This window comes from Leucoraja erinacea, chromosome 26 (genome assembly GCF_028641065.1).
Source record: "Leucoraja erinacea ecotype New England chromosome 26, Leri_hhj_1, whole genome shotgun sequence".
Taxonomy (NCBI): Eukaryota; Metazoa; Chordata; class Chondrichthyes; order Rajiformes; family Rajidae; genus Leucoraja; species Leucoraja erinaceus.
The window spans coordinates 7,701,860-7,846,038 of NC_073402.1; the positions used below are offsets into that span (position 1 = coordinate 7,701,860).

At 46.0% G+C, this 144,179-nt stretch overlaps 2 protein-coding genes across 3 annotated transcripts in view; one reads left to right on the forward strand and one right to left on the reverse strand.

Annotated features, from left to right (window-relative positions):
- The first annotated feature begins 23,148 nt into the window (after positions 1-23,148).
- On the forward strand, positions 23,149-78,397 carry eva1ba (eva-1 homolog Ba (C. elegans)). The gene is made up of 3 exons (XM_055656081.1): positions 23,149-23,395; positions 70,479-70,609; positions 73,087-78,397. The coding sequence occupies exons 2-3, from the start codon at positions 70,543-70,545 to the stop codon at positions 73,563-73,565; spliced, it is 546 nt and encodes a 181-aa protein (XP_055512056.1). The 5' UTR covers positions 23,149-23,395; positions 70,479-70,542; the 3' UTR covers positions 73,566-78,397.
- A 22,265-nt stretch (positions 78,398-100,662) lies between these two features.
- Positions 100,663-144,179, reverse strand: part of LOC129709620 (SH3 domain-containing kinase-binding protein 1-like) — a 74,509-nt gene continuing 30,992 nt past the window's right edge. For both annotated transcript variants that reach the window (XM_055656082.1, XM_055656083.1), the window contains 6 exons: positions 132,342-132,462; positions 120,582-120,646; positions 117,490-117,605; positions 115,336-115,586; positions 109,533-109,596; positions 100,663-101,027 (listed from right to left, as the gene is read on the reverse strand). In XM_055656082.1, coding sequence (XP_055512057.1) covers positions 100,989-101,027; positions 109,533-109,596; positions 115,336-115,586; positions 117,490-117,605; positions 120,582-120,646; positions 132,342-132,462 — 656 coding nt within the window. In that variant the 3' untranslated portion in view covers positions 100,663-100,988. The remainder of the gene's footprint in view (positions 101,028-109,532; positions 109,597-115,335; positions 115,587-117,489; positions 117,606-120,581; positions 120,647-132,341; positions 132,463-144,179) is intronic.

Genomic DNA, 144,179 nt, shown 5'->3' on the forward strand with positions numbered 1-144,179 from the left:
ACTGGAGACACACACTGTGGACCAGGGACCCACACTGTAGACTAGGGACCCACGCTATAGACCAGACACACACACTGTGGACTGAGGACCCACACTGTAGACTGGAGACACACACTGTGGACAGGGACCCACACTGTAGACTAGGGACCCACGCTATAGACCAGACACACACACTGTGGACTGAGAACCCACACTGTGGACTGGAGACCCACCTGGAAGGCCCGGCTCGCCTGCTCAGGGTGGAAGGGCCTGTGAGCAAACTGTCTGCGGGAGGGAGTGCACGGCCTGTGTGGTGGAGTGGGCCGCTGGTGTTCGGGTGGACCGGGCACCGCTCCATGTGCTGTGTATATTTTTGCACTGGATCAAACACCTGGGGATTTATTGGGACCGCTAGCCTACATTTAAATGCTCAGAATTCAGAAAGTGGGAAGTAAAAGTTCTGACTGTGAAACAAGACTGCTTCTATCAGAGGCCACAGCTGGCAGCTATGGGTGGGATGTGAAGAACACTATGTTTTCACCATCACCTCAAACCAGAATGGCAACGTGGACTTAGACACACTTGTTAGTACACTCCCCGATACATTGAACAATCCCAACTGTACTGCCGTAAATGGCACCTAAATGACTTTCTAGACTTGCTTCTGCATTGGTCCAAGGAGAGTGCAGTATGTTTTGCCATTAGAACGGAGAACAGAACAGCACAGGGTCCTGCCCTTCAGCCCAAACATGATGCCAACTAATCTCCTCTGTGATCCACATTCTTCAGTTCCCTGCCTATCCATGTGCCTATCTAAAAGCTTCTTAGGGGCTGTCCCACTAGGGCATCATTTGCGTGTAATTTACGCGATATCATTTATGCGTCACGACGCGCGTGTCATGCCGCGCAAGTGATGTGCGCATGGTGCACATTACGCTCGCATGGTGCGTGGTGACGTAGGCAGTGACGCGCGATCGTGCACGGCACCCCAGGATATTGGGATGTTCAAAATCTTCGTGCGCCGTCTGCGTGACGTGCAAATGACCCCCAAGTGGGACTGGCCCTTTAAACACCACTATCATATCTGCCTCCACCAACACCCCTGCCAGTGTGTTCCAGGCTCCCACCACTCTCGGTGTAATAAACATACGCTCTGCACATCTCCTTTAAACTTTACCCCTTTCACCTTAAAGCTATGCCCTCTAGCCCTTGACATCACCACCCTGGGAAGAAGATTTTGACTGTCTACTCTATCTTCCGCCACATTGGAGAAGGCATCTACCTGTCGCAACACTTTTCCCAGCTGATTGAATATCTGGTTAAAGCAGGAATGCCTGTTTTGTGACACACAGTTTGCAGCACGTGTGGTGTTGGGAAAGGACAAATAATTTTATCTTGTACACACACACCAGATATCCAGGTTCAGTTCCGCTCTTGTGCTGAACTGTGCAATATTAACCTGGGTAAGCTGCAAGGTGTTATACGTTTGAGGATCAGAACGGCAAGAGTATGTTTGCTCCACTATACTTGCTTTTAGAAAGGGCCCGTGGATGTGTGTGCACTCGCCTCCTGCTGTTACAGTATGGAAGCAGGCCCTTCGGCCCACCGAGTCCACCTGTACGAACCTCACTCATTCACACTAGCTCTACATTATCCCATTTCCCACAAATTAGGGGGACATTTAACTTATCCGCATGCCTTTGAGATGTGGGAAGAAAGCGAAGCACCTGGAGAAACCCCACGCGGTCACAGGTAGAACATGCAGACTCCACACAGACAGTGCCCGAGGTACAGATCAAACTGGAGTTTCTGGGGCTGTGAGGCAATGGCTGTACCAGCTGCGCCACCGTGCCGCACTGTATTCGATAAGCCATTGACGAATGGCCAGTTGGATGAGCCACTGCCGGGTGGTTGGTCCATGTGTCAGTAGTTAGAAGGCACCAGGCTGTGAGGCTGTATCATCTCATGGTGCTGGAGAAGGTGGCGGCACAGTGGAGCAGCTGCCCGACAGCTTTCATCCTGACTACGAGTGCTGTCTGTACCTACTCACAGTAACTGCCATGGTTTTCTCTCGGTGTTCCAGTTTCAGGGCTGCCAACTCTCACGCTTTGAGCGTGAGACTCACGCCCTCAAGCAAATTCTCACGCCCTCATGCTCATCAGAAATTTCTCACGCTCAGTGGTGAGAAATTTTGTGATCAACGAAAATTTCAACTCGGATAAACTGCCTGGTCCGCGGGTGTTGGAGACCAGGGGCTGCGGGAGGGATGGGAGCAGAACCAGCGGCCGGAACAGATGCGGGGAGCCGGGACGGACGAGTGTTTGCCGGGGCCGGCGTGTCGCTCGCTGCAGCTCTGGCCATGGAGCGCTCTGGACAGTGCATGTCCCGGGCGTCGGAGCCGTCGGAAGCGCCGCTGCGCTGCCGCGAGAGTCTCTGTGCCGAAGGGACAGACTCTCAAAGGGAGGTGGAGAGAGAGAGGGGAAGGAGACAGGGACACAGGGGGGAGAGAGAGAGAGAGGGGAGAGACAGAGGGGGAGTGAATGGAGAGAGAGAGAGGGGGGGGGGAGAGAGGGGGGGGGGGGGAGGGAGAGGGGGGGGAATGGGGGGGGAGAGGGGGGGGGGGGGGGGGGGGGGGGGTGAGGGAGGGAGGAAAGAGGGGGGGTGGAGAGGGAGGTAGGAGAGAATGGGAGAGAGAAGGGGAAGAGACATGGGTGGTAAAAGAGAGAGGGGGAATAGGGGGAGAGGGGGGAAAAGAGAGAAACGGAGGGGAAAAGAGAGAGATAGGGGGGGGCAAAGGAAAAGAGATAGAGAGAGGAGAGAAGAGAGAGGGGAGAGAGGGCAAGGGGAAGAGTGAGGTAGGAGGGAGAAAGGGGGAAGAGAGGAGGAGAGAGAGAGAGAGAGAGAGGGGAAAGAGAGAGGGGAGAGTGTGTGGAGAGAGAGAGAGAGGAAGAGGAGAGAGGGGTGAGATGGAGAGGGAGGGAGGGAAGAGAGGGGGAGAGAGGAGAGGGGGAGAGAGAGGCGGGAGAGAGGGGAGAAGAGAGAGAGAGTGAGAGAGAGGGGGAGAGAGAGAGGGGGGAGAGAGAGAGAGAGAGGGAGAGAGAGAGAGAGAGAGAGAGAGAGAGAGAGAGAGAGAGAGAGAGAGAGAGAGAGGGGAGAGAGAGAGAGAGAGAGAGAGAGAGAGAGAGAGAGAGAGAGAGAGAGAGAGGGAAAGAGAGAGGTAGAGAGGCGGGAGAGAGAGAGAGGGGGGGAGAGAGAGAGGGGGGGAGGGACAGGACGTAGAGCTAGAGGGAGATAGAGAGGGGAGAGAGAAAGAGAGTGTCTGTGTCTAATTTGTCCAGGTGACCGGCATGGATCAGGCTGCGGCTCGGTGCATCCTGGAGGACAACTAGTGGCTGCTGGAAGTAAGTACCAAGCACTGGGTAGAAACAGTGGAAGGTAGTGGACTTCAAATGGGGGTGGTTGGAGAAAGGAAGTGGACTTCAAATTGCCTGCTAGATTTTCACTTACTGTAACTGCAGGAAAAATCTTCCCGATGTTGGGGGCACTCAGAACCATGGGTCACAGTTTAAGAATAAAGGGGGGGGGGGCAGTTAGGACTGAGATGAGGACAAACTTTTTTCACGTAGAGAGTTGTGAATCTGTGGAATTCTCTGCCACAAAAGGCAGTGCAGGCCAATTCACTGGATGTTTTCAAGAGAGAGTTACATTTAGTTCTTGGGGCTAACGACATCAAGGGATATGGGTAAAAGCAGGAACGGGGTACTGATTTTAGATGATTAGCCATGATCATATTGAATGGCAGTGCTCGTTCGAAGGGCCGAATGGCCTATTCCTGCACCTATTTTCTATGTTTCAATGCTTGAGTATATGGCAATAAAACTCGATCACTTGATTTTGAAGCATTCATGCATGGTGGAGGTATAATGTAAAAACATAGAAACATAGAAACATAGAAAATAGGTGCAGGAGTAGGCCATTCGGCCCTTCGAGCCTGCACTGCCATTCAATATACTCATGGCTGATCATCCAACTCAGTATCCCGTACCTGCCTTCTCTCCATACCCCCTGATCCTTTTAGCCACAAGGGCCACATCTAACTCCCTCTTAAATATAGCCAATGAACTGGCCTCAACTACCCTCTGCGGCAGAGAGTTCCAGAGATTCACCACTCTCTGCGTGAAAAAAGTTTTCCTCATCTCGGTCCTAAAAGATTTCCCCTTTATCCTTAAACGGTGACCCCTTGTTCTGGACTTCCCCAACATCAGGAACAATCGTCCTGTATCTAGCCTGTCCAACCCCTTAAGAATTTTGTAAGTTTCTATAAGATCCCCCCGCAATCTTATAAATTCTAGCGTGTACAAGCCGAGTCTATCCAGTCTTTCTTCATATGAAAGTCCTGACATCCCAGGAATCAGTCTGGTGAACCGTCTCTGTACTCCCTCTATGGCAATAATGTCCTTCCTCAGATTTGGAGACCAAAACTGTACGCAATACTCCAGGTGTGGTCTCACCAAGACCCTGTACAACTGCAGTAGAACCTCCCTGCTCCTATACTCAAATCCTTTTGCTATGAATGCTAACATACCATTCGCCTTCTTCACTGCCTGCTGCACCTGCATGCCTACTTTTAATGACTGGTGTACCATGACACCCAGGTGTCATTGCATCTCCCCCTTTCCCAATCGGCCACCATTTAGATAATAGTCTGCTTTCCTGTTTTTGCTACCAAAGTGGATAACCTCACATTTATCCACATTATACTGCATCTGCCATGCATTTGCCCACTCACCCAGCCTATCCAAGTCACCTTGCAGCCTCCTAGCATCCTCCTAACAGCTAACACTGCCCCCCAGCTTCGTGTCATCCGCAAACTTGGAGATGTTGCATTCAATTCCCTCGTCCAAATCATTAATATATATCGTAAATAGCTGGGGTCCCAGAACTGAGCCTTGCGGTACCCCACTAGTCACTGCCTGTCATTGTGAAAAGGACCCGTTTACTCCTACTCTTTGCTTCCTGTCTGCCAGCCAGTTCTCTATCCACATCAATACTGAACCCCCAATACCGTGTGCTTTAAGTTAGTATACTAATCTCTTATGTGGGACCTTGTCGAATGCCTTCTGAAAGTCCAGATATAACACATCCACTGGTTCTCCCTTATCCACTCTACTAGTTACTTCCTCGAAAAATTCTATAAGATTTGTCAGACATGATTTACCTTTCATAAATCCATGCTGACTTTGTCCAATGATTTCACCACTTTCCAAATGTGCTGCTATCCCATCTTTAATAACTGATTCTAGCAGTTTCCCCACCACTGACGTTAGACTAACTGGTCTGTAATTCCCCGTTTTCTCTCTCCCTCACTTTTTAAAAAGTGGTGTTACATTAGCTACCCTCCATTCCTCAGGAACTACACCAGAATCTAGAGTTTTGAAAAATTATCACTAATGCATCCACTATTTCTGGAGCTACTTCCGTAAGTACTCTGGGATGCAGCCTATCTGGCCCTGGGGATTTATCAGCCTTTAATCCATTCAATTTACCTAACACCACTTCCCGGCTAACCTGGATTGCACTCAGTTCCTCCATCTCATTTGACCCCCGGTCCCCTGCTATTTCCGGCAGACTATTTATGTCTTCCTTAGTGAAGACAGAACCAAAGTAGTTATTCAATTGGTCTGCCATGTCCTTGTTCCCCATGATCAATTCACCCGTTTCTGACTGCAAGGGACCTACATTTGTTTTAACTAATCTTTTTCTCTTCACATATCTATAAAAGCTTTTGCAGTCAGTTTTTATGTTCCCTGCCAGTTTTCTTTCATAATCTATTTTCCCTTTCCTAATTAAGCCCTTTGTCCTCCTCTGCTGGTCTCTGAATTTCTCCCAGTCCTCTGGTAGGCTGCTTTTTCTGGCTAATTTCTACGCTTCATCTTTTGTTTTGATACTATCCCTGATTTCCATTGTTATCCACGGATGCACTACCTTCCCTGATTTATTTTTTTGCCAAACTGGGATGAACAATTGTTGTAGTTCATCCATGCAGTCTTTAAATGCCTTCTATTGCATATCCACCGTCAACCCATTAAGAATCAATCGCCAGTCTATCTTGGCCAATTCACGTCTCATACCCTCAAAGTTACCTTTCTTTAAGTTCAGGACCCTTGTTTCTGAATTAACGATGTCACTCTCCATCCTAATGAAGAACTCAACCATATTATGCTCACTCTTGCCCAAGGGGCCACGCACAACGAGACTGCTAACTAACCCTTCCTCATTACTCAATACCCAGTCTAGAAAACTATTCCGCATACATTCCAAGAAATCCTCTTCCTCAGCACCCTTGCCAATTTGATTCACCCAATCTATATGTAGATTGAAGTCACCCATTATAACTGTTTTACCTTTGTTGCATGCATTTCTAATTTCCTGTTTGATGCCATCCCCAACTCCACTACTACTGTTAGGTGGCCTGTACACAACACCCACCAGCGTTTTCTGCCCCTTAGTGTTTCGCAGCTCGACCCATATCGATTCCACATCCTCAAAGCTAATGTCCTTCCTTTCTATTGCGTTAATCTGCTCTCTAACCAGCAACCCACCTCCTTTCCCTTTCTGTCTATCCCTCCTGAATATTGAATATCCCTGGATGTAGTCAAATTTCAAACAGTTCCTACCCTTCTTTCCCCTCCCCCCCCCCCCCCCCCCCCCCCCCCCACCCTCCCTGGTCGCAATGCTCCCTCGGGCTTGGTCTCTCGCAAATTTCTCACTCCCAACTCTCACCCAATGTTGGCAGCCCTGCAGTTTCCTCCCACACTACAAAGACATAGGGGTTTGTGGGTTAATTGGCATCAGTAAAATTGTAAATGATCCCTTGTGCCAGTGTATGGGGTACTGCTGGTGTACGGGGTGATCGCTGGTCGGTAAGGGCCTGTTTTCACGCTGTATCTCTAAAATCTAAAGTCTAAAGCAAGTCGTGGTGTACCTATGCAGACTACGCTGTCGTGCCAATATAATTCTGGTAAACACAGAGGTTCTGCTTTGGTGCATAAGAACACAGGAGCATGGACTGGAAAGATCTTCCATTCGTAAATATAAAAAGTGGCCTGGCATTTTGACGTCTTCCGCTGACCTTGAAATTGTTCTGCCCTGTCTAAAGAAGAATCACATGAGCACAATTATTATGAACCGATGGTTACCAAATGCAGCTGTAAAAGTCAGGCGTGTGTGACTTTACACATTCCCGCTAAATGGCCCAGAGACTTCACTACACTCTGTTTAACATTTACTGTGAAAGGTGTGGGATAAAACTCTCTCTGCAGAGCCCTCTATTAGTTCAGGCGTTGCAGTGTCCACAGTACATTAGCTATAACATTGTAGGTAATACACACTATTGGTACAGCTGAGGCTAGGACTGATTCCAGTGTTATTAACATGGGGATCTTATCAACAGGCATCTGGAGTTTGGAACATATGACTGATGGATGTGTAGGAAGGAACTGCAGATGCTGGTTTAAACTCTCCAGAGATGCTGCCTGTCCCACTGAGTTACTGCAGCTTTTTGTGTCTATCACTGATGGATGATGGGTTAGGTTTAGGTTTATTATCGTCATGATTACTGAGGTACGGTCAAAAGCATGGTTTTGCAAATGCATTTTGCAATGAGATCCAATGTACTATACATAAATGAGGGTGGCGTGGTGGTGCAGCGGTAGAGATGTTGCCTCACTGTTTGTACGTTCTCCCCGTCTGCACCGAGTTTGTACGTTCTCCCTGTGACCGTGTGGGTTTTCTCCAGGCGCTCCGGTCTTCACCCACATTCCAAAGACGTACAGGCTTGTGGGTTATTTGGTTCTGTCATTTCTAAATTGTCCCTGGTGTGTAAGGTAATGGTGGTGTAAGGGGTGATCGCTGGTTAGTCTGAAAGCGGTGGGTCCGAAGAGCCTGTTTCTGTGCTGTATCTCTAAAGCCTGAACACAAACAAGTCAAACAAACAATAGGTAGAGAAAAGAGGAAGATACAGAATGCAGAATATAGTCCTCAATATTGTAATGCATCGGTTCCATAGACAAAGTCAAATGCCCACAATAAGAATCGGGCAGTACCCTAGCTTGTGGAAGGGCCTTCCAGAAGCCTGATAACAGAGGGGAAGATGCTGTTCTTGATTCTGGTGTTGTGTGTTTTCAAGCTTGTGTACCTTGTTCCCATAGGTAGTGGGTAGATGGAATGACTGGGGTGGGACAAGTCTTTGATTATTTTGGATGCTTTTCCGAGGCAGCTTTTTAGTGCAGTTGGAAGCAACGGAGGGGATGGATATCACTGGTAGTTACTGACCCAGTAAATCCCAGGTTAATTTCTTCAGACTCCCTCTGTTGTACTGCCCCATCACCCCTGCCCCCACGATCCCACTTACTAAATCACTCATTAACTGCCGGCCATAATTCCCACCTTAATCCAGAAGGTTTCAAGTTCTTGCATGCAGCTGATCTGTTTATTCATTGCTCTCCCCTGAGTCTGTCAATCATTACCGTGACCTCCGTTTCTCCAGCAAAACCCTGCAGTTATTTAAAGTGGAACCAAACTGGAAGCCAAAGCTTTTGATCCTCAAAACAATCCATCAGACTGAGATCAGACAATGATGAAGTTGTTCCTGTCACCAAGTTCCCTCCCTCACCCGCAACTCTCACACCAGGGTCCCATCCACTTCCCCTCACATCTCTAGCGCCCTGCATGTTCACTTCATGTCCCACTCTCTATCCTCACCAGAATCATCTCACCGGTAACATCTGCCTCCTGTTTCCTTCATCCCCAATTTAATGAATTCCTGATCACACCATCACCTCACCACCCATCACCGCTGAATGAACCTGCTCTGCACAAAGAGCTGCAAGTACAGTCTTTCAGCCCTCTCCAAACCCTGTACTATCTCAGCCACACCTCCACTCTTTGGCCCTCCATCTCGTGAGATGAGAGGCCATCTACCTCTGTCCTTCCCAATTGAACGCTGTCTCCAGAGGTTCCCTATTTCCCTGTGGACAATCACACTGCAATCCTATGGTAACCTAACATCTTATCGGTTAAAACATAAACTGTATGCTATGTGCCATATTTTATGACCACACCTTTCTCACAATATACCCTTGCTTCTTGGTTTGTTTTATAAGCTGCCTTAGTTCCATTGCTTGGTAATTGGGTTGTGGCTGCTTTTGACCTGGTTATGCTCAGTGGTGTATTTTGGTATCACTTGGGACCCCAGCCAAGTGTTGTGGATGAAAAGGCATTGGGGTGGGTTTACAATCACGACACCCATCTAGCCATCAACCTCCCCCCTCCGCACCCCCCCCCCCCCCAACCCTCCACTTGTGTCCATCTATCACTTGTGTAGAAAGGAAGGATTCTGACCCGAAACATCACCTATTCTTTATTTCTTTATCTCCAGAGATGCTGCCTGACCCATTGATATACTCCAGAGCTTTATGTCTATCTATCACTTGCCTGGCTTTGTCCCACCCCCACCTCCTTTCCAGCTTCCTTGTTGTATCTGTGTTCAGCTGCTGTGGTTGGAGAGTACCATGGAGGCAGGGAACTAGAGGGTGGTCCTTGTCCCAAGTCTCTGGCCATGTTGAGCACTCATGTCCCTCTCTTATCCCTGGACTCTAAATACTGGCCTCTGACCACCTGCCCTCTCTGCCCCTCCATCCTGACCCCTCTCACACCCTCCACCCCTGTATTCCTGCCACTGTCAATAACCACACATTTTCTGCACGTGCTTCTTCAAGGTGGTGGCGTCAATGATCAATGATGCCCACCATTTGGGCATTGCCCTCTTCTCGCTGCTACCATTGTGCAGGAGGTACAGAAGCCTGAAGTCCCACACCATCAGGTTCAGAAACGGACACTTTTCTACAAATATGAGGTTCTTGAACCAAGTAATAATTTCATTGTTCCATTTCAGTACAAATGACAATAAAACACTCATGACCCGTGAACCTGCACGACCCTATTCCGATCTCAGCAATGGAACACTGTTTACCATCTCTTGTATGTAAACTTTGGACCACGGACTTGATTTCTGATTGTGTTTTGCACGAATATCTAGTTTCTTTGCGCAGTCTCTATATTTTCATTGTCTGGTACAATTAACGTGCAATTTACATAAAATGTCATTACTGAACTTTATAAAGTATAGAATCATTGGCATTTTAAAATACAGTAGAGGCTTTTGGATAGGCACATGGATGTACAGGCAATGGCGTGATATACGATCATATGCAGGCAGATTATCTTGGCATCATGTCCATCACAGACACTGTGGGCTGAAAGGGCCTATTCCTGTGTTGTACTGTTCTATGTTCTATGTTTGATGGTATTGCTGACCTTACATATTTAACCCATTTAGACTCATACAGTGTGGAAACAGGCCCTTCGGCCCAACGCCCACACTGATCAACATGTCCCATCTACACTTGTCCCACCTGCCTGCATTTGGCCCATATCCCTCTACACCTGTCCTATCCGTGTACCTGTCCAATATTTCTTCATTGTTGTGATAGTCCCTCCATGTCGTTCCATACGTCGACCACCCTTTGTGTAAAAATAGTTAAATTTGTGTAAAAAATGACAATTTTCCCCCCCTCACCTTAAACCCATGTCCTCTGGTTCTTGATTCCCCTGCTCTGGGCAAGAGACTATGTGTGTTGAGTTTAGTTTAGTTTAGTTTAGAGATACAGTGCGGAAACAGGCCCTTCGGCCCGTCGAGTCCTCGCCGACCAGCGATCCCCACACACAGATGCCATCCTACACACACGAGGGGCAATGTACAATTATACCAAGCCAATTAACCTACAAACCCGTGTGTCTTTGGAGTGTGGGAGGAAAACAGAGATCCTGGAGAAAACCCACGCAGGTCATGGGGAGAAAGTGCAAACTCCGTAGGGACAGCACCCTTGGTCAGGATTGAACCCGGAGTCTCTGGCACTGTTAGGCAGCATCTCTGCCACTGCGCCACTGTGCCGCCCTGAATTGTACCAATTGCATGAGACACCCCTTTATTTATCCTGTCCTTCCACGTGTGAGTACTCTGTTATCTCTGCCCTCACCAACTTTTAGCATCATATTGCATCTACATATACAGTACCTAGGTAGTGATCATGTGGTCGTAAAGAGGCTGCATAAAATATACATTGTTAAAGGAATTCAGTTCCGGTTCGGCTAGATATTTATCCCCTCCCTTAAGGTATGGTGTTTGAAGTTTACCTGACACCATCTGCTCACAAAGATTATAACCTATGGGGAAAGAAATTCTTGTCAACTGCAACTTTATTTAATTATAGTTTACAGTTATAGCGCGAGTGTTTAAATGTGCCTTAAATCAGAAGTGTCTCAAGTAGCTTTGTGAATGCAGGCCTTCAGTCCACCTTTCGTGTATATGCTTGTTCCTGAATGATTGATCTGATTCTTCAAAGGGTCGGTGGCGGCTGTGAATTGATTTTGCATGTGTAGGGCAGGTGTCTCTTCCCCCTCGAGAATTGATAATGCAAACTTCAAAATGAACGTTGCGGGCTTGCCTGTGACCAATGTTCACCTCCTCTGTTCCAGCACCATTTGCGTTTGATTTCTCCCCCTTCCATCTGTCTGATTGGTATGCATGGAATGAGCGATGGAGGAGTGGTGATGTTTCCATATGGACTTGCAACAACTCCCCTTGAGATCCAAGATGTTCGGGATTTTCACACATCTGTGGGTGAATGCACATCCCGGCCTTTGCCTGGATGATGATGAAGATGATGATGAAGATGATGATGAAGATGATGAAGATGAGGATGACACTTTATTGCCACTTGTACCTAGCTAGGTGCAGTGAAAATCTTTGTATTTGCAAATAAAGTAGACAAAAGAGTCGCCACAAGGGCACCGACAAAGTTACAAAAAGTACTCATCCCTTCATTGACCCCCCCCCCATCCCCCCCATCCCCCCCACTCCCACTGGGTCCCCCTTTGTTCTCAGTAACATGGCTCGTCCACCTTAGCCCGACTCCGACCTCGGCCCACCCTTGTCCTCGGCACGACTCCGTTCCGATCCAACCTCGACCCCGTCCTCAGCCTGACCAAACCTCGAGGCTCCGACCCGACCTCGTTCTCAGGGCTGTTTTGCTGCCTAATCCCTCAAAGAACTGCCCCAGGTTCGATCTGATGCTCTCATCTTCCCTCTGCTGATTTCAATTATTTATTTAGCGAATGCAAAGTCCTTTAGCCAAGCAGTTGCCTCTTGATTTGCTGTATGAAGGGTGACAAGTCCTCCTTTGAGTCTTTGTTGAGGGCATGCTTCAATGATGTGTTGCATTGTTTGCTGCTCTCCACAAGCACACCGTGGGGTTGGACTGCTGCCCCATTTGTGAAGGCTGGCCAAGCAGGGGCCATGTCCAGTCCTGAATCTATTCAGCCTGATTTCATAGAAACATAGAAACATAGAAATTATCTATTCAGCCCTTCGAGCCTGCATTTCGATATGATCATGGGAATCAGTATACGTACCTGCCTCTCTCTCCATACCCCCATTGATCCCCTTAGCCACAAGGGCCACATCTAACTCCCTCTTAAATATAGCCAATGAACTGGCCTCAACTACCCTTTGTGGCAGAGAGTTCCAGAGATTCACCACTCAATGGGGAATGGTTACACGGGGTTGCATTCAAAATACTTAGCATTTCCTTTTAATTATTTTGTATTTATATAAATGCTTTGAAGCGGCATGGTGGCGCAGCGGTAGAGTTGCTCCGTTACAGTGCCAGAGACACCCGGGTTCGATCATGACTACGGGAGCTGTCTGTACGGAGTTTGTACGTTCTCCCCGTGACGGCGTGGGTTTTCTCCGAGATCTTCAGCTTCCTCCCACACTCCAAAGACGACCAGGTTTGTAGGTTAATTGGCTTCGGTAATTACAAATTGTCCATAGTGCATAGTGAGTGTTCGTGTCTGGGGATCGCCGGTTGGCATGAACTCAGTGGGCTGAAGGGCCTGCTTCTATGCTGTATCTCTAAATTAAACTAAACTTTGGGTATGTTTATATAAGAGTATTCCTATCTGGAAACTCTATGCTATCTAGTTTTTGTTCGAGTTTAGTTTTGGAATACTTTGAGAGCTAGCAAACCCAAGGAACATGAGAATAGTGCATAGAACCTAGAACAATACTGCGCAGTAACAGATCCTTCAGCCTGAACATGATGCCAAGTTCAATAGATCTCCTCTGCCCGCATGTGATCCATGTCTCTCCATTCACTGTTTATACATAAGAACATAACAGGAAGCCAGGCTCAATATGGACCAGGAGTAGGAGCAGAGGTTTAAGAATCAAAGGGGGGTTGGTAGGTTTGTGTGTTAGAGAATGAGTTACCAGGTTATAGAGAAATCAAATTGAGAGTAGGTCTGTGAGGCAGCAACAGCGGTGAAGCAGTCAATGTGTCTGCCGTGCAGATCAGGAACCAAGGTTTGATCCTGACCTCCGGTGCTGTCTCTGGGGAATTTGTATGTTCACACCATGATTATATATGGGCTTCATTCTGCAGCTCCAGTTTCCTGCTACATCCCAAAGAGGAACTGGTGGGTCCCTGAGCGATTGTAAATGATGTGTGTGTGAGTGAGTGTGTGCTGATGTGTATATGTGTGCGTGATGTGTGTGTGTGTGTGTGTGTGTGTGTGTATGTGTGTGTATGTGTGTGTGTGTGTGTGTGTGTGTATGTGAGTGTGTATGTGTGTGTGTGTGCATGTGTGTGTGTATGTATGTGTCCGTGTGTTTTTGGGTGCACGTGTGTATGTGTCTGTGTGTGCATGTGTGTGTGATTGTGTTTGTGTGTGCGTGTGTGCATGCATGTGTGCTTGTGTGTGTTTATGTGTATACATGCATGTGCATGAATGGGTGAACAGTGCAGATGATGGGCACTCAAGAGGATTTACAGGGGGAGGGCTCTGAGCATTGACGGTGTACCAAATGGACTGATAGAATCACACAGCACAGAATCATGCTCTTCAGCCCAACATGCCGTCTTGTAAGAAATATGAGAGAAGAAGACTGTCATGAGATAAAGCACTCTGCTTTCACCCTATCTATTCCCCATCTATTCCCCTCATGATCTGGTCCACCCTCATCCCTCAGCCTCCTGCGTTCCAAGGAATAAAGTCAGAGCCTGCTCAACCTCTGCCCATAGCTCAGGCTCTTGAGTCCTTGTAGCATTCTCTTAAATCTTCTCGCCACTCTTTGCACCTTGATGCCAACCTTCCTACGGCAGGTACTCTTCATGCAGTTTGTCCCTGTTCATGTGAAGCTTCTCCACACACTTCATGCTCACAATCCCACCTGGTTTGGTATCGGCAGCAATTGTATCTTGTTTCCCGTTGATACGGTTTGAGAATATTTGGGAGGGGGGGGTCTCACGAATCACCGTCAGCCAACCTCATTGTCCAAGAACCAACCGTCTAGCCTAGTCAATACATTTCGCTCACTTCCATGTATTCTATCCTTGTGTGGCACTTGATCATCTGATATTCAAATACACCACATCTACTGGATCCCAGTTATGTATTCTACTACATACACCCTCAAACAATTCCAGCAGAATAGTTAAGCATTTCTTACCTTTCATGAACCCAGGCTGACTCTGCTCAATCCTATTGTTCATTTCTATTATACTATTACACGTTTGTAATTATTGTGTCCATAATATTCCTTGCCATTGACCTTTCCACATCGCTGATTCAACATAGTACTGTACTGCTGGACCTCCAGGCAACACACTCAGCTGTCTATGGTCAGCACTCTCAGCACAGTAGCAAATACATCCATTCAGCTGCAACAGCTGCTCCCTCACAGCTCCAGAGACCCGGGTTCAGTCCTGACTTCAGGTGCTGTCTGTGTAGAGTTTGCACGTTCTCCCTGTGACTGCATGAGTTTTCTCCGGATGCTCCGGTTTCGTCCCACATCACAATGGCGTGTGGGTTGGTAGTTTGATTAGCCTCCACTCCATCCCACTCCACTCACTCTAACTGGAGGTGTAGTCCTGGTAGTGGTGGTAGTGACAATCACATGCAGGCAGACAAGATCAGTTTATCTTGGCATCAGGTTTTGCATGGGTATTGTGGGCTGAAGGGTCTGTTTCAGTGCTATACTAAACATAGAAACATAGAAAATAGGTGCAGGAGGAGGCCATTTGGCCCTTTGTGCCAGCACCGCCATTCATCCACAATCAGTAACCCTTCTCCCCATATCTCTTGATTCTGCTGGCCCCTACAGCTCTATCTAACTCTCTATTGATTTTATACAATGGATTGGCCTCCACTGCCTTCTGTGGCAGAAAATTCCACAAATTCACAACTCTCTGGGTCTGGGTGAAAAAGTTTTTTTTCTCATCTCAGCTTTAAATGGCCTCCCTTTTGTTCTAAGACTGTGGCCTCTAGTTCTGGACTCTCCCAGCATTGGGAACATTTTTACTGCATCTAGCTTGTCTAGTCCATTTAGAATTTTATATGTTTCTATAAGATCCCCTCTCATCCTTCTAAATTCCAGTGAGTACAAGCCCAGCCTTGCCAATCTTTCCTCATATGACAGTTCCGCCATCCCGGAGATTAACCTCGTGAACCTACGCTGCACTGCCTCAATAGCAAGATGTCCTTCCTCAAATTAGGAGACCAAAACTGCACACAATACTCCAGATGTGGTCTCACCATGTGCAACTGCAGAAGGACCTCTTTACTCCTTTACTCAAACCCTGTCCCATGTTCCATGAAACATGGCTGATTTTCCATTCACAATACTGTAATAAATATGTGAAAAATATATCTCGGGTGCATTAAAACTAAGCGAAAAGAGACACAATAAACTGCCGATGCTGGTATCTTGAGCAAAACACAAAATGGTGGCGTAACTCAGCAGGTCAGGCAGCATCGGTGGAGGGAAAGGATAGGTGACGTGTTGTGTTTGAAGAAGGCTCCCGACCTGAAGCGTTGCCTGTCCATTCCCTCCTCAGATGCTGCCTGACCTGCTGAGTTACTCCAGCACTTTGTGTTTTCCTTAATGAAGGTAACTTTTGTGCTCACACTAATATGATTTAAAACCCTAATATTATACAGCACTGAGACTTGCTGCTGAGTTACTGTGTCTTGTGATTGTGTTTTTCAAAGCTGATGTTAAGATTTTACTTTGCGACTGCTTGATCCCATGATAAGATGTGCTACTGCCTTGGGATGTTGTCGAGCACACCCACATAAGCAAAGAAGCAAACTGAGCAAAGCTGATTCTTATCAAAGTGAGCAGCGGTGATCTGGGTGAATTCCATCAAGGAATCACTGAGGGATTGGCGTAAGAGTGTGCTCAAGAAGAACGGATTTGCAAATTGACCTTTCACCAAATTATTTCGGAGACTTTCCGGTACGATATGTAAACAATGAGGTGGAAGTGCACATGAGATCCAAATCGGGATTTAACAGTAAAGGTCAAATGGAAAAGGAAGGCTTGTAAGAGATACCAAGAGGTCAAATGGTTGAACCCTCAAGGTCTGACTGAAGCTTTAGAAAATCATTAGGCGCAGGCTGAGAGACTGAAATCTCACTTAATAATCGTGGAAAAGAAAGCTTGCAAATTGTTTTCAATAAGGACTCATTTAGAGTATTGTGTTCAGTTCTGGACACCATGTTATTGGAGAGATGTTGCCAAGCTGGAACGATTTACAAGGATGTTGCCAGGACTCGAGGGTCTGAGCTATAGGGAGAGGCTGAGCAGGCTGGGACTCTGTTCCTTGGAGTGCAGGAAGATGAGGGGTGATCTTATAAATTGATACAAAATCATGAGAGGAATATTTTGGGTGGGCGCACAGAGTCTAGATTTAGGGTGAGGTGGGAAAGATTTAATAGGAACCTGGGGGGTAACATTTTCACACAAAGCGTAGTGGGTGTATGCAACGAGCTTCCGGAGAAGGTAGTTGAGGGAGGTACTATAGCGACATTTAATCAAGCTATCGCAATGTTTAAGAAACATTTGGACAGGTACATCGATAAGATAGGTTTAGAGGAATATGGGCCAAACACAAGCAGGTGGGACCAGTGTAAATGGGACATGTTGGTCAGAATGGCCGTTAGTCCGAAGGGCCTATTTCCACACTGTACGACTCTATGACTCTTTATGACTCTAACAGCAGAAATGAAGGGAGTCAAGTCAAGTTTATTGCCAAAAGCACAAATTCGTTGAGGTACCAGTATAAAGAAAATCTTGCTTGCAACAGTTTCACAGACACATAGACTCAGCCAACATAACTTATACACAACCCAAAACATCACCTGTCCATGTTCTCCACAGATGTTCCAGTAATGGGAGAGTCTAGAACCAGAGGGCACAGCCTCAGAATAAAAAGCCTATCTTTGTTATGGAGGTGAGGAGGAATTTCTTTAGCTAGAGGGTGGTGAATCTGTGGAATTCATTGCCTGTGGAGGCCATGACATTGGGTATTTTTAAAGTGGAGATTGACAGGTTCTTGATTAGTAAGGGTGTCAAAGGTAACGTGGAGAAGACAAGAGAATGTGTTGAGAAGGAAAAGTGATTGAATGGCAGAGTAGACTCGATGAGCCAAATGGCCCAATTCTACTCGTATGTTTTACGCTGCCTGATCCGCTGAGTTACCATAGCACATTGTGTCTTTTTTTGGTAAACTAGCATCTGCAGTTCCTTATGTCTCTAAATTATACATAGACTATGCATATATTTCACATATATTATGCAAGAGAGTGTTAAGAAAAAAGTCTGCACAAAATGATAAGGCATTAATTAGTACAAAACATTATTAGGAAGAAGATAATTCCATGCTAGTGCAGAAGGTGGCCTGTAGTGTTCCATTCATAAGGTAGGATTAGGGTTGTGCAGGTCCAGCACAAGAACATGATAGTTGTAGGAAAGTGATGTTCCTGGTGCTGTGGGTCTACCGGCTTCTGTCCCCTTGCCCGACAGTAGCAGTGGGAAGAGGGAATGTCCCGGGATGGTGAGGATCCTTGATGATAGATGCTGAATCTTGAAGGCAGTGCTTCATGTAGATGGTTTCAATTGTGTGGAGGCCTGTCTCCACCACTCGCTGCAGCCTCTTGAGTCCCTGTGCATTGGAATTGCCGTACCAGGCCATGATGCTACCAGTTAGGATGTTTACCTACAGTGAGCAGCTTTAATCTACTGGATGTAACCAATACATTGAGTTTCATGCAAGATCTCCCCAGATACTATTATCAGCCAGTCCGTGGTTTCTTCTGAATTTAGTACTGTTGATTCCTCCTTAGTGTAGACATTACCCAATCACCATACCTGGATGTCCTCTATGGAGTGTAAAATGGTCGATATCTTGTGTGGCCTTCAATACATTCCAGAACCAGTTTGTACCATCCTCCTGTGACTAAAAGGGTTTTCTCCTGGCGCTCCGGTTTCCCCCCACACTCCAAAGACGTAAGGTTTGTAGGTTAATTGGCTTTGTTAAAATAAAATTCTAAATTGTCCTTAGTGTGTAGGATAGTGCTAGTGTACGGGGTGATCGCCGGTCGAGAAGGACTCGGTGGGCCGAAGGGCCTGTTTCCATGCGGTATCTCTAAAGAAAAAATAATATGAAGCTTTCAATTTGCAGCAGCACCAGATTTCATGTACTTACCTCAAGTCTATGATGTAATGCTTGGTGCTACCAAATTTGCACCCGGCCCCTTAAACCTCATGTATTCACCGGGATGTGCATTTTCTCCTTTCCCCACCATTTCTTCAGTTGTTCACCCATAACGGGACAACTTGTGCTTTTCCGCTTCTTCTGGGTTTGCTGTGAATAAAGGGCCTGTCCCACGAGCATGCGACTGCATGCGGCGAGCGTGATCAAACCGGAAGCGGGGGCCGCGCGGAGGTCGAGTGATCCCCGTACAGGGCCTGTCCCACCAGCATGCGACTGCATGCGGCAAGCGCGACCAAACCGGAAGCGGGGGCCGCGCGGAGGTCGAGTGATCCCATACGAGTTGACGTGAAGTTCGATCGAAGGCGTACGCCGTCAAGACGATGCGTACGGCGTTGAGACGCTGCTCACGCCCATTGAGACGGTGCGTACGGCCTCAATGCAGCTGCGGGGCGGCAGGCCGTCGCCGCGCGGAATTTTTAGACAGTGTCAGTTTTTCGGAGCCTCTGCGCGATGTCGGGAACAGCTCCGCACAACTCCATACGGCTCCGGCGATCGAAGTGGGACCGGCCCCCGCGAGGCCATACGGCTCAAGCGACCACGTTAGGTCGCGCTTGCCACATGCAGTCGCATGCTCGTGGGACAGGCCCTTAACTGAGATGACCTTCAGGCTAGTGCAGGCATCCGCAATGTGACTGTCACCGAGCTCCACACACACAAGTCACCGTCACCGTGCTCAACATGTAGAGACCATACAGACATTCCCTTCATGCTCCCAACTTCACCCCAACCCGCCTTATCGTTGACAGCTAGTTCTCGTCTGTAACTTTGACCCTTGCCCTGGGACAATCAAGGAGAGAGCTTTGTTCGATATTCATCACCTCCTACCTTAACTTTATACAACTGTACTATCTTAATCGTTCCCCCAGTGAAGGTGTATTGAAGGCAGGTGATACCTTGAGCTTCACTATCATCTGGCCAATGTCACTGACACTCCAGGTCACACATCACAAATACCAGTGTTAACTTCCATTATGATTTTCTTCCTGTCAATGTATAATGACCTATGGAAATGTTGAGTAAATTTTTGACACTGTGACCATTCTACGTCTGACTCATCACCCACGTCCAGTCCATGCAACTAATCTCCTTCACGTGTGTCTGTCCTCCAGTTGTTTTTGCTTGAGTTTGCATTGGATTTTTCCTTCATGTAAGTTGTTGACTGAGGTCCCTCGATACTACAATTCGAGTGAACAAACCCGTGAGTCTGCATTCAATGCCCATGACGAGTTGCAGCAACTTCAGCATCTTGCCTTCCCTTCCTGCCCTTTCCCAAAGGCTGAACGCTCAGTTTATAATTTCATTTCTTCTCCCTGAGCATCTTCCTTCGATTACATACATGACAAAGGTCAAAATGCTTCTGTACCTTTACCGCACCTGTAGAATTCATTAATCCATCTCCAATCCAAGACAACATCTGCAATAGTTCCATCTTGATGCTGCCTTCAGCTGTTAAATGTGCACTGTGGAGCCATAGTACCAGTGACAGGGCTTACGTACTTCCAACTGGTTTAACTAACTGTAGTGATGCCTTATCCCCTAGTGTGGATGGAGCCTACAATGTCTGTACCAGCCTGTCTTGGTACGAACAGATAAGTACAAAAGGAGTTTCCTCTTACCTGCCAAACAATCATTTGTGTCAACAAAGTGTTGCATTCTTTCTACATTTTCACTCCAAGAACTAATCAAACGACTAAAAGTCAAAAGCACCACCTGTGGACTTGAGTATTTAAGAAGGAACTGCAGATGCTGGAAAATCGAAGGTACACAAAAATGCTGGAGAAACTCAGCGGGTGCAGCAGCATCTATGGAGAGAAGGAAATAGGCAACGTTTCAGGACGAAACCCTTCTTCAGACCCTTCAGAATCCTGACAACCTGCATATCTATGGGATGAGGGTGAAAACTGCACCAGAGAGTTGTGAATCTGAGGAATTCTCTGCCTCAGAAGGCAGTGGATAGTTAGATAAAGCTCTTAGGGCTAACAGAATCAAGGGGTATGGGGAGAAGGCAGGAACAGGGCACTGATTGTGGATGATTAGCCACGATCACATTGAATGGTGGTGCTGGCTCGAAGGGCCGAATGGCCTCCTCGTGCACCTATTGTTTATGTATCTATGCATCTATAAAACCGGTACGGTTACAGGGAGAATGTGCAAACTCTGCACAGACAACACCCGAGGTCAGATTCGATCCCAAAGCTTTTCACTGTACCTCAGTACATGTGACAATAAACTAAACTGAACTGGTCACTGGCTCTGTGAAGCAGCTGCACTACTGTTCGCTGTTATTTAAACACTGAGTAGAAATGCTCACAACTCAATGGTTAAAATGTAGGAGGTTATATTTATTTTGTGCACACTTCATAAGAGTGTTGGAACTAACAGGATTGGAGCTTGATATTCTTAAAGTGCCTTCACAACACATCATTATTACAACACTAAAGATAGACACAAAGTGCTGGAGTAACTCAGTGGGTCAGGCAGCATCTCTGGAGAAAATGGATGGGTGACGTTTCGGGTTGGGTCTCCACATCAGTGTAGCACTGAGATAACCAGAAAATAAAGCAGATTCTTGAATGCTCTTGATTGATTGATTGATACATTATTATCACATGTGACCTGTCACAGTAAAATTATTTGTTGTGCATACCATACGCAAGGTATGCAAAGGGGCGCCACATATAGGGCACTGACAAAGTTACAAAGTGTTCATTATAGTCCCCAATGGTCCCCCTTTGTTGTCGGCGGCCCCCGCCGCCCCCCCCCTACGCTGGGTCCATCTTAAACCCGTGTCCCACGGTACGAGTTCATTCCAAGAGTTCTCCCGAGTTTGCCCTGATTCGAACTCAGAGATTTACGGTAATGGCCACTCGTCGGTACTCGGGGCTCTCGTGGACATTTTTCATCATGTTGAAAAATCTTCACGAGTCTTCCCGTGCTTACCTGCCATTAGCTTAGCGAGTCTTCCCGAGTACCTGCCGTTAGTGCTAAGAGACATCCCCGAGCTCCGACATACCCGCTACGTTCATTCTCCGTGCTTTCCACGAGTTTGATTTTTTTTAACTCGGGAGAGCTCTTGGAATGAACTCGTACAATGGGACAGGGCTTTCAGTTCTCAGATCTGAAGCTCTGCTCTTTGGAAAATGACTTCATCTCAAACTCTCCCACGTGATGCTTGGCACATTTCATTAGTCTGGGCCAACAATGATGTTTCAGGTTGTGTAAGATGCTGTCCAATTATCCAGAGTCTGAGAGATATCCAAAACCTGAGTGACCTTCCCACCAAAGTGGATCATGAGACACCAGATTCTGCTGGATCACATGTCTTTGGCCAAACGCTTCATAATATTTGAGAAGGAACTGCAGATGCTGGTTTAAACCGGATATAGAGACAACAGCTGGAGTAACTCAGCGGGACAGGCAGCATCTCTGGAGAGAAGGAACGGGCGACGTTACGGGTCATAGAAACATAGAAAATAGGTGCAGGAGGAGGCCATTTGGCCCTTCGAGCCAGCACCGCCATTGATTGCGATCATGGCTGATCGTCCCCAATCAATAACCGGTGTCTGCCTTCTCCCCATATACCTTGATTCCACTAGCCCCTAGAGCTCTTTCTAACCCTCTCCTAAATCCATCCAGTGATTTGGCCTCCACTGCCCTCTGTGGCAGGGAATTCCACAAATTCACAACTCTCTGGGTGAAAAAGTTTTTTCTCACCTCAGTCTTAAATGGCCTCCCCTGGTTCTGGACTCGCCCAACATTGGGAACATTTTTCCTGCATCTAGTTGTCAAGTCCTTTTATAATTGTATATGTTTCTATAAGACCCCCCCCCCCCCTCACCCTTCTAAACTCCAGTGAAAACACGGGTCGAGACCCTTCTTGAGACAGTCTGAAGAAGGGTCACCCATTCCTTCTCTCCAGAGATGCTGCCTGTCCCGCTGAGTTACTCCAGCTTTTTATGTCTATCTTCATAATGTTTAGTTATTTTAAAAATGTCATTGTTCATAGAGCAACATTGCTGTCAGTAATTGCACACTTTGGGGGCAATCTCACAGAGTCCAATTATTGTTAAACCTACATAATGTCTAGATCTGTATTTGGTCCTAAGGAGTACAGATTGAGGACTTTTACAGTGTAATAATTTGCACCTTTGTCCGATTAAAACTACTTGGGGAAAGGTGGTGAAAAGTTCGACTCCTTTAGGGAGATGACAACAATCATATCGCCGCAGTTATTAACTGCTTGTTCAAACTGAGTCTGCCAGCATCGAACTCGTTCACACCTTTTTATTTTGCGGTGACCCCTCCCGCCCCCACCTCCTTCACAGCCCCTCCCCCACCTTGCCACACACATACACACACACACACACAGAGGGAAAAAAAATGTTTACTTGGGTTGAAGGAGACGTGGTTTCGCGGAGTTCGTGCCTGGATTTGGAGGCTGGATATTGAGGCCACAGACTTGGGCAGTGGAGGAGGGAGGGAGGGGGGGAGAGAGAATAACAGCGGGCCCCTCGGTTAGAATTTCCTGTTGCCGCTGCCTTTTAATGCTAAACAGATCAGTCCTTTCCCCAAATTCATCCAGGGAGCTCCTGGCTCCTGTCAACTGCTTTGCTGCCAGACAGACTGAGCGAGGAGCGGGGAGACGGGGAGCAGCGCTCCGGGGAGTTGCCGAGCTGGTAAGACTTTGTTTGTGCTTTGCATCGGGGTGCTAGCTAACCCCACTTTTTTTTTTTTTTTTAATTCCACGACCCTACCCTCTCTCCCCTGACTCCCCGCCTTTCCGAGTCTTTGCAATGAGCTCACGACTGCCTGAGAGGACCTGGAAGAAAAATGATTCTGTGTGTGTGTGTGTGTGAGAGAGAGGGAGAGGGAGAGGGTTCACAAGGATGCATTTGCTGACAGCTACCCCCGTCCTCTCTACGACTGAACACCCCCCGACAGGCAGATGGGTATTTTTGAAGGATATTTGACTCAGACTGAGTGCTTGCTGGATGAACTCGAGAGGAGCAGGCAGCAATTGGTGGACAGACTCGACACTTCTTCGGACTGTTTAAGAAGGAACTACAGATGCTGGAAAATCGAAGGTAGACAAAAAATGCTGGAGAAACTCAGCGGGTGCAGCAGCATCTATGGAGCGAAGGAAATAGGCAACGTTTCGTCCCGAAACGTTGCCTATTTCCTTCGCTCCATAGATGCTGTTGCACCCGCTGAGTTTCTCCAGCATTTTTTGTCTAACTTCTTCAGAATTACTGTGTTTCGAATAAGTCCCAACCCAAGGCAGAGATACACAAAGTCTTGATTAAAGGTTTACTTACTTACTTACTTACTTACTAGAGAAGGCAGGAAAATGGGATTAGGAGGCAGAGATCAGCCATGATTGAATAGCGGAGTGGACCCGACGGGCCGAATGGCCTAATTCTACCCCTGTAACATAGAAACATAGAGAATAGGTGCAGGAGTAGGCCATTCGGCCCTTCGAGCCTGCACCGCCATTCAATATGATCATGGCTGATCATCCAACTCAGTATCCTGTACCTGCCTTCTCTCCATACCCCTGGTCCCTTTAGCTACAAGGGCCACATCGAACTCCCTCTTAAATATAGCCAATGAACTGGCCTCAACTCATTTCTGTAGCAGTGAATTCCACAGATTCACCACTCTCGGTGTCGAAAACTTGTGACCCAAAGCGTCTCCTGTCCATTCCCTCCACGGATGCCGCCTGGCCCCCGCTATGTTCCTCCAGCACTTTGTATTCTTTTCGCGGATCCGGCATCTGCAGTTCCCGGTGTCTCTGGATAATTTGAAACGCTGTTTTATACTTTCAGCTAAATGATCGCTGTGAGTTTTAAGGCATCGGGCGAGTGCGTTGCAAGCCCCAGAGAGGCGGGGAAGCGAGAGGGGTTGAAGTTAGAGCTGTGTTGTGATTATTTATACAGCAAGGTTCTGGTGCAGGAGAGGGTTAAACCTTCACCTCAAAGAGCATCTGAGTTCAAACACTGAATGTTCCGGAAGAATCCCAGGAGAAAGCGGGGCTGCATAGAGGCTCTGGAGAAGTTGAAACTGGATAGAGTGGCAGCAGACGCTGTATCTAAAGGGTTAAAATATCAGTGAACTGGATTTATAAGGGCTACATGTCAGAAACGTAAATAGCCTGGGAACCTGGCATGGGTTGTGGGAGGAGGGTTGCGCAAAAAATGGTTTTAAGGCCATGAAGGCCAGGATCGTGACTTTAAAGGCAAAGTGACTGAGACTCAGATCTCCAGAGAGTGGTGAATCTTTATTTAATGGATGGTTCACCATTTCTTTCCCTACTATTCAAACAGGCTCTTACAATCTGGCTGTAGGGAAACTGAACCCTTTTGCAATGAAATGGTGAGACCCAGGTTCAAGTCCAGTTAGTCCAGTTTCCTCCCAAACCTCAAAGACACTTGCTGGCCCCCGGAGAGGACCGAAAGTGGGATTACATGGAGCGAGTGTGATCGATGGTCGATGTGGACCTGGTGGGCCAAAGCCATATCTTTCAATCATTCAAAAATGATGCCATTTTTCCACAGGGTTTCCTCCTACATCTCAAACACAGTGTGCTAATTGCTCCCTAGTGTGTAGGTGACTGGTCGAATCTGGGTGGAGTTGATGGGAATGTGGGGAGAACGATAGGGGATTGGGATCAGCAGCAGTTTCCCAAAATGGGTTGGAGTGGGAGCCTGAATAGAGAACGTAGCTTGTCCTTGCAATATTGCATCATGCGTTGGTCTTTAATAGATGCCAGGGATCTGCTGGGAGAGCATGATGATGAGCAGTCAAAATGATGAGAAATATCTCTTGAGGCCTGGCTTCCCTCCTTCCAAAAGTTTGGATTAAGTTCACCCGAGTTGCGGTTCTCTATGGTAAGAGGACTAGTCATGGCTGCACAGCAGAAGAAGCCTTGAGGAATTGGAAATAAGTTGGTGCAATGCCTGGCTGTCTGTGGAGTGAAGTTCACCCTTCTGGTGTAGATCCTTTATCGGTATCAGACTCACATCTGGAACATCAAGCCTGCTCTTCGGATGAGCATTCCCTACATTTCCCATTTATGGTTGATATCTCCAATGAGTATATTTTCTATTTTGTGTGTTGCTAAGATGGATCACTGGTTTCACTTAATTGAGTTCCTGATCAGAAGACTATGGTGTGATGGATGGTTCTACTAGGCTTTGTAATCAGGCTTTGATCCCACCAAGATTCTGCCACTGCAGAACAGGTTTCTAATTCTAATAGAGACAGATTGTCACTATCAATTGTGCTGCCTTCCACATGATAACGTTCTTTTATTGATCGGGAGTTTTCATCCCACAGAGGCAGCAGCCAGTGGCAACTTCCATACTAAGTAAGTTTCCAACACAACAAACACACGAACACATGTTGGAATTCTCCACTAACATTACTCGTACCTGAAAGCAGTCTTGACTGAAGGTCTGAAGAAGGGTCTCGACCCGAAACGTCACCCATTCCTTCTCTCCAGAGATGCTGCCTGTCCCGCTGAGTTAAGGGGCTGTCCCACTGTACGAGCTAATTCAAGAGCTCTCCCGAGTTTAAAAAAAAATCAAAGTCGCGGTAAGCACATAGAATGTACGTTGCGGGTACGTCGGAGCTCGGGGACGTCTCTTAACGGCTCGTAACGTTAATGGCAGGTACTCGGGAAACGCGGTAAGCTCGTGAAGACTCGTGAAGATTTTTCAACATGTTGAAAAATGTCCACGAGAGCCCCGAGTACCTACGAGCGGCCTATTACCGTAATTCTCCGAGTTCGAATCAGAGGAAACTCGGGAGAACTCTTGAATTAGATTGTACAGTGGGACAGCCCCATTACTCCAGCTTATTGTGTTTATCTTTGGTTTAAACCAGCATCTGCGGTTCCTTCCTACACACAGGTTCTTGACTGTTGATAACGCAAAACATAGTTTGGTCCATGCACAACCATTTTATAGTCTGTTTCTAATCGGTGAGCTCGGTGTGAAATTAGCAAATACCGAGCTGTAGAAAACAGCTCTGTAGGGTCAATGTTCAGGAGCAGAGGTCATCTCTGTATTAATAAGGCACTGATAATGTCCATCCGTGTCATGGGAATCATGGTGATGAAGTTGCTGCCAAAGGCTTGGGAATTGGGGAGTTGGATCTGTGGAAGTAAAGTCATGACCTTTCCAAATAGTTCTCCAATGTTACAGCAGGCAAAGCTGGGGAATTGTGCTACAGACATATACTTGATTGCAGGTTACACAGAAAAGCATATACGACTCTATACTTGATTGCATATGGATTACAGAATCAAGTGAAGCAATTTAGATCTTTAGTGGGTGGCAATGCTTTCATTTATTATCACATTTACGCTTGGGCAACATACATCCCAAAAGTATGAAGAATGAGACTAGGAAGGAACTGAGATGCTGGTTTTCACCGAAGATAGACAGAAACTGCTGGAGTAACTCAGCGGGATAGGCAGCATCGCTAGAGAGAAGGAATGGATGACGTTTCGGGTCATGACCCTTGTTCAGACTGAGAGTCAGGGGAGAGGGAAACCTAGATAATACCAATTTTTCCCACTATCCTGTCCCTCCTTTCACTTCCATCTATATGCCTATCTCTGGCGCTACATTTCACACCTCTTCTCTCCTTATCTGTCTCCTTCTCACCTCTAGCCTTTGTCACTTACTCTACTCACGTGGCAATCACAATTATCCTTACATGTATCCACCTATCACCGCCAGGCTTTGCCCTGCTCCACATCTCTCTTCCAACGTTACTTCTCCCATCAGTCTGAAGAAGGGTCCCGATGGGAAACGGCTTGTACCCATTCCCTCCACAGGTGCTGCATGCCCCACTGAGGTTCTCTGCAACTGTATGTTTCTCCTCAAGGCAGCACGGTGTCGCAACGGTAGAGTTGCTGCCTTAAGGGCCTGTCCCACGAGCATGCGACTGCATGCGGCAGGCGCGACCAAACCGGAAGCGGGGGCCGCGCAGAGGTCGAGTGATCCCCGTACAGGGCCGGTCCCATCAGCATGCGCCTGCATGCAGCGAGTGCGACCAAACCGGAAGCGGGGGCCGCACGGAGGTCGAGTGAGTGACGTGAAGTTCGAGCGAAGTCCGCGGGAAGTTCGAGCGTGACGTACGGCATCAAGACGCTGCGTCCGGCGTCGAGACGCAGCGTATGCCCGTCGAGGAGGTGCGTACGGCATCGAGGCGCTGCGTGCTGGCAGGCCGTTGCCGGGCGGAATTTTTGAACACTGTCAATTTTTCGGAGCCCAGCGCGATGTCAGGTCCAGCTCCACACAATTCCATACGGCTCCGGCGATCGAAGTGGCTCCGCACAACTCCATACGGCTCAAGCGACCACGTTAGATCGCGCTTGCCACATGCAGTCGCATGTTCATGGGGCAGGCCCTTTACAGCGAATGCAGCTGCGGAGACCCAACTACGGGTGCTGTCTGTAAGGAGTTTGTATGTTTTCCCCGTAACATGTGTGGTGTTTTTTGAGATCTTTGGTTTCCACCCACACTACAAAGACGTACAGGTTTGTAGGTTAATTGACTTGGTATAAATGTAAATTGTCCTTAGTGTGTTGTGTGTGTTGGATAGTGTTAATGTGCGGGGATCGGTGGTCGGCGCGGACCCGGTGGGCCGAAGGGCCTGTTTCCGCGCTGTATCTCGAAACTAAACTAAAGATTCCAGCATCTGCAGTTCCTTGTGTCTTCAGTCAAATAACTTAAATACTCAACAAGGGCATCTGTGGAGAACTTTCTCTTCAGTTTGTTTTACCCAAGATTCCAGCATCTGCAGCATCCGCACCTCAGATATTTTACAACCTTTTGACATTCCCAAAGTACTTTCACAAAAATGAAACAACTTTTAAGACATATTACTGTAATACATGTAATGTTGGTGAAGAATTCCAGCATGTGGTTGAACGTTTTTTTGCGTTGGAAACAGTGTGGAAGTTGCTACTGGTTGTTGCCTCTGTGGGATAAAGATCCCAGTCAATAAAGGACTACAGTAAGTTGCCATGTGGAGGGCAGCAACATTGATAATGACAATCTATCTCTATTAGAAATGGCAATGAATAGAAAGGTAGGACTATTCCTCCAGTTAGAGTAGTAAAGACAACTAGACGATCGGCTTATTATCTGAACTCATGTAAAGAAGATGAGTTCATGTACAAATTGAAATAAAATGGTTGCACTCTAATAGTTTTTTACAAAGATATGGCTGCAGACTGGGAATTAAATATTGCAGGCTCCTTATCATGAATTAAGCAGAACCGCGGAGTTAACAATAAGAGGTAAAAATATTCATGAGAGTTGTATACGAGTCCCCTAACTCCAATGACAATGTGTAGGTATGTTACAAAACCTACCTGAATCGCCATTGGGAATCTGCCCTCAGCCAGGTCCGCGTTTTGGCGCTGTTTGGAGGGGGCGGGTTTAAAACGCGATTTTTACTAGGCTGTACTAATCGCACATGTTCAGCCTAGTAAATCATTAACGAAAAATCGCTGCAAGACCCGGTCGCAAAAGGTATTATTAGTTTTATAGGCCTCGATAATATAGTTCTAATAGATTTAAAATTACTGTTTCATCTCGCAACCTCTCGCAGCCCCAGGGTTTTATAGAGCAAACAATTAAAGGTATGTACCTTATTTTTACATTAAATGGGGCATATATATAACCCTATATATCAAATTATCTATAACGAATAGCTCATTTTGGGCTTTTTATATCCCGCAGTATTTTTCTCGGCACTTGAGGGCACTGATCCAGCGCTATGTCAACGTTCTAAACCGGCGCGTTCCACAGAAACCCACTAGAAAGCCGATTTAAATGGACATTTATTTACAGCAATTGAACACTAAATTCCTTCCATTTGGCCTATAAATTAATGTAAATTAGATATAAAAATCATGTTATATTGTGAATTATTTGTGAATAATCTTTGGACACTTAGGCTATTTAAAAATGTTAATCTTTCCTTAAGAAATGGCCTGTTGACTATCCAAGATCACAGCTTTTTTGTAATGTCCATTGAAAATCAATAGGGAACAAGATGCTAATTTCCGAGTATGAAAATGGTCATAACTTTTTAATACTTGAGATATGAAAGTGAATTTGGTGTCAAATTAAACTTATTGTTATGCTTTATCTGATGGGATAAATTGCAGACTTGATTTTTTAAATCTCAAAATTTTGTAACATTGCTACAATGTGGGGTAAAAGTCAGAAACTTAAAGGTGCATCTCAGGTAATATGATAATTATAGGAGACATTTATCCATATACAGACTGGGCTGGCAAACTAGCAGGAACAGCAGTCAGGGTGACATTTCTACACGGATTAATATTGGAGACAGAAGAAAATGCAGATGCTGAAATCCTGAGAAAACACAAAGTGCTGGAGGAACTCAGCGGGTCAGGCAGCATCTGTGGAGGATATGGTCAAACGGCATTTCGGGTCGGGGACCCTTCTTCAGATTTATACCACCTTTGTTCATTCAAATCTGGATAAAACAAGCAACACAGTCATGTACAATGAGATGCCCATAGTATATTGGGAAAGCGTATTAAAAGAAACGATGCCAAACCAGTAACAGCTAAGTTTTACAGAATGAACACACAGTTTATACAGTTTCATGCAATGTAGAATTCCCTGAAGGCAATATAATGAGGGGAATTAAGGATAGGATTAGATTAAAGGACAAATATTTTAACATTGCCAAAGAAAACAATAGATTGTAGATGGGAAAAATTACAGAATTCAGCAAGTATAATCCAAGGCATTGATAAGGAAATAGGAAGCAGCTCATTGCAAGAATCTATCTGGAAACAAAAAGTAAAGTTGCAGGAGCAACTATGGGAGAATATGATCTTAAATGATGCAAGTTCTTTCCACACAGAGAAAGGATAGATTATACTGAGGAGGAGGAGTTGATGTTTATCCTGGCTGGCGTCTAAGACCAGGGGTCGTGCTCTTGAAGTGAAAGGTCGACTGTTCAGGATAGCGATCAGAAGAAATTGCTTCATAAGGAGGGTTATGATTTTTTGGAATGCTGTACCCTGGAGAGTTCAGACCTATAGATAAGATGTCTATTAAATAATGGAATCGAGGGATATGGGGTTAGTGCAGTGAAATGGTGCTGAGATAAAAGATCTGCCATGATCTTCTTGAGTGGTGGGACGGACATGAATGGCCTGTTCCTGCTAATATTTCTTACATTCATAGAACTGCTGCCCAGTGCAGTGAGTTCCTGTATAACTTGAAGTTACTTTGTTTGGTTTAAGTAGCCGGTATCGTGGGGAAGTTAATGAGAGAAGATCCAGGACTGTGCCTGGGATAAGGAACAGGCACGGGATGCTCTGAGAGGGGAGGGTGGGCAGCTGGGGGTCGTGATCCATATTAGTACCAAGGACAATAGCTGGAAAGGAGACGATGTCCTGCAAAGAGCATTTAGGGTGTTAGGTAGGAGGTTAAACAACAGGACCTCCAGGGTTGTAATCGCAGGGTTACCCCAGGTGCCACATGGTCATGAGACAAGGAATGGGAAGAGATTGCAGTTGAATACGTGGCTCGGGAGCTGGTGCAGGAGGGAAGATTTCAGATGTATCGATCTTTGGGCTCTCTGCCAGGGCAGGTTGAGGGTCAGGGGGAGGGGAACCAAAGTCCTGGCATGGAGGTTCACCAGTGCTACTCAAGGGGGTTTAAACTAGAGTGTCCATGGAGGTGGCAAGCAGAGGAGAAGGTCAGAAAGTGAAGGGAAGGTGGACGTTATGTCATCAGTCTGAAATGATGGACAGATTACTGTATGCGGTGAGACTGATGGGATGAAGTGTGTTTAACTCAATGGGTAAAGCAAATGAAGCAGATGGGCGGCCAGTGGTAGAACTGCTGCTTACAGCGTCAGAGACCCAGGTTCGATCCTGACTACGGCTGTTGTCTGTACAGAATTTGTACGTTCTCCCCATGACCTGCGTGGGTTTTCTCTGGGATCTCCGGTTTCCTCCCACACTCCAAAGACGTACAGGCTTGTAGGTTAATTGGCTTGGTATAGTTGTAAATTGTCACCCAGTGTGTGTGTAGGATAGTGTTAGTGTGCGGGGATCGCTGGTCATCGCATACTCGGTGGACCGAAGCGCCTGTTTCCATGCTGGATCTCTAAACTAAACTAAAATGTTCGAGCCTCCTGATTCAGTGTATGAAACCTTGATGCTGTGGCCAATGCAGAGACTTATTAGCGAGAAAGACGGGACTGGCAGCTCAACGTTCCATAGTTTCAGATGTAAAAAAGATGGGGGTGAGAGATGATGAGGAGATGCATTACAAATCAGGGAGAATATCACAGTGGCACTCAGAGAGGACATACCGGACAGTTCTTACACTGAGGTGAGCCTAAACACAAGAAAGGTGAAATCACTCTAATGGGATTATACTAAGGACATCCCAATAGCCACAGGGAGATAGAGGAACAGATATGTAGACAGATTATAGAAAGATGTAAAACCATTAGGGTTCTCAGAATGGGTGACACAGCCCAGCCCATCACACAAGCCAACCTCCCTTCCATTAACTCAAGTTACACCTCACGCTGCCTCGGCAAGGCCAGCTGCATAATCAATGACAAATCACCCCGGCCACTCCCTCTTCTCCCCTCTCCCATCAGGCAAGTGGTACATAAGTGTGAAAACACACACCTCCAGATTCAGAGACAGTTTCTTCCCAGCTGTTATCAGGCAACTAAACCATCCTGCCAATAACGAGAAAGAAGCTCTGAGCTATTTACCTCATTGGAGACACCAGGACTACCTTTGAACGGACTTTACATAACGTTATCTTGCACTAACCATTATTTATATATTTCTACACTATGGATGGCTTGATTGTAATCATGTATTGTCTTAATCATGTATTGACTGTAATCATGTATTGACTGGTCGACATGCAACAAAAGCTTTTCACTGTACCTCGATACATGTGACAATCAAACTAAACTCAAACTCAATCTTCCCCAAATGTTTACTGGAGTTTCCACTGTGCAAAAGGCTTAGACGGGGCAGAATTTGTCCGGTGTGTCCAAGAGGTCTCTTGAAACAATATGTCCAACATGAGGAGAGACCACACTGGGCCATGTGTTGGGAAACAAGCCTGGCCAGAGGTTGAGCAGGGACCTACCCGAAATGTAAAAAGCTATGAGAAACTATGACAGGTAGGGTAGACTCAATCTTGGTCCCATGGTGGAAATATCAAAATAGAAGAAGGCATAGCTTTAAAATGGTGGGGGAAGGGTGTTGTGTGCCTGCCTGGTGTGCACTGCCAGGGCGTGGTTGTAGAGGCAGATATGACAGTGGCATTTATGGGGCCTTTAAATAAAATAGGTGTGCAGGGAAGGGAGGGATGTAGATCATGTGCAGGCAGAGGAGATTAGTTTAACTTGGCACCACGTTCAACACAGGCATTAAGGGGCGTAGGACCTATTTCTGTGTTGTTACTGTTCCCAGTACTACGATGCAGGACCAGTCACAGCTGATTTGCCATAGGCGCTGGATGTGAACCGGAAACTCTTACTAGCTGCAGCTTTACAGTCACCATACACCCAACAACAAGGGCGGCACAGTGGCACAGTAGTAGGGTTGCTGCCTTACAGCACCAGAAATCCTGGGTTCGATCCTGACTACGGGTGCTCTGCATAAGGAGTTTGCACGTTCTCTCTGTGACCACGTGGGTTATCTCCGGGTGCTCTGGTTTCCTCCCACATTCAAAAGACATGTAGGTTTGTAAGTTAATTGGCTTCAGCAAGTTGTAAAATGGTCCCTAGTGTGTGTACAGGGCGATCGCTGGTCACCGTGGACATGGTGGGCTGATGGGTCTGTTTCTGCAGAGCTGTATGTCTAAAGTCTAACAAGAAGAAGAAATATACAATAAATTATAAAGTTATCCCATTGTGTAGGAAGGAACTGCAGATGCAGGTTTAAACCGAAGATAGACATAAAATGCTGGAGTAACTCAGCGGGACAGGCAGCATGTCTGGAGAAAAGGAATGGGTGACGTTTCGGGTCGAGACCCTTCTTCAGTCTGACTTATTCCATGTAAAGCAAACTGTGGTCATGCAGTATGTAGGGCAACCATAGTAGGGCATCGTGATGGTTAGCTCACTCCTTCACTGCATAAGGTGCTGCTGTGTACTTGTGAGTGCGAGTACAGAATTGCTGAATTGTGGAAATCACCCCTAAAAATTCTAGCCTCTGGTGGCGAAGCGATATAAGCGTAATGTTAAGAACATACAAGCAAAGTTATACAAAATCGCCATATCTAATGGGTGGCCTACCAACCCGTCCGACCGCCTCGCCTCCTTTTGCGGGAGAAAAGACCGGGGAGGGGAGTGGGGAAAGAACCGGCGAGCCGACAGGCACGGTGGGAGACGACAATGGCGAGCCAGGCGCCAAACGGCGTACTAGGCGGAGCTACTGCTAACAAACACTATGATTGGCTAGCATGCAATAGCCAATCTACAGCAATCAAACTCTACACAAATAATCATATGGGTCCAATTTCTGGGCACACGTTCCCAAAGGGCGGCTCAATTCATGTTGCTAAAGATAGAAAGGGTTGAGAGAAGATTTACGAGGATGTTTTCCTGGACCCGAGGGCCTGAGCTGTAGGAAGAGGTTGAGCAGGCTGGGACTCTATTCCTTGGAGCGCAGGCGGAATGAGTGGTGATCTTATAGAGGGGTACAAAATCATGAAGAATAGATCGGGTAGACGCACGGAGTCTCTTGCCCAGAGTAGGGGAATCAAGGACCAGAGGAGACAGGTTTAAGGTGATGGGGGAAAGATTGAATAGGAACGTGGGGGACAGCTTTTTCACACAAAGGGTGGTGTGTGTATGGAAGGAGCTGTTGGAGGAGGCGGTTAAGGCAGAAACATTGAACCTGTTCAATGCCACCTCCAATTATGCTCAGGTCATGGCCAATAGTGAAATAAAATACTTGGCAGTGAATGGTTAAGAATTAATTTAGACAGGTACACAGGATAGGACTGGTTTAGAGGGATATGGGCCAAACGCAGGCAGGCTGGACTAGTGTAGATGGGACATCATGGTTATTCCCACGCTGTAAGGCTCTATACTCTATTAATTTCAATACTGGGTAAACGAGTATATACCAGGCCCATTGGAGACAGTATGTGGTGGTGTGAGCACTCATGACTGCGATCGTCAGGTTCTGTCCTGCTGCTGAGACACCAGATTAGGTGGGATTTCCCAGAGTTGTGTTCTGTGAGGATGCTGTTGAGCACAGGAACTAGGAACAGGATATCCCAGAGCAGCAGCAAGCTTTTACGTGAAACTACCCCGTCTTAAAAATAGATATTCAATCATTCGTTGAGTCATTGGCTCGCTATCCAGTCGGTGTGCTGATCTCAGTCACAACTGCCTTTGCTGCTGAATTTCAGTTTTGTTTTATCAACTCTAATGTCGTTCCCTTTTCCTCCCCATGTACTTCAGTAAGTAACTTCCTTTTCACAGTCCCCTCCTCCACTTCCTATCAAGTGACTCCTTAAATTAAAATCTATTGCTTCGAAAGCTCCCAATAGCGCTGACGTGTAAAACTGAATTAGGGAACATGATCAGAGAGCAAGGAAGTAATCATTTTGACACAGATCTGTACATAGTTAGCATTTAATTCCACAGGATGTGTAGAGTATTCTGAGGCAGGCTCTGTTGCTGACAATATTCTGAAATTACGTTTTCTCTTTTGATGTTTTCTCGTCAGATCAGCCATAGGGAGAAAAAAAAGCACTTCCTTTAGAGCAGAACCACATCAGGAGGACATCCTTAAAACTTTACAACAGGGAACTGCTGCCTCTGTGAGCATTGATGAGCAGGATGTGGCCTGCTGTTTAAAATCCTCTCCATTTTTTCCCCCATTCGTACATATTTTCTTCCTCCCCCTCCGTTTAAAAGCCATAACCTCGAGTGGGAAAGCGCTGTCAGAGGAATTGTTTTTACAATGGGGTGACAGACGAAATGAGTGGGAGACCTGCTGAGGCTTCACGTTAAGAGTCCGCAAACATATATGACTGGTGAGGGGAGGCAAGGGAAGCAGGACATTCCAACCCCTCCATCAATCACAGGCTCTTCCCAACATGTATGGCACCTTTCAGTCATGCTTGGAAAGCCAAAATAGAAGGTAATATTACAGTCCCAGTTGTATCACAGAGCAGCAGCCAGTAACTAAAGGGCCTGTCCCACTTGGGCGCCATTTGCATCACGCAGATGGCGCGCAAAGATCTTGTACATCCCAAAATCCTGGGCCACCTAGCGTGACTGCGCATCACCGCCTATGTCACCACGCACCATGCACGCGTAATGCACACCATGCGCGCATCAAGTGCGCGTCACGACCAGCGTGGCGTGCGTCGTGATGCATAAATTATGTTGTGTAAATTACGTGCAAATGACGCCCAAGTGTGACAGGCCCTTAAGGTCATAAGTTCATAAATGATAGGAGCAGAATTAGGCCATTCGGCCCATCAAATCTACTCCGACATTCAATCGTGGCTGATCTATCTTTCGCTCCCAACCCCATTCTCCAGCCTTCTCCCCATAACCACTGACACCCGTACTAATCAAGAATCTATCTATCTCTGCCATACAAACATCCATTGATATTCAACTGATGCTGGGAAACTGCATGTTGGTGAAACTCAACACCACTGATAAACTGATAAATCATTCCGGGGAATGATGAGCCTGCTCCCTCAGTCACGAACCAACCTGCCAGGAGATGTATATATTTTGAGGACATTTTCCACGTGCCCTGAATTGTGAGTCTAGACGATAATTACACAGTCGGCTGCCTGATGAGAACTGTCTGTCAGTGGTTGGGCGAAAGCTTTTGTACGAGTGACAACCTGCGTTTTAAAAAATATTTCCAGCGTCAGTAATCTCAGCTGCACTTCACAGCAAACCGCAGAGAACAGATTTAGGGAACATGTTTCCCTCGTAGAAACAGGCAAGTAGAGGCAGGAGCAGGCAACTGTTACCATAGGACTGCATGACACAGGAGCAGAATTAGGCCATTCGGCCCATTGAGTTTGCTCCGCCATTCGATCATGGCTGATCTATTTTCCCCCTCTCAACCCCACTCTCCTGCCTTCTCCGCATAAATTTTGACTTCCTTACTAATCAAGAACCTATCAATCTCCACTCGCTGCACCTCCAGTTCCTTGTTTTGGCAACTTCCAGGGTTTAGCTAACCTTCCAATTATTTTTCTGTAGGAAGATAAATAGATCAGAGACCCACCAACCGTTCCAGAAATTAACTCCGAGGAGAAAGATGACACGATGTTCTTTTTGAAAGGTCCTTGATATTTGCACTTTTTAAAAAATCAGTTAAAAATACCGAACTTGCTCAAATTAAAGTGTTGGATGGGTAACGAGTTGTCAAGAGGTGTTTGATCATCTTCTGAAGAATGGTCCGGACCTGAGACGTCATCTATCCGTGTTCTCCAGGGATGCTGCCAGACCTGCTGAGTTACCCCAGCACTTTGTTCAGTCTCCATAGGGAGAGGGACAGCAGAGTGTTGGAGGTCGGGCTGACCGGTGGTGGTGTGAGCTTGGGGCATGGTAGGGGATGAGAGGTTGTGTGATGAAACCTCCAGAGATGCATCCAATTAGCATTTTCATTCATTGCTCTCAATGACAGCCCAGTCTAATGCTGTCATAGAGTCATAGAGTGATACAGTGTGGAAACAGACCATTCGGCCCAACTTGCCCACACTGGCCAACATGTCCCAGCTACACTAGCCCAACCTGCCAGTATTTGGTCCATATCCCTGCAAACCTGTCCTATCCATGTACCTGTCTAACTGTTTCTTAAATGTTGGGATAGTCCCTGCCTCCACTACTTCCTCTGGCAGCTTGTTCCATATACCTTCACCCTTTGTGTGAAAAGATTACCCCTCAGATTCCTGTCTGTGTGTGTACATGTGTGTGAGTGAGTGTGCGAGTGTGTGTGCGTGTGTGGTGTGCTTGCTTCAGATAATTCCTGAGAATTTCCATTTACAAATGATTCAATTCAATTCAACTTTAATGTCATAACACACATACGAGTATGGGTACAACGAAATGCAGTTTAGCGTCAGTCCGTAGTATAGTGCAATATAGAAATAAAAATAAAAGTACAGAATAATCAAACAATAATCGAACAATGTGGACGGAGAGACTGGAGAAGTCTATCGGCGGGACTCCGAGTTCATAATAATACCTCATCTTCAGCTGTTGTCTGGTGTTTACATGAATCTGCGGGTGACCAAACATAGTGGCAAATTGAATTGATGGATCTAAGTTATTTATGGGCACAGCGGACAGTGCTGGTAGTGTACAGCACCAGAGACCCAGGTTTGATCCTGACCGGGTGTGTTGTCTGTGTGGAGTTTGCACGTTCTCCCAGGTGTGTTTCCTCTGGGTGCTTTGGTTTCTCCCACATACCAAAGACACGTGGGTTTGTAGGCTAATTGTCCTCTGCAAAGTTGATGCAAAACTCTAATCTCCTGCACCCTCTTCAAAGCCTCCTCATTCTTCCTGTAATGGGCGACCAGAACTACACGCAGTTCTTCAAATGTGGCCAAATCCATGTCCCATGAAGTTGCATCAAGACTTCCTGAATCCTATACTCAGTGCCCCAACCTATTAAGCCTAGTGCACCTTCTTTACCATTATCTACTTGTGTGGCCAATTTCAGGGAGTCATGGACTTGACCCTCTGTACATCAGTGCTGTTAAGGGTCATGCCATTAATTGTATACTTTCCCCTTGCATTTGACTTTCCAAAGTGCAGTGTTTCACACTTGCTCAGATTAAACTCCATCTACTATTTCTCCGCCTTTTTCTGTAGCTAATCTATATCCTGATGTATACTTTGACGGCCTCCCTCACAGCCTGTGGCCCTAGCAGTGTTGTGCGGGGAGATGGGGAGAGTCTGAAAACTTACTAATCAACTCATCTACGATTACATCCAAGTCACTTTTGTTTATGAACAGTGATTGAGTATCATTTCTCTGCCATTCTCCTTGGTGTAATTACCTCGCAGCAGTGCCTCTTTGATTGATTGACTGATTGTTTGAAAGATCCAGCATGGAAACAGGCCCTTCGGCCCACCGAGTCCATGCTGTCCCATTCACCCATTCACACTAGTCTATGTAATCCCACTGCTCATCACACCCTGCACACTCTAGGCCCAGAGGCCAATTAATCCACAAATGGGATTGGGATGTGGAAGAGAACTGGAGCACCCGGAGGAATCCCACACGGACACAGGGAAAACGTGCAAATTCCACCCGGACAGATTTCGAAGGCAGGATCAAACCCGGGTCTCGAGCGTCGTGAGGAAGCAGCTCTACCAGCTGCGCCACGGGGCCAGCTTAATATCGACAGTGAGGTGTGTAGGAACATCTCACAGGATGGTGAACCTCTGGAATTCTCTACTCTGGAAGGTTGTGAAGGCTGGGTCATCGCAAAGTAAAAGAGGAAATAGATCCATTGTTTTGAAAGATCACGGAATTGTGCAACTGATGCGGAAACGGAGGTGGGTCCTGGAGGAGAACAGCCATGATCTTAATGAATGTCGGGGCAAGCTGGAGGGTCGTGGTCTACCCCTGCTCCAATCATCTATTTTTCTAATGGTGATTTTGCCTCTCAACTCTTCCCATAGTAGACTTTCCGTTAAACCACCTGAAAGCTGAACTCATTGTCCTCACTGTAACATTGTTGATGCCAGAAACGTGGCCACATTGTGTACTGCCTAGGCGAGGTGTTCAATATGATTTTAGTTTAGTTTAGTCTCACTTAGTTTAGAGATACAGCGTGGAAACAGGCCTTTCGGCCCACCAAGTCTGCTCCGACCAGCGATCCCCACACATTAACACTATCATACACACACTAGGGACAATTTACATTGGTACCAAGCCAATTAACCTACAAACCTGGAAGTTTTTGGAATGTGGGAGGAAACCAAAGATTTGGGACAAAACCCACGTTGTCACGGGGAGAACGTACAAACTCCGTACAGACAGCACCCATAGTTGGGATCGAACCCGGGTCACACCTGGGCCAAAGGACCTGTTTCCCGCTGTATCCCTAAACTAAACTGGAGTCCGTAGAAGGATCTCGACCCGAATCGCTACCCATTCCTTCTCTCCAGAGATACTTCCTGTCCCACTGAGTTACTCCAGAATTTTGTGTCTACATTCTTAAACAAAGCTACTGTTTGCCGACTGCCATCTCACCATCCCAGCCACATGGAGGTCATCCACTTTGGCCAGCTTTAGTTAGACTCATGGATTTTGAAACAGCAGAGTTTTCATCCCTCTTCTTCGTTAGGTTGGTCACCTTGACAATGGCAACACATGCCGGGGCAAAGACGTGCGGGTTTGCTGCTTGTTTACCTTGTAACTACGATCGCTTGTTCACACTAGTTCTATGTTATCTCATGTTCCCATCCCACTCCCAACACATTAGGAACAATTTACAAAGGGCAATTAACCTAAAGCGTGCACGTCTCTTTGGGGATGTGGGAGAAAACCGGAGTACCCGGAGGAAACTCATGTGGTCACGGGGAGAACGTGCAAACTCCACCCAGACAGCACCCGAGGTCAGGATCAAACCTGGGACTTTAGCACTGTGAATTGAAAGGGCACTGTACCCCCCTTTCTTATGATGGAGCGTGATTTAAATTAGCATGGAGGGGTTGGGGGTGGGGGATAGACCCGGCTTCCGATGGAAGGGACAGAATTGAATGTGAAAGGCAGGGAGGGTTTAAGATCCAGCGTTGTTTTTAGCAGGGCTTCATTGTTTATACTTTAATGCAAGAAGTCTCGAAAATAAAGCCTTACTCTGAGGGCACAAAGATATGCGTGGGAAGATGACACAATGGCCATGACTGGAACATAGCTTGGAATTGGGAAGGCTCGGAGATAATCAGTCCTGTGTCAGAAGGAACTGCAGATGCTAGTTTACACCAAAGATAGACACAAAATGCTGGAGTAACTCAGCGGGCCAGGCAGCATCTCTGGGGAAATGAAATAGGTGATATTTTGAGGCGAGACTCTTCTTCAGACCGGGGTTGACTCCCAGTCTGAAGAAGAGTCTCGACCCAAAACGTAGCTAATTCCTTTTCTCCAGAGATGCTGCCTGAGCTACTCCAGCATTTTGTGTCTGTCTTCGATAATCAGTCCTGGTTACAAGGCTGTCCGGCCAGATGTTAGAGGTGGGGGAGCATTTAAATAATGGTTAAGGAAACAAACACAGTGCTGAGGTATATTGCAACAGTCAACAAATAAAGGCATACGAGTTGAACTGAGGAAGGCAAAGGGGACATTCACACTGACGGCAAAGTTCACTGAGCAACAGATCAGTCAGAGGCAGATGGAAGAGCAAATATATTGAATATATTTCTGAGTAAGGCAAAAATAACAAACTAGCCACAGGAGACCTTTTCAAATACCCTAACATTAGAGAGACAGCACTGGACTCAAACGGAACAGGCTTCAGTCATCGTTACTATGCAACTATGCAAACCCAGAGACCTATGCTCAATCCAGGCCTCAGGTACTGTCCTTGTTGAGTTTGCACCTTCTCCTTGTCACTGCGTGGGTTTCCTCCAGGTGCTCCGGTTTCCTCCCACATTTCAAAGATGTGCGGGTTTGTAGGTAAATTGGCTGTTGTTAAGGGCCTGTCCCACGGTACGGGGTAATTCAAGAGTTCTCCTGGGTTCTTCCCTGATTCGAGCTCGTGTAATGTACGTAGCGGGTACGTAGGGGCGCGTACGAGTAAAAAGTAACAATTTCTTTCATCACAGGTATTTTTTTGCTCGTGGACATTTTTCACAGTGTGAAAAAAAATCACGAGTTTACCGGATTTCCCGAGTACCTACCGTTACTCGTACGAGCCGCTACGTGACATCCACGAGCTCCTACGTGCCCACTACATACATTACACGAGCTCGAATCAGGGGAGAACTCGGGAGAATTCTTGAATTACCTCGTACAGTAGGACAGGCCCTTAAATTGTGTCATGTGTGCAGGGATTGGATGCGAAAGTGGAATAACTTCGAACTAGTGTGAACAGGCGATGGTCGGCGTGGACTGTGCTGAATCCCTAAACACTGAACACTAATTCTAACTGAATTATGGAAAGGCCAAAGAGTAATCTTTCCAAAAAAGACACAAAGTGCCGGAGTAACACAGCGGGTCAGGCAACAGCTCTGGGGAACTTGGAAAGGTGACGGGGTGGAAGATTGCAACCTTCATGTGGTCCGCCCTGTATCGACTAATGCAATCAACTCGACGTGCACAAACGGAAGATCAAATAGAACAAGTTGTCCAACAACTTTAGGCTGTGCATGCCACACGAAAGACGAAGGAAAGGTGACGTTTTGGGTTGGGGCGCTTTTTCATGCTTCAAGCAAGTGAAGTTTTTAAAGAATCTAAAGGGACTGAAGAAGGGCCAAAACCCGAAATATCGCCTATCCACCTTCTCCAGAGATGCTGCCTGAGCCGCTGTGTTATTCCAGCACTTTATGTCCCTCTTTGTAAACTGCAATCTACAGATCCATGATTCTGCAGTAAAGGTTCAAAGTTGGGTTAAGACCAATTGTACGCAGCTGGGATGTGATTTAGTGAAAATGGCCTGGAAATGGCTACTTGAAGTTAAATTAATGTCAGAGCATTGGGGGGCATTTAGGGATCGGATGGTGTTGGCTCAAAACAAATATGTACTGTTAAAGCAAAAGAAACCTCTCCAAATACCAAACTCCTAAGGATGTCCAGGAATACACCAAACACTGAATGTTTCCATTTGAAGTGGCTGCCTGTGATCCCCACACACCCATTTCTTCCGCTATCCCGCCCCCCTTCCCCAAGTCCCCTATTCCTTCCACCTATCTCCCTCATTTTACTCCTTTTCTTTCCTTATCATGTGATAGTAGAATTAGGCCATTGGGCCCATCAAGTCTATTCCGCCTTTCATCCATCTTGATCCATCTCTCCCTCCTAACCCCATTCTCCTGCCTTCTCCCCGTGACCTTTTGTGCCCTTTTGTGTCCCTCTAAGCTCTAGTCCACCCAACCTGGTCCGCCCACTCTGTGCAACCGCATCTATTTTCCGCCTTTATTTGCTATATTTAAGAGGGAATCTAAAGATGTCCCCCTTGTGGCTAAGGGATCAGAGGGTATCCGAGAGAAGGCAGGTACGGGCTAGTTTGAGTTGGATGATCAGCCATGATCATATTGAAAGGCATGGTGCAGGCTCGACAGGGCCGAGAGGCCTACTCCTGAAAGGGCGGAATTTCTATGACTTTCTATTAGGAAGGCACCCTGTGCCACCCGCATCTATATTTCCAATAAAATCCCCGATCCCTACCCACTGTGCGATGGGAAGAAGAAGAGTCCCAACCCAAACCTTTGTTGATGCTTTCCCTCCGCAGATGCTGCCTGACCCGCTGAGTTCTTTATGCTTTGATGAGGAAAAAAAAATATTTTCTGATAAGGCATGGAGCTGCTTCACGCAGAAAGCTAGAGGAGAATTGGAAGGGCGGAAATTGAAATATGACTGAACTTAGGAAGGCAAAGAAGGTTCTCAGAAAGAATATTGACAGATAAAATCAAAGCGATCCCTGACCAAATGTGCGATGGGAAAGAAGAATAGAAAGGAAAGAGAGTGTCTTATTAGAGATCAAACCAGCAGTTTGAGTGTGGAGGGTGGAAGGAGTGTATAGTTAGAACGTACGTAGAACAGTACAGCAAGGACAGGGCTTTCAGCCTACGATATCTGTACTGAATATGATGCCTAGATAAACTAATCTCTTCTACCTGCACGTCATCCATATCCCTCCATTTCCTGTGAATCCATCTGCCTACCTAAAAGCCTCTTAAAGACCGCTATCGTATCTGCCTCCACCACCACCACCCCGAGCAGTGCGTTCCAGGCAGCCTGCGAATGGGTGATCGATGTTCGGCATGGACTCGGTGGGGTGAAGATGTCTGCTTACATGCTGTATCTTTCAACCAGTCAATAACCCATGGTCATAGGTTGGTTAGTTGGTGGAAAGGTTAGACAGACATTTTGGAAACAAGAATGTTTTCATTCCCAGGCGCTGGGGGATCTGGAATTTGTTGCCTGAAAGTTGGTGGAGAATAAAATCCACCCAGGTGGCAATCTGAAGCTGCAACTTGGCCAACTTTTAGTGATTGAAAGATACAGCATGGAAGCGGGTCCTTTAGGCCCGCCGTGTTCACGCCGACCATCCATCACCTGGTCACACCAGTTCCACGCTATCTCACTCTCATCCACCCCGTACACAATCGCAGCAATTTACAGTCGAGGCCAATTAACAGTAGACTCTGTATGCTGCTGTGCGTGAGATTGAAACTGTGGAAACCCAGGGGCGTAGGAGTTCTGTCACCGCTTGCACTCAAATCTGAAAGCAATTAATTTCTGGGCATATTAAAGAATCAAGGGATGTGGGGAAAGTGCAGGGAAATGGTGGCTGAGGCAAAAGGTCAGCGTGGACCTTGTAAACGGCAGTGCAGGCTGGGCTCCTGCTTATATATCTCGTGTTCCCGTGTTTGACTTTGCTAAGGATCGACTCAATTTGACGCAGTATCCAGAACTCTATTTAAATAGACCTTGCTATGCAAAGTTGCGTAATGCTGCATTATGTATGGACTTTATTTGAGGAGACTGCTTGCTTTGTGTAGACTCAGTTTGCTGAGATACACAAAGATGATGTTTAAATAAGCTCTGTTAAACAGAACAGTGTTGTGTGGGAGGGTTCTGTTTAAGTTAGGTGGGTGGAGAGTCAGAGAGCTGTGGTGCACATTTTTATTAAAGACGCAGCACGGAAACAGGCCCTTCGGCCCACTGAGTCTACGCAGATCATCTATCACTTGTTCACACTAGTTCTGTGTTATCCCACTTTCACATCCACCCCCTACACATTAGGGGCAATTTACAGAGGCCAATTAATCTATGAACCCGCACGTCTTTTCATTCTGGGAGTAAACTGGTCACAGGGGAGACGTGCAAACTCCACGCAGATGTCACCCTGTTGTGTTGTGTTGTGTTGTGTTGTGTTGTGTTGTGTTGTGTTGTGCTGTGTTGTGTTGTGTTGTGTTGTGCTGTGTTGTGTTGCTGTGTTGTGTTGTGTTGTGTTGTGTTGTGCTGTGCTGTGTTGTGTGTGCTGTGTTGTGTTGTGTTGTGTTGTGCTGTGTTGTGTTGTGTTGTGCTGTGTGTGCTGTGTGCTGTGTTGTGTTGTGCTGTGCTGTGTTGTGCTGTGCTGTGTTGCTGTTGTGTTGTTGTGTTGTGTTGTGCTGTGCTGTGTTGTGTTGTGTTGTGTTGTGTTGTGTTGTGCTGTGTTGTGCTGTGCTGTTGTGCTGTGCTGTTGTGCTGTGTGCTGTGCTGTGCTGTGCTGTGCTGTGCTGTGCTGTGCTGTGTGTTGTGCTGTGTTGTGTTGTGCTGTGTTGTGCTGTGCTGTGCTGTGGTGTGCTGTGCTGTGCTGTGTTGTGTTGTGCTGTGTTGTGTTGTGCTGTGTTGTGTTGCGTTGTGTTGTGCTGCTGCAAGTAAGAATTTAATTGTTCTGTCTGGGACATATGACAATAAAACACTCTTGACTTGACCCAAGATCAGGATCGAACCTGTGTCTCTGGCGCTGTGAGGCAGCTGCTCCACCCGCTGCGCCACTGTGCCGCCTCTACTTGCTTGGGAGTTTACCAGTGCGGTAGGCCAGGGGCTGCCTCCTTTTGCCTCTCTTGGCTGCATCATCTTCTTGAGCCGCCTCTGGGGATCAAAGATGACTTGCTTCAATCCTAATTCAGTGAGTTGTGATGAGGCTGATGCAGACTCTTGCACGGAGGGGGCATCGGCTGCCTAAAGGTGCAGGCAGGTGGGTCGTCAGGGAGGTTGTTTGCTCTTTTTGTGCGGCACATTTAACACAAGTCACCAGGTACAGAATCTTTATCCTAGATTGGAAAGGTCAAAGATTAGAGGGCCAGGCTTTAAGGTGAGTTTATTTCACGGAGAGGGTGATGGGAGTCTGAAGCGCGCTGCCAGGGGTGGTAGTGGAGGCAGATATGATAGCGACATTTAAGAGGCCTTTGGGTAAGCAGATAGATATGCAGGGAATGGAAGGAATGGTTACAAAATGTTGCAAGAGTGTGGCAACTGTTTGCGTGTTGGTCGCAGAGAACGATCTTCCATCATCAAATACAAACATCTTACTCTCTTAAATCTGTTTCCCACTTGTAAATGTAGTACTATTTCTGTACTAACTATTCTGCACACTATATCTTTCTCTTCACTCTATCTATTGCGCTGCACGGAGGCGCAGCGGTAGAGTTGCTGCCTCACAGCGCCAGAGACCTGGGTTTGATGCTGGCTACAGGTGCTGTTGGTACGGAGTTTGTACGTTCTTCCTGTGACCTGCGAGGATTTTCTCCGGGATCTCCAGTTTCCTCCCACTCTCCAAAGACGCGGAGGTTTGTAGGCTAATTGGCTTGATAAAATTGTTAATTGTCCCTAGTGTGTGTGTGTAGGATAGTGTTAGTGTGTAGGGATCGCTGGTCAGCATGGACTCAGTGGGCCGAAGGGCCTGTTTCCTTGCTGTATTTCTAAACTACACTGAGCTAAGATTGGCTTGATAGTAACCATGTATAGTATTACCTGATGTGATTTAATAGAACACAAACAAAAGCTTTTCACTGTACCTGGGTACAAGTAAACCTAATGGATTAGGTGCAGGTAGAGGAGATAGATTTAATTTGGCATCACGTTTGGCATGGACATCGCGGGGCTGAAGGGGCTGTTACTGTGCTGTGCTGTGCTGTGCTGTTCGACGTTCTCTGTACCAGACGCCAGGCAATGTTATTCAAATTATGTCTGCTACTTAGCAGTGATATCAATCTACTTGGTTGTAAATCCTACCTATCCCACCTCCACTTCATCCGTCGTCTCGGAGGTCATTATTAATTCCTCCCGCCTGTCCGTCCATTAGAGAGATTCAGGTGATGTTTGAAGGTTTAAAATTCTGTTAACAGTGTGCAGCCTTGCCAACCTGTTGCCTGGTTACCTGGCAATGCATTTCACATGCAGGGTTGCAAGGATAATTGCTGTCACCTGTAACACTAATAACCTAAGGGGAGGCAAACAACTAATTAATATATTGAAATCAGGTTTCCACAAATTGTGGAGAGATTGATTCCAATTTATTCTTTGGAGCGCAGAAGGTTAAGGGGGGACTTGAGAGAGGTTTTTAAAATGATGAGAGGGATAGACAGAGTTGACGTGGAAAAGCTTTTCCCACTGAGAGTAGGGAAGATTCAAACAAGGGGACATGACTTGAGAATTAAGGGACTGAAGTTTAGGGGTAACATGAGGGGGAACGTCTTTACTCAGAGAGTGGTGGCTGTGTGGAATGAGCTTCCAGTGAAGGTGGTGGAGGCAGGTTCGTTTTTATCATTTAAAAATAAATTGGATAGTTATATGGACGGGAAGGGAATGGAAGGTTATGGTCTGAGCGCAGGTATGTGGGACTAGGGGAGAATATGTGTTCGGCACGGACTAGAAGGGTCGAGATGGCCTGTTTCCGTGCTGTAAATTGTTATATGGTTATATGAGAAAAACTTTTTTCACACAGAGAGTGGTGAAGCTCTGGAACTCTCTGCCACAGAGGGTAGTTGAGGCCAGTTCATTGATGGGAGTTAGATGTGGCCCTTGTGGCTAAGGGCATCAGAGGGTGTGGAGAGAAGGCAGGTACGGGATACTGAGTTGGATGATCAGCCATGATCATGTTGAATGGCGGTGCAGGCTCGAAGGGACGAATGGCCTACTCCTGCACCTAATTTCTATGTTTCTATGTTTTGGCTTGGGGGATGCATTACTAGGGAAAAAACAACCCCAGTCGGTTAAGCTTTTAAGGAATCGTCTCACAATTGAGGTGTCGGTGATTTCTCCTGAGAGCCAATGCCTGGACCCAAATGTTAATTTAGCCATAAACCTGCCAGGAATCAACAATAATATTTCATAATGATTCTGTCATTAAATCTGCCGGTGATCTGGTTTTGTTGTGTTTTAGGTTTAGCTTTAAGTTTGCATTGCAGAGAATTATCGATGAAGTCCAGTCCATCACACAGACCAGACTCCCCACCATTGAATCCATCTACACTTCATGCTGCATCGGAAAAGCAGTCAACATAATCAAAGACTCGTCCCACCCCAGTCATTCCCTCTTCTTCCCCCTCCCGTCCGATAGAAGGTGGAGAAGATTGAAAGTGTGCACCACCATAGGTCTTTGCAGCTCGCCGAAAATGCTCAACATGTTGAAAATCCAGCGGTGACCAGAACAAGGTACGACTCTTTAGGCGACTACTCACGACCATATAGGCTTCACCCCGAGACATGTCCGGGGTGTCGCCTGTATGGTCGTGAGTTATCTCCTCAGTCGCCCATAGAGTCATAGCGTCTTTTTGGTTGCCGCTGGATTTTTCATGTTGAAAAATTTTGGAGACCTGCAATGACCTATGACGAGTGCCGGCAGTCACCGAAAAAGTTGCGTAAGTGGGACAGGCCCTTAACAGTAGATGGGGCATGTTGAACGGCGTGGGCAAGTTGGGTCGAAGGGCCTGTTTCTGCACTCTATGACTCCATGACTCAAAGGGAGGACCAGACGGTAGTCTGATAACAGAGGTGAAGAAGCTGTTCCCGAGTCTGGTGCAACACGTTTTCAAGTTTTTGTACATTTTGCCCGATAGGAGAGGGGAAAAGTGGGAATGACCTGGGTGAGAAAGGTCCTTGATTATGTGTGGCTGGGTGTAGTGTAGATGAAGTCGTTGGCGGGAAGTCAGGTCTCTATGATGGAGTGGGCTACACCCACAACTCTCTGCCACATTGAGCTTGTGAGTTAGCTGGTTACAGAGGAGAGTGCAATAAGTCAATGTTCCTACTCTCCATTTTACTTTTCCCCTTCAAACGCTGTTTTAGAAATCCCCCAAGCAAAGGCAACAACCAGACTCATTAACGTTCTTTAGATTTGCTTGATTGTTGGTTTAGTGTGATGTATTTATTCTACATGAAGCCGGATATTCTCAGAGTAGCATGTGCAGGGTTATTCATAAACACAAATTCCATACATTGCAGCGGTTACATTCCGTAGAACTGGAAAACCACAGCTGGAATTTCAGTTTACTTAACAAAACAAAAACACAAGGCCCTAAGTTTCCACCCAGATACGGGGCCCAAAACTCGTCACATTATTCCAAATACAGTCTGACCACTACCTTATATAGAAGAAGGATCTCGCCCCGAATCGTCACCCATTCCATTGTCTCCATCTTCCTCATAAAGCTTCAGCATTACATCCCTGTTTTTACATTCTAGTTCCCTCAAAATAAATGCTAACATTGCATTTGCCTTCCCCAGTGCCGATTCAACATGAAAGTGAACTGTTTGGGAATCATACACCAATACTCTCAAGTCCCTTTGCACCTCTGCATGACCACCTCATGTACATTCTTATGTCAGAAATGGCATGTCAAGTGAAACTGGTGTGATTTTGTGATAAAAACCAATAACCATCAGAATTTCTTCACAACACTTGGCCCATCAGTTACATATAGAATCTTAGAGTGATACAGCGTAGAAACAGGCCCTTCGGCCCAACTTGCCCACACCGGCCAACATGTCCCAGCTACACTAGTCCCACCTGCCCGCGTTTGGTCTACACCCCTCCAAACCTTGTCCTATTTCCATGTCCCTGTCTAACTGTTTCTTAAACTTAGGGATAGTTCCTGTCTCAACTACCACGTCTGGCAGCTTATTCCATACACCCACCACCCCTTGTGTAAAAAGTTACCCCTCAGATTCCTGTTAAATCTTTTCCCCTTCACCTTAAATCAATGTCAGGTCCTCAATTCCCCTACTTGGGCAAGAGACTGTGCATCTACCCGATCTATTCCTCTCATGATTTTATACACCTCTATAAGATCACCCCTCATCCTCCTGCACTCCAAGGACTAGAGACGCAGCCTACTCAACCTCTCCCTATAGCTCAGACCTTCTAGTCCTGGCAACATCTGTGGAAATCTTCTCTGCACCCTTTCCAGATTGGCAACATCTTTCCTGTAACATGGTGCCCAGAACAGAACCCAATACTCTAAATGCAGCTTCACCAACATCTTATACAACTATAACATGACATCCCAACTTCTATACTCAATACGCTGACAGATGAAGTCCTGGGTGTCATGGTACACCAGTCATTAAAAGTAGGCATGCAGGTGCAGCAGGCAGTGAAGAAGGCGAATGGTATGTTAGCATTCATAGCAAAAGGATTTGAGTATAGGAGCAGGGAGGTTCTACTGCAGTTGTACAGGGTCTTGGTGAGACCACACCTGGAGTATTGCGTAAAGTTTTGGTCTCCTAATCTGAGGAAAGACATTCTTGCCATAGAGGGAGTACAGAGAAGGTTTACCAGACTGATTCCTGGGATGTCAGGACTTTCATATGAAGAAAGACTGGATAGACTCGGTTTGTACTCGTTAGAATTTAGAAGATTGAGGGGGGAATTCTTATAGAAACTTACAATGTTGGGGAAGTCCAGAACAAGGGATCACAGTTTAAGGATAAGGGGGAAATCTTTTAGGACCGAGATGAGGAAACCATTTTTCACACAGAGAGTGGTGAATCTCTGGAATTCTCTGCCACAGAAGGTAGTTGAGGCCAGTTCATTGGCTATATTTAAGAGGGAGTTAGATGTGGCCCTTGTGGCTAAAGGGATCAGGGGGTATGGAGAGAAGGCAGGTACAGGATACTGAGTTGGATGATCAGCCATGATCATATTGAATGGTGGTGCAGACTCGAAGGGCCAAATGGCCTACTCCTGCAGCTACAGTGGCTTGCAAAAGTTTTCATACCCCTTGAACTTTTCCACATTTTGTCACGTTACAACCACAAACGTAAATGTATTTTATTGGGATTTTATGTGATAGACCAACACAAAGTGGTGCATAATTGTGAAGTGGAAGGAAAATTATTCATGGTTTTCAATTTTTTTTACAAATAAAAAAACTAAAAAGTGTGGCAAGCAAAAGTATTCAGCCCCCCTGAGTCAATACTTTGTAGAACCACCTTTCGCTGCAATTACAGCTGCAAGTCTTTTGGGATATGTCTCTACCAGCTTTGCACATCTAGAGACTGAAATTTTTGCCCATTCTTCTTTGCAAAATAGCTCAAGCTCAGTCGGATTGGATGGAGAGCGTCTGTGAACAGCAATTTTCAAGTCTTGCCAGAGATTCTCAATTGGATTTAGGTCTGGACTTTGACTGGGCCATTCTAACACATGAATATGCTTTGATCTAAACCATTCCATTGTAGCTCTGGCTGTATGTTTAGGGTTGTTATCCTGCTGGAAGGTGAACCTCCGCCCCAGTCTCAAGTCTTTTGCAGACTCTAACAGGTTTTCTTCCAAGATTGCCCTGTATTTGGCTCCATCCATCTTCCCATCAACTCTGACCAGCTTCCCTGTCCCTGCTGAAGAAAAGCATCCCCACAGCATGATGCTGCCACCACCATGTTTCACAGTGGGGATGGTGTGTTCAGGGTGATGTGCAGTGTTAGTTTTCCGCCACACATAGCGTTTTGCATTTAGGCCAAAAACTTCAATTTTGGTCTCATCTGACCAGAGCACCTTCCTCCACATGTTTGCTGTGTCCCCCACATGGCTTGTGGCAAACTGCAAACGGGACTTCTTATGGCTTTTTTTCCAACAATGGCTTTCTTCTTGCCACTCTTCCATAAAGGCCCAATTTGTGGAGTGCACGACTAATAGTTGTCCTGTGGACAGATTCTCCCACCTGAGCTGTGGATCTCTGCAGCTCCTCCAGAGTTACCATGGGCCTCTTGGCTGCTTCTATGATCAATGCTCTCCTTGCCCGGCCTGTCAGTTTAGGTGGACGGCCATGTCTTGGTAGGTTTGCAGTTGTGCCATACTCTCCATTTTCGGATGATGGATTGAACAGTGCTCCGTGAGATGTTCAAAGCTTGGGATATTTTTTTATAACCTAACCCTGCTTTAAACCTCTCCACAACTTTATCACTGACCTGTCTGGTGTGTTCCTTGGGCTTCATGATGCTGTTTGTTCACTAATGTTCTCTAACAAACCTCTGAGGCTTTCACAGAACAGCTGTAATTATACTGAGATTAGATTACACACAAGTGGACTCTGTTTACTAATTAGGTGACTTCTGAAGGCAATTGGTTGCACTGGATTTTATTTAGGGGTATCAGAGTGAAGGGGGCTGAATACTTTTGCACGCCACACTTTTCAGTTTTTTATTTGTAAAAAAATGTGAAAACCATGTATCATTTTCCTTCCACTTCACAGCTATGCGCCACTTTGTGTTGGTCTATCGCATAAAATCCCAATAAAATACATTTACGTTTGTGGTTGTAATATGACAAAATGTGGAAAGGTTCAAGCGGTATGAATATTTTTACAAGCCACTGAATATTCTATGTTTCTATGTTTCTATGTTACATCTCTTTAACAATGCAAGGCTGAATGGATGCGGAATTTCATGTGAGAATTCGAATGCTCCCAGCGTGGGATCAAATTGGTATCTGCAAAGATTTCAAGTCCATGGTTAGGCCAAGCCAAAGACACTTCTCATAATTCTTTATAAAACAATAAGCCAAAATATTTCATTGGGGTTTGGGCTGATTGAAACCGCTGAATAACTTTACTCGTTATGTGGTATTTGGTGGGAATGTATTAGCTGTGTGAATTATTCTGTTTCACCAAGACGGACAAAGTTGTCAAAAGTGCCGATTTATTATCAGCTGCGGAATATTAGTTCAGATAAGGCCAACAGTCTCCTGGCAAGTTTGTCCTGGGGTCCCTTTGATTAACCTTTGCTAAACACACCCATGGGGAGATATTAGTAGTGCTTTTAAAAAGTAATTTATTCACAATCTCACTTGTTAATCACAAAAATTGGCTGGGAAAGAATGGATGTTTGGCTGACGGTCAAGAATTATCCCACCACGTAGATGGCAATGGTTTGCTTTCCCATAGGTTAGGGCAGCAGAGCACAGTGATGATGGACATGTAGAAAGACCAATGGCAGGAGCCTGTGGGCGGGACATTTGGAGGAATGAGATGTCCTGGGATAGATACACCGGAAATTGGAGGAACGGCACCTCATATTCCGCTTGGGGAGTCTGCATCCTGGGGGCATGAACATCGAATTCACCCTTGCTGTCTCCTCCCCTTCCTCAGCCCTCCTGCTGTCTCCTCCCATCCCCCAGCCTTCGGGCTCCTCCTCCTTTTTCCTTTCTTCTCCCCACCCCCCCACCCCCGATCAGTCTGAAGAAGGGTTTTGGCCCGAAACGTTGCCTATTTCCTTCGCTCCATAGATGCTGCTGCACCCGCTGAGTTTCTCCAGCTTTTTTGTGTACCATAGATTACGTCCCACTTGACTGGGCAATGAATGGTGGCCATTGCTAGATGCTTGGGCAATTTGAGATCACCGGACTTTAGACTTCAGACACATGGCGGGGAAACAGGCCCTTCGGCCCATCAAGCCTGCACTGAGCAGCAATCATCCCGTACACTAGCACTATCCTACACACTAGGGGCAATTTACAGAAGCCAATTAACCTACAAACCTGTAGGAAGGAACTGCAGGTGCTGGTTTCTGAAGATAGACACAAAAAGCTGGAGTAACTCAGCGGGTCAGGCAGCATCTCTGGATAGAAGGAATGGGTGACGTTTTGGGTTGAGACCCTTCTTCAGACTGAATAATCTCTCCAGAGATGCTGCCTGTCCCAATGAGTTACTCCAGCTTTTTGTGTTAACCCACAAATCTGTAGGTCTTTGTAATGTGGGTGGTAACCAGAACACCCAGAGAAAACCCACATGGTCACAGCGAGAACGTACAAACTCTGTACAGACAGCACCCGTAGTCAGGATCGAACCTGGATTCTCTGGCGCCGTAAGGCAGCAGCTCCACCACTGCGCCACTTTGCCGCCCTGGTGGTGTAGCTAGGATTTACAGTCTGCGAAGTGACACTGAGCCAAACCTGGCTTGGGATCTTCGGACAATTTTGGGAAAAGGTCAGGAAAGGATTCCTGTTGCAGACTATTGATTGGTGATCGCTGATGGAACGTTCGCTTAACAGTCTCTATATTAGGATTGGATGACAATTCACCATTCATCTTTCTTCCACATCCCCTCTCTTCAACAATCCACTGAAGCATCCACAGTCAAGAGTCAATGGTCACGTTTACTGAAACAGAACAAAGAAACTCTTACTGCAGCAGCTGAACAGGTCTGTAAACACAATATTCGTATAAACAAACAATAAAACAAAGTTCAATAAATTTAAAAAAAAGCAATGTTAGTGCAAAACCAAACAAAGCCCAAAGCCCTTGGTGCAACCAAGACAGTTTGCAGTTCAATGAGTGTTTGCAGTGTTCAATAGCTTCATGTTTGTTGGGAAGAAGCTGTTTCTGAACCCGGACGTTACAGTTTTCAGACTCCTATAGCATCTTTCCAATGGCAGGCGTGAATTGAGAGCATGGCCAGATTGGTGTGGGTCCTTGATGATGATGCTGGCTGCCATTTGAGACAGTACCTGCCTTAGATACCTTTCTAGATGAAAAACACTGATGTGGTCAGGAAGGAACTGCAGTATACACCGAAGATAGACGGAGTAACTCAGCGGGACAGGCAGCATCTCTGGAGAGAAGGAATGGGTGACGTTTAGGGTCAAGACCCTTCTTCAGACTCTTTATAGTAAAGATGAGAGAGTGGGGGCCTGGAAAACTGAAGTCATTGAAGAGACGAAGGGCGCGTGAGGTGTCTTGGACTTAGGTAGGTAGGGAATGGACCAGGGCGGATAGGATGTAGTCGAGGTATGTGGAAATTAACGGTCTGCCAGGGCAATTCTGTTTATGGATTTTGGGGAGAAGATAAAACTGGGAGTGCTCAGGATACCTCAGATACTGGTGCCCATGCAAATGAACATTGACAGAGTTACTTTAATCCAGTTCTTTCCCCTTCAAGAGTAGTGTCAAAGACTCATGCCGTCGGAAAGTAACCCCACTATTGCATTGCATTTAATAACATCTGGCAAGTATTAACAAACGCACTGACTGCACTCTGAAAAGAATATTTCTTTTCCCTCAGTTTTCCATGGGATTCAGTAGCAACTCTTTGGCGCAGATGAACAAAGTTCTGAGAATTCTGTGGAGAGGTTAAAGACACAACAGGAAATAGTTGCAACACTTCACTCCAGGCAAGAACTCTGCAGTTTGTCTTTCAAGCCCGAGGCTAGGGAACTGGAAATTGCATTCCACAGTAACTGCTGGGTATTTATATAGAGCAGAAATAACTGCGCTGATATGAGGCTGCATCAGGCTGTTGTTGATAACTGGAGTGTTTACTTTGTGCTAGGATATCGCTGTTATCACACAGCCTTTTTCATTGTCAAACGGTTCATCTTCATGTAATGTGATCATTGTGCTGTAATTATCTCCCACTGCTGGAGCCGGCCTTTTGGTTTCAGCAGATGTTTATATATCTTCAGAGGACATTTTCTTTTAAGTCATTCTCGGTGTAAGAAAATAATGAGCAGGCGCTGAAGCAGGGGTACGTATGCCATTTGGCACAGTGATGCAGCTGGTAGAGCCACTACCTTGCAGTGAAATAGACCCGGGTTCAACCCTGACCTCAGGTGCTGTGTGCGTGGAGTTTGCATGTTCTCCCAGTGACTGTGTGGGTTTCCTCCAGCTGCTCCGGTTTCCTCCCACATCCCAAAGATGTGCGGGTTTGTAGGTTAATTGGCCCCAGTGTGTAGGAAGTGGATTGAAAAGTGGGATAACATGAACTAGTGTGAACGGGTGATCGATTGGTTAGCATGGACTCTGTGGGCAGAAGGGCCTGTTTTCATGCAGTATTTTTCAATGATCATTTACCTTTTCCTCTGCGGGCGTCACCAGTACTGAATCCATTGTACCACTGAGAAATCCCATCTAGTCTGTACTATATTTAAAAAAGAAAATAGAATTTAATGAAATGGTTACTTTAAGCGCTACTGAAGTGGCGTATGTACAGTTAGCCCTCATTTTAACAGATAACTTTATAATGGATTTGGCTACAGCGGATTGATCTACTGATGCCACCACGCCACCCCTTGCCCAGCTCTGCTCTGCTTCCAGGCCGCACGTGGCACCATCACCACCGCCACTGGCCCTCACCTCACTGGCCGCCCGCGGGCCGCGACCATTGACCCCTCCAGCCGCCAGCAAACCGGGGGCATCAACACACCTGGATTCCAGGCCCAGTTTCAGACTGAGGGTCTGAACAAGGGTCTCGACCCGAAACGTCACCTGTCCATGTTCTCCAGAGATGCTGCCGGGCCTGCTGAGTTATTCCAGCACTTTGTGTCATCGTGCATTAACCAGACAACCATTCTTGCTCTCTACAACACCACAGTAGTAGAGTCTTCTGCAAATGTGGGCAGTATTAAATGTGGATTTGGGTAAATGCGTAAATGCTTGATAGTCGGCACAAACCCAGAGATGCAAGCGGCCTGTTTCCATGCCGGACGAACTCTCTGAGAGGGTGGTGATCCCTCCAGTACTCTCAACCTTTGGCGTTGGGAGGAACTGCAGATGCTGGTTTACACAGAAGATAGACACAAAATGCTGGAGTAACTCAGCGAGTCAGGCAGCATCTCTGGAGAGAAGGAATGGTTGATGTTTCAGGCCATGACCCTTCTTCAGACATTGCTCAACTCTTTGCTGTGTTTGTATTCAGTGTTGATGTCATTACTTTTTGTTGATCCTCAAGGATAACAATCAGAGCAGTTTTCTCAATGCATTCCAGGGGTGATGAGGCTGATTATAATGTAGCTTCCCTTCCAACTATCTCAACACTAACCAGAAATAAAAGATGGCATTTCAATGCATGTGGTGATTCTCCAGTTCTTCCTTTGAACGGCCAACTATATCTATTTTCTGTGTAAGTCATGAACTGGAAGAATTGGTCATTGTCATCGAGAGGACGGCATGTTGCAGTGCTCAGTGGAGTGAGCTCAAAATGCAACTGATCGGATGCTTTGGATTGGAAAGGGCACAAAGTGCTGGAGTAACTCAGCAGGTCAGACAGCATCTCTGGAGAACGTGGATAGGTGAGGTTTCGTGTTGACACCCATCTTCAGACTCAGTCCAAAGAAGGATCCCGACCCGAAATATCACTTATTCATGTAATCGAGAGATGCTGCCTGACCTGCTGAACTACTATAGCACTGTGTGTCCTTTGTGTATTAACCAATATCTCCACTTGCTTGTTTCTACAAAATATCTACTACTTTTACAGTGCAGTTGAGAGGGAATGTCGGACTACCGTGGAGTTTGAGATTATATGGTCAGATGCCGACAGCTAACAGAGCTCGAGCATTTTTTTAAATCTGCACCCTCCCTGTAGCTGTAACACTATATTTTACACCACCTAATGTGCTAATGGCTGGTGTAACTTGCCTGCATCGCACGCTAAGCACGCTAACCACTGTATCTTAGTGCATGTGACCGATCTTAGTACCTTAGTACATGTGACGATCATGAACCAATACCAATATTGTTCGCTTCAGTGAAGATAAATCAGTTGATGTACATTCGTAGTTGTTGGAAAGCTTGATCTTTGTATGTTCTGGAATTAAGAAGGGAGACCTGTATTATGCGAATTGAAACGGCGACAAGGTTTCTTTGTTTCCCAGTAATGCGGATTGCTTGGCACTCTAAGCCTTGCTCTGACCCTCCAGCAGCTTCACAGGCATTGGCCCAGTGTAGGTACTGGTGTGGCTTCTGCCATCCGTGGTGAAGTACAGGTTAGCCTGTTATTCACTGAAGATAGGCACAAAATGCCGGGGTAACTCAGCAGGAAAGTCAGCAGCACTGGATAGAAGGAATGAGTGACGTTTACAAGTCGAGACCCTTCTTCAGGCCTGTTATCCAGTCAGAGTTGCCCACCAATGTCTGGCATTGGTTAGGTTGCTGGTAAAATGGAAGCCTAGAAACTTGTAGCTGTCGACCAACTCTACAGCAGCTCCATTGATTGGAACCACCACCAGCTCACTGCTTCCTTAGGCTTATAACCGACTCTTTTTGTCTTGATGATGTTAAAGACTAGGTTGCTGTTCTGACATCGACATAAGGTTCCCAATCTCTTTCCTGTACTCCGTCTCTTCATTGTTATTGACCCAATCAACAGCAGTATTAAGATGGAGTTGGTTTTCTACTTGGCCACACAATCATGGATACACAGAGAATAGAGCAGGGACAGAGATTAAAAAAAAATAGCCAACAATGATCTATTCTACATGTTCCTTGATCTCCATTCCCATTGTCCTATTTTCACACCTCACACTTACTTATCCATGTATTTCCCTCTCCCCTGACACCAGTCTGAAGAAGGGTCTCGACCCGAAACATCACCGAATCCTTCTCTCCGGAGATGCTGCCTGGCCCGCTGAGTTACTCCAGCTTTTTGTGTCTATCTTCGAATAGAACAGGGGACTGAACACACAACCCTGAGCGGTACCAGAGTTGAGGGTCAGGATGCCAGTCAGGAAGTCCAGAAGCCAGTTGTAGAAGGCCAAGACCAAGGTCCAAGAGTTTAGGGATAAGCTTATTCGGAATGATGAAGTTAATGGCCGAGCTGTAGTCAATGATGTGTGTCTTATTGTCAACCCAGAAGAGACACACCTGAGTTATGACTTATTTAAGCAAATTATAAGTAATTACTAGTGTGTAGAGGTTCATTTCACCAGCAGCTATAGTGAGCTCAACATCTAGTAGATCCAGATATACATTATTGTTTTCATAGTTTGCCATTCATTGATTTATATCCAATTAATTTCTCTCACGCTTCTGAATGTTATTATTTTGTCTACATGCACTTCTCGTTCCACAACCTTTCACCAAAGCTTAAACCTTGATATTAAGAATCTGGAAAAGACACAAAGTGCTGGAGTAGGTGATGTTTTGGGTCTCGACCTTAATACGTCACCTATTTCCTTTGCTCCATAGATGCTGCCGCACACGCTGAGTTTCTCCAGCATTTTTGTCTACCTTCGATTTTTCCAGCATCTGTAGTTCTTTCTTAAACACGTGCTGGAGTAGCTCAGTGGGTCAGGCAGCATCCCTGGAGATGGAACATAGATAGGTGATGTTTTGTGTTGGGACCCTTCTACAGAGTCTAAAGTAGCGTCCCGACCGGAACATCACTATCTCTGTAATCCAGGGATGTTGTCTGACATGCTGAGTTACTCCATCATTTGGTGTCTTTCCTTGGTAAACAAGTATCTACAGTTCTTTGTTTCTACATTAAGAATCTGTTTCGTTACATCTATTTCCCATGACCTTTGTGTAATGGTCGACTTACCAGACCTCCATCCGAGCAAGGCCAAGGTAGTTCGATCAAAGCATCCTCATACTTGGGATAGACACAAAAAGCTGGAGAAACTCAGCGGGACTGGCAGCATCCCTGGAGAGAAGGAATGGGTGATGTTTCAGGTTGAGGCCCTTCTTCAGACTAAGGGGTCACTTGGGCGAGCTAATCCGCGAGTTCGGGCGAGTTTGCCCTCGACTCATACTCGCAGCATGGTCGACACGACGTCCTAGGAGGTCTTCGTAACTCTCCTTCATGCTCAAGAGAGGTCTCCGCGAACTCGAGGCCTCAGCTAGGTCGCGGCGTTTTTTTCAAAATGTTAAAAAATGCCCGCGAGTAAAAAAAGGTCGCAATGGAAAAAATGGATACTTTTTTAACTCGTTGGGCTAGTCGTAGTAGGTCGGCATGTTAGTTGTAGGTAATCGAGGGTAGTCGAAGGTAGTCGTAGATAGTCTTCATCATAGTTGAAGGGAGGTCGAAGGAGGTCGTCTTCACTCTCCACTATTCGGTGTCCAATTTTCCCTAAGTTAGTCGTAGCTGGTCTTCAACATAGTCGAACGAGGTCAAAGGAGGTCTTCTACATGTCATTTTTTCAAACTCTTCTAAACTCGCCAATTAGGTGGGACAGCCCCTTTAGGGATAAAGGAAACGAGAGATACAGATGGTGATGTGGAGAGATAAAGAACAATCAATGAAAGATGTGCAAAAGGGTAACGATGATAAAGGAAACAGGCTGAATGAACTCTTTGAATGAACTCCTACAGTGGAAGTTTGCATTTAAGCTGATTCTATGTTGGAAATGAGAAGCTAGTGCGATTAGATAGAGAGAGGGAATGCTGGGGCTACCTGAAGTGAGAGAAATCAATATTCATACCTCTGGGCTGTAAGCTGCCCAAGCGAAATATGAGATGCCGTTCCTCCAATTTGCGTTTAGCCTCACTCTGACAATGGAGGAGACCGAGGACAGAAAGGTCAGTGTGGGAAACGGGAAGGAGAATTAAAGTGTCCAGCAACCGGGAGATCAGGTTAGTTCACGCAGGCTGAGCGAAGGTGTTCTGTGAAATGATCGCCCGGTCTGCGTTTGGTCTCACTGGTGTGTAAGAGTCCACATCTTGAACAACGGATACAGTAGATGAGGTTGGAGGAGGTGCAAGTGAACCTCTGCCGAACCTGAAAGGACTGTCGGGGTCCCCGGGCAGAGTCGAGGAAGGAGGTATAGCAACAGTTGTTGCATCTCCTGCGGTTGCAGGGGAAGGTACCTGGGGAGGGGGTGGTTTGGGTGGGATGGGATGAGTTAACCAGGGCTTTGCAGAGGGAATGGTCTCTGCGGAAGGCAGGAAGGGATGGAGATGGTAAAATGTGGCTAGTGGTGGGATCCCGTTGGAGATGGCGGGCGTGTTCTACCACTTTGACTGCGTGGCTCAACATTTTCTCGCCGTCGTTGATGAGTTGTTCAATGACTGAACATCATAAGCATGGAGACAGAGGAATCTCCAGATACTGGAATCTTGAGCAAAACACAAAATGCCGGAGAAAATCAGTGGGTCAACAAGCATCTGTGGAGGAAATGGATAGGTGACGTTTCAGGTCCCAACCTAAAATGTTGTCAGTTCACACCCTCCACTGATGCTGACCGACCCATTGAGTCTCTCCAGCAATTTGCTTTTTTGATCATAAGTATTATGTCATCCAAGAACCTTAAAGGCTGTCCCACTATACGAGTTTACCCAAGAGCTGTCCCGGGTTTAAAAAAAAATCAAACTCGTAGTAAGTACGTAGAATGTATGTAGTGAGTACGTCGGAGCTCGGGACATCTCTGGGCGGCTCGTAACGCTAACGGCAGGTACTCGGGAAACGCGGTAAGCTCGTGAAGTTTTTTCAACATGTTGAAAAATATCCACGAGAGCCCCGAGTACCTACGAGCAGCTATTACCGTAAATCTCCGAGTTCGAATCAGGGCAAACTGGGGAGAACTCTTTGAATGAACTCCTACAGTGGGAGTTTGCCTTTAAGCTTTTGCAATTTCCTTAACAATTTCAATACATATAATGGAAAATGCTTGTTGACCAGTTTCTTGCATGCATCTGGTTTGGTGCATTCACTTACAATATGTGTCACTTTTTAAATCATTTACAAATTGTCCCTGTCTCACTTTGTCAGACTGAAAAGTTCATACATTTATAAGTTCATGTGTTTGGAGCAGAATGACACCATTCAACCCATCAAGTCTACGCCACCATTCAATCATGGCTGATCCATCTTTCCCTCTTAACCCCATTCCCCTGCATTCTCCCCATAACCCCTGACACCCGTACTAATCAAGAATCCATCTATCTCTCCCTTAAAAAAGTTGCAGCTTTGTCTAGATTAAAAGTGGATCTCTGACTACAGTCCAAATTTCCTTTTAGCCAGCCATAAAATTCCTCAGCTGTTTTATTCATATTATTCTGGCATTAATTCCAGGTGTACTGCGAACCTCATATTAATGAATAAAACACATCCTTCGATACCCGACATGGAGCTCTGACAGACTCCCTCTGCGTCCACATTTTCATCAGAATATGAAGCAAAAATGTGTTCACTCTTCCACAGAATGCCAGATGGTCAACATTTCTTTTCAGACAATATCTTATTCTGTTTCCTTCGTGTTGGAACAATGGAAGATTCTGTGCATGAGAGCTGTGTGGGTTATGTTGGTTAACATCCAACAAGTCCCCCCCACTTGGCATTGGCTGGGCCTTGGCTTTTGCCAGTCAGCTTCAATCCTAGAGAGGGTGCATAGGAAAGGAATATTCACCGTGTTTGCAATGGTCAGGTCGGGGGGAGCACCATGTAATCCCGTGTTACCTGCCCCATGGTCGTATAGTTGGCGACTAAACCGTCTCCCCCAGCTGGTTTGCCAGGCGAGGAGGGGGCTGTGGACCCCCAGCACGACCAAAAACAAGACCTGTCAATAGACAATAGACAATAGGTGCAGGAGTAGGCCATTCGGCCCTTCGAGCCAGCACCGCCATTCAATGTGATCATGGCTGATCATCCCCAATCGGTAGCCCGTTCCTGCATTCTCCCCATATCCCCTGATTCCGCTCTCTTTAAGAGCCCTATCTAGCGCTCTCTTGAAAGTATCCAGAGAACCGGCCTCCACCGCACTCTAAGGCAGAGAATTCCACACTCACAACTGTGAGAAAAAGTGTTTCCTCGTCTCCGTTCTCTGTCAAAGGGCGGATGAGCTTCTAGTGAGCCAACAGCCATCCACACATCAGTAGAAGTTGCGATCACTGCCGTAGACAGCATTGTAAGGAATGATAATAAAGCACACACACCAACATCCTAAACTTCCAGCGGCGGAGGTCCGCAGGAACTGGAGGACAGCGATGTGTGGTGCGTCTGTCAACGTTCCCGTCGGAAACCAGCACCGCTGTGTCGCTAATGTTTTCAATGCTGATGAATGAATAAATGAATGAATGAATGAATACCTGTTGTGGACATTGGACATTATCTATGGAACTGATGCTCTGCAATGTTGAGAACTCTCTCCACCCTCTGTATCTTTCCCTTTGCTCCACCTATTGTACTTGAATTTGGCTTGACCGTATTAATGTATTTATTTGAAGAGCTCACAAAACAAAGCTTTTCTTTGTAGACCGGTACACGTGACAATAATAAACCTAAACCTAAATCTGTAATAATCCATCAGACGTACCTGCTCAGCAGAAGCCAGAGAATCAGCATCAGAATACCTAGCTATGACTCAAACTAAAATTTTAAAAGGCAAAGTTTTTTTTTGCAAAGTCTCAGCTAGGGATTTTTTAAAAACAAATTAAGTGGAGGTCTGGGGTAATACGGGGAAATAGAAGCCGAGGCAAGCATGGAAACAGGCCCATGCCGATCTTCGATCACCCGCTCTATGTAGTCCCACTTCCGCATTCAGCCCCGACACACTGTGGGCAATTTTACAGCTAATGAACCCACAAACCAGTACTACACTGATATGCGGGAGGAAACCCATGCAGTCACAGGGAGAACGTGCAAACTCCACACAGGCGGCACCCAAGGTCAGGATTGAACACAGGTCTCAGGTGTTGTGAGTCAGCAGCTCTACCTGCTGCACCACCGTGCCATCCTTAAATGTTCAGTAAAATCATGCTGATCTTTTCCCTCTGTGTTACTGCCCTGTGTTAACCCACGTTACTGACCCTTTTGTCCAAAGGCGGTGGACATGGAACGAGTTGCCAAAGGAGGTAGTTGAGGCAGGTGGAATAACAACTTTTAAAAGACATGTGGACAGGTACATGGATAGGAAATGATCAGAGGGATATGGACCAAATGTAGACAGATGGGACTAGTACAGAAGGGGAAACCCGGTCAGCATGGACAAGCAGGGCCGAAGGGCCTGTTTCCTTGCTCTATGACTATGACTAGAGTGCACCATTACTGCCCTGATCCTGTGGCGCCACAGGCAAGTGACAAAGTGACAGTGTCACGACACACACACACGCATGTGCACTGGTGTGTGGGAGCAAACTGGAGCACCCGGAGAAAACCTATGAAGTCAAAGGGAAAACGTACAAGCTCCTTACAGACAGCACCCATTGTCAGGCTCGAACCCGGGTGTCTAGCGCTGTAAAGCAGCAGCTCTACCGCTGCACCACTGTGCCGCTCCTACGCATTGAGGCTGAGTGCTGCAGCATTGCGGCACGTGTAGACCAGGGCAGAATTCCCACACTGAGCCAGGTGTGTCCTTGCAAGCAATCGAGAAGCTTAAGAATCATCATCACTGGACACGTTGCTCTTTGGAAGAAATTCCAGATTGTCAACAATTGAAGTAACATTAAACTCTTGTCTTTGGATCATTCCCCCAGACTTTTAGAATACAGAACATAGAACAGTACTGCACAGAACCAGGCCCTTCAGCCCTCGATGATGCCAAGTTTAACTAATCTCCTCTGCCTGCACATGATCCATATCCTTCCATTCCCTGCATGTCCATGTTCCTGCCTAAAAGACTCTTAAAAGCCACGATCATCTCTGCCTCCACCAACAACCTTAGCCCCCGCCACCTGTGTGAAGAAAAACCTGGCCTGCAAACCTACCCTGACCTGCTCCAGTAATGTGATCAGCCAGCTACTGCCTTGATGGGATTCACAGTGCTGCTGCCTCACAGCGCCAGTGACGTGGGTTCGATCCTGACCTCGGGTGCTGTCTGTGTGGAGTTTGTACGTTCTCGCTGTGACCACTTGGGTTTTCTCCGGGTGCTCCGGATTCGTCCCACATCGTGAAGAATTGCAGGTCTGCCTTTGTAAATTCCACCCCTCCCCCCCCCCCCACCCCCCAGTGTGTAGGCATGGATGCAAAAGTGGGGCACATAGAACTAGCGTGAACGGGCCATCGATGGTCAGCATGGACTCAATGGGCCTAAGGCCTATTTCCATCCCTAAACTAAACTAAACTAAATGCAGGGCCAACAAGCTGACTATCTCTTCCCACACTAATCTTTAATTAAGAGCATTGCTTGTCAGTGAAAGAAATCTTAAAATTCATTTCCCAAAAGGCCAGTGAAAATTCTTGGAATGCCATCTAATAAAAAGGGAATTTAACTCCTGCTTTCACCATCTTCCAGTCAACCGGGAGAAACAGATATCTGTGTATTCCTTCACAGGCGAGCTTTCTGCTCCCTGGTGTCTGACAATTGTGGATTGTAAGATGCCAAATACCACGGTCAGTCCAGAAACCTCTTGTGAGTAACGATGGATGTGTTCAGTTAGTGTGAAGCTGTGCCCTTGTTGTCAATGTTCACCCACTCTTTATTCACTAACCCCACCCCCCGGGGGTCTGCACCACATTTTCACTCTTTGTTGCCAAAGAAATGCATTCTTTCCATTTCAACTCAATTGCCCCTTCTTATTTGCCTCTCCCTTTAAGTAAGGGAGAGTCATAGTGATACAGTGTGGAAACAGGCCCTTCAGCCAACTTGCCCACACTGACCAACATGTCCCACTACACTAGTCCCACCTGCCTGCCCATATCCCTCTAAACCTGTCCTATCCATATACCTGAACATATATACATATGTCTGAAGAAGGATCTCAACCCGAAACCTCACCCAATCCTTCTCTCCAGAGGTGCTGCCTGTCCCGCTGAAGCCAGTGCGTTCCTCCCATATCCCAAAGCCGCATGTTCATGGGTGAGTTGGCCTCTGTAGATTAGCCCTAGTGTGCAGGTGATTCTTAATGGGAATGTGGAGAGAATAAAACAGGATTAGTGTGGGGTGAGAGTAAACGGACTGTCGATGGTCTTGATCAGCTGAAGAAGGGCACCGACCCGAAACGTCACTTCTCCATGTTCTCCAGAGATGCTACAGAGTCCTCCTGTACTTTGTGTCCTTTTGTGTATTAGCCAGCATCTGCAGTTCCATGTTTCTAGACCTGTCTTTGTGCCATATGACTGATCAATCATTAGGAGATCGTCTTTTTAATTATCGTTACTCCATTCAACACCTTTGACCAAATCTACTAGCCTGTAAGTACACGCAGTTACATTCACAACTTTAAGAACCATGCCACTGTACACCTTCCATAAATTCATTTTTATTGCTAACACTCCACCTAATAAAATTGATATTAAAACTATAAAGTCCTGAAAGCTCCATCTGGCTAAATACAGTGCCGGAAGCCTTGAATATAAAATGTTTTGAGATGGGGAATTTAGTTTAGTTTAGTTTAGTTTAGTTTCGTTTAGAGATACAGCACGGAAACAATCCCTTCTGCCCACCGAGTCCGCACCGACCAGCAATCCCCGCACATAAACACTATCTTACACACGCTTAGGACATTGTACATTTATACCAAGCCAATTTACCTATATACTTGTACGTCTTTGGAGGAAAGCAAAGATCTCGGAGAAAACGCACATGGTCACGGGGTAAACGTACAGACACCGGACAGACAGCACCCGTAGTTGGGGTCGAACCCGGGTCTCCGGTGCTGCAAGCGTTATAAGGCAGCAACTCTACCACTGCGCCACCATGTCGCCCTTGCTTTACTGCCGTGCTGCCCTTTTTACTTTATTGGAGCGAGGCTTTGCATGGTTTGGATCTACGCTAGCAGCCATTTCAGTAAAAGATCACCCTGAGCTAATTCTTCATCAGAACGATGGTGTTTAGCACAAACATTACACCACAAAATGACCCAACCAACTGAAAGCAAGAACTAGAGAGTTGGGCACAGTGTTACATAGAAACATAGAAACATACAAAATAGGTGCAGGAGTAGGCCATTCGGCCCTTCGAGCCTGCAACGCCATTCAATATGATCATGGCTGATCATCCAACTCAGTATCCTGTACCTGCCTTCTCTCCATACCACCTGATCCATTTAGCCACAGGGGCCACATCTAACTTCCTCTTAAATATAGCCAATGAACTGGCCTCAACTACCCTCTGTGGCAGAGTTAATGTAGTCAAGTTTGTTTACGCTTAATTCTGATCCAGGGGGATATTCGGGTGAAAATCAGCTGTGATTTATTTAGTGGCCATGTTTGGAGTAGCTAAGTTGGTAGTGAGTGGGTGCTGCTTTGTAGATAACACATTTTCTTCCCATTTACCTTCTCGCTGCTGATTTTGTGTTCATACCTCACGTATTCACTGAAGTGGCTGATGGTTACCTGCCTGCATCCACCCCACCAGTTTATACCTCGTTCCATATACCCACCATCCTGAAAATGTTGCCCCTCAGGTTCCTATTAAATCTTTATCCTGTCACCTTAAACCTATGTTCTTTGGTTTTGATTCCCCAACTCCAGTAAAAGACTTTATGCATTCACCCTATCTTTCCCCCTCATCATTTTATAAAATCACCTCTCAGCCACCTGCTCTCCAAGGAACAAAATCCTAGGCTGCCCATCCTCTCCATATAGCTCAAGTCCTGGCAACATCTTTAGGGTAAACAGATGGAACCTTTTTCCCAGGGTGGAAATGTCGTAGACAAGAGTTCGTAGCTTTAATGTGAATGGGGCAAAGTTTAAAGGAGATGTGTGGGACAGGTTTTCTTACAGAGGGTGGCAGGGGCCTGGAACATGGTGCCGGGGGGGGGCTGCTGGAGACACTTAAAATAGTGGTGTTTAAAAGCCTTTTAGATAGGCACATGGATATGCAGGGAATGGAAGGATACGGATATCGTGCTGGCAGAGGAGATTAGTTTAACTTGCCATCATCTTTGGTCTGAACATTGTGGGCTGAAGGGCCTGTTCCTGTGCTGTACTGTTTAATAGTTAAAGCCCTGTCCCACGGTACAAGTTCATTCCAAGAGCTCTCCCGAGTTTGCCCTGATTCGAGCTCGGAGATTTACGGTAATGGCCACTCGTCGGTACTCGGGGCTCTCGTGGACATTTTTCAACACGTTGACAAATCTTCATGAGTCTTCCCGTGCTTACCTGCCATTAGCGAGTCTTCCCAAGTACCTGCCGTTAGCGTTACGAGCCACTAAGAGACGTCCCCGAGCTCCGGCGTACCCGCTACGTTCATTCTCTGTGCTTACCACGAGTTTGATTTTTTTTTTACTCAGGAGAGGTCTTGAACTCGTACCGTGGGACAGGGCTTTTAGGCACAAAGTGCTGGAGTAACTCGGCAGGCCAGGCAGCATCCCTGGAGAAAATGAATAGGAGACACATTAGGTCGGAACCCTTCCTCTGTCTCTACTGTCTGAGGAAGGGTCCTGACCTGAAACATCACCCATTCCTTTTTCCCCAGAGATGCTGGCTGATCCGTTGAGTTACTCCAGCATTTTGTATCGATCTTCCGTATACACCAGCATCTGCAAGTTCCTTCCCATACATGTTCAATGTTTTATCTACGCAAACACTCTAAGAACTGAGACACAAAGTTTGTGGTGGGCATTGAGTTCATTCAGTGGAGAATGTAAATAGATTTAATTAATTAAAACGGGAATCGAAAATAATTCAGATGAGTCCTGAATTACAACAGTATGATGTACAGAATTCACTGCCAGAAAACGGACATACAAAATAGTTCTCATGGAACTAGGGTGAAAAAGCCCCCAATATATAAACACGTCAGGAATTTTTTTTCTTGACGCACACACAGATGAAGTGATTTTGTGTTATGGAAAATCAGGAAATGGATGGTTATTTAGGAATGTAATGCCCCTCCCCCGCGGTGCAGGGACTGCTAGTAATCAGACATTAAACTAACAAATTGTAATTAAAGCCCGATCCACTTCACTAATTTTATTTTGGCAGGCGATCCTAACCGGTCTGTGATTTAACTTAATCAATCAGCCTGAAGCAAGCAGAAAGTTACCAGTCAATGAGGGATAGAAAATAAATGTTGGCGACATCTCTGTGAACAAACACATGGTCTCATCTCAAACCAAAGTGCAGCTTTTGAAACTGCCTGGAAATGTCTGAGTACAATCCAAAAATGTGGTTTATATTAAGTGAGTGAAGGCGACTCTGGGCTCATAAGATTAGGAAGGTCAGAACACATCTGGCTTTTCCAGAGTGGGTCTTTTCCCATTGATTCGATGCTCCGTGTGCCTAGCAACCTATCCATGCAAACACTTGGGGAGCGGTGTGAGCAACAGATTGATCCTGTGGGTCTTAAACCTTCCAGCTGCCTGAGCTCCCAGACTGGGAGTGATCTGGCCAGAACTCTTGTGATTAAAATTGACCATGTGCAAAGTCTTGTTGATTAAACTCCCCACGCAAGTACTCTCAACAAAAAAGTAATCGGCACAAAAGGTTGAGCATATTTTGCTCCATAATTACTCCAACCTCCTGGTTCTCGAGAGCTTCCCCAGTCGGGTCAGGTTACTGCACTCCTGATGCAATTTTGAGCCCTGTGGAGGTGCCAAGCCTCTCGTTCCCGTTTCCAGTTTGTGCTGTATGAACGAAAGTATCTCACCAAGTGGGACCAGTGACTCACTGCTCTTGGCTTCAGTGGCTGAAATCCCAGTGGGGTAGGGGGGAGAAGCAAGAGTTGGCCTTGCAACAACTCTGCTACAAAAACATGACTGTGTGGAGAACCACGGCCCACTGTCGAGAGCCCAGCGCCTGGGTTTGCCAATCTTCCAGGTTGTTCTGGAGTTTCCGGAGATGACGATTGATCTCCGGGACCGTGTTGTGGGAGAAAGTCATAGATAACCCACCAGCTTGTTCAGAAATTCAACAGCATAAGGGGTTTTGATTCAGTGTAGTGCAATGGAAAATGTGTTTCCTTTCACACAGAGGAAAGCAATGATGACAATTTCTGGTTCCGTGAACATAGAACAGTACAGCACAGGATCGGCCCCTTTAGCCCAAGATGTCAGTGTCAAACACAACGCCAAGTTAAACTAATCCCCTCTGCCTGCATGTGAACCATATCCCTCCTTTTGGGTCATTTTGCATCCTCTGTGATCAGATTTTTTTTGCCAATCACACATGGATTGCAAAATAGAGCATAAAAGCTAGTGGGTAGAAAGTAACTGCAGATGCTGGTTTACACTGAAGATAGACAGAAAATGCTGGAGTGACTCAGTGGGACAGGCGACATCTCTGGATAGAAGTAAAAGGGTGACCCTTCTTCAGAACGAGAGTCGGGGAACAGGGAGACACAGATATGGAAGGGTAAGGTGTGAAAAGGAGACATCAAAGGGGACGAAGCTCAAGGAAAATGTAGAATAGATCATTGTTAGCTAGGGGAAGGTGACAACGAAGCATACAAAGATAAACATTTAATCAGGGGGGCAGGCAGACTGTTCGGAGAACTAGGATAGGGGGAGGGATGGAGAGAGAGGGAAAGCAAGGGTTACTTGAAGTCAGAGAAGTCAATATTCATACCGCTGAGTTGTATGAGGTGCTGTTCCTCCAAATTGCATTGGGCCTCACTCTGACAGTGGAGGAGGCCCAAAAGCTAGTGGAAGGGGTTGGCAATTGGGTTCCTTGATTCTTCTCTATCATTTAATGAGGTTGTGTCTGCTCTCCTCTCCCACCATCATCTCCCTGCTTCACCCTCACAACCCTTGACTCCTAAAATCCATGGATCTTGGTTTTGACTGTAAGAAGTGACTGAGTCTCCACAGTCCGCTTGGGATAAGGCCTTACAGTGAGAAATAAAAAATCGATGTCCTTGGTCCAAGATCACTTTTTCAGAGACTTGGAAGTGTTTTCCCAGTGTGCGCCATCTGGCTGTACACTGTGAAGGTGACAAGGACAAGTAATTGAAGTACATGCTATTTTTTTTTCAGGTCTGCAGCCCAAGCATTTCCAGGATCAGAGTGGCTGGTGAGGCTGCCAGCACTGCTTACATCAATGGATGCCCCGAAGGCAGAGACCAGCCTCATCACCAACAGCATACAAGCATACATGCACATCACCTGTAAGTAACCACTCTGCATCTCCTCTCTACATCCACGAGGTCACAACTCAGTGCCTCCGTATCACTGCTCCAACTTCCAACCCACCGCTCTGAGTCTCTGGTGTCTTGGGCAGCTGGGAACTTGACAAAGGAATTCTGAAGAAGGGTCTCGACCTGAAACGTCACCTATTCCTTTTCTCCAGAGTTGCTGCCTGACCCGCTGATTTACTCCAGCTTTTTGTGTCTATCTTCGGTCTAAACCAACATCAGTATTTCAGTTCAGTTTAGTTTATTGTCATGTGTAATGAGGTACAGTGAAAAGCTTTGTTGCACGCTAACCAGTCGGTGCAAAGACAATACATGATCACAATCGAGCCATTTACATGTATAGAAACATGATAAGAAATATTGCTGCAGCAGTAGAGATTTAAAAGATTGCAGATAGGTTTCTGTGGCTAGCACGCAAATAATGGCCTGGGTTGGCCGCCATCTTGGAAGCCTCCTTTGAGGCGAGAGGGGAAAGATTTAAAGTCATCGCGTTATACATCATGGAAACAGGCCCTTCGGCCCAACTTGCCCACACTGACCAACATGTCTCATCTACACTTGTCCCACCTGCCTGCGTTTGGCCCATATCCCACTAAATCTATCCTATCCATATACCTAAATGTTTGTTAAACATTGTCATAGTACCTCAACTACCCCCCCCCCCCCCCCCCCCCTCTGCAGCTCAGCTCACTCCAGAGCCTCATAGCATCCGCAGCTCCTTCCTACACAAGGAACTGGAAACTCGAGTCAAGGTTCACGAGTGTTTATTGTCAAATATTCTGACAATTCAACAATGAAATTTTAACTTGCAGTAGCAAAATAGGTTCATAGACGCAATACACGCATAGACGGTCACGGTGGCGCAGTGGTAGAGTTGCTGCCTTACAGCGCTCCCAGCACCGGAGACCCAGGTTTGATCCCGACTACGGGTGTTGTCTGTACGGAGTTTGTACGTTCTCTCCCCGTGACCTGTGTGGGTTTTCTCCGAGATTGGTTACCTACCACATTCCAAAGACGTACAGGTTTGTTGGCTGATTGGCTTGGTAAATGTAAAAATTCTCCCTAGTGGGTGTAGGATAGTGTTAATGTGCAGGGATCGCTGGTCGGCACGGACCCGGTGGGCCAAAGGGCCTGTTTCCTCGCTGTATCTCTAAACTAAACTAAACTAAACACACAGATAAATATAATAATCAGAAAACCTCTATATTAATAACCATAATAACATTGAACTAGTGTGAAGGGAGGATCGAAGGTCAGCATGAACTCGGTGGGCCGAAGGGCCTGTTTCCTTGCTGTAACTCTAATCTAAACGAATGTAAAAAAAGTCTGCAGCGTAACTAAAACTACAGTCCATTGCAGTTCATAGATGAGGTTAGTGGTGTGCGGTGTTCAAGGACATCATGGATGTTGGTGAGAAGTTAATCTTGAACTTGGTGGTCATGGTTTTCAGGCTCCTGTACCTTCTTCCCGATGGTAGGAGCAAAATGGGAGTGTGACCAGGGTGGTGTGGGCCTCTGATGATATTAGCTGCCTTTTTGAAAGTTAAAACATATCAATGCTTGGCCAATAGCTGTCACACACACACAGATACAGCAGATGCAAACCATACGTACATATACATTTCACTCAGCTGGGTACAGTAATACTCATTTCTGACTTTTCACACAGCGTTATCCCTCAAATCAGGTAACCCAACTGACTGATGCTGCCATAAGGCTGGGAGTTTTTGTGTTTAGTTTGGTATAGATTGGGGTCTGGAGGTGGTTTTTATGTGATTACCCCAACACTCAGACCATGAGGTGATTAATGGGGCTGTCCCACTTAGGCGATATTTGGGCGACTACAGGTGACTGCCGCAAAATTTTCAACATGTTGAAAACTTATCGGCGATAGTGGTGACAATTTTTGCTGTCGGAGGTGCTGTCGTAGGTGTTGTTGGTTGTCGCCAGGTGTTGTAAGTGAATTCCATTTAATCTTCCCAGTGGAACAGCCAATGCCATCCTGACCACATATTGCTTTATTGGCCTTTGGCCCATTCTCGTCAAATTTAAAGACACAAGGAACTGCAGACGCTGCAAAGCAAAAAGTGCTGGGGGAACTCAGCAGATCAGGCAACATCTGTGGTGGGAATGGACAGGTGAGCAATGATGGCAGGGGCAATTATGGCAAAAGTAATAAAGGCAAGAGTAATAAAGTCAAGAGTAATTGAGTAAAAGTAAGAGTAATAGGTAAAAATGATGATGGCAAGAGTAATAATGGTACCAATTGTAAGACTAGCCTGAAATGCAGCAGAGTTTTTAGCTGATGAATGCATCTCTTTGGGCCTGCTGCTCATTTGCACCGGGACTGATAGAGTTTCACACCTCCTGCAGGCACTCCTCCTGTTCACTCGTTTGTCCTGGTTGCTCTGAAGACTGAGCCTAACCTGTAGCGATGCTTTTCTCTTGCAGCAAACCCCGAGAAGGCGGCCCTGTACTTCATCACGGGCGTGTGTTTCGGGCTGATCCTGACGCTCTGCCTGCTGGTGATCCGCATCTCCTGCCACGCACGCACGGAGACTGCCGGCCCCGCCAGCAAGAGGGCGGAGGAGGGGAGCGAGGATGAGGATGAGGACGAGGACGAGGAGGAGGACGAGGAGGAGGAGGCGGTGGTCAACAATGGGGGGTCGCCCACGGCAACAGACTTGGGCCAGGTCAACAACGGGCAGGCCGGCCACGCCAGCCCAGGGGTGAACGTCTTCACGTCCGCCGAGGAGCTGGAGCGGGCACAGCTGCTGGAGGAGAGGGAGCGCATCATCCGCGAGATCTGGCGCAGCGGGCAGCCCGATGTCCTGGGCAGCGGCTGGCACCAGTTCGAGATGGAGATGCTGCCCAACGGAGGGCAAAGGGAGCATCGAACCTGGAGCCCAAACTCCCATGGGAAGTACTAAATACCAAGGAGGAAAGATACTGCTGGTTGAGAAACAAAAATAAAACTAATTATATGATTTAGTTCGGGACATATGGAGAACACATAACCAAAGATGAGTAGTTGAAGCATTTGCACCAAGAGTATGGGATTACCCGTATCAAAAACACAGTGGAAGGAAAGTATTACTAAGTAATTGGATCAGGCTCAAGGATTCTCTTGGCCTTGCAAGGAGCTGCTGCTGAGTTATTAACGGCACTGCCATTACTTATAGGCAACTGAGGACCATTCCACAGGGAGACGTGTTGAAGAATCAATGCATTCTCGAAGAAATTCCAATCCTGTTTGAAACCCCTGACTTCAGACGCCAACAATCCCAATGGGTTTCAGGGAGGAAAATTATCCGATTGCTGACCAGACCTTCTCCGATTCATCCTGCCTCGGAATGGCCATCGATTCGAGAGGCAATGTTAATCACCTTCCTTGCACCTCATGAATCACACCGAGACTGGGACCACATCAATTGTCTTCAGACCAATATCTTTTGTATATTCAAAAACAATATTTTCTGTCGAGCTCTTAACAGCTTGATGTTTTAGGCGGGAGAACTTTTGCAATGACCTGGATTAGTTTCCAGAGACTTATTGTTAGGTGCTAGAATTCTTTAAGAATTGCACTTGAAGAAGTGAACATGGTACTGCTTCATAGCTTTGCCCATAAATGGGACCAACGTGTTATATGTTGCTTACCTGTATAGTCCAGTATCTTACTTGGTGACATTTCTATATGTGTGTTGCCAATATAGTCAATGCTTTACATGTGATTGTGAGTTAAATGTGACCAACTTACAAAGATGAAATTGCCATATTAGAAGTGCCTTTTTAATGATCGCTGTGTGTTGTAGGCAAAAGATGCCTCACTTCACATTTTATTTCAATGGTCAGTAGCAGAGTTAGAACATGTATCCAGTGGATCAAATTCATATTCCTTGCTTTGTGCCCTATAATACATTCAGTGTGTGAGAGAGAATGATAGCGAGTAAGAGGGTGGCACGGTGGCGCAGCGGCAGTTGCTGCCTTACAGCGCCAGAGATGCGGGTTCGATCCTATGGGTGCAGTCTGTACGGAGTTTGTATTGTCTCCCCGTGACCTGTGTGGGTTTTCTCCAGACGCTCCAGTTTTCTCCCACACAGCAAAGACATAGAGGTTTGTAGGTTAATTGGCTTTGGTAAAACTGTAAATTGTCCCTAGAGTGTGTATCTGGTGAAGTAGCTGTGTTACTCAGTGTTACTGACGAGACTGCTGACTGAGGTTGTTACTCATGAAGCCGAGTTCAGACTAGTTCCAAACAGGTGGCTGGTGACCCACTTTCACAATGAACCAACTCAGGGTACTTGGCCGGGGGAATGGAAGAGAAACTCTCACCTGATCAATGCACTTCCAGTAAAGTCACTCTCCTCATGTGAAACAACAGAAATAACAGTTGCAACATGCCCACCTCATGTTGATTTAACAACCGTTCCAGGCTTGTTTTTGGGTCTGGGTTTCAGAGGTCAGTCACAACGCTGGGACAGCTCGAACAAACAGTAAACCAAATCTGTTATTTGCAAAGGAGATGAATTTTATGTTAAATCTGCCCATTACATGTGCGGCGCAGTGGGTGGGTAGAGCTGCTGCCTCACAGTGCCGGAGACACTGTGGTTCGATCCTGACCTCAGGTGCTGTGTGTGGAGTTTGTCTGTACACATGAGTTTCCTTTTGATGCTTCAGTTTTCTCCCCTATCCCAAAGTTGGGGTCCCAAATCTCAAAGAGTTTGTAGGTTAATTGGCCTCTGTAAACTGCCTCTAATGTGTAGGGAGTGGATGAAAAAATGGGATAACATAGGACTAGTTAACATAGAACATAGAACCCAGTGTAAGAATGTCACCATGCAGTGCATCCGTGACAATAATGAACCATTGAGCTAGTGGGAACGGGTGATCGACTGTGAGCAGAGGCTTGGTGGGCTGATGGACCTGTTTCTAAGCCGTATCTCTGAACGAAAACTAAATAGGATAGTTGCAATGTGAAATTTTGTAGGGGGAATGTGGATAGGCAATGTAAATTAATAGTGACAAAATAATGGAGATCCATCGAAAATAGAAGAGATAATGCTTAAACATTTTCTCAAGTAAGATCCTTGAATTAAATAGGTTTTTTTAAGACATGACCCAGTCACTGGGCCTGTACTGTGGAGAGCAGTAAGTTGGTCTGCACAAGCGTATAGGGGAGGTTTGTTAATGCAATTCTCTGGGTTAGAAACTTCAGTCGGGTGATCAGACTGGGGAAGCAGTAATTGGAGCAAAGAGGGTCAATAGAAGATTTAATTGAACTGGTCAAAATGATCAAGAGTTTATTAGAGTGATTAAATACAAACTGAAGATAGACAAAAGTGCTGGATTAGCTCAATGGATCAGGCAGCATCTCTGGAGAAAGTGGATGGGTGACGTTTCGGGTTGGGACCCCTCTTCAGATGAATGAGTATGTAGAAGTGTCTCGACCTGAAACGTCACCAATTATTTTTCTCCGAAGATGCTGCCTAACCCGCTAAGTCATTCCAGCACTTTTATCTATCTTTGGTATAAAAAAAGTATCTGCAGTTCTTTGTTTCTACATTTAGTGCAAACTGACTTCAGTGGCAAAAGGTCATAGATTTTAAGATAATTGCCATAGCAACCAGAGGTGAGGTGAGAATCTTGAGTTTTACGCTGTGACTTGTAATGTGGAAACTCAGTCTGAAAGTTGGAAGTAGATTCAATAAGAACTTTGAAAAAGGAAATGGATATGAACATAACGGGAATTTGAGCTCTGTAGAGAGCGTGGAGATATTGGATTATGAGCTGGCAGTGACATGGTGGCCAAAAGAGTTTGAGGTCCACATCGTTCCAGAGGTCAGATCTAGATGGTCTGGCATTTGCCCAGTCCCTATACTCACCAGACAGACAGCAGATCCAGACAGCTGATCTTCACAGTCGACTAAGCCACAGCTGGTGTATTCCATGCTACCTGCCAACACAATGTCTGACCAGCCTTGACAGAAAGCTTTGCCAGCTGTCAAAGTTGTGATGGGTTTTAAGACCTTTAAATGTCTCTGACATTCAGAGATAAATTAATTAAATAAAAATTAAATTAATTGCAAAATTGGTTTGGGGACAGCTCTGCCCAAGACCACATGAAATTGCAGAGAGATGAGCATGTAGCTCAATCCATCATGCAGACCAGACTTTCCACCATTGAATCCAGATACACTTCATACCGCCTCAGGAAAGCAGCCAACATAATCAAAGTCTTGCCCAAGCCTGGTCTTTCCTCCTTCTCCCTGCCCCTGTCTGGCAGACGGTACAGAAGCTCGAAAGCATGCATCACCAGACTCAGGAACAGCTTCTTCTCCTATGTTATGAGGTTTCTGGAACAGTCCTTCCATAAGCTAGGGTACTGCCCGATTCACCTCGACCCTATTGTGGACACGGTACTTTGTGTATGGAACTACAATGCTGAGAACTATATTCTGCATTCTCTATCTTCCCCTTCGCTCTGCCTATTGTACTTGTGTTTGACTTCATTGTATTTATGTATAGTGTTATCTGATCTGATTTGATAATATACAAAACAAAGCTTTTCGCTGTACCTCGGTACACGGTGACGATAATAAGTCTAATCCACAAGTAATTTAAAAGTAATAAAATCGACCTTTTGCGTTGTGGCCACACAGGCCAGGAATGAAACCAATGGAATCTCTGACACAGACATTGCTGCTGAATTCTGTTCCAAGTCCTGCAGTGGGGAACGGTGTCTAACCTGAACCAACCCTGTCGTTGAGCTGTTTATTGGTTTTTTTTAAGGGAACTTTACTCCCTTTCTGTATCCCATCGCAACAGGAAGAAATGAAACAGTGCTTGAATAACTTAACAGGTCAGGCAACATCTGTGGAGGAAATGGACAGGCGACGTTTAGGTCCCTTCTTCAGATTCACACTGTTGCCTCCATGGATGCTGCCTGACCAGCAGAGCTACTCCAGCCCTTTGTGGTTTACACAAGATTGCAGCATCTGCAGTTCCTTGTGTCTCCAAGCTGAAACAGGAGATGGCCACACCAGTCAGATAATTCATTGATTCATTCATCATCGTTGAAAACATTAGCGACGCAGTGGTGCTGGTTTCCGATGACGAACGCACCACACATCTCTGTCCTCCAGTTCCTGCGGACTTCCGCCGCTAGAAGTATGTGATTTTGGTGGGTAGGATTTTGTACTCACCAGTCTCTGGAAAAATAACTTGTCATGCACATCACCTTTAAACATTTCCCCTCTCACCTTAAAGGTTGCCATTTAGTATTTGGTATTTCTACTCTGGGGAAAAAGGCCCTGACTGTCTTGTCGATGTATGCTTGGCACATTTTATATACTTCCATCAGATCTCCACTCAACCACTGGCAATGCAGAGAAAACAATTCGAGTCTGTCCATCCTTACCTTGTAGATATTACCCACTAATCCAGGGGCGATCATAGGTGGTATATAATACGTAACATTGCAGTATGTCCCATGGAACTTCACAAGAATGGTTCTTTAGCAAGATTCCACTCAGTAGAAACAGAAGGCTCACTTAAGAGCGCAGACAGAAGATCGAGGCTGTTTCACCCTTTGTTACAAGGTGCTCAATTGCCCAATGGTAGGTCGAACACAAAGTGCTGGAGTGACAACGCATCAGGCAGCATCTCTGGAGGATGGAGATGGGCGGTGTTGCAATTTAATAACTCATTTCAAATGTTGCTTCAGCTCATATTTTGTTTTGCTTAATAAAAAAAATAGTTAAATTAGGTCAAATTGACTCTGTATCTGTCGAATTAAAAACAGAAAGTTCTGGAAAAAATGCTGTTATTTTTGTGCATGTAGAGTTGCCGGGTGGTTACACAAAAAAGCTGGAGAAACTCAGCGGGTGCAGCAGCATCCATGGAGCGAAGGAAATAGGCAACGTTTCGGGCCGAAACCCTTCTTCAGACTGATCGGGGGCGGGGGTGGGCGGGGACAAGAAAGGGAAAAGGAGGAGGAGCCCGAAGGCTGGGGGATGGGAGGAGACAGCAGGGGGGCTGAGGAAGGGGAGGAGACAGCAAGGACTAACAAAATTGGGAGAATTCGATGTTCATGCCCCCGGGATGCAGACTCCCCAAACGGAATATGAGGTGCTGTTCCTCCAATTTCCGGTGCTGCTCGCTGTGGCCATGGAGGAGACCCAGGACAGAGAGGTCAGAGACGGAGTGGGAGGGGGAGTTGAAGTGCTGAGCCACCGGGAGGTCAGCTTGGTTATTGCGGACCGAGCGGAGGTGTTCGGCGAAACGATCGCCCAACCTCCGCTTGGTCTCACCGATTTAGAGTTGCCGGGTGTTGTTCTGATGAATGAATGCAGGGCTGGAAGAGTTTCTCGCTAAGACTAACCTCAGGTGTCCTACAGTAGGAAGTACTGTATGATGAAGTGGGGCGAGAGTGTGTGGGAACGGCTCAGATTCTTCCAAAGGGCAATCTATGATGGAAGCGAGAGGGCCACTCAAACCTTCAAGGCAGTCACACCTCATAGAGTCATAGAGTGATACAGTGTGGAAACAAGCCCTTCGGCCCAGCCTGCCCACACCAGCCAACAATGTCCCAGCTACACTAGTCCCACTTGCCTGCGCTTGGTCCATATCCTTCCAAACCTGTCCTATCCATGTACCTGTCCAACTGGCTCTTAAACGATGGTATCGTCCCAGCCTCCTCTGGCAGGTTGTTCCGTAAACCCACCACCCGTTGTGTGAAAAAGTTACCCCTCAGATCCTATTAATTCTTTTCCCCTTAACCTTGAACCTATGTCCTCTGGTCCTCGATTCCTTTACTCTGGGCAAGAGACTCTGTGCATCTACCCGATCTATTTTTCTCATGATTTTGTACACCTGTACCACAACCCCATTTGTTTTATTGCTAATTCATACTCCAGGATCATGGCCAGCATTGGTTGTACATCCCAAACCCCCCTTGAACAGAGGACGTTGAGTTTTAGTTTAGTGCAGAGATACGGTGTGGAAACAGGCTCTTCGGCCCATCGAGTCTGTGCTGACTATCATTAACACCAGTTCCAGCCAGTACCAACAGGCCCGCACGTTACTGGGAGGAAACTGGAGGAACTGGAGGAAGCAAACGTGGTCACAAGCAGAACGTGCAAACTCCACACAGACAGCACCCAAGGTCAGGATCGAACCCGGGTTTCTGGCGCTGTGATGCAGCAGTTCTACCAACTGCACCACAGTGCCTTCATAAGTGGATGCCATATGTGGATTAGCGAAAAGACCAAATTGGACAAAGAATATAGAGTTTGCTTGAAGAGGATTATTGAACCTGATGTTTCTACACCAGTCCTCTCATTTGTGACCTTTGTCTCCAATATCTCTTTGTAATAATTCTGCAACTTGCCCGGTGGGTTTTGAACTCTATTACCAGACCAGTAGTTAAACCACTGAACCATCATCCTGTTGCCACACTCTCTGATACCCCAGTCCAATAAATTGGGGCAACACAATGGCGCGGCTGGGGGAGCTGCTACCTCACAGCGCCAGAGACCCGGGTTCGATTCTGACCTCGGGTGCTGTCTGTGTGTAGTTTGCACATTCTGCTTGTGACCTCCGGGTGCTCCGGTTTCCTCCCACGTTCGAAAGACGTGCGGGTTTGTAGGTTAATCGGATTCTGTAGATTTCCCCTCGTGTGTAGGGAGTGGATGAGAAAGTGGGATAACATAGAACTAGTGTGAACGGATCATCGATGGTCACTTACGTCGAAGGGTCTGTTTCCTTGCTGTGTTGATCAACTTAACTAAATTGTTTCCCATCCATTCTGAGTCAACAGCAGTTCATTATTGGCTACCGGGCATACTACACTAAATCATTCAGAAGGCCCTTGAGACCCCTGGTATCCAAAGGTCATGGATGAGAGGGGGAGGAGAGAAGTCCCCATTAGCTGAGTGTGGGAAAAGTTCCGTGCAATCGTCCGGGTTTTATTTTAAATTATAAATAAAGTTGTCAAATGGAGAAAATAGTTTGCAAGTCAAATCCTCTTAATGATTTAAACCCTTTCTGATCTTTTAAACCCAAGGAAATAATGCTAAGTTTTTGTACTTGGATGGATGGAAAGTGGTTTACTACTTATTCTATAGTACGGGTGTTACTGAATGAGACAAGGCTTGCGCTTTGAGTTCTGTATATGGAAACTTGCTTTTACCAATTGGCAGTGTAGTGACCATTCAACAATTGGTTCTGTGGCTTGGTGGTGCAGCCGGTAAAGCTGCTGCCTCACTGCATCAGTGACCCCGGTTCGGTCCTCACCTCGGGTGCTGTCTGTGCGGAGTCCGGATGTTCTCCCAGTGGCCTCATGAGATTCCTCCGGGTGCCCCAGTTTCCGCCCACATCCCCAAGGCGTGCAGGATTTGAGGTTAATTAGCTTCTGTAAATTGCCCCTGGTGTGCAGGGAGTGGGTGTGAAAGTGGGATAACATAGAGCTAGTGTGTACGGGTGATCGATGGTCAGCATGGACTCGATGGACCGAAGGGGCTTTTTTCATGCTGTATCTCTGAACTATACTTGGCCCAGAATCAAACTCTGTGACCAGAAGAGCAACAGGATCCTGCAAATTATAACAAATGGAAATTCCCACAGGAACTTCCCGCCTTACTGATGCCAATCACAGATGCCATAACATTTAATTTCCTTGGCCCCTTTATCATATGATAAGGAAGGCTCATTTACTGATGTGTTTTGCAAAATAACACGAAGAAAACAATTCATATTCTGATGCAGACTCACGTTGAACACAGAGCATAGAACAAGTACAGGCCCTTTGATCCATAATGTCCGTGCCAAACCCATAGCTACGACCAGCTTGCTTCTGCCTGTACGTGATCTGTATCCTTCCAAACATCTCTTAAACACCACTATCGCATCTGCCTCCACCACCACACCGGGCAGCACATTCCAGGGACCCCTCTGTATAAAATACTTGCCCCGCACATCTACTTTAATCATAATCATAATCATATTTTATTAGCCAAGTATGCTATGCAACAAATGAGGAATTTGATTTGCCATACAGTCATACCATTAACAAGCACCAAAACACACAAACTATATTTTAACATGAACATTCACCACAGTGACTCCTCCACATTCCTCACTGTGACGGAAGGTGAAATAAAGTTCAATCTCTTCCCTTCTCTGTTCTCGGGGGCCTTGAGCCTTCCGTTGACGGGACGATCTTGGCTCCCGCAGCCGGCGGTCTGGGCCCTCCGCGTCGGGGCAATCAAGCTCCTGATCTGGGGGATGCCAGCTCGGGGTCGGACCTGCTGTGTCGCTTGGAGCTTCCCGACATCAGTCTCTACCCGAGACTGCGAGCTCCTCGATGGTGAAACTCATTGTTGATCGATGGTGAAGTCCATCGACGTCGGAGCATCGATCCCAGGCAAGGGATTGGCTCCGATGATAAGTCCACGGCCCGCGGAGGGGCTTAAAGTCAGACCCAAACAAGGCCTCCAGCTCCATGATGTTAGGCCGCAGAGTGACCGGAGATACGATCCGGAAAACCATCGCATCTCCGGCAAAGTAAGAGACTGAAAAAAAGTTTCCCCCGACCACCTCCCCCACCCCCCACATAAAACAAACCAGTGAACATTAACACAAACTTTTGAAACACACTAAAAATAACAAATCAAAGACGAAAAGACGGACAGATTGTTGGCGAGACTGCGATCGTGTGGCGCCCCCTGGTGTTAGCTTTGAACTTTGCTCCTCTCTCCTATGGCTTCTGGTCTTTGGCATTTCAATCTTGGGAACAAGGTTCTGGCTGCCTACTCTATCTACGCCTCTCAACATTTTATATACGTCTATCAGGTCTCCCCCACAACCTCCGGCACTTCAGGGAAAACAAACTTCAGGACTGTCTAACCTTATGATTGTGGCTAATGCCCTCTAATTCAGGCATCAATTTGGTAAACCCCCACTGCACCCTCTCCAAAACTTCCACATCCTTCCTGGAATGGGATAACTGGAACTGCACGCCTTATTCCAAATGCGGCCTATCCAAAGCCCTATATAAATGCATCATGACTTCTTGACTGTTATACTCAATGCCCTGACTAATGAAGGTAAGCAAACCATATGCCTCTCTATCACTATATCTCCTTGTGTTGCTATTTCCAGGGTGTCATGGACTTGGATCCCAAGAACCCTCTGTATATCAATGCTTTGGTTATGACTGAGCTTCATACAATTCAAACAAAGCAGCCTAATGTTTAGCATTAAAGTACTGTGTCTTTAAGAAACCACTAATCTTGCAATCGTTCCAGAGTTCCCAAAGCCTCTGGTTTAAAAGATTAAGGGCATGTTAACTTGTTGGCAGGCGAATACTAGATTTGATCTAATTGCGAGCTGGCTCTTAGCCAGGCCCGTGTCATTTGCATTGACAATCCTTCCTGGAAACCTAATCCAAAATTAGCAACATCCTACAAACTAAGGCAGATCTGGGGAAGCAGGTTCAATGTAGAAAGTGTCCCTGGTACTGCAGGACTGATATTTCAACTCAAGGAATGTAATGGCCTCAGATAATATGTGATTCTATCATTGGGGTGAAAAGAGGGGTAATTCTCCTTGGGGGTATTGCTGGCGGTGAGATATAATATGTTGTCCAAAATTACAATAGGTTGTAATAGGAGGTAATGAAAGCGGTTTCCATTGTCCAGGCTGGGAGGGAGATGAGAGGAATGAGTGATGGAGTTGGGTTGCTGGGGTTTCGCTGCCAGAGGGGACAGATTAATGGAGAGTGCAAACATAATCAGAAAGGAAAAAGAAGATAGACACAAAGTGCTGGAGTATCTCAGCCGGTCAGGCAGCATGTCAGGAGGAAAAAGGGTGGGTGACGTTTTGGGTTGAGACCCTTCTTCAGAACTTCAACACAGATATGACAGAGGGTTTATTTAACACTCATTGTGAACATCCTGCTGAAAGTGTGGTGGAAGCAAGTTCAATAATTACGTTGAAAGGGATTTGATCTGGATAGGCAAGAATATGGGCTTAAAACGGACAAATGGAACTAGCTCAGATGGGGCATCTTGGATGAGTTGGGCTGAAGGGCCTGTTTCTATGCTGCATGACTCTATGATTCAATATACAATCGCAAAGGATACTTGTTGTTGGGCAGTGGTTGAAAGAGTTAGAGTGGTGTAATCGGAATTGGTCTATCAAAGAGGCAGCAGGGACAGGATGGGGTGAATGGCCTCTATGCTGGCAGATTCAACATAACTAGAGGATGGGGCCGTGTGGAATTTCTTTCAGAACAAGCAAGATCAAATAAAAACAGGCTCTGACAGAAGGTAATAGACTGGGACATCGCCTGTTTCTTTCCCCACTGATACTGGCTGAGTAACACTAAGTTGATGTTACTGTTGGTAGTGAAGATGGTTCAAAAAGTGCAGCAGGTTATTAATCATATAGGCAGCTGGGCTGAGGAATGGTTGATGGAATTTAATATGGAGAAATGTGAGGTGTTGCATTTATGGAAGTCTAACAAGGGCAGGACTCTGGGAAGTGTTGTAGATGTGCAGAGGGATCTAGGTGTGCAGATACATAGTTCCTTGAAAGTGGCATCTTAGGTGGATAGAGTGGTCAAAAAGTTGGCCTTCATCAGTCAGAGTATTGAGTATAGAAGTTGCAGTTAAATAAGACGTTGGTGAGTTCACATTTAGAGTTTTGTGTTCAGTTTTGGTCACCATGTTACAGGAAAGATGTTGTCAACCTAGGAAGGGTGCAGAGAAGATTTACAAGGATTTTGCCAGGACTCGAGGACCTGAACTATAGGGAGAGGTTGAACAGACCAGGACTTCGTTCCTTGGAGCACAGGAGGATGATCTTATAGAGGTATACCAGATTGTGAGAGGAATAGACAGTGTAAATGTATTTTACCCAGAGTAGGGCAACCAGAAGACATGGGTTCAGTGTGAGACGGAGGGGGGTTGGGGAATAATTCAATAGCGGCAACTTTTTTACACAAAAGGTGGATGGTATATAGGACGAGTTGCCGGAGGAGGTAGTTGAGGCAGGTAATAACACATTTAAAAGACATTTGGACAGATTAATGGATGGGAGAGGTCTAGAACGGAATGCAGCCAGATGGAACTAGTGTAGGTGGTACATGTCGGTCGTCGTAGACAAGTTGAGAGGAAGGAATTTTTTTATTAATGATTAGAAGAAGTTAAAGTGAAGTAGATAAAAATGTGATAAATTGAGGAATAGATGAGGGCATTGGCCCAGTAGAGGAGATAAGGTAATTGTAGATGTGCCATGATCATATTAATTGGAGGGGCTTGAGGGCCAACTCCAGCTCCTATTAACTAGTGTTCCTGCGAATAGACTGGCGTGGATTACAGACCTGGGTGATCACAACAAGGACAGAGTCAAGCTTGAGGAGGTCTCCAAAGTAATTTTTCCAACAGAGATTGGCTCCCTCTTTGTCCTTGATGCTCACCCCCATTGCTTGCTCTCAGTGGGGTGGGGTCTTGGCTGTGCGGATCTTAGACAGTGGGGAAGGTGCCATGCATGTCACGTCTGTGCATGAGTTGCCAAGTCATCGCACTCTCCCCGTCCACCATTTTTCGTGAGGAATGGTGGAGTCGTTAATCCAACAATACTCTGCAGCTTACTAGCTCCTTGTCACTCTCATCGAACCTGCCCTTGTTCTTCTTACTCGAGAAGCCAGGCGTTCCTTCTCAGAAGCCAGTTATGGTGGACTTCAGGGTACGTCGTGGACATTTCTCAGTTCCTGCCCCACCCTCATCCCATGTTTGCACATGCAGGGAGTCATGAAACCAATGCAGGCACTTATGCTGAGAACCTCCTTATGTTAATTTGAGACACCGCGTGTTTATGGGTCGACCTATCCCGTGACGATGTGTTGGTGGTGAAGGCCGCTGGAGGCCCTGCAGCAGCCTGGGGCTCGATTAGATTACGTGCCACCACAAAATGATGAAGCAGGCAGATTGGAGGTGGCCTGCAGTGGTGGAGGACATCGACAACATCGCCAGGCCAGGCCGAACCCTGCAATTGCAACTCACTACCGTTGCCAGGACAACGGGCCTTAAGGTCAAGTTAAGATTCCACATTTTTTACAACTTTGAAACTTGAAGGAAACAGGATGTTGCCAGAAATGAGGCAACTCTGTGTGCTGCCTAGTGGAACATCCTATTCTTGTACTTTTTAAACTTAAGTATAATTGTGCCTATTATGGTAAGACTTTTACTGAACTGTATGCAAAACAGAAAGGGTGGCAGTGTGGCGCAGCGGAAGAGTTGCTACCTTACAGCGCCAGAGTCACGGGTTCAATCCTGACTACGGGTGCTGTCTGCGCAGAGTATTTACTTTCTCCTAGTGGGTTTTCTCTGGGTGCTCCAGTTTCCTTCCATACTCCAAAGACGTGCAGATTTGTAGGTTAAGTGGCTTCTGTAAATTGTAATTGTAATTGTATCGGCTAATCGCTGTTCGGTGCAGACTCTGAGGGCCAAAGGGCCTTTTTACACACTGTATCCCTAAAGACTAAAGGCTAAATGTACGTCGAGATGGGTCGAGATCCTTCTTCAGACTGGCATGTTTTCGATCATTGCCACTTGGTATCCGTGCAGCTTGACAGTGTCAGAGTGCATAGCTATAGGATCAAGCAACATGCTTTCACCAGTTATAGCTCAGTATTTGCAAACACTGGACTGCTCCCCAGAGTGTGATACAGTCTCATGTTCCTCACTTTTCCCTTCAACTCTCAGCCACGTCTATTTTTTTGGAAGGAGTTCAGGATTTTAAATTGCTGTTTATAGCCAATTTCATTCTCCTCAAGCTGCCTGACTCATGCTGAGGCCCAGTTCCAAACGGCCTGGCACCCTTCCAGCTCCACTCTACTCTTGTGAGTCTAGACACTCACTGATGGAGAGGGAGTCGCCCAGCGCTGTCCCGTACAGGCCAATGTCTATTTACGCCAAAAAACACTGCAAAATGAGCAATGTTGCTTATTGAAAAGGACAAAGTGCTGGAGTAACTCAGGAAATCAGGCAACATCTGTGAAGTGAATGGATAGGCAACGCTTCGGGTCTGAATCAATTAGTCTGAAGAAGCGTCCAGACCCGAAACATCGCCTATCCACTCCCTCCATAGATGCTGCCTGACCTGCCGAGTTGTTCCAACACTGTGTTTTTAACAACCACCATTCTTCAGACTGAAGAAGGGACCCAACCCGAAATGTCACCTGCCCTTTACCTGCCTGACCCGCTGAGTTACTCCAGCAGTTGGTGATATGCTCAAGATTCCAGCATCTGCAGTTCCTTGTGCCACAATGTTAAACATAGAAATATAGAAAATAGGTGCAGGAGGAGGCCATTCCTTTGAGCCAGCACCGTCATTCATTGTGATCATGGCTGATCTTCCCCAATCAATAACCCATGCCTGCCTTCTCCCCATATCCCTTGACTCCACTAGCCCCTAGAGCTCTATCTAACTCTCTCTTAAATCCATCCAGTGATTTGGCCTCCACTGCCCTTTGTGGCAGGGAATTCCACAAATTCACAACTCTCTGGGTGAAAACATTTTTTTTCTCACCTCAGTCTTAAATGACCTCCCCTTTATTCTAAGACTTTGGCCCCTGGTTCTGGACTCGTCCAACAATGGGAACATTTTACCTGCATCTAGCTTGTCCAGTCCTTTTATAATTTTTGTATATTTCTATAAGATCGTCCCTCCTCCTGCTAAACTCCAGTGAATGTTACTTTTTAGGAAGTAATTAGGAAGGAACAATAATATCTAGGCTGCTGCTCATAGTGTAGGAGATGAGAGATGACCTCAGTGAGACAAGACTGAAGAAGTAAGGCCAATGAGATGATATTGCATTCCTTTAAACAAGTGTGATGCGTCTACATGCTTGTTCTCTCAATATTATTGCCTTGAAAGTATTTTTATTGCACTATAGGTTTAGGTTTATTATTGTGGCATGTACTAAGGTGCAGGGACCATCCTTGTTTGTCAATCAATGTTATCCAAACTGATCAAATAATACTAAACGTGAATACAATCCAGTAAAACATGTATAATCGCATGTGTCATGGACATAGAGTTCAGAATATAGTTTTCAGCATTGTAGTGCATCAGCTACAAAGACAAAGTCCAATGTCCGCAATGGGGTAGAGGTGAATCGGACAGTATGCTGGCATATGAAGCACCGTTCAGAAGCCTGATGACAGAGGGGAAGCAGCTGGTCCTCTGTCTGGTGGTGTGTGTTTTCAAGCTTCTGTACTCTCTGATCGACAGGAGCTGGGAGAAGAAGGAGTGATCGGGGTGGGGCAAGTCTTTGATTACATTGGCTGCTTTTCCGAGGCAGCGTGAGAAGAGCATGATTTAATAGGACCCTGAGGGGCAACCCTTTTTAATCAACGGGTGGTGGGTACATGGAACGAGCTACCAAAGGAGGTAGTTAAGACATGTACTGTAACAATATTTAAAAGGTGCTGGACATACATAGATAGGGAAGGTTTAGAGGGATGTGGGTTAAACATGAGCAAATGGGTCTACTATAGGGCATCGTGGTCAGCATGGATGACTTGGGTGAAAGGGCCTGTTTCTGAGCTGTATGACTCTATGACAATCTAAACAAGAGCAGTATGGAGGGTGTCACAGGGAGAGTGTTGATGCAGGCTATTAGGAACCCGGATTGTACAGAATGTCACTAGTCCGAGCCGCAGCAGGCAGGTTGCTGAGCAAAGGAGGTGATTCACTTTGATGTTGAATTGATGCTGTAGCAGGCTGTTCAAGAGTGAGACAAAGTCATTCAATCTGGCAAGTTCCGACAGATAATATTGAAATGAAAGCTCCATCACTCTGAAAGCATTCTCTGATGGAGTTTTACAGACATTTGGGGCTTTTAGAAAACCCAGAGCAACACAAGGGACATCATGCTGAGCTACCGATCAGTAGAAAACCTGGAAAGCACGCCAGCTCCACGGGGAGAAGGTTGGGGTAACTCAAAAAGGTTATGATTAATGCTTTCCACACGGGTGCTTCCAGCTCCCACCTTGTTGTGTAGTTGGAAATGTGCTAGCAGACAGCTCCAGATCTCAGTCAATGCCCATTCTAAGCCCGTCTGTCGCAAGTCTAGACCAGTCCTGCACACCTCGAAACACCAAGCTGAGACGGAGACACAAGGAACTGCAGATGCTGGAATCCTGAGCAAAACACAAGGTGATGGAGGAACTCAGCGGGTCGGGCAGCATCTGTGCAGGGAATAGATTGGTCAGTCTGAAGAAGGCCTCCGACCCAAACCGTCGCCTGTCCATTCCCTCCACAGATGCCCATTGAGTTCCCCCGGCACGTTGTGTTTTGTCCAAGGTGAGAAAGGAATTAGATAAACTAAAACAAACAGCTTGTGAAAACGGACTAAAGTGATTAGTCCAAGCCAAGGGAGGTTGAACTAAAAGGTGAAAACAAAGCATGTAGAGACCCCAAGGTCACGGTGGTGCAGCGGTAGAAATGCTGCCCTACAGCGCCAGAGACCCGGGTTCAACCCTGACTACGGGTGCTGTCTATATGAAGTTTGTACGTTCTCCCTGTGACTGTGTGGGTTTCCTCTGGGTGCTCCGGTTTTCTCCCACATTCCAAAGACACGCAGGTTTGTAGGTTAATTGGCTTCTGTAAATTGACCTTACTGTGAAGGATAGAACTAGCGTATGGAGATCGCTGGTCGGTGTGGAATCAGTGGGCCAAAGGTGTAGGAAAGAACTGCAGATGCTGATTTAAATGGAAGATAGACACAAAATGCTGGAGTAACTCAGCAGGACAGGCAGCATCTCTGGAGAAAAGGAATGGGTGATGTTTTGGGTTGAGACCCTTCCTCAGAAGGAGGGTCTTGACCCGAAACGTCACCATTCCTTCTAGGATTTACTCCAGCTTTTTGTGTCTACCATCCTAAATCAGTACCCCATTCCTGCTTTCTCCCCATATCCCTTGATTCCGTTAGCCCTAAGAGTTCTATCTAACTCTTTCTTGAAAACACCCTGTGAAGTGGCCTCCACTGCCTTCTGTGGTAGAGAATGCCACAGATTCACAACACTCTGGTGAAAAAGGTTTTCCTCATCTCAGTCCAAAACGGCCTATCCCTTATTCTTAAACTGTGGCCCCTGGTTCTGGACTCCCCCAACATTGGGAACATTTCTCCTGCATCTAGCCTGTCCAATCTCTTAATAATTTTACATATTTAAATAAGATGCCCTCTCATCCTTCTAAATTCCAGTGAATATAAGCCCAGTCGACCCATTCTTTCATCATATGTCAGTCCCGCCATCCCGGGAATTAACCAGGTGAACCTACGCTGCACTTCCTCAATAGCAATAATGTCCTTCTTCAAATTTGGATACCAAAACTGCACACAATACTCCAGGTGTGGTTTCAACAGGGCCCTGTACAACTGCAATAGGACCTTGCTCCTACACTCAAATCCTCTCGCTATGAAGGCCAATATGCCATTAGCTTTCTTCACTGCCTACTGTACCTCCATTGCTTACTTTCAGTGACTGATGTACAAGGACAGCCAGGTCTTGTTGCACCTCCCCTCTTCCTAATCTGACACCATTCAGATAATAATCTGCCTTCCTGTTCTTGCCACTAAAGTGGATAACCTCACACTTATCTACATTATGTTGCATCTGCCAGGCATCTGCTCATTCACCCAACCTATCCAAGTCACCCTGCAGTCTCATAGCATCCTCCTCGCGGCTCACACTGCCACCCAGCTTTGTGTCATCCGTAGGGTTTTGGGCGGGGAGGAGATTGTAGGGTTAGGGGCGGGGGGAAGAAAGGTGGAAGAGAGGAGAAGCAGGACAAAGTGTGGAGAGCAGCAGGAATCACAGAGGGGGACCAGTGGGGAAATTCCGCTTTGGTAGCTTTCAACCCAAGGGTATACTGAGGCAACCCCTAACACGCACACCCCACCCCTCTCCTTTCTCCTCCACATCTCTCATTTCCCCCCCGCCCCCACTGCCAACATCCACTGTGCCCCAACTAAACTTGCACCTATTTCTCTCCTCCCCCTCCACTTTCCCCTACATCCCTATCCCTGGCTTCACAATTTGTACCTCTTCCATCTGTCTGTGTCGCACCTTTTGCTTTTATCTCCGGCCTTTGTTTCGACCATCTACCTATCAGAACCTCCCCTTACCTATGTTCACCTATTACCTCCCATTCAGAAGGGTCTCGCCCTGAAACGTCGCCTATTTCCTTCGCTCCCATAGATGCTGCCTCACCCGCTGAGTTTCTCCAGCATTTTTGTCTACCTTCGATTTTCCAGCATCTGCAGTTCCTTCTTAAACACCTCCCATTCTTTGCTCTGCCTCTCCGCTCTTCCAGCTGTCACACCCCCCGCCCCCCCTCCCGCCACCTCCCCTCATGAATGGCTTCGCCGATCTAACTAGTTTCAAGGGTTTTCTCCGATATCTTCTGTTTCCTCCCACACTCCAAAGACGTACAGGTTTGTAGGTTATTTGTCTCGGTGTAAAATGTAAAATTGTCCTTAGTGTGTGTAGGGTAGTGCAGGGTAGTGTGCAGGGTAGTGTGCAGGGTGGTGTGCAGGGTAGTGTGCAGGGTGGTGTGCAGGGTAGTGTGCAGGGTGGTGTGCAGGGTAGTGTACAGGGTGGTGTGCAGGGTAGTGTGCAGGGTGGTGTGTAGGGTAGTGTGCAGGGTAGTGTGCAGGGTAGTGTGCAGGGTGGTGTGCAGGGTAGTGTACAGGGTGGTGTGTAGGGTAGTGTGCAGGGTAGTGTGTAGGGTAGTGTGCAGGGTAGTGTGCAGGGTAGTGTGCAGGGTGGTGTGCAGGGTAGTGTACAGGGTGGTGTGTAGGGTAGTGTGTAGGGTAGTGTGCAGGGTAGTGTGCAGGGTAGTGTGCAGGGTAGTGTACAGGGTGGTGTGCAGGGTAGTGTGCAGGGTAGTGTGCAGGGTAGTGTGCAGGGTAGTGTGCAGGGTAGTGTGCAGGGTAGTGTGCAGGGGAGTGTGCAGGGAAGTGTGCAGGGTAGTGTGCAGGGTAGTGTGTAGGGTAGTGTGCAGGGTAGTGTGCAGGGTAGTGTGCAGGGTAGTGTTAGGGTTGTGTGCAGGGTAGTGTGCAGGGTAGTGTGCAGGGTAGTGTGTAGGGTAGTGTGCAGGGTAGTGTAGTGTGTAGGGTAGTGTGCAGGGTAGTGTGCAGGGTAGGGTAGTGTGCAGGGTAGTGTGCAGGGTAGTGTGCAGGATAGTGTGCAGGGTAGTGTGCAGGGTAGGGCTAGGGTAGTGTGCAGGGTAGTGTGCAGGGTAGTGTGCAGGGTAGTGTGCAGGGCAGTGTGCAGGGTAGTGTGCAGGGTGCAGGGTAGTGTGCAGGGTAGTGTGCAGGGTAGTGTGTAGGGTAGTGTGCAGGGTAGTGTGCAGGGTAGTGTGTAGGGTAGTGTGTAGGGTAGTGTGCAGGGTAGTGTGCAGGGTAGTGTGTAAAGTGTGCAGGGTAGTGTGTAACTAAAGGGTAGTGTGCAGGGTAGTGTGCAGGGTAGTGTGCAGGGTAGTGTGTGTAGGGTAGTGTGCAGGGTAGCATGCAGGGTAGTGTGCAGGGATCACTGGTCGGCACGGACTCGGTGGGTCGGAGGGTCTGTTTCTTTGCTGTATCTCTAAACTAAACTAAACTAAACTAAACTAATGTAATGTAAACTAAACTAAACTAAACTAAACTAAACTAAACTAAACTAAACTAAACTAAACTAAACTAAAACTATAACTAAACTAATTTGCATTAAAATGAATTCTGGAAAATCTGGTTTGGCTCTTTTTTAGCAGTTCCTCCAGTGTTAAAAATTGAGTTTGATTTGGCCTGAAGTGCATTGTGCTGCCTTTGTAAGAAAGTAATTATGTGGATGATTTTTCCATCAGTTGCAGGCAGCAGGGGTCCTGTGTAAGTAGGATGTGGGGATCAGAGCTGACTTCACTGATGCAGGATGGTGGGACAGCCACCTCGGTCGGGGTCAGTGTGGCTGCAACATGCTGTGAACAAGGCTGGGAGCAGTTTGCCTGCTTCTTATAGGACCGAGAGGTCTTTGAACTTTCATTCCAACTATATCAGACTGTATCGCTCTTTGCAAAAATAACCAATAGCTGTGTACGTGTGGGCGAAATTCCCACCCCCCTCATACAAAAAAAAAATCTTCTGTTGCAATGGCTCAGAGAAAGCCTTCTGAACGCGATTTGTGGCTATTTTTGAGAAGCTAAGATGAGCGCCCAGGAATGAAGGAGTGATGAACACTGCCCGATCCATCACGGGTACTGACTTCCCCAACATCGAAGGGATCTATAGGAGGCGCTGCCTCAGAAAGGCAGCCAGCTTCTTCAAAGGCCCACACCACCCTGGCCACAATCTCACTTCACTTTGGGAAGAAGGTACAGGAGCCTGAAAACCCTAACCAGGTTCAAGAACAGCTTTTTCCCCCCAACAGTTTAGTTTCGTTTAGTTTAGTTTATTGTCACGTGTACCGAGGTGCAGTGAAAATCTTTTGTTGCATGCTAACCAGTCAGCAGAAAGCCAATACACTATTATAATTGAGCCATTTACAGTGTATAGACACATGATATGGGAATAATGTTTAGTGCAAGGTTAAGCCCGCAAAGTCCGATCAAGGATAGTCCGAGGGTCACCAATGAGGTGGATAATAGTTCAGCACTGCTCTCTGGTAGTGGTAGGATGATTCAGTTGCCTGAGAACAGCCGGGAAGAAACTGTCCCTGAATCTGGAGGTGTGCGTTTTCACCTTTAGCCTGATGGCAGAGGGAAGAACAGGGAGTGACCAGGGTGCGAATGGTCCTTGATGATGCTGCTGGCCTTGCCGATGCAGGGTGAGGTATAAATGGAGTCAATAGAAGTGAGGTTGCCACACAACACTAACCTCAACTATGAACTTCTATCGACATTTATTTTCGTTGCACTGAGGACTTTGGATTTTTTTCAATAATATTGTGGCTAATAATTTATTGATTTTGTTTGGGAACAGCTCCATCCCAGACCGCAAGAAATTGAAGAGATTTGTGGACACAGTCCAGACCATCACACAAACCAACCTCCCTTCTATTGACCATCTACACTTCACACTGCCTCGGCAAGGCCAGCAGTATATCCAAGGATCAGTTGCAACCCCTACACTCCCTCTTTTCTCCTCTCCCATCAGACGTTTGAAAACGCACACCTCCAGATTCAGAGACATTTTCTTCCCAGCTGTTATCAGGCAACTGAATCATCCTATCACCAAATAGAGAGCAGCCCTGAGGTACCATCCACTGTACCTCAACAGAGACGCTCGGACTATCTTTAATTGGGGATTACTGGACTTTATCTTGCACTAAACGTTATTCCCTTTATCCTGCACGTACATAAAAATGCTGGAGAAACTCAGCGGGTGCAGCAGCATCTATGGAGCGAAGGAAATAGGCAACGTTTCGTCCCGAAACGTTGCCTATTTCCTTCGCTCCATAGATGCTGCTGCACCCGCTGAGTTTCTCCAGCATTGTTGTGTACCTTCGATTTTCCAGCATCTGCAGTTCCTTCTTAAACCCTTTATCCTGCAACTGTACATTGATTGTAATCATGTATAGTCTTTCCACTGAATGGATAGCATGCAAAAAGAAGGTATTTTACTGTGCGTGTGAAAATAAACAAAACAAAATTAAAAAAACCTTGTATATACATTATCTTTGTATTTTGTATTTACAAGCCCGCTGTGCTGCTGCAAGGAAGAATGTTATTGTTCTGGTGTGTACATATAATAACAAAACACTCTAGACTCTGACGCTTTAGTTTAGGTTAGTTAAGTTCAGCTTAGATTAGAGATGCAGAGTGGAAACAGGCCCTTCGGCCCACCTAGTCCGCGCCGACCAATGATCCCTGCACACTAACACTACCCTACACACACTAAGGACAATTTTATACCAAGCTAATTAACTTACAAACCTGCACGTCTTTGGAGTGTGGGAGGAAACCAAAGATATCGGAGAAAAGCCTTGAAACTAGTTAGATTGATGAGGCCAGCATGGAAACAGGCCCTTCAGCCCACCGAGTCCGCACCGACCGTCGATCGCCCGTTCATACTAGTTGGCTGTTATCCCATTTTCCACTCCCCACTCACTAGGGGCAATTTACAGAGGCCAATTAACCTACAAACCCGCACGCCTTTGGGATGTGGGAGGAAACCGGAGCACCCGGAGGAAACCCACGCGGTCACAGGGATAGTGTGCAAACTCCGCACAGACAGCACCCGAGGTCAGGATCGGACCCGGGCGCCTGGCACCGTGAGGCAGCAGCACTATCCGCCGCGCCTCTGTGCCATCCTTATTCCTGACAGATTGTAGAGTTGACGGGCAGGTTTGGTGTAAAAATCACTGGTCTGACTTGCTGAGTGGTTCCAATGCTTTCTGCCTGTGCTACACTAGGTCCTCATTACTGCCGCCCTGCTATCTGTGGACGTGCGTAAGTACCAGCTCCGCCATTGATCCACCACTGGCCATGGCCAACCAACCCAGTCTGCCACAGATGAGACAGTGACAGGCGCCTTATGCTGGCAGCTAGTATCATCTGTAGTCAGTGTACAGTCAGAGTTGGGTGTGGGCTGGAGGTGTTGGGAGGTCGGCAATGTGGGGAAAGACAAAAGTAAGAAAGGGAAGAAAGAAAGAGAAAGAAGGAAGGGAATGAAAGAAGAAGATAGTGAAGAAAGAAGAGAAGCCACTGTCGTGCCCCTGCTGGGCACTTACATGAGATGCCAATGAAAATATGTATAGACCACGGCCAAACTCAGAGAATGAATTGCTGCAGCTTGAGAAGAAACTGTTTGCCTGGGGCCTGGCCCTGGCTGTCAATGCCCCAAAACATTCCAAACAGATGCAGCCAGAGGTCGTTGCATCGCTGAAGCCAGTCTCGTTGAGGAAGGGTCAGTGGTGGGGCAGCACCTGGTCCTGACCTGTAACCCGGGCCACCGAGTGGAGCCCACCCTGAATCCCAGCGTGGGATCTGTCCACTGCCAGCTCCCCTCCCCTCCCCTCCCCTCCCCAGCACTCGGTCAATAGGCAGCTTCAGTACGTCTAGGCCCAGGTTTAGGTTTTCTGCCGTCACCATGGTAACCTTTGTTACTGTTTTTCCTGCATCTTATCTTCATGCCTCACTGTGTAATTTGTCCTGGGTATCTTTGTCCCTTCTAGTAAAGTGACGATGTGTCTCCACTCGATTCAGTTCCCCTCTTAAGTGCTAGGGGCGAGGGAAATGGGCAATGGAGATGTAACATCTATCCGAAACATTGCCTAGTCCTTCTCTCCATAGATGCTGCCTCACCCGTTGAGTTTCTCCAGCATTTTTGTCTACCTTTGAAAAGACTGGTTACTTTTCATGTTTCTGATATTTCTTTACGACACAGAAGGCAGCCATTCAGCCCATCAGATATCTGCTAACCCTCAGCCCATTCCCATCGGACCCGCTCCTCACTTCTTTCCCTGGAACCTCTTGTCCATTTAATACACCTGCCACCACCTACAGTGCAATTTGCAGCCTACCTACCACTCCATGCATGTTTGGAATGTGGAACCCAGAGGAAAGAAAACAGGGAGACCATGCAAACTCCACATAGAAAGCACTCTAGTTCACGATTGAACCCAGGTCTCTGGAACTGGGAGGCAGCGGCTCTACCAGCTGTTGGCAAATGGAGATAAAACATTCAAATGAGCTTCGCATTAAATTCATTACAACCTCTGCAGTATAGTTTCTCAGTCACAAAAATATACTCCTTTATTAAGTGGCTGGCTGCCAATTTATACAATAATATGTGCATGTCTTGCACTGTACCTCTTTGTGTTATTCAAAAGTACAAAAGTGTTGGAGTAACAGCAGGACAGGCAGCATCTCTGGAAAAAATGGATAGGTGACGTTTTGGGTTGGGTTCCTTCTTCAGACTGCACTTGTATCTACTGGATGTAGTTTTTTGTGTGTGTGTGTGTGTGTGTGTGTGTGTGCGTGTGTGGGTGTGTGTGTGTGTGTGTGTGTGTGTGTGTGTGTGTGTGTGTGTGTGTGTGTGTGTGTGTGTGTGTGTGTGTGTGTGTGTGTGTGTGTGTGTGCGTGCGTGCGTGTCTGTCTTACTGTCTGTCTGTGCGTGCATGCATGCATGCATGCGTGCTTGCGTTGATATTAATATCAGTATTGTTTTATCATTGTCATATCCACCAACAGAAAGTGAAAACAATTGTTCTCCATTATATTCATGACAATAATAAACCAATGCACACACAGAGAAAGACTGAGCCACACACTGGCCCACACAGGAAATGTATAATACTGCACACAACCATTAAAAAAATGCATGTGTGTGTATCTTATTCCTCTGCCCACTCACTGTATATGTGGCTTCTGTATCTCTGTCTATGTGCATCCCTCTACATTTTCCTCCATATGCTGCCTGTTCCTCTCTCCCTCTCTTTCCATAACTCTCTGTTTCTGTCACTCTCTCATTCTGCCTGTCTCCATAGCTGTTTTTCTCCCTCCTTATCTTTCCAAAATTCTCTTTGTTTCTGTCTGTCTGTCTGTCTGTCTGTCTGTCTGTCTGTCTGTCTGTCTGTCTGTCTGTCTGTCTGTCTGTCTGTCTCTCACACACATAATCTCTCTCCTTCTCTATCTTCTCTCTCCATAACTCTCGGTGTTTCTCTTTCTCTCTCTCTCTTCTCTGTCTCCATAATTCTCGTTGTTTCTCTCTCTCTCTCTCTAACTCTCTCTCTCTCTCTCTCTCTCTCTCTCTCTCTCTCCGTTTCTTGGTTTCCCACTGTCGTTTGCACTGTTCTGTTACTTTCCACATATTTCCCTGCATTCTTCACTGACATTTCCATTAACTATATTAACTGCAGTGAGTGCCACGTGCATTGACATGTATGTGCAAAGGAAGACAAAGTAAATCATTAGTGGCCGCCATAGCAAAACCAGTGTCTTTGACAACACTCAAGAGGACATCCAGCACTTAGGTGTTAAGTCAGAGGATTAAATAAAAATGCTGTACTTTTCACTTCCATGTGGTCAGTGGGTTGCTGGAAGACAGCATGAGTCAGCTCTCTGTTATCTGAAGAAGGGTCTCAACACGAAATGTCACCCATTCCTTCTATCCAGAGATGCTGCCTCTCCCACTGAGTTCCTCCAGCATTTAGTGTCTATCTTCTCGGTCTAAAGGAATGTTTACTGGATGGATGCAAGAGGCATTTGCAGAGATCTGCACCATAGTTGAGGTATGACTAGGAATTGTTTCACCTTCATCCATCTGCCCATCACCACTCCCTTATCTGTTTCCCCATTCCACCTTCTCGGCTCTGTCTCAACTTCTCCTCGGACCCTCCCCTACCCTCCCCCACCCTCATATCCGTGCTGAATTTCTCCCTGTTCCTATCCTGCCTGTTCCCATCCACAAAAGCTTTTCACTGTACCTCGTTACACATGATAATAACTGAAACTAAACTAAACTAGATTATCCAGCAGAAAAACAGAGACTCATAAACTGCTTCTTCAATAAGTTAGTGTCCGATTCACCTCTACCCCATTGCGGACATTGGACTTTGTCTCTGGAACTGATGTGCTACAATGCTGAGAACTATATTCTGCAATTTGTATCCTCCCCTTTGCTCCACCTATTGTACTTGAGATTGGTGTAATTGCATAATGTACAGTATTAGAGATTGGACAGCATGCAAAACAAAGCAATTAAATTGTACCTCGGTATAGGTGGCAATAATAAACTTAATCCAATGATGTTAAGGTAAACTAATCTTCTCTGCCAGCATGTGATCCATATCCCTCCATTCCCTGCATATCCATGTGTCTATTTAAAAGCCTTTTAAATGCCCATATTATATCTGCCAACCCCCACCAACCCTAGAAACACATTCCTGTCATCTACCGCTCTCTGTGTAAGAAACTTGTCCCATACGTCTCTTCTAAACTTTGCCCCTCTTACTGGTCGCCATGGTGTCGCCTGTATGGTCGTGAGTCGTCTCCTCAGTCGCCCAAAGAATCGTAGCGGTTTTCTGGTCACCGCTGGATTTTGAAATGTTCAAAAGCTTTTGGCGACTGTCGGCGACGGTGGGCTTGACGCCAATGAGCGTGGCTTGACTTCTCCTGACGTGGGTGCTGATGTAGGTTGTCGCTGGTGCTGACATCGGTGAATTCCACTGACAACTACCTACCTCAACCGGCGATATGTACCGGCGGCTAAATTGTCTCACCTTGTCGTAGCTTGTCGCGGGTGGACGGCGGTTGTCGTTGGTGGACGTCCTATAGGTCGCGGTTGGCGGTAGCTTGCGTAGCTTGACGTCGACTAGGTGGCAGGTTGTTGTAGACATTGTCTCCGGCAGTCGCAGAAAAAAATGGCCTAAGTGGGACAGACCCTTAAAAAATCTCCAGCTGAGCACAATATGTCACCTCACACAGATACAGACCCACGAGTTAATAGTGATGCAGGGTCTAACCTATTGTTGCTCCACTGATTCAGACTTACACAGAACAATGTGGACCTGGATCTGACACCAAAAACAAACTCACATTGATACGGGACACAAAGTGTGGGAGGAACTCTGCGGGACAGGCAGCAACTGTGAAGAACATGAATAAGCAACATTGTGGGTCGGGACCCTTCTGCAGACTGATTGTGTTAGGGTGGAATAAACTGTCAGAGAGATGGGGGTGGGATGAAGCGTGGCATGAGTGTGGCACGCCAGCACAGTGGTAGTGTTGCTGCCTTACAGCAACGAGATCCGGGTTCGATCCCGACTATGGGTGCTGTCTATATGCAGTTTGTACATTCTCCCCTTGACCTGCAATGGTTTTCTGCGGGTGCTCTGGTTTCTTCCCACACTCCAAAGCCGTACAGGTTTGTAGGTTAATTGGCTTCAGTAAAATTCTAACTTCTAAACTCTAAAGGAGAATGTTAGTGTGCAGGGTGATCGCTGGTCGGCACGGACTCGGTGGGCTGAAGGGCCTGTTTCCGTGCGTATCTCTAAACTAAACTAAACTAAACTAAAAGTGATAGATTCAGCATCTGCAGTTACTTGTGTCGCACACTGATGCAGGTTCAGACCATCCGGCGAACCTCACCAGAGCTACGCAGTTGACATGTGTAGGATGGAACTGCAGATACCGGTTTAAACAGATGATAGAAACAAAAAGCTGGAGGAACTCAGCGGGTCAGTCAGACAGCATCTTTGGAGAATAGCAATAGGTGACGTTTTGGGTCGGGGTCGCTCTTCAGACTGTCCGAAATGTCACCCATTCCTTTTCTCCAGAGACGCTGCCTGACCGCTGAGTTGCTCCAGCTTTTTGTGTCTATACTCACCTGACATGGTCTACGTGAAGTATTCTGGCTGCTTTCTCTCACCAAGAAGCTGAGAAGGCCAAGGATATCCGGGAAGCTGGCAGGCTGCAGGACCCAGCCTTGAATCTGACCGGCACAATTCATCTCTGACATGTTCCAGCTTTAACCAGATGCTAAACTATGATCACTGCATCAGCCACCAAAATATAAACTAATCTTGTTCATTGCAGTGGTTCTGACTGGCAATCCAAGATGTTTACGTGCTTAAAGTGTGCAGTATCATTTGGTTTAGTTTAAAGATACAGCACAGAAACGGCCCTTCGGCCCATTGAATCCTCACCGACCATTGACTGGTTCAATGTTATCCCACTTTCTCATCCCCTCCCTATACACAAGGGGCAATTTTACAAGAGTCTAATGAAGCTACAAAGCCACATATCCTTTTGGAACGTGTGTGGAAACCAGAGCACCCGGAGGAAACCCTCCTGGCCACAAGAAGAACATGCAAACTCCACACAGACAGCACCTGAGGTCAGGATCAAACCCGGGTCTCTGGTGCTGTGAGGCTGCAGCTCTACCAGCTGCTCCATTGAGCGCAGAGACTGTAGACAAAAGTCCAGGCAAGGCCTTTTAACCAGTCGCCATGTTGCATTTACATTACGATAGCAGATAAACTTCAGAAGGTTCTTTATTGACAATAAGGCAGGCTGGGTTCTTGAAAGTCACCATGAAAACTCTAGGCTTATTTTCAGATCTGTGTCGGGCTTCATGTCTCTGACTGTGAGAGAGAATGCTGAGGATTCTTGGCTTCCACAAGGTGCCCAACAAACAAAACCTGCAAATCCCGCTGGGCTCAGGAATCACATTTATGTTCTCAAAGGTTCCACACTGGAGGCCAATCCAACATCAGGGCAGTGTTGGACGTTGTATTCTCAGATGCCCTGGCCTGTGGATGGGAGCCAGGCGATGGGGGTGTAGGGACTGTTCAGAGCTCGTGGTCTCACAGTGAGATCATTCCTCTCAGGTTTTCAACCTCCACCTGCAAGAAAAATATCAAATTTAGTTTAGTTTAGTTTAGTTTATTGTCACGTGCACTATGGTACAGTGAAAAGCTTTTATTTTGCGTGCTATCCACTCAGTGGAAAGAACACACATTGTAATCAAGATGCCCACAGTATAGATACAGGATAAAGGATATAACATTTAGTGCAAGGCAAAGTCCAGTAAAATCCAATTAAAGATAGTTCGAGGGTCTCCAATGAGGTCAGGACCGCTCTCTAGTTGGTGATGAGATAGTTCAGTGGCCTGATGGCAGCTGGGAAGAAAGTGTCCCTGAATCTGGAGGTGTGCGTTTTCACACTTCTGTACCTCATGCCTGATGGGAGAGGGGAGAAGAGGGAGTGACCCGGGGTGAGAAATTGTGTTATAAAACACTTTTTCTGTTGGCATCTGTCCATCTGTGAGTGATGATGGTGCGGCTTTGACCTTGTCCTGTTTGGAGAGAGGAATGTTCACCTGTGATCACATGACCTACTGTGACCAACTAGGCCTGTCCTTGACAGGTAGACCCTCGGCCTTCCACAGGTGAACTCGTCTCTGGCCGTTGGATTGGGGAGTGTGCTGCTGTTACTTTTAATTTTTCGCGGTTACTGATGTTCCCCTCACCCTCAATGCAGAGAGATCTGATTCCCAAGCGAACCTATCCAAGGACAATAGCGTCACCAAGTGACTGGTGCAAGTTCAGGCTGCTGCAGATCTGTTCAGCACTGCCACCAGCAGGCCCTTCAGCGGCACTACAGGAATTAGCAGATGGAGCTCTCAGCTGTTGTAAATGAGGTGATCTTCCCATTAAAAGTAGTCAGTGGCGGACTGGGTCTAAAAATATTGGTTGCCAGGAGACAAAGGGGGCCCGCTTCATCAGGGGCCCACATGCCATCGGGCAAGCGGACACCCTGGCCAGTCCGCCACTGGTCAAGAGTGTTTAATTGTCATGCATGCCGCGACAGAACAATGAAATTCTTACCTGCAGCAGCGTAACAGGATTGAAAACACAATACTCACAATATAACATAACAAACAAAAAAAATGCGATTATTAGAAAAAAACAATATCAATGCAAAAAGCTCGAAGAGCTCGGTGCAAGCAAGGTAGTTTATAGTGTGGGTTCAGGGCCTGTCACACTTGGCAGTTTTTTTGGCGACTGCCGGCATCATTATCTGACGTATCAGGGTCGCCGAAAGATTTTGAACATTTCAAAATCCATGTGGTGCCAAAAAAAATGTTGCGACACTTGAGGAGACACTGCACGTCAATACGTCGTCACGCCGCGTCATGCCACGACTTTTTGATGACCTGATACATCAGTCAATTATGCCGGCAGTCGTCAAAACAATCGCCAAGTGGGACGGGCCCTTTAGTGTTTGTAACGTTCTGTTATATTACTCAATGTTAACTCAATGCTTGAAATATTTCTTCACAGCTCAGTCGATGGCACTAAATCAGAAGGTTGTTTTTAACTAAACCAGGTGTGGAGATATAGATGCTGCCATTTATTGCTGTGGCTGACACGTATAACCTTCCTGCACCACATCAGAAGGTCATAAGTGATAGGAGTAGAATTAGGCCATTCCGCCATCAAGTCTACTCCGTCATTCAATCATGGCTGATCTATCTCTCCCTCCTAACCCCATTCTCCTGCCTTCTCCCCATAACCTCTGACACCTGTACTAATAAAAAATCAATCTATCTCTGTCTTAATATTATCCCATTACAGCCTCCACATCCTTCAGTGGCAATGAGTTCCACAGATTCACCACCCTCTGACTATAGAAATTTCTCCGCACCTCCTTCCTAAAAGCACGTCCTTTAATCTTGAGGCAATTACCTCTAGTCCTAGACTCTCCCACTAGTGGAAACATCCTCTCCACATCCACTCTACCCAAGCCTTTCACTATCCTGTATGTTTCAATGAGATCTCCCCTCATTCTTCTAAACTCCAGCCAGTACAGGCCCAGTGCCGACAAATGCTCATCATAGGTTAACCTACTCATTCCTGGATGGCAGTCAGCCATGCTGTACAGTCAAGAGTCACGTACAGGTCAGGCCAGGTAAACACAGCAAGTACCCATTTGAGATTTTGGTAAACCAGTGACAATCTGGCAGCTTTCTGATCATCTAGAAGCAAGGAACTGCAGATGCTGGTTTACAAAGTGCTGGAGAAACTCAGCGGGTCTGGCAGCATCCCTGAAGAGCATGGATTGGTGACGTTACAGGTCGGGACCCTTCATCAGAATCAGGTGACATTTCAGGTCGGGAACTCTCTGATCATCTTCACACACTCTGATCATCTTTGCTGCCAGGATTTCTTTAGATTTCAAACTCCCTCACCACCAGCGGGTTTTACATAGACACAAGGAACTGCTGAAGCTGATTGTCAAAGATAGACACAAAGTACTGGAGTAACTCAGCGGGTCAGCCAGCATTGTTGGAGAACATGGACAAGTGACGTTTCGGACGGCACCCGACTGAACGATCGATTGTATTAGTGGAGAGAAAGCTGGAGGAGAGGACAAAGCCTGGAAAGTGATAGGTGGATACAGGTGAGGAGGGTTTCACTGGCAGATGGGTGGACAACGGCCAGAGATGAAAATTCTAAAGGCTGTCAGATAAGGAGAGAAGAGGAGGGAAATGTGAATCCAGAGGAAGGGATGAAGGTGGAAGGGAGTGGGAGTGTGGAGAAAAGCTGCTCATTCTGGTGGGTCAGTCTAAACCACAGGTTCAGTGTCATGACCACTTCAGAATAGATCGGGTAGATAGATGCACAGAGTCTCTTGCCCAGAGTAGGGGAATCGAGGACCAGAGGACATAGGTTCAAGGTGAAGGGGAAAAGATTTAATAGGAATCGGAGGGGTAACTTTTTCACACAAAGGGTGGTGGGTGTATGGAACAAGCTGCCAGAGGAGGTAGTTGAGGCTGGGATTATCCCATCGTTTCGGAGACAGTTAGACAGGTACGTCGATAGGACTGGTTTGGAGGGATATGGACCAAGGGACGACAGATAGCACAATGGGCTAAGAGTTCGGCTGGTGACCGGAAGGTAGCCGGTTCAAATCCCGCTTGGAGTGCATACTGTCGTTGTGTCCTTGGGGCAAGACACTTCACCCACCTTTGCCTGTGTGTAATGTAATGTAATTATGTGAAGCACTTTGGGGTCAATGCAAGTTGACTGAAAATGTGCTATATAAATAAGATTATTAGATTATAAGCGTGGGCAAGTGGGACTAGTGCAGCTGGGACATTGTTGGCCGGTGTGGGCAAGTTGGGCCGAAGGACCTGTTTCCACACTGTATCACTCTATGACTCTATGGTAAAATAGTAAGATTAAACGAGAACTTACCAGTTTGAAGTTTGATCTGTATTTTATGAGGAGTTACGATGAGGGGTTACGTGAAGAACCCACTCAGCACGCATGCGCGGCATACTTCCAAGCAGCAGTGTGGAATCACAGATAGACACAGTTATTGAAATAAACATAGTAAGACAAGGAGATATCAGTTTATCAGTTTGATCCATATTATTGAGGGTGGGAGCGGAGGGCACGTAATCCCTCATCGTAACTCCTCATAAAATACAGATCAAACTTCAAACTGGTAAATTCTCGTTTAATCTTACTATTTTACTTCGGAGTCACGTGAGTGATTCCGTGAAGACCTCAAAGCTCTGTGATTTCAAACCGTGTAACAGGTATTATTTCACGCACTGCCGAAGTCCTTGAGGGAGGAAGTGTGTTATCGTAATCAACCAATGAATCTGTTTGTAGAAAAACACAATGGTATTTTTTAACAATAACAATAAAGAAATTAAATTGCTCCCCTGGGCTTAAATTAAATATTTGCAGTCTGTAAAATCTTTTCTGCAAATAAAACAGGTTTTGCCAACGGCTTATTATAGAATTTCTGAACGGTCTATCCCCCCACCATCCTGCTGTAGCCAGGATGTGGTCTATAAGCACGTCCATTCTTTTAGCCATCGACGTGGATGCTGCCCTGGTGGAATAAAATTTGTACATGTTAGTGTTTATCCCAGCAGTTTTTAGCACCTGCTTGAGCCATCTCGCAATGGTTTGGCTCGTCACCCGACCATAAGGTTTTTTATGACTGACCCACAAGGCTTTTCATCTCCCTCGAATATTTTGGTTGTGTCTATGTAGGATAGTAGGTGGGTCATGGCACATAACCGTGGTTCTGGCGGGTAAGCCCGGAATTCCACGACTGGATTAGGTGTTCCTGGTCTGCTCTGTTTGATCAGTCTCTGGATAACGACAGAGATCTGGTCTGGAGCTGTGAGCATGCTGTCCAATCGCAATAGGTGTAGTGACTGGACCCTCTGTGCAGATACATGTGCCATCAACATGAGTGTTTTTGAGCATAGATGGTTCCAGGTTGAGGGATCTGGCTGGTAGCCATCCCCTGAGGTATGTCAGGACCACACTGACATCCCATGTATGGGTGTACCTTGGTCTAGGGGTTAGAGGTGTAAATACCCTTCATTAGTTTGACCACCAGCGGTTGCGACCCCATGGCCTGTTGTCCTGGAGCTGGTTTAAATAGACAGGCAGGGCACGTCTAGCTGTGTTGATGGCTCTGTAGCTGAGTCCTTCATCGTGGTGAAGGTTCGCCTGGAATTCCAGTACGTTGGTAACTGTAGCGGTTGAGTAGGTGGTCCCTGTATCCAAGCAGTACTTCTCCCATTTTTTGATGCTGGACAAGTGCTGTTTTTTAGTGGATGTTCGGAGGGATGCTGACATGGTGTCGACGGTTTGTTCTGATAATCCCAGTCCCAGAAGTGGTTTGTGCAGAATCTGCAACCCAGGAGTTTGATTTTTTCATGGTACGGGTGGCTTGTGCCCGACACTGGGTGTTAATAACTCTGGGTCACTGGGGAATACCATCGGAGCTTCAACAACCATGTTATGTAGTATTGGGAACCATGGCTGTGTAGGCTGAAGCAGAGTCCACTTGTATTGTGCGTAGTCCCCGACTGATGAGGCAGAAGGGAGGAAATGCATAGAAGAAGAATTTCCCCAATCCAGCGCGAACGCATCTACCGCTGCTGCCTCAGGGTCTGGTTCCCAAGTGACATACATAGGTACCTGGTGATTTAGCCTCGATGCAAATAAATCGATATCTGGCGTGCCATATTGCTTGACAACGTTTGCAAATTTTTGGGGGTTTAACATCCATTCGATGTTGTCATTAAATTTACGTGACCTGGTGTCTGCCACTGTATTTAGCTTACCTGGCAGGTAAGTTGCTGACAGCCAAATATGTCTTTGGACACACCATTGCCAAATTGTGTTGACCAACTTGTCGCATGATACCGATTTTATGCCGCCCATATGGTTAATGTAGGCCACCACCGTAGTATTTATATATTTGTAACCGTACATGCAAATGATGCATATTTATGCATATGCTTTAAACCATAAAAGTCACCCAACATCTCTAGATAATTAATGCCCAGTGTAAGTGGTAATGATGACTCTGGGTTAGTCCATCTACTACTTGTGCTGGATATAGAGTTAGTTGCTCCCCAGCCTTGAGCACTGGCATCTGTTTGGATAACTGACGTAGGGTTAGTGATGATAATAGGCTGAAACTATGCCAAACGTTCTCTTGGCAATGTTACAGTCACGTAGACTGAATTAATTGTGAAGCCCAAGTAGTCCATGATTGTGGATGGCTTCAACTTAGATTTATCTGGATGTAAGACAATCCCAGGGTTTCGAATAACTGTTTGGTAGCTGATACAGCTAACATAGTCAATTCCATGGTCTTGCCTACCATTTAAGATATCATCAAGATATGCCATGACAATATGTTTTTGTCTTCTGAATATTGTCAGAGCTGGTTTTAGTGTCTTGGTGAACAATCTTGGGCTGATGTGAACCCATTGGGTAACGCTTTAAACTGCTATAGCTGCCCCATCCAGGTAAATTTCAGGTATCTGCGATGATCCTTGTGAATGGTACTAAATAGTAAACATCTTTAAGATGAATGCTTGCCATGAAGTATCCTTTGGAATTTAGTTGTTTGGCAGTAACAACCGGTTCCATTTTGAAATGTATATACTTAACAAACATATTTAGTGAAGTTAAGTCAATGATGATGCGACATCCACCATCTTTTTTGGGTTTAGTGAATATATTTGATACGAATTGCAAGGGTTCAGGTTTTCCCATGATACCCTTTGTAATTAGTCTCACCAGTTCAGCTTGTCCCTCTCGTTTCTTTAACGGAGAGGGGAAAAAATACCCTCTGGGGTGAATGTTGACCTGGTGGCAATTTTTCTAGTATGAATGTATTTGTATTCACTAATGCCATTGAGTATATACTGATCACTCGTGATAGACTCCCATGTGTTAGTATTACTCTATATGCTGGTAGGAACCAGACCCACCTACCTCCATGGTTATGGGTATTCTTCTGTTTCCTGCCGGTCCAACGAGTGTTGCACGTCGTCTGACGTGGCGATGACGTTGGGGGGTGGCACATTTTCCATGGGGTCCGCTCTGGGCCCTGGTCTAAAGAAGACTTTCGGTGATAGAATGCGGACCCCGAGCTTTCATCAGTCCCATATGGTAGACGTTGACTGATGGACGCGATGGGGTGCTGCTGCGTAGGAATTACTGTTTTTGGTTTGCTCGTCCCGGCCCTGCCCTCATGAGCCAAATGTTTTTTAAACCCTCTTCAATGTCCTTCATAAGCTTTGTGAGGTTTTTGCCAAAGAGCAGTGGGTCTGGATCAGTGGCTGGGGTATGCACAACCCCGCAAATGTAGGATTTTTATGGCAGGTCTTATGACTTGTTTACGAAGGTTGTGGTCATCTCCGTATTTGTCCACGGAACGAGTAAAACAATGTGATGGCTGACGTCAGGCTTTTAACGGCCTCCTGCACGTGGGGTTGCCACGTAGCTGTCCACACACCTAGCAGCTCTTCCTGTTCCTGCACCCCTTGCATACTCCCGAGATCTTCAGCCATTGTCCCCTGTTCTTGACCAGCCCAGTCCTGGTCACCAAAGCTACCTTCGGGTAAGGAGGAAGCAATGGACAGTGCACAAGGCACTGTGGGGGGAGTGCCTGACCCCCCTCTGCGAGAGCGCCCCTCATGGGGTGCACCTCACTGGAGCTCCTGCTCCAAGCGCCGCTCCATGTGGCTCAGGCGGCTGTCTCCCCTCCCCGTGCGGGTGGAGAGACGTCCCCGTCCGACAAGTCGGAGCCACCGGCCGGACGCCTCTTCTGTGGCTTTACTTCCAGCCCGCTACTCAGGCGCTAGCGGGGCTGGGCTCAGACGTGGTGTCGGGGAATAGCGGACCGCCCGGTAAGTGGTCCTACCGCCTTGTTGCTGCCCCTGCCAGACGGAACGCTCCTCCGTGGAGTCGAGCGGGGGCAGGTCTGTTCAGGCGGCTGTCTTTCCCCACGGGCGGGTGGAGAGACGTCCCCGTCCGACAAGTCGGAGCCACCGGCCGGACGCCTCTTCCGTGGCTTTACTTCCAGCCCGCTGCTCAGGCGCTAGCGGGGTTGGGCTCGGCACGGTGTCGGGATAGCGGAGCGCCAGGTACGCGGTCCTACCGCCTTGATGATGCTGCCCCCCCCCCCACCCCCCAGATGGAACGCTCCTCCGTGGAGTCGAGCGGGGGACAGGTTTGTTCTAGAGCCTTTCTTCTCTGCCTGAAAGCAGAAGGCTCCCTGTGAAAGAAACCCCTGACCTCAGCTTACCTGACGGTCCGTTCTTTCACCTCCGTAGCGGGAGCGCCTGACTCCCGCTGTGCCGCTGTTGCTCTGCTGAATGTAATGCCGCGCATGCGTGCTGAGCGGGTTCTTCACGGAATCACTCACGTGACTCCCAAGTAAAATAGGATGCATGCTAGTACTTTAGACTTTACTTTTGAGATACCGCAAGGAAACAGCCCCTTCGGTCAACCAGCCCTATACAACATACTAGCACCATGCTACACACTCCAGACACTTTACAATTTAACCCATAAACGTGTACATATTTGGAGTAATGGAGAAAACTGGGGCTTTTGGAGAAAACCCACACAGTCACAGGGAGAGCGTACAAACTCCGCACAGACAGCACCAAACCCGGGTCTCTGTCTCTGTAAGGCAGCATCTCCACCTCCATGTCACCGTGCCATCCTTGGCATTTGAGTGTAACGTCACTAGAGTCAATTTCAGACTATGAAGTCTTGTGGAAGAGGTACGAAGGTATGAATATATTTTAGGTTTGGCCAACTTCCCCCCCCAGCCCGCCCCATCACCTCTCTTTTAGAGCTTTCTCCCCTCCATTCCAATCAGTCTGAAGAAGGGTCCCAACCTAAATCTGCCTGTCCATTCCCTCCACAAAAGTACCTCTTCCACAAGACTGCTGAGTTCCTCTAGCACCTTGTGTTTTGTTGTACAGGTTTCTCACTGTCTAATCGATCCAATCCCGTAGTCATGGTATATGTACTGGGTCAGAATGATTCAGTAAATGGGTTTACCTGTAATGCCGTCCATTTGATCCGCTCCTCTGCAATCTCTCCTTTTAACTCAATCATGTCGTTCCTGTAAATCATCAAGAGAGCACTCATTCAGATAACGCCTTTCTCAGTAATCCCCGGATGAACCTTCAATAGTAGGGCAGAGAGCAGAGGCATCATCCCCATGTGTTACATGAACTGTGTCCCTTTTTACCTTCAGTGATGTACTGTACCCCACTTACAGACCACAGGCTAGCCAACATTTTTCCCATTTTCACTCTAGCATCAAAGTTGGAATCAAACCTCTCTTTGTGTAGAAATGCACTGCAGATGCTGGTAAATAGTGAAAGTAAACATGCAGGTACAGCAGGCAGTGAAGAAAGTTAATGGCATGTTGGCCTTCATAACGAGAGGATTTGAGTAGAGGAGTAAAGAGGTCCTTCTGCAGTTGTGCAAGGCCCTGATGAAACCACATCTGGAGTATTGTGCACAGTTTTGGTCTCCTAATTTGAGGAAGGACATCCTTACTATTGAGGCAGTGCAGCCTAGGCTCACCAGGTCCATCCCCGGGATGGCGGGACTGTCATATGAGGATAGATTGGAAAGACCGGGCTTGTATTCACTGGAATTTAGAAGGATAAAAGGGAATCTTATAGAAACATATAAAATTATAAAAAGGACTGGACAAGCTAGATGCAGAAAAAATGTTCCCAATGTTGGGGGAGGCCAGAACCAGGGGCCACAGTCTAAGAATAAAGGGAGGCCATTTAAAACTGAGATGAGAAAAAACATTTTTAGCCAGAGAGTTGTGAAGTTGTGGAATTCTCTGCCACAGAAGGCAGTGGAGGCCAATTCATTGGATGAATTTAAAAAGAGAGTTAGATAGAGCTCTCGGGGCTAGCGGAGTCAGGGGATATGGGGAGAAAGCAGGCACGGGTTATTGTTTGTGGATGATCAGCCATGATCACAATGAATGGCGGTGCTGGCTCGAAGGGCCGAACGGCCTCCTCCTGCACCTATTTTCTATGTTTCTATGGTTTCCATACTCAAGATAGACACAAAGTGCTGGAGTAAATCTATGGTTCAGCATCTCTGGAGAAAGAGGACAGTTTGTCCCAAATAGCTGGTGTTGGACTATTCCCCCATTCAGTTGGTTGATGATGGCTGGCCTGTTCTCAGTTAAATGTCCCTTGACATTCTATATGATTTCACTGCTGGTGTGGTGTTCTGTCCCAGCTATTTGATGTTGCATTTCCCTGTCATTAGTTCAAGCTCAGTTGTCTCTGCTCCAGATAGTTGCTGCTGGATTCCCCAGACTGCTTCCTGGGATGGCAGGACTTTCATATGAAGAAAGACTGGATAGACTCGGCTTGTACTCGCTAGAATTTAGAAGATTGAGGGGGATCTTATAGAAACTTACAAAATTCATTTAGGTGTTGGACAGGCTAGATGCAGGAAGATTGTTCCCGATGTTGGGGAAGTCCAGAACAAGGGGTCACAGTTTAAGGATAAGGGGGAAAGTCTTTTAGGACCGAGATGAGAAAAAAAAATTCACACAGAGAGTGGTGAATCTGTGGAATTCTCTGCCACAGAATGTAGTTGAGGCCAGTTCATTGGCTATATTTCAGAGGGAGTTAGCTGTGGCCCTTGTGGCTAAAGGGATCAGGGGGTATGGAGAGAAGGCAGGTACAGGATACTGAGTTGGATGATCAGCCGTGATCATATTGAATGGCGGTGCAGGCTCGAAGGGCCGAATGGCCTACTCCTGCACCTATTTTCTATGTTTCTATGTTTCTATGATTATTCAATTCATGTTAGTTGGTTCTGGACTTTCCTATCCCAATCAAATGATGTCTCCGTTCATTAAAGCTGGTCTGTACTCTCTCTGTTAATTGATGTTGGTCGGACCTGTTGAAGATGTCCTGTTCCTGTTGAAGATGGTTACAAAGTGCTGAAGTGATTCAGCGGGTCAGGCAGCGTCTCTGGAGAAAAGGAATGGCTGACGTTTCGGGTTAAGACCCTTTTGCAGTCTTCAGTCGCTAAGTTACTCCTGCATCTTATGTTTAAGAAGGAACTGCAGGTGCTGGAAAAATCAAAGGTAGATAAAAATGATGGAGAAACTCAGCGAGTGAGGCAGCATCTATGGAGCGAAGGAATAGGTGGCGTTTCGGATCGAGACCCGAAATGTCACCTATTCTTTCGCTCCATAGATGCTGCCTCACCCGCTGAGTTTCTCCAGCATTTTTATCAATCTTCCAGCATTTTGTGTATATCTTTGGTGAAAACCAGCATCTGCAGTACCTTCCTAAATGTCCTATCCCTCTTGATAGATCTACTGCAGGTCTATCATATCCAAACCCATGACTTTACCACCAAGAAAGACAAGGGCAGCAGATACATGGAAACTCCACCAGTTGCAGGTTCCTTTCCAAGTTATGCAGTGTCCTAACCTAGAGATATATCATTGGCTCTTTATCGCCACCTTGATGTAAATCCGAGAACTCCCTTTCCATAAGCACAGTAGGTGTATTGTACTAGATCAGGGGTGGGGAACCTGTGGCCTTAAGGCCATTAAGTGCGGCCTTTTGAATAAATCCAAATTTTGTAGAACAAATCTTTTTATTTTTATTAATATGTTTTTGTTCATCTTTTATTATTTTTATTTTAATCTTTAAATGAACGCTTTTAAAATACCAAAGAGTAAAAGAAGATTGAACAAAATAATCCTCCCCGACTGACGGCCACAATTAAAACATTAGTAAGTCATGGAGGCTCTTTTAACAAAACAATATTTATTTTGAATTATATCTAATTGAAGTTTCTTGAATTATATCTAATTGAAGTTGCTAACCAATTTAACTCCCCTTCTCATTCTCAAACTCAAACTGACCTTCCTGCCTCAAAAAGGCTGGCAGTATCATCAAAGACCCACACCATCTTGGCCGCACACTCATCTCCCTGCTACCTTGAGGTAGAAGGTACAGGAGCCTGAAGACTGCAACGACCAGGTTCAGGAATAGCTACTTCCCCACAGCCATCAGGCTATTAAACTTGGCTCGGACAAAACTCTGAACATTAATAACCCATTATCTGGTTATTTGCACTTTATCAGTTTATTTATTCATGTGTGTATATATTTATATAAGGGTATATGGACATACTTATCTGTTCTGTAGTCATGCCTACTATATTCTGTTGTGCTGAAGCAAAGCAAGAATTTCATTGTCCTATCGGGGAAACATGACTATAAATGCTCTTGAATCTTGAATCTGTCCTGAGCCACTACCATTGTCAGAATGAGGCCACACACAAACAGCACCTCATATTCCACCTGGGTGACGTACAACCCAATGGTACGAACATTGTATTCTTGAATTTTAGGTAACTAATAACCAGCAAATAGACCATCTCACCTCCCCACCCATCTATTTCCCCCTCTCATTCCTCTGCCCCACCTGGATGTGCACCAACATCCTGCCCCCCCCTTTACTTTTCCCGTTCACTTCCACCTATATCCTTTCTTCTGGCTTCACATTTCACAAATCTTCTCTCCTTTTGTTTCTTCATCTCTGGCTTTTGCCCAACCATCTGCCAATCAAATCCCCCTCACCTGCATCCACCTATCGCTTGCCAGGCTTTGTCCCGCCTCCACCTCTCTTCCAGCTTTCCCCTCTGCACTACAATCAGTATGAAAAAGGGTCCCGACCCGAAACTTGGCTCACCTGATCTGAGAGTTAGATATACTGTCGCTCTTAGGGCTGACGGAATCAAGGGATATGGAGAGAAAGTCGGAACGGGGTACTGATTGTGGATGATCAGCCATGATCACATTGAATGGCAGTGCTGGCTTGAAGGGCCGAATGGCCTACTCTGCACCTATTTTCTATGTTTCCAGGTTCCTATGTCCATGTTTCCCAGATATGCTGCTTGATCCCCTGAGTTACTCCAGCACTTTGTGTCTTTTTTTTCACAAATCGGCATCTGCAGTTCCTTGTGTCTAGAAGGACTACAGATGATCAAGATGACCGTTCACCACAACCTTCTCATGGGCTATTAAGAATGGACAATGAATGCTGGTCATTTAAAACAATCCATTCTGTCAGGTTGATGCTGAGCTGACTTATTCTAAGCAGTTGGTGTTGGCTTGTCCAATATTAGGAGTAAACGGGTGCTTTTCACAATGGCAGGCAGTGACTAGTGGGGTACCGCAAGGCTCAGTACTGGGACCCCAGCTATTTACAATATATATTAATGATCTGGATGAGGGAATTGAAGGCAATATCTCCAAGTTTGCGGATGACACTAAGCTGGGGGGCAGTGTTAGGTGTGAGGAGGATGCTAGGAGACTGCAAGGTGACTTGGATAGGCTGGGTGAGTGGGCAAATGTTTGGCAGATGCAGTTTAATGTGGATAAATGTGAGGTTATCCATTTTGGTGGCAAAAACGGGAAAGCAGATTATTATCTAAATGGTGGCCGATTGGGAAAGGGGGAGATGCAGCGAGACCTGGGTGTCATGGTACACCAGTCATTGAAGGTAGGCATGCAGGTGCAGCAGGCAGTAAAGAAAGCGAATGGCATGTTGGCTTTCATAGCAAGAGGATTTGAGTATAGGAGCAGGGAGGTTCTACTGCAGTTGTATAGGGTCTTGGTGAGACCACACCTGGAGTATTGCGTGCAGTTTTGGTCTCCAAATCTGAGGAAGGACATTATTGCCATAGAGGGAGTGCAGAGAAGGTTCACCAGACTGATTCCTGGGATGTCAGGACTGTCTTATGAAGAAAGACTGGATAGACTTGGTTTATACTCTCTAGAATTTAGGAGATTGAGAGGGGATCTTATAGAAACTTACAAAATTCTTAAGGGGTTGGACAGGCTAGATGCAGGAAGATTGTTCCCGATGTTGGGGAAGTCCAGGACAAGGGGTCACAGCTTAAGGATAAGGGGGAAATCCTTTAAAACCGAGATGAGGAGAACTTTTTTCACACAGAGAGTGGTGAATCTCTGGAACTCTCTGCCACAGAGGGTAGTTGAGGCCAGTTCATTGGCTATATTTAAGAGGGAGTTAGATGTGGCCCTTGTGGCCAAGGGGATCAGAGGGTATGGAGAGAAGGCAGGTACGGGATACTGAGTTGGATGATCAGCCATGATCATATTAAATGGCGGTGCAGGCTCGAAGGGCCGAATGGCCTACTCCTGCACCTAATTTCTATGTTTCTATGTTTCTATTAGTTGTCTTTTCTAATTAGTAAGGGTGTCAGGGGTTATGGGGAAAAGGCAGGAGAACAGGGTTGAGAGGGAAAGATAGATCAGCCATGATAGATCAGGCAGGGGGAGTAGACTTGATGGACTAAATTGTCTTATTCTGATCCTAGAACATGTCCTTATCCTGTCACAGTCAATTGATGCTGGAGTACGCAGGCCCCATTAGTTGGTGTTTGCTCGCCCTGTCCCAGTTAGTTGATGTTGCTTCACTATCCCCCCATCCCATTTGGTTAACGCTGGCCTCTTCCTTCACAATTTCTTGATGTTGTCAGTGTGGCTAAGATGGAATAAAGAACTGGGTTGCTCCCCCAGCTCAACTGGAACTCTCTGGAACTCTCTGCCACAGAGGGTAGTTGAGGCCAGTTCATTGGCTATATTTAAGAGGGAGTTAGATGTGGCCCTTGTGGCTAAGGGGATCAAGGGGTATGGAGAGAAGGCAGGTACAGGATACTGAGTTGGATGATCAGCCATGATCATATTGAATGGCGGTGCAGGCTCGAAGGGCCGAATGGCCTACTCCTGCACCTAATTTCTATGTTTCTATGTTTCAAGGCTACTTACAAATGCTGATTCTTCAGCAGATTTAAGGACAGCTGGAGGTGCCTCAGTTCCACTTTCAGCCACGCAATGGAATCCATCCTCTCCTCCTTTCCTGCCCCGCGCTGTGCTTTCATTGGTGATCTAGGCAGTGGCGGAATTGGCCTTTCAGATGTTGGCTGATGTCTTTGGACTGGTGCAGGCTCGCACACGTGGATGGCCGGAAGGGTGACCTTAGGTGCTACTAACGGCGGTGTGGACTTCTTGGCATCCGGCTGTGGGCAAAGGATAACGGTGAATGAGGACACTCACAACCTCAATGCCGGATGAAAGCAAAACCATTCTAGGCAAGAATACAGCCGACCTCTCCTAGATTAGGTCAAGGGAACACGGCTTCAGACACAACAAGTGAACAGAGAGGAAGGGTTGTTTAAGAAAGAACTGCAGATGCTGGAAAAATCAAAGGGAGACAAAAATGCTGGAGAAACTCAGCGGGTGAAAGCCCTGTCCCACGGTACAAGTTCATTCCAAGAGTTCTCCCGAGTTTGCCCTGATTGGAACTCAGAGATTTACGGTAATGGCCACTCGACAGTACTCGGGGCTCTCGTGGACATTTTTCATCATGTTGAAAAATCTTCACGAGTCGCCCCGTGCTTACCTGCCATTAGCGAGTCTTCCCGGGTACCTGCCGTTAGCACTAAGAGACGTCCCCGAGCTCCGACGTACCCGCTACGTTCATTCTCCGTGCTTACCACGAGTTTGATTTTTTTTAAACTCGGGAGAGCTCTTGGAATGAACTCGTACTGTGGGACAGGGCTTTTATGCAGCATAGATCTATGGAGAGAAGGAATAGGTGAAGTTTCGGGTCGAGACCCTTCTTCAGACTGATGTTGGGGGGGCAGGGAAAAGGAAAGGAGGAGGCGGAGACAGTAGGCTTGGGGGAGAGCTGGGAAGGGGAGGAAGAGTTGGTGTGGGAGGTCTTTGTTGAGCAGAGGAGGTTAAAGGCTTAATAGAAGATTTCAAAGTTATTAATGGCTTTGAAAGATCAGATAATGATCAAGTATTTTTGAAGGCAGGGGAAACATAAACCAGAGGACAGATTTGTTACGAAAAGTGGTTGGGAAATGTCAAAGACCAGAGCGCAGAGCTTTAAGGTGAGAGGGACAAAGTTTAAAGTAGATGTGTGGGGGCACATTTATTTTTTGCACAGAAGATAGTGGGTGCCTGGAGTGTGCTGACAGGGGTGGTGATGGGGTCAGATAGGATGGTGGCCTTCACGAAGCTCTTGGATAGATGCATGGATATGCAGGGAATGGATGGAGATGGGCTACGTGCAGCAGAGGAGATTAGGTTAACTTGGCATCACGTTCAGCTCAGACATTGTAGAATGAAGCCTTGTTCTTGTGGTTGTACTGCTCTATGTTCTAAGTAGCTCTCTGTGTGGAATAGATATTGCCTGGCCTAAATAGGCCCAGATAGGCCCAGTGCCTAAATCTTTTTCCAGTTTGTACATTTGTTCTGGAGACACAAGTAAACGCATAGAACATAAAGTGCTGGAGTTCATCCATGGGTCAGGCAGCATCTGTGGAGCACGTGGATACGCAACGTTCTGAAACATTACCTATCCATGTTCTCTGGAGATGCTGCCTGATCCACTGAGTTACTGCAGTACTTTGTGTAGAACGGTCCCACTCTCTCCTTTGTACACACTAACTGTCTTCCCTTGTATTTCCCTTTGTGCTCGGCTCTTATACTATTACTTGCTGTCTTTCTCTCTACAATCTACCCCCCCCCCCTCTCTCTCTCTACCTATCTCTTGCATGCTCACCCAAGATGTCTTACTGTCACTTACATCATCAATCCCTCCTCTCTCTACCTTGTTCTCTCATCCCTTTTCTTTCACTGCTCTCTCTCCTCCATTCTCTCTCTCTTTATTCCCTTTCATTCTCTCTCTCTCGCTCCTTTGCTCACTCTACTTCTCTCTCTCTCTCTCTACCTCCTCTTGCTCTACCCCCCTAGAGAGTTCTCACTCCCCTTTCTGCTGCTTCTCTCCCCAGTTACTCTCCCCCGCACCCCGTGACTTGTCCTCTGTATCTCTCTCCTGCTTTAACCTTTGCTCGGACAGCTTTCACACAATGGGAGCAGCTCGGAATGGGAAGGGCAGGCAGGAGGACTCACAGCGGCTGTAGCCTTGGGGTGAGAGGGGGGTCTTCGCCCCTGGGCTCTGGGACGCTCCGTCGTCAGGTGTTTCAGCGGCTCCATGGGCAGAGTGAGTGAGTCGAAGGTCACTGATTCTAGATGGGGACAAAACATCGTCAGGGAAATACTGGCCCCATGGCCACATCTTCCTCTCTCCTCCCCTTTCTGCTTTCCGCAGAGACCGTTCCCTCCGTAACTCCCTGGTCAATTCGTCCCTTCCCACCCAAACCACCCCCTCCCCTGGTACTTTCCCTTGCAACCGCAGGAAATGCTACACTTGCCGTTTTATCTCCCCCCCCCCCACTCCATCCAAGGACCCAAGCAGTATTTCCTGGTGAGGCAGAGGTTCACCTGCACCTCCTCCAACCTCATCTACTGCATCCGCTGTTCCAGGTGTCAGCGTCTCTGCGTTGGTGAGACCAAGCATGGGCTTGGCAATCGCTTCGCCCAACACCTCCCCTCACTTCGCACTAACCAACCTGATCACCCGGTGGCTCAGCACTTCAACTCCCCCTCCCATTCCGACTCCGACCTTTCTGTCCTGGGCCTCCTCCATTGCCAGAGTGAGGCCCAACGCAAATTGCAGGAGCAGCACCTCATATTTCGCTTGGGGAGTTTACACCCTCAGCAGTATGAACATTGACTTCTCTAATTTCAGATAGCCCTTGCTTTCTCCCTCCTTCCCCTCCCCCTTCCCAGCTCTCCCACAGCCTACTGTCTCCGCCTCTTCCTTTCTTCTTCCCGCCCCACTCTCCTACCCCCACATCAGTCTGAAGAAGGGCCTCAACCCGAAACGTCACCTATTCCTTCCCTCCATAGATGCTGCCTCACCCGCTGAGTTTCTCCAGCATTTTTGTCTACCTCAGGAAAATATTAGTTAGTCACTGAATATACAAGGCTAGCACAGCGCCAGAGATCCGGGTTTGATCCTGACCTTAGGTGCTGTCTGTGTGGAATTTGCATGTTCTCCCTGTGACCGGGTGCTCTGGTTTCTTTCCACATCACATGACCTCTGTACCTCCCTTCCCTGCATATCCATGTGCCTATCTAAAACCCTCTGAATCACCACTATCAATGGTCAATGGTCAATGCCACTTTTATCATCACATGTACGAAGTGCAAACATATGGTGACATGATTTTCTTGCACACAGTCCAGTAGTGTATTGCCACACCCAAGCACATCCCTGATCAGCAATTGTAGAGAAATAGTCCACTGAATGCAAGAGGCGTGATGTTTTAGTGCCATTTACATAGACCAGTCGGCTCTCCGGTTGTGATGAGCATTGCCCATTCCGGGCAAGCCCCTGACAACTGCTATTATATCCGCCTCCACCACCACCCCTGGCAGCACGATCCATGCCACTACCACCCTCTGGCGTAAGGTTTTACCCCTCATCCACCCAGCACTTGGCTCTCTGGCTCCGCGTCAGTCCCATCATCCTAATCAATGGGCATCCCGTGTGGAGGGGAGTGTGTGGGTCGGAGGGTGTCCTTGTTGGTTCACTCCTGGCCTTGGCCAAGATGCCCATTTACACGTCGTGGTGCCAACTGACTGCCCTTTTTCCTGGGTTACGTCTGCCCCAGGTGTCACTTTCAAAAGAACACGTGATGTCCACTGGCACTGGGCATCGCGGGGAACTGACTGTATCCTGGATGAGGATTGTAGTATATGTGATCTGATGTTTAGTTGCTTGATATATATGATAGACTGGTGTTTTGGTGGTGGGTGTTTTGTGGCAGGTTAGCCATTTGTGGATGTGTAAGTACTGACTGTTAGAGTTGAGATGAACCAAATCATGTTAAGGGCCTGTCCAACTTGCCGATTTTTATCGGCAACTGCCGGCATCATTGACTGACGATCCAGGTCACCGAAAAAGTCGTGGCATGATGCGGCGTGATGCAGCGTGACGCGGCATGACGATGTATTGACGCGCGCTGTTTCCTCAAGTGTCGCAGCTGGATTTTGAAACGTTAAAAATCTTTCAGTGACCCTGATACATCAGTCAATAACGCCGGCAGTCGCCAAAAAAATTGCCAAGTGAGACAGGCCCTTAAGAAAGGAGACTGTATTGCACTGGGCTTGCCTCGTGACAGCAGGGAGTGAGCGTTTCCTGCTCAACTCTGTCTAGAACCCCTCTTGGGACTGTCCACTGGATAAAGTCTAGGTGAGCATTGAGACATTCACACTGCCCAATGTTGACATTGGGAATTATATTGCATTTGACTACTTCTCTATATTTCTTGACAACATGGCGACAATTTCAGCCCATCAAGTCTATGCCACCCACGGAACAACCCCTTATCCCTGCTAATTTTCCCTGTAGACTAGTCTCCGCACAAACCCCCTCAACTTTACTGCTCACCAACACGTTCTGGGCAAGTTACAGCGGCCATGAACCCACCAGCCCAGAGATCATTGAAGAGACCACAGCTATGAGGAGGAAACCCATGGGGACATGGGGCGGTGTAAACTCCACGAAGAAAGCACTGGAGGTCAGGATCAAACCCAGGTCACAGGGCAGTGGCTCAATAGCTGTGCCAATCTGTTACTGGCCTCAGTAACCGCTCAGCATAACATATGAAAACACTTCAAAAGGAGTAGCAGTCAGTCTGGTCAGGGCTACAATGTTGCGCAGTAAAGCATACCTTGCACCAATGCCCCTGTTGCTGTTTCTTGGTTAAGTCGTGCATGGTATCACCTCTGCAGCAGATTTATTTACGTCTGGGGTGGCACAGTGGCGCAGTAGTAGAGCTGCTGCCTTACAGCGCCAGGGACACAAGTTCGATCCTGACCATGGGTGCTGTCTGTATGTAGTTTGAACGTTCTCCCTATGACCTGCGTGGGTTTTCTCCGGGTGCTCGGGTTTCCTCCCACAGTCCAAAGGCATACAGGAGTATGTTTGAAGGTTAATTGGCTTCTGTAAAATTGTAAATTGTTCCTATTGTGTGGTATAGTTTTAGTGCACGGAGTGATCGCTGGTCAGTCCGGACTCGCTGGGCCGAAGGGCCTGATTCCGCACTGTATCTCTCGAGTCTAGTCTAGCAGCATGCTGCTGCAGTCATCTTTACCTGCATCACTGGTCAGGTCTATGGCGGCTTTAATGAGTTCTTGTGGCATCTGCTCCCCACCAGCTCTGCAATGAAAATATTCCAAGTCACCGCATATACAACACTTTTTAACAAAACAAGTCATCAATGTACAAAACTAATATTCCCGTGTCAGGTCCTGTAACGGTACTGCCTAGAAATTCAACTGTATGACAGTCGTAACTCACCCATCTCACACCGCCCCAACATTGTCAGTTCTAGCCCACACACTATGGTCGATTTACAGACCCATTAACCTATAAACCTGCACGGCTTTGGAGTGTGGGAGGAAACCAGAGCACCCGGGGAAAACACACTCAGTCATAGGGCGAACGTACAAACTCTATACAGACACCACCTGTAGTCAGTATCTATGGCGCATTGATCCAGAACTCTACTGCATCTCTACCACTGCGCCATCCCCTTAGGCAATAGACAATAGACAATAGATGGCCATTGTAGGCCATTCGCCCTTCGAACCAGCACCGCTGATCATCCACAATCAGTACCCCGTTCCTGCCTTCTCCCCATACCCCTTGAATCTGCTATCTTTAAGAGCTCTATCGAACTCTTTCTTGAAAGCATCCAGAGAATTGGCCTCCACTGCCTTCTGAGGCAGACAATTCCACAGATTCACAACTCTCTGGGTGAGAAAGTGTTTCCTCATCTCCGTTTTAAATGGCCTGCCCCTTATTCTTAAACTGTGGCCCTGGTTCTGGACTTCACCAACATTGGGAACATTTAAGGGATTGGCCTCTAGCGTGTCCAATCCCTTAATAATCTTACATGTTTCAATAAGATATTCCCTCTCATCCTTCTAAATTCCAGTGTGTACTTGGAATTGCTTTACTGGCATCTCTGATAAGATCTCTACACCATCTCAGTCAGTTCCCTTCCCTTCACCATGAGTAAATTCTCCACTGACACCTCAACTTTGGGAAGAGAATTGTGGGGTGTGGGATCCATTGGGAAGTGTGGAGGTGGAGGAGCAGTGGAGGGTAGAGCAGCTTTGTGTGATAGAGTCTGCCACGGATCGTACAACTGGGTCAGCGTGGGGAGAAATTGACTCAATCGCATCTGCTCCTAACATCCACACGGGCAGAGATGTTAAATGAATACTCCTCATCTATTTGTACTGAGAAGATCGTGGAAGCTCGGGAATTGAGGAGTTGTGATGTCTTAGATCATATACACATTACCAAAGAGAGGTATCGGTGTTTTTAAAGCGTACTAAGGTGGATAAATCCCCAGGGCGCAACTAAGTACATCGCCAGTCCTTGTAAGAAGCGTGGGAAGAAATTGAGGAGGCCTTTGCAGAGATATTTGTGTCATTTTGAGCCACAGGTGAAGTACCGGAAGACTAGAGGGTGGCTTAGCAATACAGGCTGTGGTGCATCCCAATAGGATGCTTTCTATAGTTCATCTGTAGAAATCAGTAGGCATCACTGGAGAGATGCTGAAATTCATTAGCCCTTTGAGGAAGTGTGTTTTCTTGGCCATTGCATCAAAGTCCATCAGGAATAAACGTGTAAGGAAGGAAAATACACCCTCAGTGGGCTCAAGAAACATTCGCTATGTATTTAGGAATTGATTCAAGATTCAAGATTCAAGAGAGTTTATTGTCATGTGTCCCAGATAGGACAATGAAATTCTTGCTTTTCTTCAGCACAACAGAATATAGTGGGCAAAAATAAATACAGAACAGATCAGTGTGACCATATACCAATGAATATATATATACACACACATAAATAAACAGATAAAGTGCAATGGGCTATTAATGATCAGAGTTTTATTTGAGTTGAGTTTAATAGTCTGATGGCTGTGGGGAAGTAGCTATTCCTGAACCTGGATGTTGCAGACTTCAGGCTCCTGTACCTTCTACCTAAAGACAGCGGGGAGACTTGGAGAAATAAGGTTGCTCGGTGGAGCTGAGAACTTAGAGCAGGGTTGTAGACATTAAAAGTAAGACCTTCACTTATTGCCCCTCCCCCTCCCTCTCAAGGTCAGCTTATTGAGTAATTCTCCAACCAGAGATAGCATCTTTTTCACTGATTAAACTCACCACAAACCTCAGGGGCCCGGGCAGTAGCAGAGCTTGGAGGCCAGTGTTGCATCAAGCTTCATGGTTTTCTGAAACCAATGCTTGTGTTAGCATTTGGCTCAGATCCACTGAGATCAGAACAGGCCAGAAGAGACTCACCACAAACCACAGCTCAAACCACGAAGAGACCTTGCTGATACTCTCCCTAGAGACAAGGGAGCACTGACAGCAAAGCAAAAGATGAACAATTCAATTCACAATCTTCCCCTTTTACAATAGGATTTGGACACCAGAGAGGTTAGAGCTTTCGGAAATCAGCGTGGAAACGGGTCCTTTGGCCCACTGAATCTACGCCGAACAGCGATGCTCCTACACTAGCACCACCCTACAAACTAGGGCCATTTTTACAATGGTAGACAAAAATGCTGGCGAAACTCAGCGGGTGCAGCATCATCTATGGAGCGAAGGAAATAGGCAACGTTTCGGGCTGAAACGTTGCCTATTTCCTTCGCTCCATAGATGCTGCTGCACCCGCTGAGTTTCTCCAGCATTTTTGTCTACCTTTCCAGCACCTGCAGTTCCTTCTTAAACACCATTTTTACAATTTTAATTAAGCTAACTATCCTACAAATCTGAACGTCTATGGAATGTGGGAGGAAACCGGAGCACCCGGAGAAAATCCAAGCGGTCACAAGGAAAACGTACCAACTCCACACAGACAGCACCCATTGTTAGGATTGAACCCGGGCCCCTAGCGCTGTAAGGCAGCAACTCTACCGCTGCACCACTGTGCCGCCCTTGTTTCACACTGAGAAATACCGAGAATCAATGAGAAAAACATCGGTCAGATCTCAGGAATACTCGAGGGAAAATGAGAAGCCCCTTGATAGTACATCCTAGTTATACATCTTCAGATGCAAGTCTAAGGCTGGGCCTAGCAGAGTGCATTTGGTTCCTCAATCCACCTGTGGTAAAAGGCTGTGGCAATCTGCAGGGGTCGGCAAAAATAGTCCTATTCTTTAAAGAGTTGTCCTTGACCATCTATAGTTGTCTGCCTATTGTTGGTCGGTTCATCATCCTCAGGAAGTCTACTTCTGAGGAGAGAAGTGATGCAGTTATTTTTTTTATTTTTTTTATTTGTTTTATTTTATTAGAAGTTAATACAGTACAAAACAATACAGTGGGACCTAATTTTAGGTGCCAACTATGTCATAACGTAAAACATTCTATGTACAACCTCTAGTTTTATGTTTTTGAAAAGGAAGTAAAAAAAACAAAAAAAATAGAGAGAAGAAAAAGAGGAAAAATAGATAGTAGAAAATAGAAAAACGTGAAAGTAGTGAGTGTGTATATAAGAAAAGAAAAAATAGAAAGTAGAAATAGGAGAAAAAGACCCTTAAAAAAGAAATTTTCAAATCTTTATTCGGAGATGTAAATCTATCCACGACCTGACCTGAAATCAGTAATCTTTACGGTACCGCTGCATCACATGATTCCAAAAAGTCGATGAAAGGGGACCAACTCCTTAAGAATTGGTCATATTTATCTATTAGGTGGAGTCTCATTTCTTCAAGGTGTGCTATGTCCATCATATTCTTAATCCACATTTTAATATTTGGTATAGCTGTATTTTTCCAAAATTTTAGTATCAATTTCTTTCCAATTATTAACCCATAATTAAAGAATACCTTTTGGTCTTTATTTAAATTGATATCTTCTACTATTATTCCAAATATAATCCATTCCGTATTAGGTTCTATTTTTGACTTGAAGAGCTTTGTAAATATATCAAATATATCGCTCCAAAATGTATTCAACTTTGTACATCCTACAAATGAATGTGTTATATTGGCGTTTTGAAACAAACATTTATCGCATCTGGGAGAGACGTTTGGGTAGAATTTATTCAACCTCGTTTTTGAATAATATAGTCTATGTAATAATTTAAATTGAATTGTAAATTATGTCTTGCATTAATAGAGCAATTATGTGTGTTCATCAGATACTTTTCCCATCTACCTTTCGGGATCTTTATCATTAGTTCATGTTCCCAATCTTCTCTTAGTGCCTCTGTTGAGGGTAATTCTCTATTTAATATACTATTATAAAAATATGATATTAGTTTTTGTGAATCAGCCTTAATATTCATTGCTTCTTCTAAAGGGTCTAAAATATAGTTTGAAATTATGTATATATATATTTCTTCCTAAAGTCACATATCTGTATATATTTAAAATATTGATTATCCTTCAGTTTAAATTTTTATTTTAATTGTTGAAATGATAACAATTTGCCCAATTCATACATATCTCCTACTTTCCTAATCCCCAGTCTATCCCATTGTTTGTATGTTTTGTCGATAAGAGATGGTTTGAATGCAGGATTGTTTAATATTGGGGTTAGTACTGATAGATTATTTAATTTCAAGGATAATGTTATTTGTTTCCAAATTCTTATTGTATTGTGAATAATTGGGTTCTTCTTATATATTATACTATTCAATTTTATTGGTGAGAACAAGATCGTTCCTATATCGTACGGGAAACACTCCTTTTTCTCCATTCTTATCCACTCCGACTGGTGAGTGGAACTATCCAACCAGTACATTATGTTCTTAATATCCACTGCCCAGTAGTAATATGTAAAGTTAGGTAATGATAAACCCCCAACTTCTTTAGGTTTACACAAATGCTTTCGTTGAATTCTGTGTGCTCTGTAATCCCATATAAAATTAGTGATGTTAGAATCTAGTTTTTTGAAAAAATATTTTGGAATATATATTGGGATCGCTTGAAACAAATATATTAATTGTGGTAAGAAAGTCATTTTTATAGTGTTAATTCTACCTATCAATGAGAGCGGGAGAATTTTCCAAAATTTAATCATAACATTCAGTTTATTTAATAGTGGCTTAAAATTGGCGCTAAATAATGATTTGTGTCTTCTCGTAATTTGAATACCCAAATACTTGAATTTTTCTGTTGCAATTTTGAAAGGGAATTTTAATAAGTGTCTCGCATCCTGTGGTTTTAAAGACATAATTTTGCTTTTATTCCAATTTATTCTATATCCTGAAAAATAACCAAATTCCTCAATTAGTGTTAATAAGGTGGGGATACTCGTTTGTGTATTAGTAATATATAAAAGAATATAATCAGCATATAATGAAATTTTATTCTTTGAGTACTTAGTATTATATTCGTGAATATTCGAATAATTTCTAATCCTTTCTGCCAGCGGTTCTATCATAAGGGAAAATAGCAATGGTTGATAAGGCACAATCCTGCCTATTACCCCTTGTTAAATAAAATTTTGAAGATAACATAATATTAGTTAATATTCTTGCCGTAGGTTTATCATAAAGTAGTTTAACCCATCTAATAAAATTTTCTCCTATATTAAATTTTTGGAGTACCTTATATAAATACTGCCATTCTACCTGGTCAAATGCCTTCTCTGCATCCAGCATAACAACTGAAATATCTTCAATGTCCTCTTTGTGAGAGTACATTATATTGAAAAGCCTTCTCAAATGATTAAATGATTGTCTTTTGGGTATAAATCCCGTTTGATCCGGATTTACCAATTTGTTAATATAATTATTCAGTCTTCTAGCTAGTATCTTTGCTAAGATTTTCTGATCCGTATTTAGAAGTGATATAGCTCTGTAAGAACCCGGTTCATCTAAATCTTTATCTTTTTTTGGTATAAGCGTTATTGTTGATTCTGCTAAAGCTTCTGGTAGTTTATTTTCGGTATAAGCCTGCATGTATAAATTGAGTAATCTTGGTACAATTGACTCCTGAAATCGTTTATAAAATTCATTACTAAAACCATCTGGTCCTGGGGTCTTCCCATTTTTCAATGAGTTTATTATTTGTTTTATTTCTTCACTAGTAATCCGTGCTCCTAATTCGTCTTGTTCTAAACTATCCAATTTAGGGAGGTTGCAATTATCTAAAAAAATTATAATTTTACTATCATCTGTATTTATTTTAGTTGTGTATAAATTATGATAAAATTGGGCAAACCTTTTATTAATATCCTTTGGTAGTGTTAGAAGCTCACCCTTATCAGATTTAATTTTAGTGATAGTATTTTCCTTTTCTTGTTGCTTCAGTTGCCTCGCTAATAATTTATGTGGCTTATCCCCAAATTCGAAGTGTGCCTGTTTTGTAATTTGGAATAATCCTATTACTCTTGCCGATAATATTCTATTGAGATTATATTTCAATAAGGTTATCTTGTTATGTTTATTTATGGTTGAGTCAGTTGCATTGTCCAGTTCTAGTGATTTTATTTCCTGTTCTATCCGCTGAAGTTCTCTTTTATTTTCTTTATTTTGAAAACTTTGATAAGAGATTATAGCACCACGAATGTATGCCTTAAAGGTTTCCCATAATAGCGATACCGAAATACTCGGCATCTCATTTATCTCGAAAAAATTTTTTGTTTGTTCTTTTATATACTCATAACCCTGTGGGTTATTTAATATTTGTGCGTTGAATCTCCAAAAAGGTTTTATACCCGGCATTCCCTCGATTTTAAGTATAAAAGTCAGTGGTGAATGATCGGAAATAATACTATTATGGTATGATGGTTTAGTCGTATACGGGATTAATTTTGTACCCAATAAGAAATAGTCAATTCGTGAATAAGTTTTATGAGCCGATGAGTAAAACGAATATTCCCTTCCACTTGGGCTTGCTATTCTCCAAACATCAGTTATGTTATTATTTTTTATATAATACAAAAAGCCCTAAGATTTTTGCCTCCACCACAGTGAGGTGCTTGGAGGACTCACTGTGGTGGTGTTAATTTGTGTTTATTGTTGTTATTATTGTATGTTGTATGTATGACTGTAGGCACGAAATTTCGTTCAGACCGTAAGGTCTGAATGACAATAAAGGCATTCAATTCAATTCAATATAAGTATTTAAAAATTCACAGGTCTTAGTTTTAACAAGACGCTTCCCTACCTTCATTGATTTATCTAAATATGGGTCTATAACACAATTAAAATCTCCCCCCATTATTATATTTTGATAATTATGCTCTGCAATTATATCTACTATTTTCTTAAAAAAATTGGGGGTAATCAAAATTAGGCGCATAAATGTTTATCATAGTTAATGGTGTATTATAAATTTCTCCCGTGACTATAACGTATCTTCCCTCTTTATTAGATATGGACTTCTTTAATTTAAAAGGTATACCTTTCCGAATTATAATGGCCGTGCCTCTTGCTTTAGAAGTGAATGCGGAGTAGTAGGTTTGACCTATCCAGTTTTCCCTTAATCTGATCTGAGTTTGTTGTTTCAAATGCGTTTCTTGTAGGAAAGCAATATCCGTGTTTAATGATTTTAATTGTGCCAGAATTTTACCCCTCTTAATTGGCTCATTTGCACCTCTAATGTTCCAACTACAGAAAGTGAGACCTCCGGTGTTTATTCGACTTTTATCTTGCATTGGCTGTTATTACCAGAATATATGATTCATGTGATGCAGCCAGGTACCTCGAAATCCCGAGTCCAGGGTTGTCCTTCATAATTTCTGCGCTAGTTTTACATTTCCTGGCACTAATAAACATAATTAAGGGAAAGAGAAAAACATAAAATGAAGTGTTCACAAAGATTGTTAAATCATACAACTCATAATAGTGAATAAACAAAAAAAGTGAGTGCAAGTTATCAAAAAAGCGATATCTTACAAAAAAGCCACCTGTGGTGGCTAAGATTAATTTTAAATTGACCTCCGTCGATGGAATAATGCACTGGGCTTTGCCCCTCTAGTAAAGTATCATCCAACGTTAGGCGGTTTCCTCCAGTTATAACCAAAATTATCATGTCAGGTCGATTAATAGCTAAAAAATTTTAAATAAAATAGAAGAAAAGCTCAAAGATTTAAAATAAAATAAGAGTTATTATGGGTTAAAATACCTCGTCATTAATCACACTTTTCATTAGCCTGTATGTTAGTTAATTCATAATTAGTATTTAGAATATATGTCTAACCTCCCCCATCCTTCCTAGTATATAGTTAGTCATGTTAGTATATTGCATGAAACCTTTAGCGTTAATTAAGTTTATTGCGTATATATAGTTAATTAGTTAGTTAGTTAGTTATATGCTGTGTATGTAAATAATAGATCATATAGTACTGAGACAAAGGGAGACCATCACGACTGTTTTAAATTCAAAAAAGAACAGTCTAATAATTATCAGGGCTGAAAAACTTGGCGCAGAGTCTGCGACCTTGAACATTCCATCTGTTGAGCTTCAGTTTTTCAGTTCAAGATGAAGTTAGGACTCTGTTATTGAAAAACACATTCTTGCCAGATAAGTCTGTCTGAGAACCATCTGAACAATTCTAGTGTCTTGTTTGAAACAAAAAAACAAGTTCAGCAGGCTTAATGTCTTATTATTCCGTTTTTCCTTGAATTTTATTTAAAATCTCCTGGGCATATTTGCAAGCTGAATCCAGATCCGTGAATGAACGTTGCTTAGCATTGTACATAATTAACATTTTGGCAGGATGGATAACGCCGTAACGAACTTCAAAATGCCCTTGTAAAATACTGCTTGCACTTTGAAACTGGCGTCTTTTTGCCAGAATTTCCCGAGGGTAGTCTCTGTAAAATCTAACAATATTATCAGCAAATGTAAACTTTTCTCCATAGGATATCTTCTTTAATAAATTTTCCAAAGTTGAAATGTCTAAGAACTTTACGATAATTTGACGTGGTGGAGCATTCGCTCCTCTTTGGAAGCGACCAACACGATGAGCCACATCTATCTTTGGTTTTTCTGGCAGTTTGAAAACATCTTTAAGTAAATTAGTGATAAAATCACACATTTGAGAGCCGTGCTCTGCCCCCTCTTTAACTCCTATTATTCTCAAATTCTGCCTCCTTGACCTGGCTTCCAAATCTTGACATTTCTCATTCAGTTTATTCGTCAGCTCCCAATTCGCATTGTGTTGTTTTTTCAAACCTGTTATTTCCTGGCCCATCTGCTGCATTTCACCCTCCATCTCTTCCATTAATTTTTCCGCCTTTGTTAATTGCTTCAGCAGGGAGTCATGTTTATTGTTATAATCTCTCTGCATTCTTTCCAATTCCTTAGCAGTCCTCGACTCCAAATCTTTGAACTGCTGGTTCAGGGATACGTAAAGTTCCTTTAATTCTCCACAACTGTTGTCAATTTTCTTAGAGAGATTATCCTCCATTGTAGAAAAATTATTCTGCATTGTAGAATTCATTTTGGCAAATTGCTTCTGAAGATCTTTAGTAATGTCTTTAGTAATATTAGCTCTTACCGTTTCTTCCAAGCTTTTCATTTCTTTCTCCCTTTCTTTTAACTCTTTTGTTTCAGCTCTTGCTGCCATTTCGACTGTTGGTTGTTGAGACTCCAGCTCCTCTTCCAAACTTTCAAAAGTGGATTCAGGAGTGGTTTCAAGCTCATCCAGAGCTTTTTGGAGCTGGAGACTGATTGTAGTCTTCTTGGGTCCTCTCTGACCTCTTCCCTTTTTCATCCGATTTTTACCGGTAAAATCGTTTAAAATCCCGATTCCACCGGCACCGTCTGATGACGTCAGTACCCACGACGTTCAGCAATCCCGGTAAGAGTTTTTAAGTCGATCCCTGGCATAGGAACCGACTTTAAACACGATTTGTCGGGAGCAGAGCTCTGTGCAGCTGTCTTCACTGCTTCATAGCAGCTACCGGAAGCAGTTATTGAGGTACCATGTAAGATTTGAAGTTGCCAGGTTTCGCCCCACATCCCACAGACGTCTGGGTTGATAAAGCTGCCACTCTGAGTTGCTCCACATGTACAGGAGGTGGTACAATCTGGCGGAGTTGACGGGAAGGTGAGGAGAATAGTTTATAGGGCGTATTTGTAGGTGAATGGATTTGCTCTGTGGGCTAGCATTGACTTGATAGGCCAAACGGTCTCCTCCTAGGTCAAAAATAAGTATGGAGATCAACTTGGCCATTGACAAGTATGAGATGTGTCACTGGAGCTGTGGGATGTGAGTGGTGTCAGGTCAGATGGAATTATCAAACCGTAGTGCAGGTCTACAGCGGCAGAGAAAGATGCTACATACTCAGGCTGCAGAACCATGAAAATAGAGATTGTCTTTTAGAACAGCACAGTGGCGCAACTTGTAGAGTTGCCTCACAATGCTGGAGACCAGGGTTCAACCCTGACCTCAGGTGCTGTCTATGTGGAGTTTGCACCTTCTCCCTGTGAGCGTTGAGGGTTTTCCCCGGATGCTCAGGTTTCATCCCACATCCTAAAGACGCGCAGTTTTGTAGGTTAATTGATCTCTATGTTACCCAAAGAGTGCAGGGAGTGGATGAGAAAGTGGCATAACATAGAACTTGTGCAAACTGGTGATCGATGGTTGGAGTGGACTCAATGGGGCCGAAGGGGGTGTTTCCCTGCTGTATCTCTGATACTAAACCTCTGAACTGACACATTGACCAAGGAAACCAAAGACGATGGGTGGATGTTAATGTTAAACTGTTGGCATGCACAGCCGGGGATAAAGGCTTTGTCAGCTATCTATTACAGAGGGCAATATCAGCTTCCACCACTCGCAAAGTTAGATCTAACAATGCCCAGCTATCCACTATACTTAATTACTTCCAAGATATATTTCCATTATACAGATGACACTAATTAACAGTGAGGGAGGAGAGAGAGGGGGAGGGGGAGGGGTAGGGGTAGGGGTAGGGGGAGAGGGAGAGAGACAGAGAGAGAGAGAAAGAGAGTGGGAGAGAGAGTGGGAGAGAGAGAGGGAGAAAGAGGGAGAGGTAGAGAGGAAGAGGAGGGAGAGGGGAGAGAGAGGGAGAGGGAGGGAGGGAGAGGGAGAGAGAGGAGGGAGAGGGAGGGAGAGGGAGGGAGGGAGAGGGAGGGAGGGAGGGAGAGGGAGGGGGGGAGGGAGGGAGAGGGAGGGGGGGAGGGAGAGGAGGAGAGGGAGGGGAGGGAGAGAGAGAGAGAGAGAGAGGGAGAGAGAGAGAGGAGGAAGGATGAAGACCCACAATATAGTTTATATCAACGGGACGATGGTGGAGAGGGTCAATAACTGGGCATGCATCTATCAGAAGATATTTCCTGGACCCAGCACACCGATGCAATTGTAAAGAAGGCACATCAGCAACTACTTCCTGAGAAGATTACGGTGATTCGGCATGTTGAAGAGGATTCTCCTAAACTTCTACAGGTGCACGATAGAGAGCATTCTGACTGGTTGCATCGTAGCCTGGTTCGGCAACTTGAACGTCCAGGAGCGAAAAAGACTACAAAAAGTTGTGACCACTGCCCAGTCCATCACTGGCTTTGACCTCCCCACCATCGAAGGGATCTAGCGTAGTCGCTGCCTCAGAAAGGCGGCCAAAAATCATCAAGGACCCACACCATCCTGGCCACACTCTTATCTCACCACAGCCATCAGGAAAAAGGTACAGGAGCCTGAAGACTGTAACGTCCAGGTTCAGGAACAGCTTCTTCCCCACAGCCATCAGGCTATTAAACACAATGAATAAGCTATGAGCTCTGAACAACAAAAGACTATATTATTATTTGTTATTTGCACTATATTTGTTATTTATTTAACTTTTCCTTTGGTGAGAGTCAAACATGGAGAGTGTCAAACATGTCCTTATGCTGTGACACTGTGACTGTTCCACTTACCTATTCATCTGGTTTGTTAACAGTGGCTTCACTTTGACTGGAGGTGGAACCTTTTTAGGAGGCATCAGAATGGGTTTGGCAGAAGACTCTGACCATTTGTTCTTGGGCTCTGTCTTCTCATCTGCAAGAAGATAGAGGTGGTGAATGAGCTGGTGAGAGAGGGGGGTGGGGGTGGTGGGGAGAGAGAGAGAGAGAGGGAGTTTGGTCCATATCCTTCTAAACCTGTCCTATCCATGTAACTGTCTAAATGTTTCTTAAATGTTGCAATAGTACCTGCCTCGAGGGTCTGTCCCAATGAGGCGATTTTTTTGGCGACTGCCGGTGACTGTCATAGTTGTAGCTGGTTGCCAAAAAAACAGCCCCCCCCCCCCCCCCCCCCCCAACGACACTGTCTACGACAACCTACCACCTAGTAAACGGCAAGCTACGGCAAGCTACCGACAACTGGCGATTCAACCGTCGCTACTTAGGACGTCCACCTACCACCACACCTACCACAACCTACAACCACACAGGCAACAACCTCCGAAAACTGAAGTCAACCTATGCGTACCCGCGACCTGCTACGACAAGCAGCGACCCTGTCGGCTACAACTGAAGACAATTTAGTCGCCGGTACCTGTCGCTGGTTGACGTGGGTAGAGGGAGAGAGAGAGAAACAGACAATGTGGGACTGATGTCAAAGTCCTTCTACATATTGCTTAGTTTCAAAATGTTCAGACGTAGAGGGTAAAGAGAACAACATCAGTTCCAGTTGCAGAGAGATGGAGAAATGCTGGGGGATTTGTGAAACATTTGAATTGATTTAATTTATTGTCATTGTCTTCAATTAAGAGACAACAAAATTATTTTTCCCTTAGTCATACAAATAATAAAAAAACACAAGAACACAGAACACAGTATTCCACAACACAAACATCCCCACTGAGGCACCAAAGGTCCCCACTGTGAAGGGAGGAACCAAAGTCCAGTCAACCTCCTCACTGATGTTCCCCAATGTACACCCATGGTCAGGGCCTCCCGAGCACCACCAGTCGCCGCTACGGGCGGCCCGATGTTCAGGCCCTCTCGCCGGGAACGATGGAACTCCGACGTTGAACGGGAGAACAACCTCAGCGGCCCGGAGCTCTGAATCAGCCACTTTCCACCTGAGTCCCCGGCTCCCGGTGTCCACAGGCCGCGCTGGGCGGAGAATTCGCGCTGGCGACTCCCGGCGAAGGGTCCCAGGACTCCGCGATGTCGAGGTCAGTGCCGTCCGTGTTGGGAGCTCCGCACCCACAGCTGGGCAATGTTGGAGCAGCGGCCCAACACTCCGGAGCTCCAAGCGGCGATCCCAGGTAAGGCCTCGCCCGCTCCGCTCCACGATGTTTCCAGCACCTCGCTTCCACTGCTGAAGCTCTGGTCCGATCCGGCAGGAAAGGCTGCGCCAATCCAGTTAGTAGGCCGCGAGGAGAGGGGTGAGGGCGCGACTCAGATAACAGTCGCATCCTCGTCAGGACGTGACTGAAGGACGGTTCCCCCTTACAATACCCTCTTCCCCCCACATAAAATACTGAAAAAAACACAAAAATACACACTAAACATAACAAAAAAACAAAAGACAACCAGACTGTGGGCTGAGGCAGCCAGTAACAGCGCTAGTACATCTTGCTAGTTCACACTCAGACACAAGTTTGCCCACACACTGCCACATTTCGCCGGCTTCCTGTCTGACTCTTGGCTTTCTGGAAATTTGTCCTCCATTCTATACGCATTGGGAGACTTTCAGAGCAATATACAGCGTGGAAACGATCCCTTTGGTCCACTGGGTCCACACCAATCATCGATGACCCCAACACTAGTTCCACGGTTTCCCACTTTCAAAGCACAATAGGGGCAACTTCACAGAAGCCAAATAACCTACAAACCTGCACGTCTTTGGAATGTGGGAGGAAACAGGAGCACCCGGAGGAAACCCACAAGGTCACAGGGAGAGCATGCAAACTCCACACAGACAGCAACGGAGGTCATGATCAAACCCGGGTCTCTGGTGCTGTGAGGCGGCGGCTCTACTGTTGTGCCACTGTGCCACCGTGTTGTGATTCTGGGGCACGCCAATATTAGAAAGGAAGAGATGCTGAGTTCCACTGCCCACAATCTCCTGCCCACTGCTTGCTGCTATCTGGCCATGGTCCATTACACGCTGCCCACTTCCTGCTGTCTCCAGACTTTGCCAATTGCCCTCTGCCCACTCTACCCCCTCCAATATCATGCTTCCAAATGGTCCTTCCATAAGCTGGGGTACTGTCCAAGCTACCTCTCCTCCATTGTGGACATTGGACTCTTGTCAATGGAACTGATGTGTTATAATGCTGTGAACTATACTCCGCACTCTGTATATCCCATTTGCTCTGTCTATTGTATTTGTTTGACGTGATTGTATTTATATAAGGTATATCTGATCTGTTTGGATAGCATGCACAATGTGAGAGGGGAAAGATGTAATAGGAACGGGTATATGGAACGAGCTGCCCGAGGAAGTAGTTGAGGCAGGTGCTCTGAAAGACAAAACATTTAAAAGACACATGGACAGGCACATGAATAGGAAGGGAGAAGGGCCAATCGCAAGCAAATGGGATTACTTTAGATGAAGCATCTTGGTCGACATGGATGAGTTGGGCCGAAGAGTCTGTTTCCAGACTAGATGACTCTGTGTCTCCACAACTCTACAATAATGCTTTTCACCATACACGTGACAATAATAACCCTAAACCTGAACCATACTGATGCCCACCCCCGCTGCCCCTCTTACCATTTTACTGCATAAACACAGAAGGACAATTTCTGTACCACTTGCCAATTGGGCATGTGCTTAGGTACGGCAATACTCTACTGGACTGTTTGTCAGAAAGTAATTTCACTACGCATTTGCACTGCGTACGTGTGACCAGTGGCGGACTGGCCAGGGTGTCAGCTTGCCCGATGGCAAGTGGGCCCCTAATGAGGTGGGCCCCCTATATCAAGTGGGCCCCTGATGAAGTGGGCCCCCTATATCAAGTGGGGCCCTGATGATGTGGGCCCCTGACAAAGGAAGTTCATGGCAACATGAGACAGTGTGTCAAATAAAGTTGCCTCAACAAATAGCAAATCAGAGTATTGGCAACAGTTTACGATTCGGCAAAACAAAAACCACGAGATTAATTGAGAAGACAAAAAATGAGAGAGTGAACTTATAAGGAACATAAAGGCGGACTGTAACAGCATTGCAAACATGTAAAAACAAAAGAACAAACAGGCCTCGTTTTGGTCAGACAGAAATTCTAATGAGGAACCAAGAAACAGCAGTAAATAAACAAATTCTTAGTTCTGTCTTAGATAACTTCCAAGAAACCAGGAGGCCATTGAAAAGGAGGGATTAAAAGGAATTAGCATTAGAAAACAAGTCATGTTGGAAACATTAATAGGATTGGATCTGGGTTTGTGTAGGGAGGAACTGCAGATGCTGGTATAAACTGATGATAGACACAAAAAGCTGAGTTACTTTATGTTCACAACTAGCCTTTCTAGGCCTAAATGGAGAAATGTCTAAGAAATTAGGAGTTTCTCTGGTAAGGGAGAATATCAGAAAACTTATACTTGAAGAAGCCAAGAATGAAAAGGAAAAGCTTTGAAAATCTCTCAAGGGGCGGTTCGTGTTCATTAAAATGGATGCCACCACTCGTTACACTATTTTGCCATCAATGCTAGATTTGTTGATGAAAACAATAAAATCGTAACTCGGACATTAGGAGTAAAGGGCACCAAGGCACATCACGAGAGCATTTATCACCAGAACTTAGTGGAAGACATTTTGAAAGCTTTTGAAATTAAGAAAGACCAGATTCTATGCATCGTCACTAATAATGCTTCAAATATGCTAAGCACAATAGAAAAAATTACTAAAGTTGAAGAAGAAAAAGTCACTACTGAAAGGGAGATCTCTGATGCAGATTCTGAAATTGAAACAGCATGAATAGAACAGAATGATGAAATGTTAGATGATATTGTTGAGGAGGCACCTCAGCTCTGTTTAATCCAACATATGCGCTGTGCTGAACGTACATTGCAACTAGCAAAAAGAGATGGATTGAAAGAACGCCTTGCAGCTGCTCTGATAGGTAAGATGAGGCAAGTAGCCACAGCAGCCAGGACCTCTAAAATGGATACTATCCTCCAGAGACGTGCAGGAAAGGGAGCTATATTGGACCAAGCAACTCGCTGTGGCAGCACATATATGATGGTTAGGCGTTGACCTAAAACCCTTTCTAGAAGACATTGATAATCCCAGTGCCTTACTGACTAAACGTCAATGGAGGTTGGCATCACAATTGCTTGCTCACCCTTATGCAGTCACCAAAAAGCTGCAAGCGGAGGATTTAACTCCTGGTACATTCCTTTGGGAATGGAAACATTTAATATTTCACCTCTCCAAAGCTGGATGATTAATTGCTGAAGGAATTGTATCATCAATGAAGAAAAGAGAGGGTCTGCTACTTGAAAATCAGATCTTGTTAGCTGCTGTCTACATAGATCCAATGAACCGAACCTTGTTGAGCGAAGATCAAATTGCCAAAGCATCTGTGATGCTCCAGTTCAGACAAAAGGGCTACTACTACCTGAAAAGTTGAACCACAACATGAAGATGGGAGTTCCAAATCCTTCTCATCCTCTTCAAACGACGAAGACTCGGATTTTGCAAAATATTTAGATAAAATTGAAGTCAAGAGCAAAGCGTTCCCGTTTAAACGTACACAGGCAGCCTTTTGATGTGAAACTAATGGAATTTCAGCAAGATGTTCTTGGTGGTTTAAAAGAAGTAGAGAAATACGATCGCTCATCTAAACTTACAGTACAAGAAGTCAAGGTACACAAAAAAGCTGGAGAAACTCAGCGGGTGCAGCAGCATCTATGGAGTGAAGGAAATAGGCACAAGTACAAGAAGTCATCCCTGCTTATTCAGAAATTGTAAAACTTGCCGCTATGATAGTAACAGCCATACCTATGCATTCAGTTATAATTTCTATTTCACGAGAATTTTTTGTTGTTGTCATAATTTAGCCATTTAGCTCACAACTGTGGCCTTTGTTTAATAAATTTTGGAGAAATGGTTTTATAATTTTTATTTAATTCAATGGATTTTTTATGTCCTATATGTATTTTGGTTTCTTATAGCATAATGAATTATGTTTTTTTTTCAAGAATTAACAATTTTAAAAAAGCCACGATAGCATAGATACAACCATTAGACTCAAAACTTTAAGGACATGGGTTTAAAAGGAAGCCTGATGATTCATGTAGTTTTTATGAAATGCCATTTGTGTAATGTCATCATAGCAGATTTAGAATTATTATACCTAGGGGTCAGTGTCAGGGTTCGGAGTCGGGTGTTTTGGGTATCGACTCCACAGCCTTGATGCCTGGGTGATTTAAGAAATTATCTAGACACTTAAAGGGCCTGTCCCACGAGCATGCGACTGCATGCGGCGAGCACGACCTAACGTGGTCACTTGAGCCGTATGGCATCGCGGGACCGGTCCCACTTCGATCGCCGAAGTTGTGCGGGGCTGTTCCCGACATCGCGCGGGGCTCCGAAAAACTGACACTGTCCAAAAATTCCGTGCGGCAACGGCCTGTCGGCCCGCAGCCGCATTGAGGCCGTACGCAGCGCCTCGACGGGCGTACGCATCGTCTCGACGCCGTACGCAGACGGGACCAGCCTTGTACAACTCCAACGGCTCCACGGTTGGAAGTGGGACCTGCCCTGCAAGGCCGTACGCCTCAAGCCACCACATTTGGTCGCGCTAGACGCATGCAATCGGATGCTGGTGGGACAGGCCCTTAAATGTTGTCAATTACCCAGCATCATTCTCTGGTACCAATCTCTGGGTGATGAAGGACTTTTGCATCACCTCTAAATCTCTTCCCCATTACCCTAAATCTAAATCATCTGGTTTTATCTAGCTATGATAATGGGGAAAAGTTAAGTTTGGTTGAGTTGAGTTGAGTTGAGTTTAGTTTAGTTTAATTTATTATTGTCTTGTGTGCAGTGGTACAGTGAAACGTTTTTGTTTGTGTTCTATCCAGTCAAAGAAAAGACTATATGTGAAAACAATAAAGCTGTCCACAGTGCACAGATAAGGGATAATTGATGTAACATTAAGTGTAATGTTAACAATATAACAATGTTTTTTTATCACGCCAATAAAGTTTTTTAATTGAATTGAAAGTGCAAAGATACAACATTGAAGCCCGATAAAGATCGGTCAATGGTCTTCAATGAGGTCGATGGGAGGTCAGGACCACACTCAAGCTGATGAGAGGACCATTCAATTGCCTGATAACAATAAGGAAGAGAATGTTCCTGAATCTGGAGGGGGGCATTTTCACACTTCTGTGCCTCCTGCCTGATGGGAGAGGGGAGAAGAGTGAGTGACCGGGGTGAGACTGGTCCTTGTTTATGCTGCTGCTGGCCTTGCCGAGGCAGCGTGAAGAGTCAATGGAAGGGAGGTTGGTTTGCGTGATGGTCTGAGCTAGGTCCACAACTCTGCAATTTCTTACGTTCTTCGATGGAGCTGTTCTCAAACCAAGCCGTGATGTATCACAATACAATGCTTTCTACAGAGTTTGAAGTAGAGGCATTGGTGTGCATTCTTGGCCACTTTTCCTGCAGTCTACCCTGTTTATCCCTCTCATCATTTTATATATCTCAGTCATGTCCCCTGTCAGCCTTGTCCGCGCCAGGGTGAATAGACCTAGCTTTATCACTCTTTTGTTATAATTGAAACCATTTCAGTTGTCCAGTACAATTAGCGGTACCATTGCACCATGCATCTTTTATCAGCAACTTAAACTCTATAAAGATCTAACTCGGAAAAGATGTTATGCTCAGGGACTGATATATTGAGGACACAAGGAACTGCAGGTGCTAGTGTACAAAGGAATACGCAAAGTGTTGGAGTAACTTAGTGGGTCAGGCAGCTTCTCTGAAGAACATGGGTAGTGATGTTAGGCACAAAATGCTGGAGTAACTCAGCGGGACAGGCAGCATCTCTGGAGAGAAGGAATGGGTGATGTTTCGGATCGAGACCCTTCTATATGGGAGGAAACCAGAGGAAAGACCATGTGGTTATGGGAGAAGGTGTGAACTCCACACAGACAGCATCTGAGGTCAGGATTGAACCCAGGTCTCTGGTGCTGTAAATAGCAGCTCTACTAGCAGTACCACTATCCCTTTACCCATTACCACGTGGTCTTTCCTCTGTTTCCTCCCACATAGAAGGGTCTCGACTCGAAACATCACCCTTTCTTTCTCTCCGGAGATGCTGCCTGTCCCGCTGAGTTACTCCAGTATTTTGTGTCTATCTTCGGTTTAATGCAGCATGGCCAGTTCCTTCCTACACATGGGTAGGTGATGTTTCGGGTTTGGACCATCTTCAATATATACACCCAGTAAGCTAACCCATGCTTCACACTATTGCATAAGATCTACCTCTTTGTTATGTTGCTGCCTTGAAACAAACTGGTAAGCCCATCAGTTAAAATAACTTGTCAATCTACACAAACTAGCAACTCGAATGCTCATGTAGACTGAAAAGCATTTCAAAACCCCTGCATCTTAAATTCAAGGATAGCATTGTTTAGCACCACTAGTTCTCAGATTAAAACTTCCATATCAAGTTGATTAAACTTTGAGAATATCATACTGATGAAACAGTGAGCAAACTTGCTTGCTCTTCCAGGTCACTTTTCACATTGACAGCATTTTCAACACTTACCTGTGACGTTGCTTTTCCAAAGGCACAACTCCGGAGTCTTTGCTGTTGCCATGCGATTAGGTTTAAAAGCTAAATTAAAAATTAAAATCCAAAATGGCAATGGATTTAACAAAATATAATCTGCGCAGCTGAGAAACTACTCTGGATGAGTTACAAATTATCTGCTACTGGGGCCCTTTGAGAACCACAGCCGCACATGTTCCACCCAGACCATCATTGTTTAGGGGCCGGCAAGTATTTCCTCGCATCATAATACAACAGAAAAAAGGAATGCGAATAGGTTGCCAGGATCTCACATCTTGTTACAGAGTCAACTTCTCTCAACTCAAACCCCACCTCCACTCCTACGCACACATCGAAACCAAAGGGTGAGATGTTATCCATGCACAGTCTATTGCAAAACACCTGGCAGACTTTGCTGAATGCAACCCGGCACAATTTGCCACGATGTGGTTTAATACAGCTTCCTCAGGGCAGCGAGAAACGGCAGAGCAACCGCAGATATCCTGCACTCTATTTCAAGTGACATCTCTGCAGAAACGGTGCAGGCTGCAACAGCATGTTTGACGTCACCGCGTTTCCACATTGTGCCACTAAGATGCAGCTCAAGCTGTCTTGCTGAATAGCCACAAGGACCCCCTGAGCCAAGTCCCATCGTGTCACAGCCCAGACCTCACTCGTTGGCTGGTGACCTTCACATCCCAGCCGTCCATCCCATGGATTTCACACCGGCTGCACGGTTTCAACATAAATTAGGTTAAAGGTCCAAAACGCAGCTTCAGTAAAGGCCTATGTGAATGATTTCAGCATCTGAAGGTCATGCTTACTCACCACTAACTGCTCTGTGCTTTGCTCCAGAGTTTACTTTATGCAATTGACCCAAAATAGAAGTCGTGCACAAGCGCAGGAAATCTTAAAGAAAAATCGCATTGAATGCAAATTGAATTTAGTTCTGATACAAGGAACTGCAGATGCTGGTGTACAAAAAAAGACATAGGATCTCATGGGATCCAAGGAGAGATAGCTGAATGCATAGCAAATTGGCTTCATGGAAGGAAGCAGAGGGTGATGGTGTAAGGTCACTTCTCGGACTGGAGGCCTGTGAGTACTGGTGTGCATCAGGGTTCGGTGCTGGGCCCGTGACTGTTTGTCATCTACATCAATGATTTGGATGAGAACATTCAGGGCAAGATTAGCAAGTTTGCTGACGATACAAAAGTGGGTGGTTTCGCAATTAGTGAAGATGGTCGTGAAAGATTGCAGCAGGATCCGGATCGATTGGCCAGGTGGGCTGAGGAATGGTTGATAGAATTTAATACAGAGAAATGTGAGGTGTTGCATTTTGCGACGTCTAACAAGGGCAGGACTCTGTTTCCATGATGTATCTCAAAACTAAACTAAACTAAACTAAACTAAACTAAGCAACATTGCCAGGGCCTGAGTTAGAGGAAGAGGTTCAGCAGGCTAGGACTTTATTCCTTGGAGCACAGGAGGCTGAGGGGCGATCTTCTTGGGGTGTATATGATCAAGAGGGGAATAGCTAGATTGAATGCACAGAATCATTTATCCAGGGGGTTAGAGGAATCAAGAACTGAGTTTATCATTTTAAAGTGTCAGAGGCACAATTTAAAAGGAACCTGAGGAGCATTTTTTTCACTCAGAGTGTATGGATGTATGGATATATGACACACTCAGAGTGTGTGAGTGTACGGATTAAACTGCCAAATGGCCAAACACCCGCCACCCTGTGTGAAAATATTACCCCTCAGGTTCCCATTGAATTGTGCCTCTTTCACTTTAAACCAATGTCCTCTGGTTCTTGATCCCCTGGTTCTTTATGTTAGCAGGTACTATGGCAGCATTTAAAACACGGACAGGTACTTGGATAGGAAAGGTTTTACATGAATATGGAAGTTTTGGAGGGATATGGGCCAAATGGAGGCAGGTGGGACTAGTATAACTGGGACATGTTGTGTAGGAAAGAACTGCAGATGCTGGTTTAAATCGAAGGTAGACACAAAATGCTGGAGTAACTCAGCGGGACCGGCAGCATCTCTGGAGAGAAGGAATATGTGACGTTTCGGGTCGAGACCCTTCTTCAGACTGATGTCATGGGAGTGGGCGGGACAGTTAGAATGTAGTCGGAGGCAGTAAGACTGGTGGGAGAACTGGGAAGGGGGAGGGGATGGAGAGAGAGGGAAAGCAAGGGCTATTTGAAGTTAGAGAAGTAAATGTTCATACCGCTGGGGTGTAAACTACCCAAACGAAATATGACGTGCTGTTCCTCCAATTTGCGCTGGGCCTCATTCTGACAATGGAGGAGGCCCAGGACAGAAAGGTCGGATTGGGAATGTGAGGGGGAGTTAAAGTGCTGAGCAACCGGGAGATCAGGTAGGTTAAGGCGGACTGAGCGGGGGTCTTCAGCGAAACGATCGCTGAGCCTGTGCTTGGTCTCGCGGACAAGTTGACCAGGGAGTTGCGGAGGGAACGGTCTCTGCGGAAAGCAGAAAGGGGTGAAGATGGGAAGATGCGACTGTACACCTACGACTGTAGTCCGGCCCACAACAACAACCGCATCGTCAAATTTGCTGACGACACTACTGTGGTCGGACTTATTTCGAAGGGAGACGAGGCAGCCTACAGAGAGGAAGTCCTGAAGTTGACAACCTGGTGCTCAGAAAACAATCTGGCGCTGAACACCAGGAAAACAAAAGAGCTCATTGTCGACTTCAGGAGGCACAGCACCGACTTAGCCCCCCTACACATCAACGGCGAGTGTGTGGAGAGGGTCAACACCTTCCGGTTTCTCGGCGTCCATATCGCTGCTGACATCTCCTGGACGGACAACACGACAGCGGTCATCAAGAAGGCTCAGCAGCGGCTGCACTTCCTGAGGGTCCTCAGGAAGCACAACCTGGACTCTAACCTGCTGCTGACCTTCTACCGCTCGTCCATCGAGAGCCTGCTGACATACTGCATTACAGCATGGTATGGCAGCTGCACCATGGCAGACAGGGAGAGGCTTCAGAGGGTAACCAGGACAGCGCAGAGGATCATTGGCTGCCCTCTCCCCTCCCTGATGGACATCTACACCTCCCGCTGCCCTAGCAGGGCAAAGAAGATCATCAAAGACAGCTCCCATCCTGCGTTTGGACTGTTCGACCTGCTGCCCTCTGGAAGGCGCTATAGGTGCATCAAATCCAGGACAAACAGACTCAGGAATAGTTGCTTTCCGAGAATTATAACTACTATAAATTCAAATTCACACATGCACTGACTACACCACCCAACACGGACTTCCATCTGTATATATGTATATATGTATGTAGCGCCGCAGAATTTGTGCACCTATTCCCCCCCCCATCTCCCTTCTGTTTTTTGTTTTTTCTGTTTCTTGTTTTTTGTGCTAAATTGTATGTATGCACTGAGTACGAGCAGCTTTCAGTTTCACTGTACGTGTATAGTGACAATAAATGGCATATCTATCTATGTGGCCAGGAGTGGGACCCCTTGGAGGTGGCGAAAGTGTTGGAGAATTATATGCTGTATGTGACGGCTGATGGGGTGGAAGGTGAGGACAAGGGGGACGAATGGGGGGAGGGAGAGCAAGTGTGGAGCTGCAGGAAATTGAGAAGACCCTAGTGAGAGCCTCATCTATAATGGAAGAGGGGAACCACCATTTCCTAAAGAATTAGGACATTTTTGATGACCTGGTTATATATTGGTCGGTGTGGGCAGGTTGGACCAAAGGGCCTGTTCCCACACTATATGACTCTATTTCAAGTAATATCACCATACATCCGCTTCTTTCCCTGTGTGTCCTCCCCCCCTTCAGTGCGAATCAATTTCCCCGACTATCTCCCATCCTCCCAGTCACCCCACTCCTTCCCTCCCATCCGTACACTCATTCTCATCCCCTTCATTCAATTCCCTTTTATCATTCCTCTGCCCCTCTCTATCCCTTCCTCCGGTTCCATCCGTACACTCATTCCTATCCCCTCTCTATCCCTTCCTCCGGTTTTACATTTCACCTCTTCTCTCCTCA

Bases quoted from the DNA above. Each gene is read 5' to 3' on its own strand.
- eva1ba (XM_055656081.1), top strand. From the start codon at position 70,543: ATGGATGCCCCGAAGGCAGAGACCAGCCTCATCACCAACAGCATACAA. The intron at 70,610-73,086 runs GTAAGTAACCAC...TTTCTCTTGCAG, and splicing joins AGCATACATGCACATCACCT to CAAACCCCGAGAAGGCGGCC.